At 49.7% G+C, this 123,225-nt stretch overlaps 5 protein-coding genes across 9 annotated transcripts; 2 read left to right on the top strand and 3 right to left on the bottom strand.

The window, feature by feature from the left end:
* The first annotated feature begins 16,146 nt into the window (after positions 1-16,146).
* RIIAD1 (regulatory subunit of type II PKA R-subunit domain containing 1) lies at positions 16,147-25,779 on the top strand. Its single transcript, XM_083477447.1, has 4 exons — positions 16,147-16,303; positions 21,930-22,006; positions 22,608-22,654; positions 25,427-25,779. The coding sequence occupies exons 1-4, from the start codon at positions 16,166-16,168 to the stop codon at positions 25,498-25,500; spliced, it is 336 nt and encodes a 111-aa protein (XP_083333573.1). The 5' UTR covers positions 16,147-16,165; the 3' UTR covers positions 25,501-25,779.
* Positions 25,780-31,523: 5,744 nt separating this feature from the next.
* On the bottom strand, positions 31,524-42,684 carry MRPL9 (mitochondrial ribosomal protein L9). Its single transcript, XM_083477389.1, has 7 exons — positions 42,435-42,684; positions 38,743-38,902; positions 37,852-37,976; positions 36,576-36,626; positions 34,685-34,786; positions 33,031-33,114; positions 31,524-31,962 (listed from the first exon to the last, which is right to left on the bottom strand). Exons 1-7 carry the CDS (start codon positions 42,534-42,536, stop codon positions 31,843-31,845), a joined length of 744 nt encoding a protein of 247 aa, XP_083333515.1. The 5' UTR covers positions 42,537-42,684; the 3' UTR covers positions 31,524-31,842.
* A 1,973-nt stretch (positions 42,685-44,657) lies between these two features.
* OAZ3 (ornithine decarboxylase antizyme 3) lies at positions 44,658-50,793 on the top strand (the record flags this gene model as incomplete). The annotated part of the gene is given in 6 exon segments (XM_083476229.1): positions 44,658-44,677; positions 46,032-46,092; positions 46,094-46,168; positions 48,107-48,282; positions 49,502-49,587; positions 50,531-50,793. Coding segments are annotated over 6 exon segments (627 nt in total). The 3' UTR covers positions 50,740-50,793.
* Positions 50,794-51,586: 793 nt separating this feature from the next.
* On the bottom strand, positions 51,587-77,166 carry TDRKH (tudor and KH domain containing). 5 transcript variants are annotated; one of them, XM_083477055.1, is made up of 14 exons: positions 77,073-77,166; positions 73,585-73,727; positions 71,499-71,605; positions 70,170-70,359; positions 69,326-69,459; positions 67,953-68,265; positions 66,215-66,378; positions 64,611-64,792; positions 61,471-61,535; positions 59,259-59,410; positions 58,568-58,690; positions 57,285-57,381; positions 53,592-53,689; positions 51,587-53,244 (listed from the first exon to the last, which is right to left on the bottom strand). In XM_083477055.1, the coding sequence occupies exons 2-13, from the start codon at positions 73,706-73,708 to the stop codon at positions 53,625-53,627; spliced, it is 1,716 nt and encodes a 571-aa protein (XP_083333181.1). In that variant the 5' UTR covers positions 73,709-73,727; positions 77,073-77,166; the 3' UTR covers positions 51,587-53,244; positions 53,592-53,624. The 5 variants fall into 5 exon arrangements, with proteins under 5 accessions (XP_083333181.1, XP_083333178.1, XP_083333180.1 ...); XM_083477052.1 differs by having other exon boundaries at positions 53,592-55,541; positions 77,073-77,159; XM_083477054.1 differs by having other exon boundaries at positions 53,592-55,541; positions 74,628-77,117.
* Positions 77,167-78,189: 1,023 nt separating this feature from the next.
* Positions 78,190-115,594, bottom strand: LOC310694189 (semaphorin-7A-like). The gene is made up of 14 exons (XM_083477144.1): positions 115,159-115,594; positions 106,349-106,488; positions 103,263-103,325; positions 101,318-101,410; positions 100,699-100,807; positions 99,186-99,284; positions 96,070-96,209; positions 94,239-94,417; positions 92,604-92,712; positions 91,275-91,479; positions 89,018-89,133; positions 88,107-88,279; positions 81,448-81,503; positions 78,190-80,413 (listed from the first exon to the last, which is right to left on the bottom strand). The coding sequence occupies exons 1-14, from the start codon at positions 115,241-115,243 to the stop codon at positions 80,076-80,078; spliced, it is 1,905 nt and encodes a 634-aa protein (XP_083333270.1). The 5' UTR covers positions 115,244-115,594; the 3' UTR covers positions 78,190-80,075.
* Positions 115,595-123,225: the final 7,631 nt, after the last annotated feature.

Here is a 123,225-nt window from a genome sequence, read left to right as displayed (position 1 = left end):
AGGCCTACCTTGGGGAGGACGGGCAGGAAATGGACGGGGGGGGGGAGGGAGGCTGGAGCAACCAACCCCCCTCTCGCTCGCCATGGAGGGAGGGAGAGAAGAAGAAAGAGGGGCGGAGGGAGGGGGAGGAAAGGCTGTGCCAGCAGCCAAACCTCTACCCACCTCTTCTCTCTCATATGCATACGATTCTAGCCTACCCATTCGCACTGCACGAGGCTTGGGGCGCAACCGGCCCCTGCGCTCACCCTGGAACCTTCCCCCACCCCCAGGATATATGTACAAAGAGAGTGCCTCTGAGCATATGCAGAGAGGCTTGCTTTCAAAAAGCAGCCAGCCTTGTTCTTCAGGGATCTGGAAGGGCTGGGAGAGACCCCTGCCTTAAACCCAGGAGAGCTGCTGCCAAATGATGATTAACAATAACAATAACAAAATAACAATAACAATAACATCCCACCTTTCCCCCAGACAGGGTCTCAAGGCGGCTTGCACAGATGAAAGCATAGACAAAATAAAAATAAAAAAATTATAAAGTAATTAAACTCTAGGAGAATTAGAACAATAAAAAAATCTACCCAAATACAGAATGAAAAGTTTCAGTTAGTGTTGACCATACATGGACCCCAATGGTGGTGGTGGTGGGGATCTACAGATACAAGAGAACCCAATATATTTTTGGTCTGGAGACATAAAACCAAAATTGCTCCCTCTGGCTATTTTGGGCCTCCCTGGGCATGGGGCCACAAAGAGAGTGAGAAGATCTCCTGCACAAAATGGATCAGGCTTAGGAAAAGATAAGCTAGATCAGAGGCCAACCAGATGACTAGGAAAAGCTCACACTCAACCTGCCGCTGCTTTTACTTCCTGGCAACCAGCACTCAAAGGTATACTGCTCTTGCCCGCATGGGATCCATTCAGCCCTCCTGGCTGTAATAGCCAAGGACAAATCTGTCTTCCTCCATACATTTGCTGAATCCCCTTTTAAAGCCATCTGAACTTCTTACTCTGTTCACAGAAGGTGGTGCAGGAGAATCTAGGTTGGCTGTGCTCTAGGGGTGGGGCAGGCTCCAGGGGGGGGGGGGTCTCCTGGCCAGTTGGTGTAAATGATAATAATAATAATAAGTTTTATTTATACCCCGCCCTCCCCAGCCAGAGCCGGGCTCAGGGCAGCTAACACCAATAAAATCACAGTAAAAACATAATAGGGGGGAAAGAGGGGGGGAGGGAAAAAAACCAATTTAAAATACAGGTTAAAATGCAATTTAAAATGCAGCCTCATTTTAAAGTCGCTGATAAATCAAGACCGTAAGGGGAGGGAAACATAAGGGTCAGACTGAGTGCAAACCAAAGGCCAGGTGGATCAGCTCTGTCTTGCAGGCCCTGCGGAAAGATGTCAAATCCGCAGGGCCCTGGTCTCTTGGGACAGAGCATTCCACCAGATTGGGGCCACTACTGAAAAGGCCCTGGCCCTAGTTGAGACCAATCTAACCTCCTTGAGGCTCGGGACCTCCAAAGTGTTATTTGTGGACTTTAAGGTCCTCTGCGGGGCAGACCAGGAGAGATGGTCCCTTAGGTATGTGGCTGCCCCCCAGATCTACTGCTTAATCTAGGCCGCTTCTGATGGGAGAAAACCAGTTTTACTCTCTATGCCATCTCTATGCACAACAGCACTTTTCACACCATTGCAACCACAAGCCTGAGAACATCGTTGCAGGAGGTTGAACTAGATAACTGCCTGGGTCCCTTCCAATTCCATGGTTATATCCCATTCCAGGCCAGCAGCCCTGCCAGCTCAGATTGACATCCTGATTCCTCACAGAGGCCAGATAGATGGCTCCAGTCTAGGGCAGCCCTCAAGCAGGGCAGAAGGCCTGAGCTGCCCCCTGGCACTTGAATTTCAGGGGCACACTGTACCTATACATGGGTGTTCCATTCCTAAATATCACACCAATAAGAGAAGGAGGAGAGACCTGCTTAATCAGAACAGGTAGCCACCTCCAGTACCAGCTTCCTGCTTCCAGCAGAGGACAGCCAGAAAATCTCTGGGAAGGCCACAAGAGGAACAGGATGTGCCGAGGGCCTTCTGGAGGTTCCCTCATTGTGAGAAGCGAGTTTACAGGGAACCAGACAGAGGGCCTTCTTGGTGGTGGCGCCTGCCCTGTGGAATGCCCTCCCAACAGATGTCAAGGAAATAAGCAGCTATTTTATTTTTCAAAGACACCTGAAGGCAGCCCTGTTTAGGGAAGTTTTTAATGTTTAATGCTGTATTGTTTTTAACACTCGATTGGGAGCTGCCCAGAGTGGCTGGGAAAACTCAGCCAGATGGGTGGGGTACAAATAATAAATTTGTTGTTGTTTAGTCGTTTAGTCCTGTCCGCCTCTTCGTGACCCCCTGGACCAGAGCAGGCCAGGCCCTCCTGTCTTCCACTGCCTCCCTCATGCTGGTAGCTTCGAGAACACTGTCCCACCATCTCGTCCTCTGTCGTCCCCTTCTCCTTGTGCCCTCCATCTTTCCCAGCATCAGGGTCTTTTCCAGGGAGTCTTCTCTTCTCATGAGGTGGCCAAAGTCTTGGAGCCTCAGCTTCAGGATCTGTCCTTCCAGTGAGCACTCAGGGCTGATTTCCTTCAGAATGGAGAGGTTGGATCTTCTTGCAGTCCATGGGACTCTCCAGAGTCTCCTCCAGCACCAGAATTCAAAAGCATCCATTCTTTGGCGATCAGCCTTCTTCATGGTCCAGCTCTCACTTCCATACATCACTACTGGGAAAACCATAGCTTATTATTATTATTAGCATACTTTCCAGTGCATGCCACCTTTTCGCAATGGCTCTAGGTTTGAGGGGGAGCACCCCCAGAGCAAGAGCCCCCCTTCTCTCCTGTCTGTCTGTCTGTCTGTCTGTCTGCCTGTCTGCCTAATCTGTACCAGTGTCCAGCATAATAGAGGAGGGTTTGGGGTGGTTTTGTTGTTGCAAAGGAGGAGCAATCAGAGCAGCCACAGCCTAGACAAGGCCCAAGAGATGGGCAGTGCCCCTCTGCCACACACAGGTCTCAGCCAATGCCCCACGCTGCTGCTGCTGCTGCTCCCTGGTGCCTTCCAAGACTGGCGATTCCCTTCCCATCTCACCCCCACCCCACCCCATGGCTAATAGCCTCAGCGCCGCCACCTCCAAAGCGTTAGACTTGTGGAACCTCCTCTCACGTAAGAGGCCCTCGGCGCCTCAGCGTGGGGACGGGCGAGATGCCCGCCCGTGTAATATATATTGGCATCTGTCGAGGAGCGTGCACTGTTTGTTGATATTGGAGATGACAAGATGATTTAAGAATTTGCTCGTTTCCACGATGATCTCATTCGTGCTTGGGGAGGGGGGGGTGTCAGAAGAATGAACTCTCCTCTTTGCCTCTCTTTCCCTCTGTCTGTGTAACACACACACACACACACACACACACACACACACACACCATTCATCTTATGCTAGCAGCCTGGTTCTGAGATACTCCCCACCCTCCCAGAGGCCAGTATTTAATTTTTCAAAACGAGCGGCGTTTTGCTCAGCTGTAATTCGTTTTGACCTGGATTGCGGTGAATCAAATCAAGCGGAGAGGCAGTAGATCTAGAGCGCAGGAAAAGGGAGGCAGGCCGACAGTCCTCAAGACTCTCAGGGAGCCAGAGTTGGAAGGGACCCTCAAGGATCATCTAGTCCACCCCCCCCCACAAAGCAGGAACCGCAACTTAATAATAATAATAATAATTTATTATTTGTACCCCGCCCACGTGGCTGGGTTTCCCCAGCCACTCTGGGTGGCTTCCAACAAAGATTAAAAATACATTAAAATGTCACACATTAAAAGCTTCCCTGAAGAATCCCCGACAGATTCTCTAAAGTATCCCGGACAGTTGTTCTCTTGCAAAAGCATGGCTACATTTTCCAGGGTTGATGCCCTGTACCAGAAAGGTCCATTGCTGGAGAGCTCTAAGCAAAAAAGGGCTGTGTACCATTCGGTGGGGGTAGAATCAGATTTGCAGGAAACGTGTTCTCCAGGCAAGGCAGTGGAGTCTGGTGCTGCTCAGTTAACTCCAATGCAGTCTGACCAAAGCTTGTTCAGGTGGGTGATGCTTTAATTCTAGATCATTTTAGTCCAAAAGCAGGTTATAAGTCAGGGGCCAAAGGTGCCCTTCGGGTAGGGTTACCAGATGTCCCCGTTTTCCAGGGACAGTCCCCGGATTTGTGAATAAGTCCCCGGACAAATACCATCCCCGGAATGTCCCCGGATTTCATCTAATGTCCCCGGGAAACGCAGCGGTGGCAGTCTCAGTAGCCCGGAGCAGTTGGCTCTGGCTGGCTTCAGGAGCTGAATGGAAGTCCCCATGTGATGGTGGTGCAGGGGCTCAAAGACGCAGCTTCCGGGCTGCCTCCACCTTCCCTGACCCCAGCAACTAAGCTGTGAAGAGAGGCTTCATGCTGCCAATCAGAGCTTGCGTGCAAGGAGGAGGGGGCAGGGATCTCTCAGTTAGGCAATGGGAAGCCTCCCTTCCCAGCTGAGGGATCCCTGCCCCCTCCTGCTTGCACGCAAGTAGGAATGGGATTGGGGCTGCTCCAATGGGAAGGGAGGCATCGCGCTGCCTGAGAGATCCCTGCCCCCTCCTGCTTGCATACTAGTAGGAGTTGGTATGGGGCTGCTTCTCAATGTGTAGTATTTATTTATTTATTTATTTATTTATTTAAAGTGTCCCAGGATTCATGGGGGGGACGGGACTGGTAACCTTAGCCGGGCTTCAGGTGCTGTTGAACTCCCAGTTCCCATCAGTCCCAGGCCTTGAAGGCCACACTATCCTCCACTAGGGCCAGGGCCTTCTCAGTGGTGGCTCTGTCCTGGTGGAATGCTCTGTCCCAGGAGACCAGGGCCCTGCAGGATTTCAGTTCCTTCTGCAGGGCCTGTGAGGCAGAGCTATTCCGCCTGGCTTTTAATTTGAACTTAGCCTGATCTTTTCTTCCCCTTCCTTCCCTTTTTATGAAGATTACCCGCTTTGGGATCTCCCCTGGTCTCCTCGCTGGCCCAAATAGGGCTAATTTAGCCAGCTAGCCCTGGTGATCATCTAATGTTTATTGGATGGATTTTGCCCCTAAACCGCCAGAAGACCCTCGGGCGCTGGACCTCAGTGTCCGGGCTGGACGATGGGCGTGGAGACACTCCTTCAGGTATACTGGACCGAGGCCGTTTAGGGCTTTCAAGGTCAGCACCAGTCCCCAGTCTAGCTGCCGCATTCTGGGTTAGTTGTAGTTGTCGTTATTATTATTAAAGACCCATTCTAGCTAGGAATGATAGTAACAAAATGAATGTGGGCTAATTTGGGCTGGGGAGAATCCTAAGGGCCAGAAAGACAGGGCTGGGGGCCACATCCCCAAAAACCTGCTATAATAGTTTTGGTTTTGAGAGCCCGTTTAAACCTGGGAAGGGGTGCAGAATGTGCTTTCCTCGACAGCTTTGTTATCAGTCAGCTGGTTGGATGGAAGGAACATGCACGGGGGGGGGGGGGCGTCAAGGCGAGCCTGAACAGCTTGAGCCCTCCATGCCAGGGGGTGGAGGGGAAGGAGCAGAGAAAGTGGGTCAGGAGGCAGCCCGTGGCTTAGAGAGACGGAACAGCTGCTGGAGACGGAGGAGGGCAAAAGGCAGGTTCGGCGGAGGGGCGAGAGTGGAGGGGGTGTCCCTCCATGCTGATTTGGAGACCTGCCAAGGTGAGTCTTGGCTAGAGTTGGGGGGGGGGCAGGAGAGCTGCTGGGAATGGCCTGCCCTGTTCTGGATGAGCTGACAGGTTTCCCCCAGCTGATTTCTGACTGTGAGGGGTGACAGACGTATCTGCACCCCAAGACTTAAACCAGCTTTTATACAGATAACAGGGAACACAGGGAACTGGCTTGTGTTCGGTTAGGCCATACGTCCATCTAGCTTAGTGCTGCAGACACTGACTGGCAGAAGCTGTTCGGGGTTTCAGGTCTTTCTTGGCCTTGTATTGGGAGATCTCACTGGAAGGACAGATCCTGAAGCTGAGGCTCCAAGACTTTGGCCACCTCATGAGAAGAGAAGACTCCCTTGAAAAGACCCTGATGTTGGGAAAGATGGAGGGCCCAAGGAGAAGGGGACGACAGAGGACGAGATGGTGGGACAGTGTTCTCGAAGAGACCAGCGTGAGGGAGGCAGTGGAAGACAGGAGGGCCTGGCGTGCTCTGGTCCAGGGGGTCACGAAGAGGCGGACAGGACTAGATGACTAAACAACAACAACTGGGAGAGGTTGAGGGTTGAACCTGGAAGCTTGAGCGTGCAAAACAGGCGTGTATGTGATAAAGGGGAGCCATACCGGGATGAAGGTGTCTTCTATTTGTCCCCGTGTCAGTTTCAGTTTTTGGGACGCGGGTCGCGCTGTGGGTTAAACCACAGAGCCTAGGACTTGCTGATCAGAAGGTCGGTGGTTCAAATTCTCGGTACGGGGTGAGCTCCCGTTGCTCGGTCCCAGTTCCTGCCAACCTCGAAAGCACGTCAAAGTGCAAGTAGATAAATAGGTACCACTCCAGCGGGAAGGTAAATGGCGTTTCCATGCGCTGCTCTGGTTCGCCAGAAGCGGCTTAGTCCTGCTGGCCACATGACCCGGAAGCTGTATGCCGGCTCCCTCGGCCAGTAAAGCGAGATGAGCACTGCAACCCCAGAGTCGGCCACAACTGGACCTAATATTGGTTAATTTTTCTAGTAGGGCTGTTTCCCATACTATTTGGTTCCACAGTGCCCCAGTTCACACAAGATTTTGCTCCCAAAGTTAAGACAAGGTCCGTTTCTGCTGTTTGGAAGAGCTGGGAGCCGAAACCCAGAAAGAAATTCAAATTTCAGCAGTATCTCCAGTTAATTCCAGGGAAACCTCAAATGCAAGGATGACCCGGGGGGATTGGGATGGAGATGAGAAATTGCACCTTCTGAGACAATATGCGCCTATCCCTTGAGATTTGTACTTATTTAAATGTTGTGACGCTGTTCTCCAGCAACAACAAAAGTGTACAGAAATGCTTATATTACTTGGGTAAAGCGTGCATAAGGACACATATATTAGTGAGAACAACCTGCCAAAATAAATTAGAGGAAACTGCAAATCCTCATACTGAAATCCTCACTTTCTACAAATTTTGCAATGCAGTTCTCCAGCCAAGATACGTGCACAAAAATGCATATAGTGTACTGGGATACAAGTATGCATATGAACATATATATTAGGGGAAGTTGCTTTGCAAAAAAATATATGTGTGTACATATAGATCGGCGGTCTGTAGATCGGTGGCGTTGGGAGCGACAGGAGCACCTAGACTGGAGCATCGCAGACCGCCCACCACAGCAACCCATTTTCTAAAGGACTGCCACTACGTAACGGAGATCAACGGGAGGGTCGTGCAGTTCCCAGCGCAAGGCAAGGCACACGTCAAGGTGAAGATTGAGGGCCAGCAGTGTGACATGGAGGTGGACTCCGGATCTGGATTCACTATCGTGTCAGACCAGACCGCGAGGACATTCTTTCCCAGGGGTAAGTTGCCCCCTCTGGAGCCCTTCCCGGCAACCTTGCAGTCATACTCAGCGGGCCGCATCCATGTTATGGGAATGTGTGCCGTGAGAGTTCAGTTCCGGGACAAACAGGCTGTACTCAAACTGGTGATTGCGAAGGGCAGTCGCCCCAGTCTCCTGGGCACTGACTGGTTCCCCGCCCTGGGACTGAGTATATCAGGGCTTAATTCAATCCAAACCTGCCCTGAGATGAGCGAGGCATTATGCAAAGAATTTGCTGGTCTCTTTAATGGAAAACTGGGTTGTTATAAAGGGCCCCCAGTTGACTTCGAGTTGGACCCTGGGGTGGCCCCAATCCGACTCAAACCAAGGCGAGTGCCATTTGCACTGCAACCCAAGATCAAAGCAGAGCTGGATAAATTGGTCAAGCAGGGAGTTCTCTCACCCGTGGACTCTGCTAAGTGGGAGACTCTAATCGTCACAACAACAGACAGCATACAAAAACGTGTATATTGGGAGTAATATGCACTAAACCACTGAATATATTTTGCATGAACTTTTTAAACAACAAAAATGTACAAACTGATGGAGAATGTGGTGAACGGAACTTAAGATTGTGGAAAAATGAGAAACTGGAATTGACTGTATTTGCTCATCCTTATCCTGTCCCAAAGGGGATGCGGATGGCGCTGTGGGTTAAACCACAGAGCCTAGGACTTGCTGATCAGAAGGTCGGTGGTTCGAATCCCCGCGATGGGGTGAGCTCCCGTTGCTCGGTCCCTGCTCCTGCCAACTTAGCAGTTCGAAAGCACATCAAAGTGCAAGTAGATAAATAGGTACCACTCTGGCGGGAAGGTAAACGGCATTTCCATGCGCTGCTCTGGTTCGCCAGAAGCGGCTTAGTCATGCTGGCCACATGACCCTGAAGTTGTCTGTGGACAAACACCAGCTCCCTCGGCCTATAGAGGTAAAGGGACCGCTGACCATTAGGTCCAGTCGTGGCCGACTCTGGGGTTGCATCGCTCATCTCGCTTTATTGGCCGAGGGAGCCGGCGTACAGCTTCCGGGTCATGTGGCCAGCATGACTAAGCCGCTTCTGGTGAACCAGAGCAGTGCACGGAAATGCCTTTTACCTTCCCGCCGGAGCAGTACCTATTTATCTACTTGCACTTTGACGTGCTTTCGATTTGTTATATCATGTGTTTTTTTTGAAAGAGAGAAGGGGGTGTTGCAAGGAAGCAGCTGATCGGCAAGTGATCAGGGAGAGAGATAAGGGAGGCTAGAGATAAAGGAGGCTGCCTGGGAGGGGGGAGGTAAAAGCTCATGGATCCTCAGGATTTTTCTATTGGGTCATCCCAAATTCACCATCAGATCACATGACTGTGGCCACAGCATGAACCACAGAAACCATACATCCACTGTTGCGTTCAGAATATTCCCCCCCCTTGTTTTCCTCCTCTAAAAGCTAGGGGCGTCTTATGGTCAGGTGCGTCTTATGGAGCGAAAAATACGGTAAATAGCTGAGCTCAGGGTTGAGGAAGAACCATTTCCAGCTTGAGGTCCACATTCCAGACAATGGGCCCAAGTTAGCCAAATCCCTTAATCTTAATGGGTCTACTCAGAGTAAGACTAACACTGGCAACAACCCCAGCCAGCCAGATTTCTACACGTGCTCCTCTCTATCCAAGGAAGGAAGGAGCATGGCTGGAGTCCGAGGGCCCAATCCGACCAGGCAAAAACACTCCAGCCTGGGCTTTTAGAGAGAGGACTTGACGGTTGCATTCAGCCACTGGCTTTGCCTTTCCAACCAAGGAAATGGAAAAACCACGACCCGCCCCCTTCTGACTTTGCACCCCTAACCAATGCCTCCCTTGCCAAGCTCGGCCTGACCCGGAGTGCTCTTGCCAGCTGCCTCCTTCCCTCCTGCTGGGACGAGGGAGAGCAGCTGGGGCACCTCCTACGGCAAAACATGGAAGGACCGCGGGAAGCGGCTTTCTTCACGTCTATTATCTGCTCCCCACAGAGAGAGGGGAGGAAGGAGGAGAAAGGGGGGGCACAGAGGCGGGGCTACAGAAGGGACCTGTCTGAAAAGCTGCAGAGTGGATGGGGGTGGATGGGAGATGCTGCCTTCCCAGCGGGGGGCTCTGAACACGTCATCTCTTGCAGAAAGGGAACCGGGCCGATTCAGCTCCAGTGACTTCTGGGAAGGCCTGGGCCGTCTTAAGCTTATCTGGCGCCGTGGTGCAAAGATCCCTCCGACGCGCCCCCTGGCAACTCCAAAACAAGGGGTGGTGGAAAATGTCCTCTGCCTCCCCCACCGCCCCGATCCCTGGTGTGGCGGCGACGATTGAGCAGGAAAACGTGCTGGCGGACATCCTGTCCAGCGTTGGGGCACCCTGGAAGGCTGCGCCGCCTTTTGCCAGGAAGCAGGAGGAGGACGACGACTGGAATCAGGGCCGTCTTTAGCAGATGCAGAGGCCTCTGAGGGGATAGCTCTCCTCCCGAGGAGGCTTGGGAAGGAAGCTGCATGCCCGCCTGCCATATAGGTTTGATCTTCTTGCAGTCCATGGGACTCTCAAGAGTCTCCTCCAGCACCACAATTCAAAAGCATCCATTCTTCGGCGATCAGCCTTCTTGATGGTCCAGCTCTCACTTCCATACATCACGACTAGGAAAACCAGAGCTTTAACAATACGGACCTTTGTCGGCAAGGTGATGTCTCTGCTTTTTAAGATGCTGTCTAGGTTTGTCATTGCTTTTCTAAATCTCATATACCTCTCATTTTAAAACAGCTGCATTGCTTACCAGTTCATGGATTGCCAGGACCAATGAGTTGCCAAGCCCAATTTGACTTGGGCCTCTTGGGGGTGAAGATTGGCAGAAAGGGTCCTCTTGGTAGTTCCAACACCCTCAGAAGTTCAGGGTCTGTGTAGGTATTGCATACTTGCCAAGTGGCCCAGAAAAAAGGGACATCCCGTGTTTTCACCCTGTTGGGGTTGCCATACGCCCGGAATTTCCCAGACGTACCCGGAATACCGCCGTCAAAAGCAGTGTCTGGGCAAGGTGTGGGTCACGTGAGTCACCCAGAAGACGAGCGTCCCAGTTTTGGGTCTGAAATGTTGGGTGGCATGGTACTGGCCTGAGAGAGGGCCTTCTTAGTGACATCCCCCCAGCCTGTGAAATTCCCTCCTCACAGAGGTGTGCCTGGCACCTTCATTGTATAATTTATGTCATGGGCTGAAGACGCAACTCTTTGCTCTGGCCTCTGATGCTTGAAGATATATATTTGCAGGACCCTGCCCTGTTCTTGTGACCATGATGTGTTTCAACCTGTTTTTAATACCGAATTTTAAATGTTTAAGAAACAGACCAAGTAATGCTCAGCAATGATACTTCTTGACTGGCAGTTGAATATGGGAATTGACACCCCACCCAAAACTATATTTTGAGGCATGAGGTCATATGAGCTGACAGGAGACTTTGAGCTACAACTGGGAGTTTTGCAGTTGGGCCTCTTCATAGGCTTGTAGACTTCCTTCTTTGGCTCAGTTTCATGAAAACGTTTGCTGACCCTACATTTAGACAGAATTGAAGAATGGATGCTTTTGAATTCTGGTGCTGGAGGAGACTCTTGAGAGTCCCATGGACTGCAAGAAGATCCAACCTCTCCATTCTGAAGGAAATCAGCCCTGAGTGCTCACTGGAAGGACAGATCCTGAAGCTGAGGCTCCAAGACTTTGGCCACCTCATGAGAAGAGAAGACTCCCTGGAAAAGACCCTGATGTTGGGAAAGATGGAGGGCACAAGGAGAAGGGGACGACAGAGGACGAGATGGTGGGACAGTGTTCTCGAAGCTAGTAAAATGAGTCTGACCAAACTGCGGGAGGCAGTGGAAGACAGGGGTGCCTGGCGTGCTCTGGTCCAGGGGGTCACGAAGAGTCGGACATGACTAAACAACAACAATATGAGATTTGGAAGGACCCAAGCCGGGAAAGCTGCCTGCTGAATTTTGGACCAGCTGAGGTTCCTGAGCAGTCTTCAAGGGCAGCCCCACATAAGGGACATTGTAAACAATCAAATGCAGCCAAAAAGTGTGTGTTTGTTTGTGTGTGTGTGTGTGTGTGACATCAGATCGATTGCCCGGTTCTTTGCCAGGTTGCAGAAAGAGGCCCGTGGGCTGCTGATTGCCCTTCAAGGAGCAAATGTGCGAACAACTGTGTTTAGCGATGCCACGGCCGCCTCCGCTCGTCAGGAGATAATTGTAATTATCCTGCCAGGCCAGCTTCCCACCACTGGCAGCGCCATGCGCAGCAGTCTCTGTGAAGTGACGGGAGGCGGCGAGGAGAGGAGAGCCCGTCCTCTCAATTGGCAGGGCTTAATTTGCACCGAGGCAGCCTGCAGATCAGTTTCCAGTTGCCATGCTCATGAGAACGTAAGTGGAGCCTGTTACATTAGACCAGGGGTAGGGAAACTAAGGGCCAGGGGGCCGGATCCGGCCCAATCGCCTTCTCAATCCGGCCCACGGACGGTCCAGGAATCAGTGTGCTTTTTCATGAGTAGAATGTGTGCTTTTATTTAAAACGCATCTCTGAGTTATTTGTGGGGCCTGCCTGGTGTTTTTACATGAGTAGAATGTGTGCTTTTAATTTAAAATGCATCTCTGGGTTCTTTGTGGGGCATAGGAATTCATTCATTATTTTTTTCAAAATATAGTCCGGCCCCCCACAAGGCCTGAGGGACAGTGGACCGGCCCCCTGCTGAAAAAGTTTGCTGACCCCTGGATTAGACCAAAGGCCCATCTAGTCCAGCAACCTGGTCCTACAGTGGCCAAATATCCCTAAAAATCTAGGAATCTAGATAGACTCCCCCTGGAGATGGAGGTTCTATAAAACAAGCCTGGCTGAATCAGGCCGGGGGCTCCCCACGTAGCACAGCATCCTGTTCTCACAAGTCATTGCCACTAGTCCTTTGTGCAACAAAGCACATCTCTTGGCACTCAAAGCATCTCTCTCCATCTCTCTCTCTGCCAGTTTCTCCTTTCCAAAGGTCGCTGCTCTACCCAGAAATCTCAAACCAAAAGTCATCTTGGCGCAAAATATCGACTCTGGAGTGCGTGGCCTTCTTGCAGGCAGCTATTTCGGGCCCTCCTCGTTTTCCCACTTTCCCTCTTTTAATTAAAACATGGGGGGGGGGGAAACGCCTCTCTCCATCCCTCTCTATTCCCTTTCCCATTCCTCCATCTGACATTCACTTGAAAGAAAATCTTCCCTACAGGTTAAAAAAAACCAAAAACCACAAGGGGGGGGGGCGTTAATATATCCAGGTGAGTGAGTTTGGCAATGCTTGCTAAGGCCAAACCGCCGCCCCGCCCCCCCACCTCCACCTGCCCAGAGATGCTGGCTGGTTCGTGAGAATTTCTTCTTGAAAATTCACTAGATGGACGCCTTGCTTACACACCATTGGCAAACCCCACGACACTCCAGGGGGCAGCCGCTGCCAACTCCTGGCCTTGCTACAGGGAACCAGGCAGAGGGCCTTCTCGGTGGTGGCGCCCGCCCTATGGAACGCCCTCCCACCAGATGTCAAAGAGATAACCAACTACCTGACGTTTAGAAGACATCTGAAGGCAGCCCTGTTCAGGGAAGTTTTTAATGTGTGACATTTTAATGTGTTTTTAATCTTTGTTGGAAGCCGCCCAGAGTGGCTGGGGAAACCCAGCCAGATGGGCAGGGTACAAATAATAATAATTATTATTATATTAACCCTAACCCCCCTGAACTTGAAGCATGGGAAGACCCAACAAAAAATATATAATCTAGGCAGAATATTTGGACTATTTGATATGTATTTGTAACATTCAATGTGATTTGATTTGATTGTTAAAATGGGAAACTTAATAAAAATGGTTTTTTAAAAAATTATTATTATTATTATATTATTATTATTATTATTATTATTATTATTATTATCGCTGCAGTGCCTTGGGGCAGTCCTTACCTCTTTACCTGCCCCACTCGGAGCATTGCAAGAACGCAGCCTCAGTTTCCCTTATACGGTCTCCTCTCTGGGCAGTTAGGCAGCTCAGGGGCAGAGGGCGAGTAGGTGGCAGGGCTTTGGAGCGAACCCCTGGTGGGGCATGATGAACCCCAACAAAAACCCTGTCGGAAGATGTGATGCGATAGAGAAGGGAAGCTTCTGAGCATGGGCAGAGTGCCTACCTTGCCAAAGGGCAAGAATGAGTTGCCGGGTTGGCCTACACCACAATTACTCTTTCTGCTTCGTTTTGCTTTCCTTAATTAACCAACGCTGATATCCCGTTCAATTTTCGTGCCCTTGGTGCGGGGAGAGAACTTTGGAAGGTTGGTTTTAACCTTTCCGCTGCCATCAAACCATTTTGCTGCAAGTTTCTCTTCTCATTTTGCCCCCTCCACCCCGCACTCCTGCTCCTCGGCCATTTTCAAGGGAGGACTTGCGGTCGCCCAGAGAAAATAAATAAATCTATTTATACAACCGCACCGCGAAACGAAAGAGGCTTCAGATAGGACTGGGAGGCTGCCAAGGCCCTGAGGGCTGGGGAGGCTTAAGATAAACTCACGGGTCAAAACACTAACTGCCAGTGCCTGCCCAACAGCCAGCAGGGCTCACGTGCCTTTCCCAGCTGCGCAGTCAGGCAGAAATCCAACTGGTGAAGTTCTCCCCCCCCCCCCACAACTGCACCTGAAGAATTCCTGCCTGTGTTAAAGGCGCAGCGCTTGTGCCAGCTCTGCTGATTGTGTTTACTTCTTCACCTTATTTATTTGTTGACTTCCTTACCCTTTGTCATCTCTCGGCCTCACCGGCCTCACAAGGTTGTTGTGTGAGTGCAGAATGGGCAAGGAAGTGAGAGAGAGAACCAGATATGGCACACCTTGAACTCCTTTCCTTGGAAGAAAGGTGGGGTATAAATGAAATCCCCTATTTTCCGCTCCGCAAGACGCACCTGACCATAAGACGCACCTAGTTTTTAGAGGAGGAAAACAAGAAAAAAAATATTCTGAACGAAACTGGGTGTATGATTTTTGTGGTTCACGCTGTGGCCACAGACATGTGATTTGACGGTGAGTTTGGGGTAGCCCAATGCAAAAATCCTGAGAATCCATGTGGATCCGTGATTTGTAACCACGTTTCTGCGCCATTGTGGCCCCAGGAAACAGTGAGTGCATGTTTTTTTTGGTGCAGGCTGTAGCCAGGGACATGCTATGTGATCTGATGGTGAATTTGGGGTGACCCAATGCAAAAATCCTGAGGATCCATGGGCTTTTATCTACCCCCTCCCAGGCAGCCTCTGCTAGCATCCCTTATCCCTCTTCCGATCCCACCAATCTGCTGTTTCCTTTCAACATTCCCTTCCCTCTTGTTTGCCTTAGTGTCTTTTCCTTAGCTGGAGCAGTTTTTTGCTCCTCCTTTTCTTCTAATTTCTCTCCTCGTTGCTTTCGTCTTCCTGTATCCGCCCTTTGCAAGTTTGCTGTCTTTACCTCCCCCCTCCCAGACAGCCTCCTTTTTTGCTAGCGTCCCTTATCTTGCTCCCAATCACTTGCCAATCAGCGGCTTTGTTTCAATACCCACTTCCCTCTTTCGAAAAAAGAGAGTATGATTTGCTTTTGCCCCTGGGCAATTCGGCTCCAGGGACCACGTATTCGCTCCAGAAGACGCACAGACACTTCCCCTTACTTTTTAGGAAGAAAAAAGTGTGCCTTATGGAGCGAAAAATACGGTAAATATTACTAAATAAAGAATAATTTCCCCTGTCTGAAATCAATTGGTGGTTAAGAAGCCCAGGAAATCTGGAGTCTAGGATTTCTCTCTCTCTCTCTCTCTAGGTTCTCTTTTGTGGATTCTCCCATATAGAGAGGGTATATTGTTGAAACTGCATTTACTGCTTGAGGTACAAAACAGCACATACCCTGAAGGAAGGAAGAAAGGAGAAGGAGAAGGGGAGAGAGAGAGAGAGATGGAAGGAAGGAAGGAAGGAAGGAGGAGGGGGGGGGAGAGAGATGGAAGGAAGGAAGAAAGGAGAAGGAGAAGGGGGAGAGAGAGAGAGATGGAAGGAAGGAAGGAAGAAAGGAGGGGGAGAAGGGGGGGAGAGAGATGGAAGGAAGGAAGAAAGAAAGGAGAAGGAGGAGGGGAGAGAGAGAGATGGAAGGAAGGAAGGAAGGAAGGAGGAGGAGAAGGGGGGAGAGAGAGATGGAAGGAAGGAAGAAAGGAGGAGGAGAAGGGGAGAGAGAGAGAGATGGAAGGAAGGAAGAAAGGAGAAGAAGGGGGGAGAGAGAGAGAGAGAGATGGAAGGAAGAAAGAAAGGAGAAGGGGAGAGAGAGAGAGAGAGAGAGAGAGATGGAAGGAAGAAAGGAAGGAGGAGGAGAAAGGGGGGAGAGAGAGATGGAAGGAAGGAAGAAAGGAGAAGGAGAAGGGGAGAGAGAGAGATGGAAGGAAGAAAGAAAGGAGAAGGAGGAGAGAGAGAGAGAGAGAGAGAGAGAGATGGAAGGAAGAAAGGAAGGAGGAGGAGGAGGGAGAGAGAGAGATAGAGAGAGTGCCTGCTTCCTGAGGAATCTGGCAGGGATCCTGGCATGCGACTCTGTGTGTCTCTGTCCCCATGGCAACGCCAGCCGCCTGCCTGCCTGCCTGCCTGAGCATGGCGCTCCGTGACATGGTGGACTTGGACTCCGGCCTGCAAGGCCAGGACTGGGGGGCCCTCAACCCAGAGCAGCAGCTCAAGCTCTCCCACTTCAAGGTGGGTCAAGGGGAGGCGAGGGGGGTGTATGGGGGGGGTCCCTTAGAAAAGACCCGCAAAACTCGGCGCTGTGGCTCCGCTTTCCCAAGGCATGCTGGGAGTCTGGTTCACGCGCCCTGCAAAGGGGCTTCTCTCGTGGTTCGGGAGGGGCAAAGCGGGTTTGGAGAGGATGGGCAAGAAATAGCGATAAAGGGGATGAAAGGCGCGAAGATGGGGAGCACGGGGAAATGGGCAGTTTAGTTTTGGGGTGTGCAAAAGTCACAGCCCCCTGGAGAGGTTGCTTAGCATAATCACATTGTGGTTATGGTTATGATTACTATGATTAAACCTGTTTCTTTCAGAACAAAGTTTTAAATAACTGCCTGCTTCGGGTGGGCTTCTTTTTGTTGTTCTCTCTCTAATATCTATCTATCTATCTATCTATCTATCTATCTATCTATCTATCTATCTCTCATCTAATCTATCATCTGTCTGCCTTATCTGTCTTATCTATCTGTCTGTCTGTCTAATGTCTAATACAGTGTACCTCGGGTTAAGTACTTAATTCGTTCCGGAGGTCCGTTCTTAACCTGAAGCACCACTTTAGCTAATGGGGCCTCCTGCTGCTGCCATGCCGCCAGAGCACGATTTCTGTTCTTATCCTGAAGCAAAGTTCTTAACCTGAAGCACTATTACTGGGTTAGCAGGGTCTGTAACCTGAAGCGTATGTAACCTGAGGTACCACTGTATCTCTCTCTCTCATCTGTCTATCTATCTATCTATCTATCTATCTATCTATCTATCTATCTATCTATCTATGTTTTGTCTTTTTTTATGTGATGGCGCAATTTGGAGTGGGATTGACTTTATTTTTCCAGTGCAAAAGCTTCGGGTATTTGTCCATTTTGGGCGAGCCTCTGGGGCTGGCGTTAGCGATGGCTGCAAACTTGGATGGCTTTTAAAGAAGACTAGGCCTTCTCACAGAGGATACAGCTCTTCGGGGGGGTGGGGGGTGGCTGCATGTGCTCATCAGCACTCTACACATGCTCCAGGATGCTTATTTTGCACTCAAAACACTTGCCTGCAATTAGTGGTGATCTTTACAGGTTGGGCTGTGCTGCTATATGGCTGCTGCTGAGATATGACAGGCAGCTGTTACCTGTACTTTCCGGAAACAACTGAATACATTTGTTTTTTATTTCCAAACTGGATAAAAAGATTTCAGCTTTGGCTTTTCTTTGCTTACCATCTTCAAAACACACACACACACACTCTCTCTCTCTCTCTCTCTCTTTTAACGATACGACGGCAAATCGCCTCGAGACATGAATGTAAAAGCAGATTCGTAAATTAATAAATCATCGCCATCCTTTTAAGTAGACGCCCTCCCCGGCTTGCAACTGCATCGGGATTGTTTTGAGATATTTTAATTGCTTTCTCGTTTGTGCAGTTGCTGCCCTGGGCTCCTCTGGGAGGAAGGGTGGGATATAAATTTAATAAAATAAAACAAAACAACCACAACCACCATAAAAGCTAACCGAGGCCGTATTTTAACTGTGACACGTCCCGGAGAGGGTAGCCTGGTGTAACGTCTCGATACAGCCAACACGGGGGGGAAAGAGGAGCGCCGTGGCACCATCAAGACAAAACAGATTTATTGTGGCAGACGGTTTCATGGACTGGAGCCCAGCACATCAGGCGCATCCAGTCCGCGAACGTTTATGCCACAATAAATCTGCTAGTCTTTAAAGGTGCCACATGGATCTTTGTTGTACATTTTAATGGGCCTCTCTGCAAGCTAAAGGTGTCTATATTATTATCGGGGGGGGGGGGGGGAAGGATCCCTGTGGTCTTGATTTTCTGGGCAGTCTATCCCCTTTCCATATTTTCCCCTTTAAGGAATGTCTTACTAAAATGGCTCATGCGGACTACAGGCACCATCGTCCCTGACCATTGGCTGTGCTGGCTGGGGCTGATGGGCATCAGTCGGAGAACATTGCTGAACTAGAATTCCTACCCCCTTGGCTGCTGGCCGTGCTTGGGGCTGATGGGGCTGCAACGTACTAATAAGTTACCTCCCACTGATTCTTCAACACCAACTTCGTTGGACTGGCCATGTTACGCGGAGGCCTGATCATCGTCTTCCAAAGCAACTAAAGGTAAAGGGACCCCTGACCAGTAGGTCCAGTCGTGGCCGACTCTGGGGTTGTGGCGCTCATCTCGCTTTACTGGCCGAGGGAGCCGGCGTACAGCTTCCGGGTCATGTGGCCAGCAGGACTAAGCCGCTTCTGGCGAACCAGAGCAGCGCACGGAAACGCCGTTTACCTTCCCGCCAGAGTGGTACCTATTTATCTACTTGCACTTTGACGTGCTTTTGAGCTGCTAGGTGGCAGGAGCAGGGACCGAGCAACGGGAGCTCACCCCGTCGCGGGGATTCGAACCGCCGACCTTCTGATCAGCAAGTCCTAGGCTCTGTGGTTTAACCCATAGCGCCACCCGCATCCCAAAGCAACTACTCTATTCCAAACTTAAAAATGGAAAGCGTAATGCTGGTGGTCAACAAAAGAGGTTCAAAGACTCTCTCAAGGCAAATCTAAAAAAATGTAGTATAAACACTGACAACTGGGAAACACTGGCCTGTGAGTGCTCCAGTTGAAAAACAGGTGTCATGGGCTTTGAAGACACTCGAACTCAGGACGCATGGGAGAAAGGTGCTAAGAGGAAAGCACGCTTGGCAAACCCTCACCATGATCAACTCCTGCCCGGAAACCAATGTCCCCACTGTGGAAGGAAGTGGGGATCCAGAATTGGCCTCCACAGTCAATTACGGACTCACTGTTAAAACCGTGTTTATGGAAGACTCGGCTATGAGTGACCGCCAAAGAAGACAACATATTTCCCCCTCTGAGGAATGTCTTACTAAAATGGCTCATGTGGACTACAAGCACCATCATCCCTGACCATTGGCTGTGCTGGCTAGGGCTGATAGGCATCGGAGTCGGAGAACATTGCTGAACTATAATTCCCACTCCTGCTTAGCTGCTAGCCATGCTTGGGGCTGACAGGGCTGTTACATACCCTACTCATAAGGTAAAGGTAAAGGGACCTCTGACCATTATGTCCAGTCGCGGACGACTCTGGGGTTGTGGCGCTCATCTTGCTTTATTGGCCAAGGGAGCCGGCGTACAGCTTCCGGGTCATGTGGCCAGCAGGACTAAGCCAATTCTGGCGAACCAGAGCAGCACACGGAAACACCGTTTCCCTTTCCGCTGGAGCAGTACCTATTTATCTACTTGCACTTTTGACGTGCTTTCGAACTGCTAGGTTGGCAGGAGCAGGGACCGAGCAACGGGAGCTCACTCCGTCGCGGGGATTCGAACCACCGACCTTCTAATCAAGTTGAAAATACACCCCCCCACACACACAACCCAACTGTAGGTAGTGTCCCTCTTTTCATCTGGAAAATGTTTTTTTAGAGCAGGGGTCTCTTAAGAAATATGAAGAACCCAGTTTTTAAAAATGGATTTTTGAAACCAGTTCCATGAGATTTGGGGCAGCTGGGAAACTTGAGCCATCCCATAACTGGACTCGCCTTCTTTATTCCACTGTATTCAGCCTTCTTCTTCTTTTTCTTCTTCTTCTTCTTCTTCTTCTTCTTCTTCTTCTTCTTCTTCTTCTTATTATTATTATTATTATTATTATTACTAAAACCCACCTAATTAGAATCTGATGCAACTTAAAAAATAATGCACAGCCAAGTTGTGAATGAGAGAAAGTTGCTTTTGCAAACCTGCATGCAAGAAAAATAGCACAACCTGATGAACTGGATTTCACCTTAAATGGAGGAGGAAAACAGAGAATGTCAGTTCTTTGGAGGGGGTTTTTGGGGTGGGGAACAGCTACTGTTTTTTGCCATCTGCCTTATGCCTTTTGCAAACTTTGGAAAGACCGTACAGGAGAGATTTGGTTAGCCATCTGATTCAAGGGACGGCTTCTGCCAGGCTGAAGAGTTAACAGCTGACTAGGCCCCGAATCAGCAAGAAACGATGCTTCTTGTCATTTTTTTAAAAAGGGCAACTTTTACAGTGACGCCAGTCCAAGAGACAGTGATGGTCAAAGGAGCAGCATACACAAACTGAAAACTGCCTAGGTAACTCAAAAAAGCAAGCCAATGCACATCCTTTAACTTTTTGTTTTAGCAACATCCCCTTCCAACTGTCTGGTGTAACCACGGTGTCCCCCCTCTTCCTCAAATCCTTTCAGGCTACCTGAAACTTTTATGTGCATCACAGTGTGGTATAGTGGGTAGAATATGGACCTTAAGACCTGGGAGACCTGAGTTCAAATCCCCACTCAGCCATGAAGCTCTCACTGGGTGATCTTGGGCCAGTCACCACTCTCTCTCTCAGCTTAACCTACAACACAGGGTTGTGGTGAGGGGGAAAAAGGAAACATGTTATTGCCAGGAGCAAGATAATATGGGCAAGATGAGCCTTTGGCCATATCCAGTATGGGAATAGTTTGTACGGGAATAGTTTAGCGACTACTTTCCTCCCCACAATGTGCCTTTGAGGTTGAATCCTGACAAGACAGAAGTACTGTTTCTGGGGGACAAGGGTCAGGCAGGTGTGGAGGACTCCCTGGTCCTGAATGGGGTCACTGTGCCCCTGAAGGACCAGGTGTGCAGCCTGGGAGCAATTTTGGACTCACAGCTCTCAACGGAGGCACAGGTCAATTCTGTGTCCAGGGCACCTGTTTATCAGCTGCATCTGGTACGCAGGATGAGACCCTCCCTGCTCCTGGACTGTCTCGCCAGAGTGGTGCATACTCTGGTTATCTCCCACTTGGATTACTGCAATGCGCTCTACGTGGGGCTACCTTTGAAGGTGACCTGGAAACTACAACTAATCCAGAATGTGGCAGCCAGACTGGTAACTGGGAGCGGCCGCCAAGACCACATAACACCGGTCTTGAAAGACCTACATTGGCTCCTGGTACATTTCTGAGCACAATTTGAAGTGTTGGTGTTGACTTTTAAAGCCCTAAACAGCCACGGCCCAGTATACCTGAAGGAGCGTCTCCACCCCCATTGTTTAGCCCAGACACTGAGGTCCAGCTCCGAGGGCCTTCTGGCGGTTCCCTCACTGTGAGAAGCGAAGTTACAGGGAACAGGCAGAGGGCCTTCTCGGTAGTGGCACCCGCCCTGTGGAACGCCCTCCCACCAGATGTCAAAGAGAGAAACAACTACCTGACATTCAGAAGACATCTTAATGTATTTTTAATCTTTGTTGGAAGCCGCCCAGAGTGACTGGGGAAACCCAGCCAGATGGGTGGGGTACAAATAATAAATTATTATTATTATTATTAATTTCCCCATCGCTAGACCTTGTTTAGTATTTTTCCTCCCCAGCCAAAATGACCTTCCACTTCCCTCAAAGACCGAGCGCTGCTTGTTCACATTCTATTGCTGGCAGTCCATGCCACCAATCTGTTAAGAAATGGGTTGTGAACATTCTCCTCCCACAGCTACCATGTTTTTCGCCATGGCCTGCAATAAGATTTGGAACTGGGGAAAAACCTCGCCTCCAAGTCAGGACAAATGTGCTTAGATGCTCAGATCTTCTTCACGACCCTTTCCTCCCCCCAGATAAACACCAGGATCGCTAATGAGAAATACCTTCGTGCGCACAAGGAAGTGGAAATGCTGCTGTCGGGATTTCTCAGGTAAATTTTTCAACTTCTATGATTGGCGGCCACGGGGGGGGGGGGGGAATCAGCCTTGGAAAAATCAGCTGGTGACCCACCATTTCAGTGAAAAAGTTACTTTAATTTACAAGGTGCCCAGGGTATTTCTTGCGAGGCTGCAGTTCACCCTCGCGGAAAAAAAAGTTTGGCAATTCCCCCCCCCCCACCTCGCTTTCCTAGCTGCCTTGCTAATTGCTTTATCGATTCCCAATGAAGGAACCATTGTAATTACGAAGAGGTCTTCTTAATTGTTATAAATATTTCCTCGGCCCTGTGACGGTTGTACGTTCTTGTTCCTTGTTTTTAATATAAAACTCCATCACACACACACACCTCCCCAAAGGTGAATGCAGATGTAAATTAAACGTTTCTCCCCGGTTGCTAATTGGCTTATCGATTCCCAATAAGGAAAGAGTGATTTACCAATTTGTCTTGCGTACCTTTGACAAGGACTTACAAAATCAACAGTGAGGAGAAAGGGGGGGGACACACAATCAACTGCTTAAAAAACTCCCTTTTAAAAGTCTTTTTTTCCCCCTGTCCACCTCTCTCCCCCCTCCTTCCTGCTCCATGTTTCCAGGGAAGTTCTGCTGCAAAGACCAAATAATATTCGGGAGTTTGCTGCTGGTAAGAGTTCCATTTACTAGCCTTATATATTGAGCGATTTTATTTTTTCACATACCAGTTGTTGAAAGGAACTGGAGGGGAGTATTTTCTTGTGCTCGAATCACGCAGGTTTCCTGCAGGAATCTAGTTGCACTCAGGATGTTCAAACGGAAGGGCCGATGGCCTGATCCTGCAAATGCTTCCTCTGCTATTAAGAGCAGGTAGCACAGGAGCGTCTGGCGATGGGGTACCTGCAGCCCTCTGGAGGCTGTTGGGACTCCCAGCATCCCCTCATCCTTGGGCACCCATAGCTGTCCTCTGCCCATCCCTGGCCTCATGCGTGCAGCACCCGTGCAAAAGATTGTGGAGTCCGTCCCTGGCCATTACCTCCACAGCTGGCATGACCAGCTTCTGCGAGATGGCACTGGGTGTCATGGAATGCCCACAGACATTTCAACTGTGCAGGGGAGAGAACTGTCACGGTCCAGTTTACGGGCGATCGAAGTCCCAGCTGGGGACATCGGGACCGGGGGCAAGATGGCGGGGTGGGAGCAGGAACGGGAGTCCAGAAGCCAAGAGTCCGAGGGTCAGAGAGCCGGGAGTCACGAAGTCAGGGGTCCGAGGGTCAGGAAGCAAGGAGTCACGAAGTCAAGGGTCCGAGGGTCAGGAAGCAAGGGGTCACGAAGTCAGGGGTCCGAGGGTCAAGAAGCAAGGAGTCACGAAGTCAGGGGTCCGAGGGTCAGGAAGCAAGGAGTCACGAAGTCAAGGGTCCGAGGGTCAGGAAGCAAGGGGTCACGAAGTCAGGGGTCTGAGGATTGAGAAGCAAGGAGTGACGAGTCAAGGGTCCGAGGAGCAAGGAGTCAAGGAACCAAACACAACAAGGCAGGGAATGTGTTGCTGTGGCAAAGAGCCAAAGGGAAATGCTGACCTTATATCCCTTCCCAGCTCTTGCCACCAGGTGCTGTGAGTTACCAAGCAGCCTCACCTGTGCGGCCTTGCCTTGCCTCTCCAGAACAAACTTAGGAAGGCCCCAGTCCTGGTCACAGCACCTGGCTCCTGCACACACACCTGACAAGAACCAAGCGCACCTGAATGAACAGCGCACCAGTTTCTGCGCGGAGACGATGTGCACTTGAGCTACTGCCGTGTACCAAGAAGGGTCCCACCTTCCCGATTCCCGTCCCTTGTAAATCAGCGCCCCCATTTTTCCCTTTCGAGAACGTCCGGTCAAAATTTAGCCAAGAGTGATTAGTACTGTTCTCCCTTCAGGGAACTCAACCTATGGCCTTCTGAAGGCTGCTGGATTCCAGTTCCCACCAGCCCCAACCACAGGAATGATGGGAACTGTAGTCCCAAGAACAGGTTGGGGACCATGGCTTCCCCTGGAGTGCCTTTCTCTCACGACGACGCAGAACCCACCTGAAAAATCAAGTTTTTTGAAAGAGGAAGGGGGTTCCCAAAGCACAAGGGGCGCCCAACTAACAACCCAGCCCCGTCAGAAATCAAAGATCAGGAGGGAGAAACGGCTTGCAGAAGGAATATAAACAGCCCTTCTAACAAGGGATGATGGGCTGGTCCCCTGGGTTTCCGTGAGGCGTGGTCCGAGTCCAGTCCAAGGTCGAGGCTGCAGTATTGAGGCCGTCTCTCAAAGCTGAAGCTGGGTCCAAGGCAGGGAGTTGGGTGAGGTCAGAAGATCCAGCAGGACAGGCTGCAGGCAGGAACTGGCTACCAACAACATTGCTCCCACAACTTGGGACTGGGGCTGGCTGGCTTTTATCTGCCCCGAGGCATAGGGCAGCCCCAGTCCACAGGTGACTCGCCCCTCCTGGCCTGGAGGTGAGCACTCCTCCTGCGAGAACTTAGTTCCCTCCGCCTCTCTGCCCTGAGCCTCTGCAGCTCAGGAGAAGCTGGAGGGTTACTGGACCCAGAGGCAACCTCACCTTCCCCTGACGGGGATAAGAGTGGAGCACCTGCAGGCAATGGGTCCTCCATCACCTCCGGAGCCAGAGCAGACTCAGCTGGTGCCTGCACCTGAGGACCCAGCACAGGTGAGGACCCTTCAAGCTCAAGCCCCAGCCCCGGCTCAGCTGATTCTGGAGGCGGGGAATCCTGTGCAGGCTGGGATCCCTCAGGTCCAGCATCCGAGTCCGAATCCCAGGCCATCACAGCTGATGCTCTGGCACTGGGCGTGGAGCTCAGGAATGGCCAGTGCATGTACTACTCTTTGCTGTTGGGTCTGTGACAAACAGAATACCCCGTACAGATGGGGCCATTCAATCATGGCCGGGGTGGGTGGGGAGGGAACAGGAAGCTGAGGCCTTTCTGTCCATTTCTACTCTGCGCCCTGGAGCTTTTATGGAGGATGAATGGATGAGGCAGGCAGATCAGCACCAGGTATGCCTAGGGGCTCCATGCGGCCCCCAAACCACTCTCCCTGGCCCTAGGGGAGCTCTTGCCAGGTCACGTCCTCCACCAGCCCTGCCCCACAGATTCCTTGCGTGTTTTTCTCTGCCTAGGATGTGCCCTCTAGGGCCAAGGGTGGGGAAAGTCAGGAGCCAGGTGCGGCCCTCCAGACCTCTCCGCCTGGCCCCCGAGAGTCTCCCCAGGCAACGCTTCCCTTCCACAGCCGCACACGACCGGAGCGCTTTTGCTTGGCTGGGATATGCCCTTGAATTCTTGAGGACGCCTTGAAGGTCCTCGGTGCACCTTGGAGATGCAATAAATCTTTTAGCGGCCCTAGCTTCCCTCTCCCTTTGGCTAACCCCCTCGTTTTCCTTCGTCTTCTCCTCCCAGACTACTTCACCAACCCAGAACTCCCCAAGAAGATCAAGCAGCAGATGATGGAGAAACTCAATGAGGCTGTCTAAGCGACACCTCGCACTCGGACCCCTCTCGGAGAACGCAAACTCTTCGCCTTTGGACTTCCCATCACAAATGAACAGACCTTCCCCTGGAAATGGGTTGTTTGCGACTCGCTTCTATTCAAGAGGAGAACCTCTGAAACCAACATCCACCAATTTCAGTGGGTCTCCTCAGAGCAGGAGTGTGGAGCGGACAACCCAACTCTTTTACTCTTTTGCATTTTAATTTAACCTCTTCTCCTCCGGGTCCGAAGGGGAGAGAATAAAGCTGGACTTCCAAAACAAGGGTGTTGTTGACTTCATTTGCCATGACAATTATTTGCTTGGGGATTAAAGGTACCCATGAACGGTTAGAACAGGGGTCAGCAAACTTTTTCAGCAGGGGGCCAGTCCACTGTCCCTCAGACCTTGTGGGGGGCTGGACTATATTTTGAAGGGGGGGGGAATAAACAAATTCCTATGCCCCACAAATAACCCAGAGATGCATTTTAAATAAAAGCACACATTCTACTCATGTAAAAACACGCTGATTCCCGGACCGTCCGCGGGCCGGATTTAGAAGGTGATTGGGCTGGATCCAGCCCCCGGGCCTTAGTTTGCCTACCCATGGGTTAGAAGGCATACTTTTGTAAAAGGAAGTATGCCATCCTAAGCAGCCTTCCTCTGGAGTAAGGCCACATTCACTTTAAACAGCAATACCACGGTCATGGCTACCCCCAAAAAAATTCCGGGAGCTGCTTTTGCACCCTAGTCAGAGACCCCAGTTCACCTCACGGAGCTACAACTTCCAGAAGTACTCTGGGAATTGTAGAACGAAGCTGCATGCTGGTTCCCTGCTCAGTTCACTCTCGCCCAGCGTGGATCCGGAGTTTAAAAAAAACCCTCTAGTTTCCTCTTTGGTTCATCTAGCTGGTGCCTGGATACCCCATGAACCCTCTGCTATTTGTGACGCATGTTCTTTGAGGGGTGTGCTTTGATAGCAGGGCTCAAGGGACAGCCCAGAGATGGGCAGGGAGGGCAGGGCCTTTAGGATACCTGCAGGATACCTGCGCCGCAAGGACGTTAGTTATGAAAACAAGGTAGTTTGGGGAAATGGGTGTCGAGAGACAGAATTCACTTAGCGGTTCGGGGAGTCGAGGGCAGGATGAGGGCGGACAAGACAGGGGAACGCCCTCATAAATCACCCAGAGGTGTGATTCGGCTGCCACCTGGTGGTGCCAAACAGGAAGAGGGGGGAAATTTACATTGTCAGGGCTGTAAAATGAATAAAAATAGCAGCCAAATTGTAGGGAGACAGACACCAACAAAAAAAGGGGAGGTGAATCTCTGCTTCAATAATACAGATTGCCCTTCCCCTCTGCTCACAGCTCCCTAAGACTCCTAAGAAAATAATAATAATAATAATAATAATAATAATAATAATAATAATAATAATAATAATAATATTTTTATTACTTATACCCCATTTGGCTGGGTTGCCCCAGCTACTCTTGTGTCTAGGCCCTGAGCTCTCACTAGGGTCCCAGATGGCATTTGTTTCATTATTTACCGTATTTTTTGCTCTATAAGACTCACTTTTCCCCTCCTAAAAAGTAAAGGGAAATGTGTGTGCGTCTTATGGAGCGAATGCAGGCTGCGCAGCTATCCCAGAAGCCAGAACAGCAAGAGGGATTGCTGCTTTCACTGCGCAACGATCCCTCTTGCTGTTCCGGCTTCTGAGATTCAGAGTATTTTTTTTTTCTTGTTTTCCTCCTCCAAAAACTAGGTGCGTCTTGTGGTCTGGTGCATCTAGAGCGAAAAATACAGTATATCCTGCTTTCCTATTGGAACAAAGCTGCTCAGAATTTAAGAAAGGGGAGAGGGCAGTGGTGACCAATAACTGGTGGCCACCCCTCTGGTTCCACTGGTCAACCTCTGGAAGAGCCGGTGTAGCAGTGTAGCAATGCCAGGCCAGGACTCTGAGGGACGAGGGTTCAAATCTGCACTTGGCCATGAAGTTCACTGGGTGCAAGCCTTTGGCCCTATCTGAAGGAGCGTCTCCACCTCCATCGTTCTGCCCGGACACTGCGGTCCAGCGCCGAGGGCCTTCTGGTGGTTCCCTCACTGCGAGAAGCCAAGTTACAGGGAACCAGGCAGAGGGCCTTCTTGGTGATGGCGCCCGCCCTGTGGAACGCTCTCCCATCAGATGTCAAAGAGAACAACTACCAGACTTTTAGAAGACATCTGAATGTTTGATGCATTAAAAAGGTAAAGGTAAAGGGACCCCTGACCATTAGGTCTAGTTGTGACCGACTCTGGGGTTGCAGCGCTCATCTCACTTTATTGGCCGAGGGAGCCGGCGTACAGCTTCAGGGTCATGTGGCCAGCAGGACTAAGCATGGCGAACCAGAGCAGCGCACGGAACGCCGTTTACCTTCCCGCTGGAGTGGTACCTATTTATCTACTTGCACTTTGACATGCTTTCAAACTGCTAGGTGGGCAGGAGCAGGGACCGAGGAACGGGAGCTCACCCCATCGCGGGGATTCAAACCGCCAACCTTCTGATCGGCAAGTCTTAGACTCTGTGGTTTAACCCACAGTGCCTTTAATGTTTTGTTGGAGGCCGCCCAGAGTGGCTGGGGAAGCCCAGCCAGATGGGTGGGGTATAAATAATAAATTATTATTTTTATTATCACTGCTTCTCAGCCTGACCTAAATTGCAGGGTTGTTGGGGGCACTACAGAGAAGGGGGAGAGCCCTGCATTTGCTCCTTGGAGAAAAAAAGATGGGGAAGAAATTCAATAAATAAATGCTAAACGGCTGGGGAGTATCTACAGGGGATGGGGAAGAGGCAGTAGGCCACACAATGGCAGGAGAACACTGCAGGGATAGCTAGCATGGCTTCTTCCAGATATTGTTGCCAATGGCCGGGGATGCTGCTAGCCACACTGGCTGTGGCCTTTCTCTACAATCGGAGGCTTCTGAAAATTGGTTGCTAGAAACCACAGGAAGGGAGACAGTTTTCACGCTTTCCTTTGGGGCGACTGGTTGGCCACTGTGAAAACAGGAGGTGGACCAGATGGGCAATTGGCCTGATCCATGAAGGCTCCTCCTGTGTTCCTATGCTGATGGGAGTCCGGCAAGATGTAGAGGACCAAAGGTTAAGGTACCCCTGAGCTAGCTGAGGACGGGTGTCTATAGACTGTGGAACGGACTCTCTCAGAAGGCAGTGGACTCTCCTTCACTGGACGTTTTTCAGCAGAGGCTGGATGGCCGTCTGTCAGGGATTCTTGGGCTGCAAGGGGGCTGGACTGGATGACCCCTGCGGTCCCTCCTGTGCTGGGCCCAGGGGTAACCTGGGTAACGCGGTCCAGGTCCCGTCCCGAATCCAAGGGTTCCGCGAGGAGTCAGTCCGGCAGGGCCAAGGCAGGAAACCAGGCAAGGTCAGGCACCAGATCTCAGGCAGGATTTGGCATACAGCAATGTTGCTCCTGCAACCTGGGGAGGGATCCGGCAGCCTTTTATCTTTGTTAGGGTAGTGGCCGGTCCTGATCCCCTGGCGACTCACCTCCCTGTCTCGCCCGAAGGCAAGCACTCCTCCTGCGAGTACTCAGGTCTCTCCTTCTCTCATACCTCAGTCTCTGCAGCTCAGGAGACGTCGGTGGGTTACTAGACCCAGAGGCCGCCACAGCCTCCCCTGACCCAACCGGTAGTGGAGCAGCTGTAAGGGATGGCCCAGCTGGAGGCAACAAGGGAATCCCCACGTCTGGAACCAGGGCAGGCTCAGGCCCCTGACTCGGCCCAGCTGGTGCTTGTTGCAGGGGAACCTGTGCAGACTGGGGCTCTTCAGGATCAGGCCCCAGACTAGGTTCAGATGCTGCCTGAGGCAAAGGGTCCGGTGCGGACTGAGACTCCTCTGGCTCCGAGTCCATCACACCTCCCAACTCTACCATTCTATGACCTTCTATGACTGTCCCAGCAAGAGTGGCGGAACGGGGGGGTCCAACCACATCTGGATGGCACCACGCTGACCGACTGCGCTTCTCAGCAAAACCAGTGTGTGTCTTTACGGACTCGCTAGCGGGTGGCCAGATATTTGCATCCCAGCTGGGAGATAAACTTCCCACATCCGTCCCATTAAAGGAAGAGACGGGGGTCAGCGCGCCACACCCTCTCCCTCCATCCACCCCCCTGTCCTCTGAGCCGCCTTCCCCTCCCTAGCTTGGAAGAATCATCCTCTGACATTATCTCGGGAGTCACCTTGACGAGGCGGGACGTCAGCCTCGCCATAACTGATGGGCCTTCTGCGGCAAAGGGCCGAGCGCCTCTGTGAATATTCATGGCCGTGTTCCGTCTCCCACCGGCAGAGAGAGCCCCTCCGCCGGCCCACGTAAGGGGCTTAATGACACTTTTGGCAGCTTCCCCTGCTTTGCTTTTAAGAGGGAGGAGGGGAGGACGAAATAAAAAGCTTTCCCGGCTATCTTCCCCGCGGGGAGGACGCAGCAGCACGCCCACACTTTCTTCCTGCCCGGGCCGCTCCAAGCGCTTCATGGCTAAAGTGAGCGAAAGCTCATGCTTCCCCTCTTGGGAGGGAGGGTGGATTTTTTTAAAAGGAGGAAGCAGAGGGCCCCATCCATCATCTGAAGGGCTGGCTCCAAAGGCATACAGCCCCAGGCGTGAATTATTCCAGGGCGCGCTTCAAATGCCATTGTTCATGCCGAAGGTGTGCAATGCTGTAATTAATGGCTGTGGAGGAGGAGAGACGCAGACCCGAACGGGCGAAAGTCCACAGGCTGGGCCGCCAGGTGTCATCCAGGATGGAGCCATCAGTTCCGTCTCCTTTTGCACGACTTGGGGAAGGGGGTCGCCAAGGCGGCAAAGTCTCCTTGGTGGCGGGACACACCGCAGAGGAAGATGGGTCGCTGCCGCAAGTCCTTCCAAGAGTTCTGTTCTCGAAAGGTTCGAAACTTCATCTGGGGCATAGCTCAACCCACGCAGACTGCCAGCAGCTCCCCAGGGTCTCAGGCAAGGATCCTAGCCCTACTGGGAGGTATCATTACACAATGACCCTAGCACCTTCTGCATGCACTGAGCTACGGTACTTCCTTTAAAAATAAAGCAAGATCCCAATTCTCACAACTCTGGAAACATGATTCTGATGATGCATAGGTTTCTCCGACCCACAAGGGCCTCTCCTCTAAAAGGTAAAGGGACCCCTGACAGTTACGTCCATTCGCGAACGACTCTGGGGTTGCGGCGCTCATCTGTCTTTACTGGCCAAGGAAGCCAGCGTTTGTCCGCAGACACTTTTTCCAGGTCATGTGGCCAGCAGGACTAAGCCGCTTCTGGCAAACCAGAGCAGTGCATAGAAACGCAGTTTACCTTCCTGCCAGAGCGGTACCTATTTATCTACTTGCACTGGTGTGCTTTCGAACTTCTAGGTTGGCAGGAGCAGGGAGCAACGGGAGCTCAGCCCGTTGCAGGGATTTGAACCGCCAACCTTCTGATCGGCAAGCCCTAGGCTCTGTGGTTTAGACCACAGCGCCACTCCTCTAGCCTGCTCCTTTTCCTGGGTTTCTGCCCTCGCAACTCCTCCTCCTCCCGACCGTCTCCCTGTTTTCCCTGGGACCTCTCCCTCTTCAAACCTTCCCGTTCATGGGTTCTTCCACCTCTTTGCTGGGATACTTTGCCAGCCCCACCCCTCTAAAGGAAACCGGGGGCAACTCAGCCAATGGCAATTGATAACTGCCACAGCGTCAGGGCAAGCTCGGCCAATGGCAAATCTGTAACCTTTAGGGTCAGAGCAAGGCTCGGCCAATGGCAGATCAGTGGCTCCCTTCCGTCTCCGCACCCTGCGACCGAGGCAATCAATGGAGGCCAGCTCCTCCATTGTCATCACAAAACCCTTTCAGTGCTTTACTATCCAGATGCCCTCAGACATCAAGAGAGAAGAGACGCAGAGTGCCTCAGCGGCCGGATCTCCCTCTAACTCCCCTTCCCGGTCCACAGAACGGGGATCTTGGCCGAGCTGACTCACTGCAACCAGGAAGTTTCTGATTTTGAAACGTTTTTATTAGTAAGAGACTTGACATTCTGTTGCTCCTCAAGAGAGAAAATCAAAGAACTCTACTTGGTGTTATCCTCTTACTCGGGAGAAACACGTCCGTCAGAGATGCCTTTGAACATTTAGGACAGGAGTACACCCCCCAACAAACCTCCCACCAATCTGACGAAGATCTTGTCCAAACCCGATCTGACGAAGATCCCTGGACCTCCTGAACTGTGCAGGCAAGCTGGGTGCCCCCCAGTCTCCGTCGCTTGTTTTGAGAGCCCCCGCTGCTCCCTTCTCCTCCTGGGGTGGGGCGGACTTCAGTGATATTGCTGAGGGGCGTCTTCCGGCTGAGCCAGCCAGACCCTGTAGCTTTCGGGCTTGGGTTCTGCAAACCGCACCACGGAAAGAGGGACCCGGACGGTATCGAGGTCGTTCACCTGCAAAAGGAGGGCAGAAGTGGGACAGGGGGCCCGGGTGTGTCCCCCAGAGCCAAGACGATGGTCAATCGAAAGAGGAGATGGGGAGGACGTTAAAGCTCCCCTGCTGAGACTAGGACTGCCTTTCCCCATCCCTGGCCAGCTGGCCAGCTACGGTCCCTTTCAGGCAGACGGCTCGGCCACAGGACTCTAACATCCAGGCTGGATTATCGTCCCTGCAGGAGGCAGTAATGGCCTGATCCAGCGGACACTTCTTAAACTTTCATAATTACTGCCATGCGCTCTATGTGGGGCTGCCCTTGGAGATAATTCAGAAACTTCAACAGGCCCCAAACACAGTGCCCGTTACTGGCTGGGGTTCCATTTAGATGAAATGAAATACTTTATTGTAACTTGTACAACTTGTATACAGTGAGCTTACACGAGCACCCCCCACTCAGCTCTCTTAGTCTTAATTTAATCTTAATTAATCTCTTAGTCTCATATGACACCGCCGTTTTAAAACAGCTGCCTGGGCTGCCAGGCCCAAATCAAGGTGCTCACTTTACAGTAGTAAAACCCTAAATGACTTGGGCCCCAAATATTAGAAATATCATCTCCCTGTACCCCACAGACACTCTCGGGTGCTAGGATCAGTCGAGGGGTCTCTTTTGGCAGTTGCAACACCCTCAGAAAATTTGGGGAGTGTGCCTCAGCCTGGGGAGGGGGGTCTTCTCTGTGGCAACCCCCTAACCTGTGAAATTTCCCCTCCTGGCACCTTCATTATAGAGCTTCTGTCGTATGCAGAAGACACACTTCTTTCCTCTGATACCTGAGATATTTTTTTTTAAGACCCGCCCTAATCTTGCTCCTATAACTTGTTTTGAACTGGCTTTCATATTGTACTTCTTAAATTGCTGGGACCTTGTGGTGAAGAGTGGGCCAAAAAATCGGAATAAACAAAAGAAACGTATTTTACACAATACATGCATCATCGACCCTGGCATTCTGGAGAAAAAGCGGGCACAATTTTCCTATTACAAATATCCCATACATTGACCTCCGCCAACATATAGGAGGCGAACTTACCGTAACTTCACACCAATATTCCCCCAATTCCGTGATGGGCTCATCCGGAAGCTTCAAGGTATGCGGCAGAACCACGACCCCGAGCTGGAAGGACCAGGGCACAGCGTTATCAGAGCAACCCACTTCAAGCGGGGCAGGGGCACGTTGTCTGAGACCTCCACATCCCCTATGAAAACACCTCCTCTCCCTTCAACCCTCCCCGCAAGGATATATGCCGCTGAGAGCCCACCCTAATCAGGTAGAGATCAACTCAACGAAATGCTCTTAAAACCCTCCGTTGCCATACCCCACCACCCCGTAACTCATTAGGGCTCTCACCCAAACATCCTTGCCCTTCTTTTTTTGCAAATGGAAAAACGCTGTCACAAATCTAATGGGCAAAACAACAACAAACCTCTGGTTACGCGAAACATTCAATAAGCACACAAGACATAACTGGCTGTACGTTTGAAAAAAATAATATGTACTATTCATTGTGTTAAATTGCAGATTACAACAGAAGTAGCTCAAAGTTCAACGAAAAAAGTAGAAGACCCAGTGGATCAGTTCATTCTCTAATCTGTTTATGCATAAGGTCCATATATGTGGAAGTGACTATTCCACCTGTCTGTTCATAGAGTCCAACAATCCACACGAAAGGTTGTTGCAGTTCCACAGAATCCTTCCAGAGTCTAAGACAAGGATTTCAGGAATATTAGCCTTGTTTTGCCATCCTAGGCTTCATCAGTAGTACAAACTCTAGGTAATGCAAATAAATACAGTATCACAATCTCACACATTTTTACAGCAAAAATAATATAAAAACCGTCAACAACCATACATACCATTTAGGATATCGCAGGACAGTGGATCTTATAGCATAGTAGTAGTTGCTGTAAGTAGCAACTTTTACAGAGTGGAGTTATATGGACAAGCACAATATGGATTTGAGTGACAGGTGTTGGCAATCAACAGATATAAAATTTCTTTCTTAAAGTGACCCATATGGCACAGCAGAAGTAAAACAAACTTAATCCATATCCAGTGGTGCCCCGCAAGACGAACGCCTCGCGAGACGAAAAACTCTCAAGACGAAAGGTTTTTTCGTTTTCGAGTTGCTTTGCAAGACGAATTTCCCTATGGGCTTGCTTCGCAAAACGAAGCTTGCCCCCGCACCCTGGACCTCTTTTGAAGCAAGGGGCGGCGGGGAGAAGATCGCTTCACCCTGTTGCCAGCCCCGCAATCTCCGGGGACAGAGGGGCTTCCCCTCTGTCCCCGGACGGTCTCCATAGGAACGCATTGATTGATTTTCAATGCATTCCTATGGGAAACCGTGCTTCGCAAGACGAAAAACTCGCAAGAAGAAAAAACTTGCGGAACGAATTAATTTTGTCTTGCGAGGCACCACTGTACATATAAACAGTAATGCAACTCATACAAAAATGTAATCAAATATCAGAACATATTATTTTTTCAAACGTACAGCCGGTTACGTCTTGTGTGCTTATTGAACAAATCTAATGGGCAGCATGGCCAGGACGGCCATTTTTTTTACTACGGCTCCCATCAGCCAGCCCAGGACTGTGTCGGCTGGGACTGAGAGGAGCCGGCCAGATCCCCTCCGTTCCCCACGCCAGGAAGGCAGGACGCCAGCGGCCGCGCAGGCGGGGCTCACGTTTCTCAGGAAGTGCCGTGCCACGATCTCGTGGGTCAGCTCAAACTGCTCGCAGTCGTTCACTCCGACTTCCAGGGTGCACTTGCGCAGGAACCGGACGGTCTGAAAACCGGGAGAGGAACAACAGAAAGCCTTAAGAAAAGAAGCCCTCCAAAAAACTACACCCGGAAGATCGTCTTTCGCCCATGGCAGAACACCTGCTTTGCATGCAGAAGGTCCCAAGTTCAATCCCAGCATCCGGGGCTGGGGGAAACCCCCCCCCCCAATAAAATCCCTGGAGAGCTTCTGCCCATCAGTATAAATGCTGAGCTACATAGGCCAGTGTTCTGGCTCGTGTAAGGCAACTTCCTCTGTTCCTATTTATCAGCCCTTCATTCAGAACAATGAGGACTAGACTCCTGCTTTTCTTTCAGGGGAAAGGCTTAGCTCAGCAGACAGAGCTGGAGGGGCCAGGTTCAATGGAGAATGGGAATGTAGTTGAGAGATAACCTAACCTGGGGAGAAAACAGCAAAGACCTGGTGAACAGAGCACAGCAGAGGTTATATTTTCTGAGAATCCTCCGGGAAAACAATCTCTCAAAGGACCTGTTGATGGCATTTTACCATTGTGCTGTGGAGAGTTGTATTAACTTATGGTCTCTGTGTGTGGTTTGGGAGCTGCACAGTCAGGGGAAAAACAATGCTGTCCAGGGTTGTAAAGACTGCAGAGAGAATAATTGGGTGCACTCTTCCCACCTTGGATCAAATCTATGCTTCCAGGTGCCATAAGAAAGCGGCAGAGATAGCGCAGGACAGTGCACACCCTGGAAATGATCTCTTTCAGCTTCTGCCTTCTAGAAGAAGGTCCAGGGTTATAAAGACCAGGACCAGCCGTCTGAGAAACAGTTTTTATCCAAATGCAATTCTGGTTTTAAATGCAGTATAAGGAGTCTCTATAGGAGTATATTGTATTTTAAGATGGGGTTTCAGAGTTTTTTGAATGTCTTATGTAGATTTTTCAATTTCATTGTTCTGTATGGGACAATGACAATAAAGATATTGTATCGTATCGTAATCCCCGACAACTCTAGCTAGGGCTAGGGGAGACTCCCCGCTGTCTGAACCCCTAGAGAGCCACTGTCAAACAGAGTAGACGAGACTGAACTAGGTGCACATGCAGTCTGACTCTGTAAAAAGCCGCTTTCCCTGTTCCTCATAGCGTTGGTTCCTCCTGCTTATAGCTGAAGGTGACATTTGATGGGGCTTCTGCATATTCAAATGCGCGGTGGGGTTTCCTGGCCAGGGAGGGGAGAGGGAGAGATGGCCTGCTGCCCCGCCCCCCCCAAAGAGAGAACTGCAAGGGAGAATATACAACGCCACCTGTTAGATGCTGGTGGTGGTTGCTCGTGAGTAACCAAGCAGGACTCTGACCTGTCTTTTACAGGTTTTATTGTGCAAACTATTTACAGTGCAGATCCACAAAGTTCATGTCAGTCTCAGTCACTTGCAGAATCCGGGAGTGGCCCCTTCTGGTTTCTTCCCCAACATAAGAACTTTGGCACCCCAAGCCCCCTCCTCCCCTCTTTGCGTTCCACCCCTCTGCGCAAGCTGGGCGACGGAAGCGGCGTGCGTCCCACCCCTCCCCAGGAATCCATGATTTAGGAACTCTCACAAGATTTGCAATGTTCATGAAAGCGGCAAGCACCCGGCCACACGTGTTGCCATTAATCTGGTACATGGCCTGCCAGGTTCTCCCTGTTGTGCCAGGTAGGGAACTTGGAAGAGTTTTAGTAAACTTCACTTCCCAGCATTAGATTTTTGTGCTCAATTTCTGCTTTCAGGTTTCCCACTGGGGCACTGTCCTACCGGAAAACTGCATTTAGACACACGCCGCAGATCTGGATCAGTTTACCTTTTCGCCTGTGTGGGTCTGCAGCCTCGGCAGTTTCCCTTCCTGACGTAACTAAGGGGCAGAAAAACAGAAGAGAAGTCAAGGACGAGCGAGACAGCTTGCATATTGTCCCACTCAGCCCAGAGAGACCAAGGCTACAGGCATACCCATGTCAATATTGAGGAGGGGTGTAAAGAAAAATCATGCACTTTCAGGAGAAAGCGGATAATCTTTTCTCCCTCGCATATAATACAAGAGCGCGGGGCCATGCAATGAAGCCAGATAACAGAAGCTTCAGGGCAGAGCAATGCACTTTTTCATACAGCAAATAATTAAATGATGCTGCCACAGAGAGTATGTTGATGTCCACTGATTTTGTTAGCTTCGCAGGCATGAATCATCCTCAAATCCACCTTTTTGTACACAATTCTGGCAAATAGGCATTTTTTGTTTTGTTTTTGCAAGCTGTAGAGACATAAGAGGTTTCTCTCACTCTCTCATCATAACTAGAAGTTGGGGACATCCAATGATGATGATGATGATGATGATGACGATAATAATAATAATAATAATAATAATAATAATAATAATAATAATTTATTTATACCCTGCCCATCTGGCTGGGTCTTCCCAGCCACTCTGGGCGGCTTCCAACCAAATATCAAAAACAATACAGCGCTGTCAGACATTAAAAACTTCCCTAAACAGGGCCGCCTTCAGGTGTCTTTTAAAAGTAAAATAGTTGTTTATTGCCTTGACATCTGCTGGGAGGGCATTCCATAGGGTGGGTGCCACCACCGAGAAGGCCCTCTGCCTGGTTCCCTGTAACCTCACTTCTTGCAGGGAGGGAACCACCAGAAGGCCCTCGGAGCTGGACCTCAGTGTCTGGGCTGAACGATGGGGGTGGAGACGCTCCTTCAGGTATACTGGACCGAGGCCTTTTAGGGCTGTAAAGGTCAGCACCAACACTTTGAATTGTGCTCGGAAACGTACTGAGCTTCAGAGATTCAGTCCAGGCAAAGGGAAAGATCTCTTCACACAGTGTGGTTAAATTGTGACGCTCAATCCCACGAGAGGCATCAAAGGCCCCCAACTTGGAAGGCTTCCGGAGAGAATTGGACAAATCCATAGAGGAGAAGCCTATCAATGGCTCGGCTCTGCTGTCACTGTCAGAAACTGCAGGAGATGATGCTGCTGTGATTGTGGGGCACCTGGTTGGCTGCTGTGAAAACAGTATGAGCCCCTCCCCCGGCCTGATCCAGCAGCCAAGGTCTTCCAGTGTTCTTACAGCACTCACCCGGTTTTCCTCCTCAAATATCTTCTTGTTTTCCGGAGAGGCGTAAACGGCTTTGTTCTGGTTGAGGAGACGGCTGCGGCCGAAAGATTTGGGCACCAGGACCGTGTCGCCTCGGCTCCCCACATCTGCGAACGAGAAACGTGGAATGTTTTCGCCTGCAAAGCGGGGTAGGAACTAAAGCGCTCTCCCAAACACAGGCCAACAGAAAGAGAGAGAATATGCTCCCTTTACAAAACACACCCGGTGTATAGTTCCTTCCTGGAAATCCCAGCTCAATTTTAAAATAAAAATTAAGGCAGGAGAGAAGTTTCCAGTCTGTATCACAACATTTCCTAACCTGATGCTCTCCAAATAGGTTTCGGACTACCCCCTACTAAAGATACTTGCATATATATTTAACTGCACTATCCTAGCATCTATGTTTGGATGAAGATGCGATTTAGAGAACATGAAGAAATAAATGCGTGGTCCCTGGAGCCGAATTGCCCAGAGGCGAAAAGCAGATCATGCTTTTTTCTTTTTGAAAGAGGGAAGTGGGTGTTGAAAGGAACCATCTGATCGGCAAGCAATCGGGAGGGAGATAAGGGAGCTTAGATATAAAGGAGGCTGCCTGGGAGGGGGGAGGTAAAAGCCCATGGATCCTCAGGATTTTTGCATTGGGTCACCCCAAATTCACCATCAGGTCATACAGCATGTTCATGGGCTACAGCCTGCACCACAAAAACCATACATCCACTGTTTCGTTCAGAATATTTTTTTTTCTTGTTTTCCTTCTCTAAAAACTAGGTGAGTCTTATGGAGCGAAAAATACGGTAAATTCGGATTAGCATGGGCTTCTGCATCTTCTGCAGAATGGCACCGGATGTGCAAGTAAGATGGGGAGCTACGTACCGTCCACGGTTTGGGTGAGGATGAGCTCCAGAGGCTCCTTGGGCTTGTGTTTGGTGTCCTCCACCAAGCGGTAGACCTTATACCGGCGGTGCTTAATCCGAGGCTCCCGGCCCACCTTGCTCAAAGGCACCTTCCACCAACGCTCCACGATGCACGTTTCCTGAGCAGCGGAGACAGAGAACTTGGGATAAGTCACCAAAACCTCCGCTCTGACACAGCCGCTCGGACTGCCTCCTCGCCACTCCCGGTTAGGAGGCCCCCTCTCTAAAAACAAAGGTTCTAGTCCTCGTGGTTCAAAGACAAGCACAGGGAGCTGCCTTGAGCCGAAAGCCAGCTCCTTTTTTTAAAAAAGATTATTTGCTATATACTTATTACATACATACATACAAAAAGGAATACAATTACATAAATTATAAAATTAAAATTGCAAAAATACAAAAAACCCCAAACAATACAAAAATTCCAGAAATACGAAGTGGAAAAAGAAAATAAAACATAAGGATATACAAGAAAGAAAGAAAGAAAGAAAGAAAGAAAGAAAGGGAGGGAGGGAGGGAGGGAGGGAGGGAGGGAGGGAGGGAAAGGAAAGGAAAGGAAAGAAAAGAAAAGAAAAAAGGTTGACTTCCTTCGACCACTATACAGGTTCTCTAATCTCATATTTTGGTTGTCTGTAATCATTTTTTACTTTGCGAAGAGGCAATTTGTTTACCTGTGAAAAATGGTGATTTTCTTGAGTAAAAATGAGAGTACCCCTAAACATTTTTTTAGAAGAAAAGCACTGGGGACACACACACACACACACACACACACACACACACACACACACACACATATACACATATACATATATATACATATACATATACAGTGGTACCTCGGGTTAAGTACTTAATTTGTTCCGGAGGTCCATTCTTAACCTGAAACTGTTCTTAACCTGAAGCACCACTTTTGCTAATGGGGCCTCTGGCTGCTGCCGCATGATTCCTGTTCTCATCCTGAAGCAAAGTTCTTAATCTGAGGTACTATTTCTGGGTTAGCAGTCTGTAACCTGAAGCGTATGTAACCCGAGGTACCACTGTGTGTGTATACACATACACACACACACACAGTGGTACCTCTAGATACCGGAACGGATCCCCATTCACATCTAGAAGCAAACGTAACTAGCGAAGGCGCATCTGCGCATGCGCGCATCGCTTTTCGCCGCTTCTGCGCATGCACGTGACGTCATTTTGAGCATCTGCGCCTGCGGCGAAACCTGGAAGTAATGCGCTCCTTTACTTCCGGGTTGCCATGGAGCGCAACTCGAACGCGCTCAACCCGAAGCGCATTCAACCCAAGGTATGACTGTGTGTGTGTGTGTGTGTGAGAGAGAGAGAGAGAGATGCACACTTCCTGGACACTGTTCCCACCTTGCAGTCTCTCTGAATTTCCCCCCAGTCACCCCACTCCAGAGCCCCCCAACTGCATTCTCCCTTCTGCATTTTCTCTCGCATCCCCGAACCGAAAGAAGAGTCTACTCTTAAAGGCAGCATATGCCTAGATTTAAACACATAGCAAAACATGTGCTTATCTTGTGCTCCAAAAGCAACCCAGGAGGACCCCCCCCCAAAAAAATATCTTTGCTCTCCCCCATCTCCTTTGTCTAAACTTACACCTCCTGGGAAATCGGAAAGCAGCGCAGACATACCTGGACTGTAAAGACATAAATGCAGAGTCCATTGAACGCCTCCTTTTACAGTCTCTCTCCGCTCCCACCCCCCAGATAAAGAAATCCCAGGGCACTGCCCCCTATATTTTGTGTCTACTACCTCCCCCCCCCACAAAAGAAACTCAGCCAGATGGGCAGGGTATAAATAAATTATTATTATTGTTATTATTAATAATAATAATAGGCTTCGCCCCAATATTTTGTGTCTACTATCTTCCCCCCCAAAGAAACTCAGCCAGATGGGCGGGGTATAAATAAATAAATATAATAATAACAATAATAATAATAATAATAATAATATAGGCAGCAAAGGCATAGATTTTAATGCAGATCAATGCAGCCCCACACCTGCCCCCTGAGACTCCCCAAAAAGCGGAGGATGAAGTTAATGGACTATGCAGAATTAGAGAAACTAAGAGGAAGGATCCGAAGCCGGAGGGACCAGAAATTCACCGAAGACTGGAGTAAATTTACGAATTATATGAAAAGTATTTGCGGTGATCAGACGACATTTGTAGGTTTGCAAGAAGTTCTGTGAGGAGTAGTGTTGGAAATATTGTAAAAACGAAAAAGGGGAGATGGTATGTTAAGAGAGGTAAAGACAATTTATAAAATTAAGAAATGCGCAAAGAAGTGGTTAAGATCATCAGAGGTGCTGATGGAAGTCCAATAAGATTGTATTTGTAATAATCTGCGTGGTATGCTTTATAATTTGTATCTTAAAATTAATAAAAATGTATTTTTTTAAAAAAGAGACTCCCCAAAAAGCGACCCCCAGAGACACCCCCGCCCTGTAATTTCTCTGAAATGACCCCCAACCTCCGTGTCCCCCAAAAAGTGCCTCGTTTTAAAGGCCTCCATTTAGATAGGCATCACATTCCTGCCCCCTTTCGCCCCCTTAGCAGTCTCCCCAAAGACCCCCCACCCCCGATATTTCTCCCCAAATCTAATATTTTAAAATATTTCTCTCTTTCGGAGTGGCCCCCAAAGCGACTCTGAAATGATGAAGGTGATGGACTACATGGAATTGGCGGAAATGACTGGCAGAATCCGAGACCAGGGAGAAAAGTCGGTGGAAGAAGACTGGAAGAAATTTAAAGACTATTTACAGAAATACTGCAAAATTAATGAATGTTAGAAGGATGTCAGAATGAAATTAAGTGGCTCTAGCAGCAATGTCATAAAGGTGTATGTAAAAATGGATGGTTAATAGGTGAGAATCTAAAGTTATAATATATGAAGTTAAAGGACTAAGACATAAACAAAGAGGGAAAGGAATTGCTGAATTAACCAATTGAACTGGAATACAAAAAAGGGAGGTGAGAGGAGGTCAGGGAAGCAAGGAAATGAAATGTAAGATACGGAAGGATTAATTTGTTTTTAAGTGTTTTTCCCCCCCTGTACTTTGTATGTTTTTTCTTTTTATGGTTTTTAAAAATATATATTTTTCCCTTGTTTCTTTTCTCTTTAACTATGTAATTTTTTGTTCCTGAAATCTTAATAAATATCATTTAAAAAACAGTTACAGGTAGGTAGCCGTATTGGTCTGCCATAGTCAAAATAAAAAAAATTCCTTCCAGTAGCACCTTAAAGACCAACTAAGTTAGTTCTTGGTATGAGCTTTCGTGTGCATGCACACTTCTTCAGATACACATTTATTAAAAAATAATTTGTTTTATTTATTAAAAAATAAAACATTTATTAAAAAATAATTTATTCTATTTAAAAAAACAAAACGAAAAAACCAAGCGACTCTGAAATGACCCCCAACCTCCGTGTCCCCCCAAAAAGCCTCGTTTTAAAGGCCTCCATTTATAGGCATCACATTCCTGCCCCCTTTCGCCCCCTTAGCAGTCTCCCCAAAGACCCCCCACCCCCTATATTTCTCCCCAAATCTAATATTTTAAAATATTTCTCCCCAAAGACCCCCCACCCACCTCCCTCTCCCCCCATACATTTTACCGCCCCCCTCCTTCCTCACCAGGGGGGCCGAGAGGCGAAGCCCCCTACATATGAGCGGGACCCCCAGGGAGGCCCTTGCCAGGATCAGGCCCCTCGCCGCCGCCGCCGCCGCCGCCAGCATCGCCCACAATTCTCCTCACGCGCCTCGCTCGCCTCGCGCAGGCCCCGGAGAAGCCTCGGCCTCGCCTGGCTCCGCCCGCCGGGGTGGGTCGACCGCGGGGCGGGCAGAGCGGGAGGGAGGAGCCGGCGTGTGTGGGGGGGGGGGGGACACACAACCGGCACGCTTTCTTCCCCCAGGATTTATTTCCTCCTTTCTCTCTCTCTCTCTCTCTTGAGTATCGTGACACGGAAGCAAAAACCCACCTCCCTCGCCGCCCCCAATAAAAGCATGTCAAGAGTGCCACTGAGCATACGCAGAGTGCAAAAAAATATTATTATTTTTTGCAAAGAGGAGTCCTTTGCTGCAACCCGCCTAGGGTTCAGGCTGAGTCATCGATTAATATTCACTAGTTATTTTAAAGGCAATATAAAGTTAAGAAATGTATAAGAAGTGGATAAAACGGTGGATTATCAGAGGTGCTGATGGAAGTCTAAAAAGATTGTATAAGTGATAAGTTTCGTGGTACATTTTGTAATTTATATGTTAAAATCAATAAAATTATTATTAAAAAAAATATTCACTAGTTATTATCTCCCAAAAGTTTTTGATTTGAGTTTCTGCTGAAATGAGGCTGCATTTTAATGTTGTATTTTAATCATAAATTGTATTTTAATCCATTGTTTTTATACCTGGTGTTAGCCGCCCTGAGCCCGATCTTTGCTGGGGAGGGTGGGGTATAAATAAATTTTATTAATATTATTATTATTCATATTTCTATTGCCAGCAAGATCATCGTTAAATTTATTTACTGACGCCCTGGACGCCGGTGCAGTTGGGCTGCGGTGCCCGCAGGATGGGCAAAGAAAAGGGGCAGCAACTGGGGCCCAGTGCGGAAGCCTGGTGAGTAATGGGGTAATGGTCTCCCTTGCTTTGAATAGGCTGGACCAGTGGCTCTGGGCTGTGGGCCGGCTCCAAATACTGGGAAACAAGATCCTAGTCCTCATGATTGCAGCCGAAAGCTTTGCTGTTGGGCTGTGGGCTCCAGGCAGGCTAGCAAGTGATAAGAGCACAAGATTCTAGTCCTTAGGATGGCAGCTGAAACTCTGAGCATGCGCCGAGTGTGTTTCTCCTTTCCTTTCTCCAAGTACAGCATAAAGGTGATTTTTAAATTTATTTAAAAAGTCGTAAGGACAAAGGGCCTCCGAAAAGGCTGTGCCTTTCTCTCGCCAACAACTCCAACAGAACGGAGGCTCTTCAAAAAGGAAGGGCAACGTGCCTCTGAGCGTGTGCAGAGTGTGCCCCTGAAGATAATTCACTGGTTTTTTTAAAAGAAATGCATAGAAAAAAATGAAATGATTTTAGAATGTTGTACCATTTTAATGTTGTTAGCCGCTTCGGCTGGGGAGGGCGGGATATAAATAAAATTATTATTATTATTATTATTATTATTATTATTATTATTATTAATGCAGAAGGTCCCAGGCTTGGTCTCCAGCATCTCTTAGACCCTTGCCTGAAACCCTGGAGAGCAGCTGCCAGTCAGTGTGGGCAATACTATGGGCAGCCCCGAACCATAGATTTAAAGCACAACCATGCACATTTCAAACGCATGGCATCCCCCAAGGAATGCTGGGAATGGTACTGTAGTTTGCCAGGGATTCTGCGAGCGAGGGAAACTACAGCTCCCATGATCCTCCTGGGGAAGCCGTGTGCCGGATATGTGTGTGTGTTGGATGTGCTTTAAATGCATCCCATATGGTGCGGACCCAGAGCCAGGTGTGCTTATGAGGGAGAGGATGCTGTGGTACCCAGGAGTGGGAGGAGCTTCGCCTGGGTGTGGCCAGGAGGGGGCGTGGCCTCTCACAATGATGCTTGTGACACAGCCCAGTTGCCATGGGGCAGAAGCTCACGCAGGTCACAATAGGGGTCCCTCGGGTACTTAAGGCGGGGGCCCTGCCACCTAGGACCCACTTTGCCCGGGGCGGGGAGGCACTGCCCAGCAAAACGCGGCGGAACCGGGCACCCACAAACACCCTTTCTTGGACCAAGAAGGGGGGGATACGGAACTGCCTTTATCCGCTATCATTCTCCAGCCCCTCTTTCTGCGCCATCAGCAAGCGCCGCCTTAGATATCGGCGGAAAATGACGCCCAGTGGCAAGAGGTAAGAGGTGGCCACGCATGGGTGCCACCTTGGAGGATGTGACACCCATATATTGCTAGGCACATATAGCGCGCACGGGCAAGGATCAGAGACTATGGGAGCGGCTGCATGTCCCCCATCCCAGGACTGGGAACTTTTGGACCCCCAGATTTTGTTGGGACAGCTGCCTGGAGATGAAGAAGCACCATAGTTCAGTGGTGGCACAGCTGCTTGTCATACAGAAGGCCTCGGGTTCAAGGCCCGGCATCTCCAGGCAGAGCTGTGTCAGAGACATGTTTTCAGAATGATGAGGACTAGGATGTTGCTTCACTTTTAAATCTCAGTGGTAGAGCATCTGCCTTGGAAGCAGAAAGTCCCAGGTTCAATGGCCCCACCATTTCCAGGTAGGGCTGGAGGAGACTCCTCTCTGATATGCTGTTACGCTGCTGCCAGCCTGTGTAGACATTATTGAGCAAGATGGACCAATGGTCTGACTCCGCTTCAATCCGCTCGCTTCCTATTTCCCTATTTAAGCCAGCCCATTATACTGCAGATATTAATATTTCACAGCAATTGGAAGCATACAAACTGACTCCTTGTTGACCAGACCCATAGGTTTGATTTGAGCTTTACTTGCAAAACTTTCTTCAAAACAGAACAAAAACATCAGAGATACATCCAGATAATTCCATGAACTTATCTTGTGCGTGGCTAGCACAGGCTCGACTTCTTAAAAATAACTTTGAACAGGATTGAGATCAAAACTCTTGTCTGTCCCCCTTTCCAGCCCGAGACTGCGGGCTCCTGGAGACCTTCCTTATCGCAACTTGCTTCCACTCCGGCTGGGATCAAAAGACTACAGTCATACCTCGGGTTAGATGTGCTTGAGGTTGAGCGTTTTCAAGTTATGCTCCATGGCAACCCGGAAGTAACTGAGTGCGTTACAAAATGACGATTCGCGCACTCGCAGTCGCGTCTTATGTTTTACTCAGGATGCAAACAGGGCTCTGGAATGGATCCCGTTCGCATCCAGAGGTACCGCTGTAAAGGCATCTCCCTTTCAAGATGAGGATTTGCAACCCAGTACTTCCCGTGTGATCTAAAGTTAAACACATTGTCAGAACTACCAGATAACAGTAACAGTTAATTTCCAACCCATTGAGAAGCTCAGAGGAAAATCTCCCATGTTAAAGCCTTTGGGCATTTTTCATTGCAGTGTGAATTGAGCCATTATACTGTACACATTATTATTCAGAATTATGGGGCCAAATTTCAAGTTTCCAGCCCCTTGTGTTCAAGGCACCTGCTGATTTCAGAACCTGCTTCCCGGGCTTATCCATGGCATCTATTTTCTTGTCTCCGTTCTGCGGCACAGCTCAACCCTTACCCAACGTGAGAACTTGAGTATCCGGCCCCGCTACTGCCCGCAGTGCTCCTGAGTTCGTGGGCGGCTGCCCAGACAGGAGAAGGAGCCTTGAAGGAGAACAAGCGAGCCTTAAAGAGGTATATAAGGTAGGCTTCTTCTGCCTCGGGCCTTTCCGGCCTTGCATCGGATCAGTAATTATTATTATTAGAAATTTTATTGCGGTCCAGGGACCCAACAAATCCTTACAAAGCAATGCATAATTCAGACAGCCTACCTCCAGGTTAAACAAGCATTTTGTTCAGACTTAAAGATAGGGAATCATTGGTTCTTGCAATCACCGATAAAAACTTCACCACTGCTAGTGTTCTAGCGTTTGTCCGGTCTTCCAATAGGAACCTGACATAGTGAGCCTCTGATTTTCCCGGGAAAGGTACCAGCAAAGGTAATATCAGTTCAGCCCTGGCTTGCTCATACTTCGCACAGTGCAGCAAAATATGCTTTATGGAATTGATGTCTTGAACACACGAGCAAAGTCTGTCCTGGTAGGGAACTCCTCTCCACCTGCCATCCAACACTGCGGAAGGAAAGACGTTTAGTCTGGCTTTGATGAATAACGTTCAGTAATTTGGTACTGTCAGGTTTTTAATGTAAGGTGTTAACTTAAAGACATGCCCATATTGTACTCCTACTGCCAGCAGACTACAGGCTGCGTGTGATTGAGATCGCAAGTCACTGTGTGCATTATCCCATAATCTTTGCTTTAACGTCTTTATGGCACCTTCATAACCCAGGTAATAGAGTGGGGGGGGGACACAGACCAATAGAGGTAGCTTTTCTAGCCATGGTTTTCTGCCATTTGCTGACAGGTGTTAATACAAACCCTTCCCTAGATCAAACACTAAAATCCTGAGCCAATGTTTTAGCCCAGCCCACCACGCTTTAATTGAAATTGGGCATTCACCAGCTTCTAACAGAAGAACGGAGTTGGGGACACAGTTGGGTACCTGCAGCAGAGATCGGAGAAATTTTGCCTGAAAGCCATCTAGCTTAGGCTGGTCCCCATTATGCCAGACATTTGCAGCGTACAGGAGTTGGGAAATGGATTTTGCGTTGAAAACCCTTAAGGCTGCTGGAACATATTTGCTGCCCTTTGTGTTATAATAGACCACCATCTGCTTGCACGATGCTGTACAAAAGTGCACAGAAAGGGTCCCAGCCCCAATGAGCTTACAATCTGAAATTTGACAACAGGGCTCCCCCCCCATTACTGTATATATCTACCCCACCTTTTTTCTCCAAGGAGCTGAAGATAGCATACACAGTTTGTCCCTACCCTCCAACCTCAGGGAAATATCCTCTGCCTGAAGTCCTGAACAGCTGCTGCCAGTTCGTGTAGACAACACTGGGTTTGATGGACTCATGGTCTGGCTCAACACAAGGCAGATTTCTCCGGGGAGAATATTCATTCAGCCTTTACTGACACAATTTAGACAATAAAAATCACATAAAATATTTGCAATACAGACCTATTGAACACATATAAAAGACTCAGTAGCCACCATTAAGTAGTTTTAAATGAGACTTTGAAAAAATCTCTACTAAATAGTCTCAAACCATCTCAGTAGTTGGGTGGGAATATCATCCCTCAGCGGATATTGGATTAAAGATGCTTTGCAAATAGATACTTTCAGCTTCAAAGGAGGCGCCAGCAGGTCTCTCCAAAGAGTGTTGATTTCACAAACTGAGTTGGGGGGGGGGGGAAAGGTTGTGGACTCATTGTTTTGCTAGTTTCCTTCCTTCGACTGGTTTAAATATATTGCATGGGATTGGGCGATATATACCCTCTGGGGTCTCCTTCTAAAGTCTACAATTTTCTAATGAAATGTTGCCATAACTCAGCACATGTGCAGACCAGCTGACATCTCCCTCTTGCGCAGGGATGGAGGCATTTTAGCAAATCAATCAATCAATCAATCAATCAATCAATCAATCAATCACTGGCACTCTTCACCTGAAAGAAGGGGGATTCTGCTAAGGTGTTTTCTAACCAGTAGTTGCAAACGTTTTACCCAATAACTGCGCAGGCTGGGAATCTCACTGTTTTCGCCGGCGAGCGCCAACGTCCCGACCAGGCGGTTCAGTTGGACTTCCATTTTGCCCGCGGCAGCCAGGGGGTCAGCCACTGGCACGGCCTCCTCCAGGCACGCACGGTTTTCCTCGACACGCCCCACCTTGCCCTGGACTGCAACAGCCGCGAAAGGTGAGAGTGGTTCTCCGCTGCAACTGGGTGTCAGAAGTGGGTGGCTTTGTCACTGCGCGCGGAGTAGACCCACTGAATCTCCCTACGTTGGCCGTGCCCGTTCTTTTTCAAGATGTCTACTCTGAGTAGGACTAATGTTGGAAACAGCCCAGCGTTTTTCCAGCAATTTAGAGACCACCACTCACCCCCACCCCAGCTCTCGTGGGGGGAAATATTAGAAGCAAAGAGAGGGAGGCAATAGTTCAGAACCAATGGAACTCAAACTCAAACCCAAGGCTCTGAGGATTTATTTATGGGCAGAGATGCTCTTGGTGCTGTTGCCTGCACCTGACTGTGGGAACCTAAGATTTACAGAAGTAGGAAAAAAGTTGATGGGTTGGGGAGGAACTTCAGAAACAGCCGTGTGTTGTGAGCATGCTCAGTGATAATGGGGTACTAACGTTTGTATGTGTAATGGAAGAGCCAGAGGGAGGGAGGAAATGGAATAGAGTGCTGTATTTTTTGCTCTATAAGACTCACTTTTTCCCTCCTAAAAAGTAAGGGGAAATGTGTGTGCATCTTATGGAGCGAATGCAGGCTGCGCAGCTATCCCAGAAGCCAGAACAGCAAGAGGGATTGCTGCTTTCACTGCACAGCAATCCCTTTTGCTGTTCTGGCTTCTGAGATTCAGAATATTTTTTTTCTTGTTTTCCTCCTCCAAAAACTAGGTGTGTCTTGTGGTCTGGTGCATCTTATAGAGCGAAAAATACAGTATCTTCAACAAGAGCTCCTTGCGCTGCAATTTTTTACTGCAGCTAACATTGATAGATTTCCACCTCCCCAAATGGTCGATTTGAACCCCTAAGCAAACTTGGCACTATGCTTTGGCTCTGTAAATAATTGTGGGGTGCATGCAAAAGGAGTGGGGTTAGACTGGGGCACTTATGACTGGACCTCTAATTTAAAACGGGGGGAAAAACACCACCACCTTTCTCTGTATGTAGAAATCTAGCATGTCAGGGAGAAGAGTAGCCTTTTCTGTGACAGTCTGGTTTTCTAGGTCCAGGGAATTCTTTGGATGGATTCACTCATGGGAGCTCTCACAATTCAGTGGTACGGGCCACACAACCCGAACACCTTACTGAGGACTAGTCCCTTTGCAAGCCCTGCTTGCAAGAGAACAGCACCCTTAGTAATAATCAACACTCAATGTGGACCCTGTGGCTGTTTCTGCTCCTAGCCTGACTGCAACGCTGGAATACGTGGAAGAAAATACAGAGGCAGACCAGGTGCTTGTTAACTTCCACAAGACTCGACGGGACAGGGGTAAGGAAAGAAAAAGATTCCCCTTGCTAACAGAATCTGGGTTTTGGGTCCTGAATTCCACATGAAAGAAATCTGGAAATGATATAGAAATGGGCAAAGAGGGGGAAAATTCCAATTCCAAATTTGGGCTATTATTAGGCCAGAAAAAAACATCCTAAAAAAGCATTAAAAAAGGACCAGAACATTTTGGTCCAGCGTCATCCAAATTCGGTCACCAGGTAGGTCCAGGAGTGAACCTTGCCTGAAACCGCAGAGATGCTGCCGGTCAGTACAGACAGACTTAGCTGGACTAGTGGTCTGGCTCACTCTAAGGCAGCTTCCTATGTTCCGATTCAAAGCCACGTTTTTTTCAGAAACGAGGACTGGAACCTTTACTTTATTCCAAGGGGGTCCCAGGTTCAATGCCCAACGGCGTCTCCAGATAGGGCCGGAATCTACCTTTCTTTAGAGTGTGAGGTGGAAGGCAGAGTGAAACCAGTTTGCTACTGGACCAGTTATGTTCATTCACAAATCCCTGTAACAGCTTGGTGTCCAAACACTGCCTGATCCTTTACGCTCCACCACGATCCTCTGGTGGGGCGCTTTCAGTGGTTGCTCGCGCACCTCTTGAGGTTCGGGTCAGCTCTGTGCCCCTGCGGAACTCCTTCCCACTCCTTGTGGGTCTGTGCCCTGCAGAACTCCTTGCCACTAGAGGTTGGGCATGAATAATCCCTGCCTTGCTTTTGATGTCTGTTACATCTGACAGGGGTCTGCCATGCAGTTTTCTTTTTACCAGCCAGCACTGATCGATGTTTCTACTGCTCTTAAGGGAAGCGCGTATATACACTGCATTTTTATGGCTTGACAAACATGCGGATAAATGGGATAAACCAGAGGCAAGATGAGGAAAGATCTTCTTGCCCTTGGTTTCCTAATCCTCTTCTTTTTCTCCCCTCGCTCGAAGGAGACTTGCTACGAGCCTTTGGCTTCTTGGGTTTCACACTCCTGCGGCCGGATCACCCTTCCCTCCCTCCCTGGGAGGATGTCATCTTCATGGCTTACCCTATGGAACGAGAACTTTGCCAAGCAGAGGAGGATGAGAAGTGGAGGACCCTGAAACCAGACCCTTCTGGGAGGCAGGATGGGGCTGTTCTTGGCAGACAGGCTCCCTGAATGAGGTCACCGATTCCCCCAGAGGGTGGCATTAAACTGGCACCACAGCTCACAGCATCCTGTTTGTTTCTTTGTTTAAAGGTAAAGAGACCCCTGACCATTAGGTCCAGTCGTGGCCGACTCTGGGGTTGCGGCGCTCATCTCACTTTACTGGGCAAGAGAGCTGGTGTACAGCTTCCGGGTCATGTGGCCAGCAGGACTAAGCCGCTTCTGGCGACCCAGAGCAGTGCACGGAAACGCCGTTTACCTTCCTGCAGGGCCCCCAACCAGCGACTAGTTCCTAAGTCAGCTAATGGCAAGCGTGGTTTGGGTCTCCCTCTTCCCCCTCCCCATCTCGTAAATCCCTGTTATGTTAAGACGGAACAGCTGTCCTTTTGTTCCTCTGGTCATGGTACCACATCTGTATGAGGAGGGTCAGTTGAGGTCCAGCTCCGAGGGCCTTCTGGTGGTTCCCTCACTGCGAGAAGCCAAGTTACAGGGAACCAAGCAGAGGGCCTTCTCGGTGGTGGCACCCGCCCTGTGGAACACCCTCCCACCAGATGTCAAGGAAATAAACTACTACCAGACTTTTAGAAGACATCTGAAGGCAGCCTTGTTTAGGGAAGCTTTTAATGTTTAATAGGTTATTGTATTTTAATATTCTGTTGGAAGCTGCCCAGAGTGGCTGGGGAAACCCAGCCAGACGGGCGGGGTATAAATATTATTATTATTATTATTACTACTACTACTACTATCCTCCACCCATTTGTCTAAACCTCTTTTAAAGCCCTCCATACGCCCTGCTTGTGAGGCAATCCCATGGTTTACCTATGCGCCGTGCTCAGCACTGGTTTCTTCCTGACAAGAATTTGAGAACAATCCAAAAACGAGCCTTTATTTAGAGAGGAAAACAAGAATCAATGTAATAATGCATGTAACGCACATTGAGTTCAAACACTGCATTTTGTTTGTGGGGGGACGAGGTGGACACAGAGCCAAAGGAGCTTCCAACTTTTACGTGTGACGCCCCGTCTTGTCTGTCCCCCCCAGACTTACACATGAAAACTCCCACCATGTCCAAAACTAGGATGCTTTTTAAAAATAATAATGGCCAAACCCCCCTCACCTATTGGGAGCAGAAGGCAATGAGGGCTCTTTTGGACAACACAATCTTCTTGCTTCGGAGAAAAGGCCAATCCCACTTTAACAACAAAAGAATGGAGCTCAACCTAAGGTTTTTAAGACTTGTGTCACAGTAGGGCTAGATGTTGAGGGCACCCCTTCTCTCACCCCCCCCCCCGGGCCAAAATGGCCCGAGGCAGGTTGCCGCTCCTAACTACCCTCTAGATCAGGCATGGGACACCTCTGTGCCTCTAGAGGTTGCCGGACTACAATTCCCATCATCCACGCCAGTGGCCATGGATGATGGGTGTTGTAGTCCGGCAACATTTGGAGGCACAGGTTCTCACCACCTGCTCTAAGCTGGCCTCAGCCTCCCTCCCTGACCCCTTCCCATATCTGAAACGTCAAGCTGCCCATCGCCACTGCCATTTACAACCACCCTTGTGAGAGGACGGCTGTCGTTCAGCCTGTCATCCTAACGATGGTTTGCCTCCTTTGAGCTTGGCCTAATCGATGGTCTTGCAGCCCATCAGCACATGCAACAAAAGTCACCTGATGCAATCCTGCTGGGCTGTACTATTTAAGGATATGGCTGGGGGATAGGAGAGCCTTTTGCGGACAATCCCCTCCATTTCAAATGCAACAACAACGCTAGGAGAGAACTCCTCTGCCCGCTCCGCAATATGATAAGGAGGCATTGAATCTGGACTGGGTGTGGTGGGAGCATTCACCCCCCCCCGGCAAGCCGAAAAATGGTACGGCCCTGGAAACACGTGACCCACAGAGACCGGATGAACGAAGGTCGCTGCAGTTGGTTCCCTACCCACCCTGCGACAGAGGAAAGAGGCACAGTTAGCGAAGCCAACAGAACTTAGAATAAGGTTTGCAACGTTCCTCTGCTGAGGCCAGCTGACCCGCAGAAAAAAAGACAATGACTCTAGTAGCTGTGCTCGCCTCCCAGCTGCTAGTACCGGCCGAAGATCAAGAGGACAGAGTCTCAACCCACAGGTGGGCACCTGTGCATTGGCAAGATCCTCAACGGAGCGCTTGACCCTTCACCGCAACGGCGCTAACAAAACTTTGCAAATAAACAACAGCAGCACATGCGGATCCTTCTCGGAAACCCCTTTGGGAAAGCCGTGACCACGCGGAATAAAACACAGCTCTGGGCCTGCCGAAGTCTTACAGTTTTGCAAGCTTTGAGAAGGAGCAAAAGTCTTTTTTTAAAAAAAGTAAGGCTCTTCGCGGCTATAGCCAACAGGTGTCCCCTTCCCCTTGGACGTGGTGACACGCTCAAAGTGTCAACTTCCCCCGGCCGGTCAAGAAGTCGGGATGTTCCTGAGTCACTGAGCAAAGCTGGAGGAACAGGCGATTCCCTGTGCTGCTCAATCCCAGGCAGAAAATCTGGAAGCAAAAGTGGGGACAAGAGGAGAGATCAAATTCCCCATGATTTACAAACAGCTGCCACCCGTTCCTTCTGATACCCAAATCAGCTGCCTTCGTGCCAAGCCTTTTCCCAGCACAGCAGCTGCCCCTTTCTCCCCGAATGGTTTCTCCAAGTTTCGGAGACTTGCCAGGTACATAGAAATGTTAAGTGTGCAAATTTAAAGCCCCTCAAAAGTGAGCAGGCAAGAACTTGGGAAGAGCCTCCTGGATCAGGCCAATCGACTGGGCACCGAGGTTCTTGCTCGCTCATGATCCTTCCTCTCTCAGGAAGGGCCTCCCACGGACTCAGCACCCCAGGAACTCACCCGCTTCACATCGGGGCTCCCCACTTGCGCAGCTCAAGGGGTCAAGGAGCCACTGTCCAATGGAAGGAGCTCACCAGCCTCTGAGACGGAGGCAACTTCTGCAGAGAGGTTGGGAAAAAGTGAGTGTTAGGACAAGGTTTGCTGGGGGTTTCGCGCTACCATTAACAGTGATAATGTGCCACAGGGAGTATAGATATGCTCAGAAAGCACCCCAGGAGTGCAAGCCCCTTCGAGCGAGTGCGTTAAACCCCACAGGAAGCACAGGATGAAACCCGGGATTTGAGCCCGACAACCACCAACTTGGAGACCCGTGCTGTTTAGTCTTACTGTGCCCGGTGCTACCAGAGGATGGGAGATCTTTCAGCAAAGCGGCCCCCGTGGGTATGAGTGGGTGCTGCTGCAATGGGCAACAAAGAGGGCAGGCAACCACGCTTGTCATTTTTAGCTGATCACATATAAAACGGGCGGCTTTTCCAAGATGCTGAGGACAAGGCAATAGCTCAGCAACTCATAAAAGAAATCTATAGCCTGTGGAAAGGTCCCTTTCACAGAGTACGGTAGATCCGGGAAAAGCTGAAGGAGGTGTTGGGATCATGCTACTCGCGTGTAGGACCCTGGTAGAGGCACATGCCTGACTGGCATGTTCTCTCCCTCCTGGCTGGTTGTTTGGGAGCTTCAAAAGCTTTCTCCAGCCCGAACATCACAGCGGCTGATACCAAGTGGAATTAACATGCTTAAGGATCCTGCAGAGTATTAGCAGTTTGCGTAACAGACTCAGCAGCACAGCATTTTGGCTAATTATTTACATATAATACACTTGGAGCATTCTGCCTTAATTCCTTTCCTCTTTCTCATCAGACAGCAAAGAAAAAGAACAAAGGACAATAGTCCCACATCAAGGAACACAGCAATACCGAAACATCCTGTCTCCGTCACTTCCCACACTGTGGAAGGAAAACACACACCGTCATGTGATATAAAACAATCCCAGAACTGCAAACACGGAGCAAGAATCCTAACAGGAGGTCATGTGTCAACTTCCAGTCTCGATGGCTCCCATTAGCCTTCAGGGGTCAACCAACTTAAATGAAAGTCAATTACGCATAAAAAGTAGCGGCTTTCCCCCAAATACCTAAGGTCCCAGTCCTCATGGTTCTGAATAAAAGGGCTGACACTTAAAGTCTGGTGGGGCCCCCACGGTGTCTTACCTAGGGATGTTTCCCCTCCACCCCCAGAGCTCTCCAGAACACAACCGCCGTCCCAAAGCAGAGGTGATCAAGGCAACCAAAGCTGGCACCCCGTGTGTGGCAGGCAGTGTGCCCAGTGGCCCCCGGCTCAAGCGCAGTGCTCCCCCTTCGACACCTCCAGGAGTGCCGCTTCAAGCGGAGACGACCGTACCTTCCCTCCCGCTGCCTTCAGAAACGGGGCTGGAGGGGCTGCGGGACATGCCACTAGACTCGTCGTCGAGAGGGGGGGACCCTTTGCAGTAGAAGACCGAGGAATCGCAAGTGTCCCCGGACGAGGAGAGGTAGTAGAAGTAGCCCCGGGGAGAGTAGGTGCTGCTGTCCGCCTGGCTGATTGACAGGTCCTCCACGCTGGGGGAGCCTTCGCTCGAGAGCCAGGGGGACAAGGCCCCCTCTCCGGGTTGGCCAAGACCGCTGGGGGTAGACGCCTGTTCCGCTTTGGCCGCCCACAGCTCAACGTCCGGCAGAGGGGTCAACTCCATCGCCGCCTCTGCCTGAGCAGGCGTTTCTGGAGGCGGGTTCGAATCGGAGCGCCCCCTGCCGCCCCCTATTTCACAGGGGCGAGGGGTGGAGGGGAAACCCTCCGAAGGGGTGGCAAAGGGGAGGGAGATCTGCAGGGACTCCAGCGAGGGGGGGAGACCTTCCAGGGTGGATGCCAAGCAGTGGGGGGGCTCCGTCTCGTCCCGAGGTCCTTCAACAGGCTCATCTGAAAAGGGCTGAGTTCATTTCACACACAGAAAAGACATACACTGCCTGGTTGCAAAAAACCTCAATGCGGTTTTCAAAAAAAAAAAAAGATTACTGGACTGGTATGAAACAATCTTAAGAATTCCGAAAAGCTTTTTTAAAAAATAAGACTTAAAGACAGATTAAAACTCGCATCAACTTCCCAGTATGCTTTTAATATTCATAAAATAAGTATTAAAATATAGGGGGGAGCTATTGGTTTTATTTTTATTATGTATTTTGTGGTTTTCTATCTTGGTTTTATTCTGTGAACTGCCCTGGTAAAGGGCGGTATATAAATTCAATAAGTAATAATAAAAAATAATAACTTGCGTACTGCCCTGGGCGGTTCACAACATAAAAATACAATATAAAAAACCCCACAAAATACATAGTAAAAACAAGAGCTTGTCTAAACGCACGTGTTTTTCAGCAGGTGGCAAAAAAAGAGGACAGCGAAGGCGCTTCGCTTCTCAATCGGCAGCGAGTTCCAAAGTGCAGCTGCTGCCACGCTAAAATGTTGAGTTCTTCCAAGGGCGGAATGGGTGGTAGATGGCACTTGTAGAAGTGCCGATTCTGCCAGGGCACCCATGGGGTAAGGCTATCTCGTGGGAAGACTGGTGCCGAGTTGTTCAGGGCTTTATTCACTAGTAGTAACTCCTTGAACCTGGCACCGTTAAACACGCACCGGAAGCAGCCGTCCTTCGCAAAGGGCTGCTAAGACTCAAAGCTGGAGACAGGACACTTTCTAAGGGAATCGGCCAAAGCCTGTCTCTTGCTTTAATTCCCTCTGTAAAAAAACAAAACCCCAACATACTCCATTTACACTGTGTCAGGAGTTATTCAAGGTGCAGGATAGAGAAGGGGTTGCATTCAATGCAACATAATAAAATTGTTCCAGAACTTTCTTCCTCTCTCCTGAATGGTCCTGAGTTCCCCCCAGACTGCAGGAGCAGATTTGGGGGCAACAAGAAACACACATTGGAGTTTTTTTGGGGGGGAGAGGGAAGGGGAGTCACACCGACCCCTGCGTTAGCGCAATTATTGAGCTGAATACTGAGAAAAATATAAATGACTCTCCCCATAGCGCAGAAGATTTGATAGGAAAACTACTGTCCAGAGATGTTCATCCTTATTGCGGCCATGACAAAAGAAAATGGTGGTGCGATTTATTTATATATAATGGAAGTGTGGCTTAACGGTTAGTGGGTTAGGCCAGGGCTCACATCCCCACTAGGGATAGAAATTTGGCTGGGTGTCACCGTCTCTCGGACAAACCTACTTTGTTGTGGGGATAAAAAGGATAGAGGAAGAACGTTGAATGTCATTTTGAGAAACTTGGATATAAATGTCAGTAGCGAATACACCGGTTGCTGATTTGCTACCTGGCCAGGTTCAAGGTGCTATTTTTAGTCAATAAAATAAAGCCTCCGCTCCACGTTTATAAGAATCCATCATGGGAACTCCCTGCCTATTGAGGCGCCTTCGCTGTGCTCTTTTCTGCACCTGCTGAAAACGGTTTTGTTTGGGAACTGATGAGGCTTGAGTGCAAAAGCAGGGACTGGCAGAGCTGTGTGTGTACTTGGAAAGCCTGAATGGGACTCACAGAACAAGCGCCCAGAAGTCAGCTTTAGGCGGCTTCCGGTGTCCTCGCGTTCCTGTTTTTGGAAGTGACCAGGGCACACCGGTGCACAAACCCACGTGGCGGGACAGAGGAGCTTACCGGAAAGGCTGAGGCAGGACAAAGTGAGGGGCATCTCGTCGGGGGTCTTCTGTGTGTCTGAGAGAAGGCTCTCCAGGGACACCCCCGTCGTGTCTCCCTAGGGGCCGACACAAGGGATGTCAAGGCACATGCAGAATGAGAAAACGTTTGGCCCTGGCAGCTTCTTCCTGTCTCTCTCCCTCCCCTCTCCCCCCCCCCCCCAGAGTTTGGTGCTTCTTCCAGATTCATAAAGCCATATAGAGTTGTAGAGTTGGAAGGGACCCAGGCGGCCATCTAGACCAACCCCCTGCGATGTCAAAACGTCTCATAAAAACAGCCTGCTGGGTAAGGCCAATGGCTCAGGAGTCCGGCATCCTGTTCTCACAGTGGCCGATGAGACACCTCTTTGCGAGCAGAACGAGAGTGCAATAACCCTCTGCCCCCTCCACCAACCAGTATTCAGAAGGGTTCCTGCCTCTGAACGTGGAGACAGAGCAAGGCCATCGTGGATGGACAAAGCCAAGACTCTGGGATGCAGAACAGGTGGAAGTCACAAACGAGGAATGGATTTGTAAACTAAAGGAATATTTAATTTTGGCATAATTAACTGCTCTAATAAGAAATCAGTCGAATCAAAAATTTAAAAAGGAGTGGAAATGTTTTGATGAATATATGGCAAGATATTGCTAAATATATATATATATGCTAATATGCCTAGATTAAAATGTGAAGTACTGGATGGAAGAAAAATTAGTAAGGAAAGATAACAGATGATAATAGAGAATATATAGATGATTTGAGAAGACTGCAGAATGCAAAGATTATTGTAAATTGTATAATGTGGAGGAAATCGAGTGGAGGTGGAGGGAAGTGGGAGGAAAGAGAAAAGAATAATATGATGGATTGAGAAAATGTAAATGTATGGGGAGATGAAGAGGAAATGGTGTTGGCTTTGGTACATCTGTATTGTAATGTAATATGTGAAAACCAATAAATATTTTTTTAAAAAAAGAGAGAGAAAAGACTTTGGGACGCAGCAAACGTCACCCCCCCAACGTCCTGCCCCACCCACCCACTCCCCGTTTCAAGCAAGAGTTTCAGCTGCCATCCTAAGGACTAAAATCTTGTGGTCTTATCACTTTGGTAGCCTGCCTGGAACCCAGAGCCCAACAGCAAAACTTTCGGCTGCAATCATGAGGACTAGGATCTTGTTTCCCAGTATTTGGAGCCGGGCCACAGCCCAGAGCCACTGGTCCAGCCTATTCAAAGCAAGGGAGGGCACATCAACCGACCCCATTACTCACCAAGCTTCTGTGCTGGGCACCTTTGTCTAACGGATCAGGCCCATCTCCAGCCCCGCCGTCTCCATCCTGCAGGCACTGCACCGCGTAGCCCAGCCGCACCAGCTCTGCACCGACGTCGATGTCCTGAAATCAGAAGGGGAAAGAGGGGCTCGTGGTTTGTGTGAAGGACCCAGCTCCCCACCCCTGACCAAACTCGATTCTCCTTGCCTGTTAAATAGGGTGCTAGCGAACCTGGGCTGTACATCCATATTGGGCCGAGATTTTTAGTTGTTGTAAGTTCTTAACAGGGACGCGGGTGGTGCTGTGGGATAAACCACTGAGCCTAGGACTTGCCGATCAGAAGGTCGGCAGTTCGAATCCCCGCGACGGGGTGAGCTCCCGTTGCTCAGTCCCTGCTCCTGCCTGCCTAGCAGTTTGAAAACACGTCAAAGTACAAGTAGATAAATAGGTGCCGCTCCGGCGGGAAGGTAAACGGCGTTTCTGTGTGCTGCTCTGGTTCGCCAGAAGCGGCTTAGTCCTGCTGGCCACATGACCCGGAAGCTGTATGCCGGATCCCTCGGCCAATAAAGCGAGATTGAGCACCGCAACCCCAGAGTCAGTCACGTCTAGACCTAATGGTCAGGGGCCCCTTTACCTTTACAAGATCTTAACGCTCAAACCACGGAATGGCGCCACACAAACCGTGCCCTACCTGCCCGCTGGTGGTATTGTACAATCTGACGTGAGGCCAGGTGCTGCTCCCAGCAGGCAGGTAGCTGGAGATCTTCGCCAGCACCGGCTTCCACTTGGCGCAGTGTGTGAGGCGGTCAAACTCGTCCAACGCGGCTTCGGACCAAGACTCTCCTGTTCAAGACACGGAAGCAAAAAGACATCAAGGTCAAGCAGCCCCATCCTAAGCGCATCTCCCCTGGAAGGGGGATCCCTGCCAGATTAAAACTGTGCGCCCCCAAACCAAGCGGTGCGTGGAGGGTGGCAACACGAGAGCGGGGCATTATTGGTGGTGGGACCCTCGCGCCCTAGGAATGCTCTGCTCAGGGAGATGTGCCTGGCACCGTCCTTGCCAGTCTGCGGCCTTTTAATTCAGGCCTTTGGCAATCAAGTTTCCTTCTCCTGCGCTGCTTAACTTTTAGTGTTTTTATTGGCTTAAAAAAGTGTATAGCCGGAGGCCTTTACAACAAACAGCAGAGGGCAAGAGCAAGGCTTCCTTCTGAAATCACACAGCATAGCCTATGAAATTTTACAGCATTAAAAATTTGCAGCATAAAGTTTTAAAATTAGAAAGCATCAACAGAACGGAAGAAAGCAGCAACGGAGCTGGAATGGAGCTTCTTAGCTGCCAGAGCAAATCTGACTACCAGGCATGTAATTTGTAGATCTTTATCGGCTAACAGTTCCGACTGTCACTTCCTAGGGGCAGCGACACCTTTTAGTAGGGTGGACTGGACTTGTCTTTATCACCAGCATGTTGCCGGTGAAACTCGAAAAATTAGAATATCGTGGAAAAGTTCATTTATTTCAGTAATTCAGCTTACAAGCTAAAGGCTGCTACTGAAGCATCCTGGTCTTCCATAACACCTCAGCAGTGCCACAGGCTGATAGCATCTATGCCATGCCGCATTCAGGCAGTAATTGATGCAAAAGGGGCCCAAACCAAGTACTGAGTACTTATGCATGCTTCTACTTCTCAGAGGTCCAATATTGCTCTATTTGGAATCCTTGTTTTGCTGATTTCTTTTAATATTCTAATTTTCTGAGATTGTTAATTTGGGGTTTTCATCAGCTGTACCCCATAATCATCACAATTATAACAAATAAAGGCTTGACATATCTCGCTTTGCATGTCATGAGTCTATCTCATATATTAGTTTCGCCTTTTAAAGTTGCATTATTGAAATCAATGAACTTTTCCACGATATTCTAATTTTTCGAGTTTCACCTGTATATCCTGGTTCCATGGCCTGCTTTGCAGGGCGACTTGTTTAAGAACATAAGAGCATCTGAGCTGGATCAGGCCCACCCAATCCAGCACTCTGTTCTTACAGCAGCCAAACAGTTGCCTCTTCTGGGAATCCCGCAAACAGGACCCAGGCGTGGCAGCAACGCTCCCCACTTGCGATTCCCAGCGCCTGGTTTTCAGAAGCGATTCACCTCTGAGAGTGGAGGGAGAACATTGCGGCTAGTAGGCTTTGGTGGCCTTTAATAATAATAATGATAATAATAATAAATTTTATTTATACCCCGCTCTCCCCAGCCAGAGCCGGGCTCAGGGCGGCTAACATCAATAAAAGCACAGTAAAAACATAATGGGGGGGGGAAGTGGGGGGAACCAATTTAAAATACAGGTTAAAATACAATTTAAAATATAGCCTCATTTTAAAAGTAGCCCATAAATCAAGACCATAAGGGTCAGACTGAGTCCAAACCAAAGGCCAGGTGGAACAGCTCTGTCTTGCAGGCCCTGCGCAAAGATGTCAAAGTCCCGCAGGGCCCTAGTGTCTTGTGACAGAGCGTTCCACCACGTCGGGGCCAGTACTGAAAAGGCCCTGGCCCTAGTTGAGACCAATCTAACCACCTTGCGACTTGGGACCTCCAAAATGTTGTTATTTGTGGACCTTAAGGTCCTCTGTGGGGAAGACCAGGAGAGGCGGTGCCGTAGGTGCAAGAGTCCTAGGTCGCATAGGGCTTTAAAGGTCAAAACCAGCGCCTTAAACCTGACCCTGTACTCCACCGGGAGCCCGCACTGCTAGAAAAGCACTGGGTGAATATGCTCCCATGGCAGGGACCCCGTGAGGAGCCTCGCTATGACATTATGCAGCCGCTGGAGTCTCTAGGTTTCTTATCCTCTGTGGATGTGCCTGAGCCTACGAAGACTCAAGCTGGTGGTTCCTGAGCATGCAACTCACCCGCTGGAGCGATTCCGGCAAGGCCACATTCTATCGCTTGGAAGGGGAGGCTGAGGAAGTCACTCCTGGGAGAAGAGAAGACGGGGAATAGGTCTTAACCACCATGGCCTTAAACAGGGGCTTATGCTTACTTCCAGGGAACAAGAACCCTCCCAGACACCTCGACACACGGTTTTAAAAGAGCCAACAGCAGCGGGGAAAGGACTTAAACCTTCAGAAGGGGACCAGTTTCACTTGCTTTGGGGGTGCTGAGAGAGGGGGGGGGGAGGCTAAACGCACAGCCTGTCAAAGGACTGGCTGCCGCTGCCACAAAGGCAGCGGTCGAAACTCCCATTGCTCCAGGCGCATTTTGCGACAGGGAATTCCATTTAAAAATTTTTTAAAATACATTTTATTAGTATTTTCCAAACAACAACCACAACAGGAAAAATATCAAAAAATAACAGTACAAAAAACACAAAAACCAACATTCAAAAACAAAAAAACCACACAAATCTATCTTACAAGTTAGACACTGACTTCCACCAATCCCACAGCACCTCCTTTATCTCTCATTGTGTATTCCTGTTTTCCTGATCATGTCTATCCTAGCATCTAGATATAAATCCCTCTTTCTTATCCTTTCACTTCACAAGGTTGTTCCAGACTCAGCCAGATTTCTGTCCTCGAACCTTGGCTTTTAAGGTATTCATTTAGACACTCCAGTTCCTTTTTCACTTCACTTTTTGGTTTTTGTCTTGTTATATCTGCCAATTTGGCTAATTCTAAATATTCTGAAAGCTTACATAACCACTCTCCCCTAGTGGGTAACTGATTCCCTTTCCAATACTTAGCCACCAGGGAATTCCATTAGCACAAGCAGTTTCTGAGCTCCGGGTGAAGCACTGCGGCTAAGATTTCAGATTAAAATTGCCACTGCTGGCACTAGGGGAGGAGAAATTCCTCCCCGCTGGGCTCCCAAGAGATGCCAATCTGGCTTTTGACACAGACAGACCAGTCACCTCGCAGCAGCCGTTCCATCAGGCTACCTGGAATCGTTTCCCCTTGAGAACCGGGGTCTGAGCTTGCCTTCTTCCTCTTCCCTCCCCTCCCCTCCCGTTTCTCCTCCTTTTCAGGCTACAGATGTCTGGCCGCAAATGCATCCACACCAGACGTTTAAAACGCTCTCCAGACCCGTCCCGGTTCCTCCCGGGAACTGCGGTTTGCAAAGGGTGCCCAGTGTCGTTAGGGGGACCCCAACACAGAACAACACCTTTAACAAGCTACAGCCCCCAGGTTCCTTAGGGGGAAAGGCACAATTCTTAAAAGTGGTGCAAGGGTTGAGACACATAGAGAAACCATTGACCCCCTGCTGGTGAGGCTTGCTGACCTCCCGGTAAAGCAAAAATTTGATCTTCTCCTGTTAGGCAAAGGCCACAAGACGACCCAAATTGTCGCCAGATTCTGCACACAGATTGGTAGGTGCAGACCACCCCCCAGTTCAATCTAGTTTGTTAAGAAAATTCCCAAACCCGGATCCACGGGCGACTTTGGATCATTTCTCTAAGGTAGTCTATTTTAAAGTTTTTATGCCTATCGCTGGGACACGGGTGGCACTGTGGGTTAAACCACAGAGCCTAGGACTTGCCGATCAGAAGGTCAGCAGTTTGAATCCCCGCGACGGGGTGAGCTCCCGTTGCTCGGTCCCTGCTCCTGCCAACTTAGCAGTTCGAAAGCACGTCAAAGTGCAGGTAGATAAATAGGTATCACTCAGCGGGAAGGTAAATGGCGTTTCCATGCACTGCTCTGGTTCGCCAGAAGCGGCTTAGTCATGCTGGGCACATGACCCGGAAAAGCTGTACGCCGGCTCCCTCAACCAGTAAAATGAGATGAGCGCCGCAACCCCAGAGTCGGCCACGACCGAACCTTATGGTCAGGGGTCTTTTTTGATATGCCTATCCCACTTTTAAACTTAAAATCCATTGTTGTAGATTGTTTTAAATGTTTGTTTTGCTATTGGGATTGTAGTTCCATTTGTGTTTCTCAAGATGGTCTCTGACCGTAATAAATTTCATGTTCAAAGTGGTGCAAGGGTGCGTTAAATGCGCGGGGTGGATGTCTCTTGCGGTCGGGTTTTCACAACCTGCTCTGGGGAGCCTAAACAGAAGGATAACAATGCCTTACACCACGGCTTCCTCAACCTCGGCCCTCCAGATCTTTTGAGACTACAATTCCCATCATCCCTGACCACTGGTCCTGCTAGCTAGGGATCATCGGAGTTGTAAGCCAAAAACATCTGGAGGGCTGAGGTTGAGGAAGCCTGAAATGAATGAATGAAGCCACAGAAATGAATGCAGTTCTTAATATCCAACAGGTTAGTTGATTACCGTATTTTTCACTCTATAACACGTACCAGACCATAACACGCACATAGTTTTTAGAAGAGGGAAACAAGAAAAAAATATTCTAAACGAAACAATGGATGAATGATTTTTGTGGTTCATGCTGTGGCCACAGACATGTGATCTGACGGTGAGTTTGGGGTAGCCCAATGCAAAAATCCTGAGGATCCATGTGGATCCATGCTAAAGTCGCCCTAAAGTCGCAGGGGCGTTGGGGGAGTGAACGGGAAGCAAGAGAAGGAGAACAATCCCTCACACACACACAGACACACAGAGTATCAATCCTAAAGTCGCAGGAGAGCGCCAGGGCGCTGGGAGAGTGAACGGGAAGCAGGAGGAGAACGATAGCTCAAGCACGCACACACACACACACACACACACACAGCCCCTACAGTGGCTAATCCAAAATCGGACAGCAAAAAACTGCAGGCAGGGACAGAGAGCACGGGGTTGTTTTAAAGCAGCCAACCCCACTCTGCTTCTCTCCCTCCTCCCCAGCTCGGCTTGCTGACAGGAGCCGCTTACACCCGCTTTGCTGTTTCAAAGCAAGCCACGGACTGCTCACAACTGCAGCAGATTCCCCCGCCATCTTAGGCATTTGCTCCATAACACGCACAGACATTTCCCCTTACTTTCTAGGAGGAAAAAACTGCGTGTTACGGAGCGAAAATTACGGTAAATCCTCTTTTTTTAAAGGAGCATCCGAACACCCAGGAATCGGGACGCAGATTAGAGGTGTCAGCCTCTTTCCTCCCTCACCGTAACGGCTGCAGCTTCTCCAAAGGAGCCTCTCCGTTGTCACCAAAGTCCACGTAGTAGAGGTCCATGTTTCCATTGCCCAAGGTGCCGAGAACTCTGGCCCTGTACCAGGCGCGGTCTTCGGGGTACGGGGCGGCCACAATGTCCCCCACGTTCACCTTCAGGGGTTCCGGCTGGGGAGCCTGAGTGAAGGAATGGGTTTCCCAAATCTAAAATCTGACTGTGCAGTCAGTCTGAAACAGGCCCCAAAATCCCATTCTCCCTTCTCCAAGGGTGCATGAGCTAAAAACCATCAACTTGAGCTCTAGAGCAAATGTATAACAGGAACCCAGCTGTATAAACAGAGCTCTCTCCTCTATCAGTCCGTGACGCCTAATGAATGGCCTTGTCAGTTCCAAAGTGGAGCAGGGTTGACACATCTGGGTCTTATCTTACATCCTGACCACACTGACGCACAGACCTTGTCAGCCACCCGGGAACGGCTCCAGGAGTGCTCTGAGAGTTGGTGCCCTTCTTACCCCAAGATAAGGAATACAGGAACAGGAACAGTAACACCCTTTTATGGTCAAGAGTACAGCAGCAGGAACATCTGTGAAGTCAACTTACGTGTATAAGCTTATGTGGCTGGATTCCTGGGGAAGGGGGGAGAGGGTGCCTGGAGGATATATATACAGTGGTGCCTCGCAAGACGAAATTAATTTGTTCCGCAAGTTTTTTCTTCTTGCGAGTTTTTCGTCGTGCGAAGCACGGTTTCCCATAGGAATGCATTGAAAATCAATCAATGCGTTCCTACGGAGACCGTCCGGGGACAGAGGGGAAGCGCCACGGGCCTTCCCCTCTGCCCCCGGACCTGTTTTAAAGCAAGGGAAGGGGCAGCGGGGAGAATCGCTTCTCCCCGTTGCCGCCCCTTGGTTCAAAAGGGGTCCGGGGAGAGAGGGGAAGGCGCGCATGCGCTTTCCCCTCTGTCCCCTCTTTTGAAGCAAGGGGCAGAGGGGAGAAGATCGCTTCTCTCCGTTGCCGCCCATTGGTTCAAAAGGGGTCCGGGGACAGAGGGGAAGGCGTGCGCACGCCTTCCCCTCTGTCCCCGGAGATTGCGGAGCTGGCAACGGGGAGAAGCGATCTTCTCCCCGCCGCCCCTTGTTTCAAAAGAGGTCCGGGGTGCGGGGGCAAGCTTCGTTTTGCGAAGCAAGCCCATAGGGAAATTCGTCTTGCAAAGCAATTCGAAAATGAAAAAACCTTTCGTCTTGCGAGTTTTTCGTCTCGCGAGGTGTTCGTCTTGCGGGGCACCACTGTACTGAATGGAATCTCTCATTTCTTTGGACTTGCTGTGAACTGACCACACAAGTGCTTTCTGCTATCCGGAGAGCAGAATAAACTCTTTCTCTGAATCAACCTTGGTGTCATTTGACTTCCTTTCTCCCTCCTGGGAGCAACGCAGACCCCACCAGTCGGTAAAGTCTAAGAAGGCTACATGAGGGACAGAGGCACACCCACACACTAGCACTGCAAAAGGACCCGGAGTTCAGACCGGGCGGGCGAGGGAACGAAGGGGGTGCCCTCCTCTCCCCCACGCCAGGGGCCTCCCCCGCCGCACAAACCCTCACCGAAAGGCCGCTGTCGTAGTACTGAGTCATTTCGCGGGTGAGCTTGTCCAGCTGGAAGGTGCGCGAGCCGATAATCTGGATCCAGAAGTGGTTCGGGCTCTCGGAGGCCGAGACGTAGACCTCCAGGTGCTCATTGGCGTGGAAGCTGAAATCCGGGCTGGGGACTGAAGACCCGGGAGGCAGAAAGTAAGGAGAAGACCGGCCCTCTTTCTAAACCAGCCTTTCCTGTGGGTCCCCAGATGTTGTTGGACTACAACTCCCATCACCCCAGCTAGCAAGGCCCGAGCTCAGGGATGATGGGAGTTGTAGTCCAACAACATCTGGGGACCCACAGGTTGCGAACCGCTGAGAGTCTAAGCGGATGGCTGGAGCGGTCAGAGTCTAACTCATAGCTTCCCTCCCCCCATTCTCTTCCTCCCTAGACAACGCCCCAACGATGGCGCCGCTGCAGGAGCCCCAGCATCAGATAAGATTGCAGCTGTATTTCAACCTACCCTACCAAAAAACAAAAGGCACTAGTCCTCATGATTACCTCCTGGAAGAGGGTTAGCACACGGCAGAGTCAACCATTTATTGTCAAAGGTAACAGTCACTTCTACAGCTGTAGATATCTACGCACAGTAATCTAACATCTAGGCTAGGCATAGGCAAACTCGGCCCTCCAGATGTTCTGAGACTGACCACTGGGTCCTGTTAGCTAGGGATGATGGGAGTTGTAGTCCCAAAACGTCTGGAGGGCTGACTTTGCCTATGCCTGGACTAGGCAGTTATATAAATATAATCATCACCATCATTCTCAGGAAGTCAATACATGAAACAATGTAACTGCTGGAGTTTTTTTGGGGGGGGGCGGGGAATTATTTGGTTCTTCAGACTAAAATTTTAGTCACATGTCCAGCATACAACATAAAAACAAGATTCAAAGGAATCTCTGGAATTCCCTCCTCCCCTTTGTGGGTCCTATCGTTAATAATTTTCTCCTGCTTGTTTTATAATACTGTTGTACCTCGGAAGTCGCTCAAATGCCTTGCGTCTTGAACGTTTTGGCTCCTGAACGCTGCAAACTCGGAAGTGAGTGTTCCGGTTTTCCAACGTTCTTTTGGAAGCCGGACGTCCAACAGGGCTTCCGATTGGCTGCAGGAGCTTCCTGCAGCCAATCGGAAGCCATGCCTTGGTTCTTGAATGTTTTGGAAGCCGAACAGACTTCCGGAACAGATTCCGTTCGGCTTCCAAGGCACAACTATAATCCAAATCTTTTGTCTCTACATTGCATCCAAAATTCACCATTAAACTACAAGCGATATTCCAATCCAACGATTTCAACTGTTTACAATGGTCTTTGAGATAAGTTATAAATTCCCCCCATTCCTTATTAAAATTTAGGTCTTCCTGATTTCTGATTCTTTAATTTGAAGCTACTTTGCAAAAAAAAAAAAAAAAAAAAGGAAACGCGATAAAAATTATATTGTGTGTGGGGAAGGTTTCTAGTCCCCACAACTGAATGAACTCAGCGCCACTACCTATGGGGCTGGCCACCATCTTAAGACAGCACCTAAAGCCTCGAGGAAGAGATCAGACAAGCTGACAGAGAAGCCGACCAACAGCTGATAATTAAATGGAACCTCCAGCTCCAGAGGAGCCTACCTCTGAATGGGCTTGCTGGACAACAGCAAAGGAGGGGAAGGGGAAATTATTTTTTTAAAAAAGAGAGATATAAAGGCTGCCTCGTTCCACTTACCTTCAAAAGCATAGCTCAGGCAAGAGGTTTCCGATAAGGACTCCTCAGAGGAGCCGCCTTCGCTCCTCAGCTCCTGTGGCTCCTCGGGGGGATATTCTGGGAACTTCCCAGCGGCTCCTTCCTGGCATGGGGTCCCCAGCGGCTGATGGAAAGCTTCTCCGGTGCAAGGAAGATCTCCCCTTCGATCGCCGCTGCCGCCAGCGTCCTCCTTCCTCGTGCCCAGAGGCTGCTTCCGCTGGGACCGGGCCAAAGCCGCGTGCGAGAGTTTCTTGTGGAAGGCCTCATCCTCCAAAACCTTCTCCGCGATCAGTTTCTACGGGAGATTTGGAAGAGTAGCAAATGATGCTGATGGGCCGGGTGCGAGTTCCCTTTGTCTAGGGCAGGCTGCAGTCGGAACTGGCTCCCAACGTATTTCAGGAGTCCCGATTCAGCTTGCAGCCTGGCTGGCCAAGGAATCGCACCCCTGAAGAGGCCTAGGACTTGCCCATCAGAAGGTCCAGCTCCGAGGGCCTTCTGGCAGTTCCCTCCCTGTGAGAAGCCAAGTTACAGGGAACCAGGCAGAGGGCCTTCTCGGTGGTGGCACCCGCCCTGTGGAAAGCCCTCCCACCAAATGTCAAAGAAATAAACAACTATCTGACCTCTGAAAGCAGCCCTGTTTAGGGAAGTTTTTAATGACTGAGGTTTTAATGTATTTTTAATCTTTTGTTGGAAGCCGCCCAGATTGGCTGGGGAAACCCAGCCAGGTGGGTGGGGTATAAATAATAATTTATTCATCATCATCATCATCATCATTATGTGTGAGAGAGAGAGAGAAAGAGAGAGAGAATGAATGAGAGAGGGAGAGGAGGGAATGAAACTTTCTCACCTCTGCCATATAAGGAACCAAACATCTTTTTAAAAAAAGGAAGAAGGAGCCTAGTATAGTAGCAGCCATGCTTAACCCTATAACCCAGCCTTGGAAATAAGTTGCACTTATTGAAAACTAATAAAAATAATTATAAAAAAGGAAATGAGTTTCACAGAGAAGATTCTCGCCCCCCCCCCAATAAAAACGAAAAATCCAACAGCGCCACTTCCTGAAACAGAACTGGCATAGACACCACATATTTACCTCTAGAATCCCAAAACTGTAGTTTAACCCTCACAGAACTACAACTCCCAGCACCCTTAAACTGCACTTCCCAGGATTCTTTGGAAGGGGGGGGGGGTTGGGCACCCTGCTTAGAAAGGAGGTTATGCCTGCGGTTTCATAGGGTGTAAGGCAGGCCTCCTCGGGGCCAGGATCCCAGCACATGGCAAGATTGAATTGGGGCCGCCCACCACAACCTCACAGAACAATGCCGGCAGCTGGGGAGCAGAGCAGGGGGGCTCACCTTAGCTGCCAGCACCTCCTTGCGAGTCCCGGAGAGCGTGATCTGGCGGGTGAGCGAAAAACTCCCTTCGCGGTCGCAATCGATCTTGGCCCCCGTGCTCTGGTGGATGGCTCGCACTGTCTCCCCGCCCCTGCCTGGGGGACGAGAAAAGGTTAGCAGAAACTGCAAGGATCGTGTCCTGTCCCTTCCACCGTCCCTTGAGGGGACCTCCATTGCAGCACTGGGAGAGACTGGAAGAGGAAGGCTCCCTCCATCAGCTTCGCCGGAGGCTCATTTGGTTATTAGAGCAGCTGTTTAGAAATCGGTGCCTGAGCGTTGGCTTTTGTTTTCCTCTACCCTCCCAGTTCCTCTTTCCTTGTGTGCTGTCCTTAAAAAAAAAAAAAGATCGCAAGCTCAGAGATTGTCTTCTTTTGACCATATGTAAACCACTCCTGGAGCCTTTATGCCTGAAGCAGAGGGCACCAAATGCTCCAAATAAATAACAACAAACTATATAGGCCCAAAGAAGCTAATCTACGGGCTGCAAGATATTTGCCCTGTTAACTATATAAGTGAGAACTGTAGAAATTTGAAGACGTTAGCAGGGCTGAAATAAACCTTATGACATGGTTTAGATATTACTAAGGAACTGCGGATCAGAGATTGGAATAAGAAAACCTACGGAAGGGAGGGAGGGAAGTCAATGCTCTGTAGAGCGAAAAGAAAGATAGATATAAAAGGATATGAAATATCAGTGTATTTTGTTTGTGTATATGAAATGAAAACTTAATTAAAAGCATATTTTTAAAAAAAGCAAAGCGCAAGAAAGTTTTGAGGGATTTAGAGGACGCAGAACAGGGATTACCAATGATGCGCCCCACGGCACGCTGGGGCACGAGGATCTTTTCCGTCATGGCCATGTTCTCCTCCAGGATCTGGTGGATGGCGGCTTTGGCCTTGCACACCTGGACGGCGGAGCCACAGATGCGGATCAGGCGCTCCTCGCCAGAATCCTCCACGTCGACGTCAATGCGGGCCTGGGTCTCCTTCCGCAGCTGCGGCGGAGAGAGGGGACAGGGGCACTTCAGCCTCAGCAATCTCCAAAACAGGGATGGCCGGGCCGGGTTGCAGTGTGCCCGGTTCCCAGCAGCCTCTATGGTGGGGGCCTCATCCAATTTTATAGACGGCGGCAGAGGCCCCAATCACACCAGCGTGAGGATTAAACGATCGCCGCTTCCCTCAAAGGATTCTGGGAGCTGTTGGTTGTTCAGAGTGGTATGAGTTGTTAGGGGACACTCCTCCATTTCCCTCCCAGAGCTACGATTCCCAGAAGGCGGAGGGGTTTTTAAAGCCCTCTGGGAACTGCAGCTCTGTGAAGGTGTAATAGGGCGCGCCTCCTGACTACTCTCAGCACCCTGAAACTACAGCTCCCAGAATTCTTTGGGTAACTAATTCTAGCCTTAATAAATAATTCTAGCCTGGTCCCGATATTCTCTTCCCTGATTTCTGCAAGGCGATGCAGAGACGAAGGCTGCATTCACACCAAACATTTAAAGCACGATACCAATTTAAGCAGTCGTGCCTCACCTCAGAAGAATCCTGGGGGCTGCAGTTAGTTAAGCAAGCTGTTAGGAAACCCCCGCTGCTCCCCTCATATAGCTACCCTTTCCTGCCACTACAGATCCCCCCTTTGTGGGGAACTCTGGGGAACAGTAACCCGGCGAGGGCCTTAACCAGGGGTCAGCAAGGCTTACTGGGCATGGGCTGGATCACTACCACGGAGATCCTCTGTGGTCCGGAGCAGCACAGCGCCGGAAACCGCATCTGCGCATGCCCAGATGCTGAAAATCGTGCGTACGCAGAAGCGATTTTCGGCACCGCACACATGTGCTGACATGATTTCCGGTGTCTGGGCATGTGCAGAAGTGATTTCTGGGGCTGCGGAAGAGAGTCCCTGCTCCGCCGGTTTAGCACAGTTCGCAGGGACTCGCCAAGCGGGCAGCTCGGTTCGGGGGTGGCTCGTGGGCCAGTTAAACGGCCTCCGTGGGCCACTTCCTGCCCATGGGCAGCAGGTTGGGGACTCCTGGCCTTAACCCAGAGGTGTTGGGGTCAAACCCTAGGCGCCGTTTTCTCCCTCCCTGTTGGGCTGAGGGCAGCGCCGAATTCACACGGCTCCAGGAGTCAGCAAACCTACCTGCTTGACATTGGCTCCGTGGCGCCCGATGAGCAGCTTCACGGCATCCTTCGGGACCTTCATCTCCACCTGGAGCTCCTCCTCGCCCACAAACGTCACCCGCTCCTCTGGAAGCCCCAGCCAGGGAGAAGGACAACAGACACACAGGGCAATGAGGACCCAAAACACCCCCCCCCCCATTTTTGAGGCAGCTGTTTCTCCTCGGCAGCCGTGAGGCCATCACCCCAGGGAAGAGATGGTGGCCGGCCTCCCTGCCCACTCAAGAGCTCAGGGACCTGCCCATCTACTAGCCACAAAGGCTCTGTGCCACCTCCGCTGCGGGAGGCACGGTGCCACTGAATGCCCGTTGCCGGGAACAGCAAGTGGGGAGATGTGCTGGGGGTCCTGCTTGTGGGTTTCCCTTGGGGGCATCTGGCCGTCCAGTGTGAGAACAGGTTGTGGGGTTAGAAGGTCTCCCTTTGGCCTGATCTTCTCAAGATATTATAGAACTAGAGGAATTCTCTCTCAATGGCTGCTGGCCATGGCTGTTATACTCTGTTCTCCATGGTTGGAAGCAGCAAGGCATATGGACATAAACCACGGCGGGGGGTTGCTCTTGCTTTTGAGGGCCTGTTTATAGGTTGGCCCTTGTGATGTGGGCTGGATGGGCCTCATCCACCTGTATTTTAAATTTGCTTTCCCCCCCTATTATGTTTTTATTGTAATTTTACTGGTGTTAGCCGCCCTGAGCCCGGCTCTGGCTGGGAAGGGCGGGGTATAAATAAAAATTTATTATTATTATTAAGGGCTCCCATAATGTTCTTGACCAACACTGCTACCCCCATGGAGCAGGGTAGGAAATAAGGATGGGGAACGGTGAACCCGGCCAATTTTTATTAGTACAGTACTGTTAATAATTCACACGGCGGCTGCGCTTTCCCTCTGTTGCAAGCCATCACAGCATCTCCTTGACACAGCACAGTGCTTTTCGAGAGGAGAAAAACTCTTACGCATTGCAATGACTCTTTGGGTTCCTTCCAGCTCGCCAATTCTGTATGAACCTGTCTATAGAGACCCAGCACTTTCCTTGCTGGGATGAGGGAGGAGACCACCAGTAAGTTGGAAGAGCAGAGAGCAAGCACCCAAGCAGCCTGCGCTCTCGCCGGGATTTCAAAAGGGGTCCTTGAATTCCTGGTTCTGACCCAACACGTGCCATGTGGCGAGTCAGGAGGCTCCACCGAACATAGCTGGACTCAACTTCCAAGCAAGAATAGGCTAAAAGCACTTAAAAGCTTACATAAATATTTCTGTATGCAACTACGGCGGCAAGGTTGTTGATTGCTAAAAATTGGAAAAGCAGCAGCGTCCCAACTAAAACAGACTGGTTATCTAAAATGATGGAATACTTCCATATTGCCAAACTAACAGGGAGGATAAACGATACAAAAAGTGAATAAGGAGTGGGCTATCTTTAAGGAATACATCAACATTTATGTGGAAAAAGTAGAATTTCTGACAGATACTGAGTGAATCCAGAAAATGATTAGCGTGAAACGATAGTAAAGTCAAGACAGAAGAAGAGATTAAAGAAATGATGAAATGCGTTTAAGCTAGTTGGAAAAATAAAGTAGCGTAATGAGAATGGCTGGAAGTCAAGTCACTTGGTGGGTGTCTGAGTGGGGTAGGTGTGTTGATATGTGTAGTATAGGTAGGTATTATATAGTGTAATGTAGGTATGTTTTATGTTATGAAAATTGGGTAGCGTGTTGTGTATGTGTATTGTGTAAATGTATATGTATGTAAAATAAAAAAGCACTTAAAATCTCCGCTTCCCACCCATCAGGTTTCACCAACAACCCGGCCCTCCGCCTGAGCCCAAGGGCGGAAAGATGTCAATATGGGATGTGCGTACGAAATGACAGAAAGTGTCAAGCGAACGCTCGAGGGCAGGAGCGGCTCTGGAAGCTTTCCCAGAACGAGCAGCACACACAGACAGGAGAGGAGTACAGCAGGCAGGCGCGATCAATTGTTCACAGCCCAGTGCCACCCACACAGCAGATGCCAGTCGCACAGCCGCGCTTCCCTCCGGCCCAGGGTGCACACCCACCTTGGTTCTCCCGGTAGCGGCGGTACAGGATGTACAGAATCGCCCCGCTGGCAGGGACCCCGAGCGCCAGAGCCACCTTCTGCAGCGTGGTCAGACTGCTCCAGGAGCCCTTCTCGGATGCCATGGCCCCTGCCGGAGGTGCCCTAAACGGGAAGGGGAAAAATTTCCTCAGCTGCATCTCCCCTCGGGAGAGGCCGACTAAGTACATCGCCCCGCAGGGAAGCAGCAGCAAAGCAGCAGCAGCAGCAGACGGGATCCGCCAGACAGGGACCGCAGCTCCACAGTGGAAGCAACCCGGCCGGACGCCTGAGAGATGACTTTGCTTCTCAAGGGTTTGGACGGCTGCCTGGAGCCGCCTGCAGCCAACCTTGCTGTCCCGGGCGGAGGTTTCCCCTCCCCACCTCGGAGAAGGGAAGAAACGGAGAAGGTGCCAGGTATTGTGTTTCAAAGAGGATGGCCGAGCCAAGCCAGGGTGTGTGTGAATCAATGTGGTTTCAGAAATGCGCTTTCAGGGCTGGCTTCCACCACCCACTCCTGGCAGAACAGGCCAAGAGTCCATTTAACCAGGCCTGGGGAACCCAATACAGCCCTCTGGACCCCTGCATCCGGCCCTCATAAATTTCCCCAAGCCATACCCTTCTATGGCCCTGTTTTGCACCCGGGGTTTTCTGCCTTTTGCCTGGCTGTAAAGTTTGAAGGGACGGGGTGGCACTGTGGGTTACACCACAGAGCCTAGGGCTTGCCGATCAGAAGGTCGGCGGTTCGAATCCCCGTGACGGGGTGAGCTCCTGCTGCTCGGTCCCTGCTCCTGCCAACCTAGCAGTTCGAAAGCATGTCAAAGTGCAGGTAGATAAATAGGTACCACTCCGGCAGGAAGGTAAACGGCGTTTCCGTGCGCCGCTCTGGTTCGCCAGAAGCCGCTTAGTCCTGCTGGCCACATGACCCGGAAGCTGCACGCCGTCTCCCTCGGCCAATAAAGCGAGATGAGCGCCGCAACCCCAGAGTCGGCCACGACTGGACCTAATGGTCAGGGGTCCCTTTACCTTTACTTTAAAGTTCTCTTGAACTCTTGAGCATGCCTCTGGATGAAGGATTGCGTCATCTTGAGTGGGTGCAGAAACCAGTTACATCAGTTCCCGTACCCAGTTCTGCCCACCACTGGCAAGCGGCCCTTGGAAGGTTTCCAAAGGGGGAATGTGGCCCTCAGGGTGAAACACAGGTTTTCCCTGCCCACAGCAGCATGTTCCCATGAAGCTTCACACACACGGGTTGAGGATTGCCTTCCTTTCTTCCTTCCTATGTCCCTAGCATCTAACACTCAGGTATACTGCCTCAGTATCTGGAGGTTCCACTCCTAACTAGCATAAAGACCAAAAGAGCCCTGCAGGGTTTGAATGAAGGACTGAATTCTGTCTCCCACAATGGCCAGGCCACATAACCCTGGGAACTGCAAAAGCAATGCGTGAAACACAGCCCTGTTTTTGCCCCTCATTCCAGCAAGCAGAATTCACATATCGAGCACTCTGAACGTGGACATTTTGCCTAGCCTTCATGACCAATGTCTTGATTATTTCTCCTCCACAGTGAATTGGCTTGATGGCCTTTTAAAGCCATCCAAGTCTGTGGCACTCGCGGCATCTGGTGGCAGTGAGTTCCACAGCTCAGGACACACCCTACACAGCAGCCAGTTTTCTTCTATATGCTCCAAACCTTCTGCCCATCAGTGTCCCTGAGTCACCACCAACACCCTGAAATGTTTTAGCAAGGCAAGGAAGGGGTTGGTTTTTTTTTTACATGCAAGCCGCTGCATCACAAAAGGGGAACTCCATATACTGGTGACACAGCTCCCATCAGTTGCAGATGAGAGGTGCAACCCCGCAACATCTGGTTGCAGCTGCTGCCTCACCATTGCTCTGAACCTCTGTGCAAACATTAACCCAAATGCCTGCTGTTGCTTTTTTATTTAAAGGACCCCAGAGCTGAGGGATTGAAAACAACGCAAAAGCCATGGTCCAACATTTGGAACGTTTGTTGAAATCACAAGATACGTGACATACATCTCTATCCTTCTGAAATTTGCTCTTTGCTCAGCAACACACAACTCCCCCCCCCCCAACCCCACACAGAGCCCTTCTCAGCCACAGCCTGTGAGGGCTTTGGCAAACCCCCTCAATGTAGCTATTTGGGGGGCTTCTTGGAAAGGGGTATTCTCTTGGAGAAAATTAGGTGCAAGTAATTATTAAAATGTAGGGCTTTTAAGAAAAATGATGCGCTCTTTTTCATAGGTTAGAAAATATTTGCGTCCCACTTTATTCAAAACGTCTGATACGTTGCTTGTATCCCGAAACACTTAAAAAATTTATAGCACCTATTAATTACACTCTGCGTAAAGAGAGTCATCTCCCAGCAATGGACCTTTCTGTAAAGCCTATGGAACAGGCTCCCTTCTGCGAATCAATAGGTATCTGCTGTAAAACATATTAACTTGGCAATAAAATTAATTAAAATTATAGACAACATGCACACAGAATCTTAGCCACCCCACACATGGGGATATTGACACTATACAAAGCACCTGAGTTTCAGCAAGGACTGCTGGGAACCTTAGCTTGTTAAGAGCGGTTTACTATGTCAAAAGAAAACTACAGTTCCCAGGATTCTTTGGAAGAAGTCATGTGCTTTAAATATATGGTGTGTTCCTCTGCTATTCTTAGTGTGATAAGCGATGAAGGAAATACTCAGAGTAGACACACTGAAAGTACATGTAAACAAGGCCTTGGTTCTCTCTCTCCATTTAAAATTTATCAACCTGGTAATAAAATGAATTAAAAATGCAAGTAACACTCACACAGAATCCTGGCCTACCTGTTTTTATCTGAGAAAATCCTATGCACCCGACAAGAAAACGAACGTAAAAGTAAATAAAAGCCCACAAAGAGAACCCTGTCACCCTTATTTCTCTCAGTTAAGACATATAAACCTGACAATAAAATAAAATGAATACTCCCATACAGAATCCTGCTCTCCGGTTTTAATCCGAGATAATAATCTAAACCTGGTAATAAGGCGGAAAAACGTAAATGAAATTCGAGCAGAATCCTGGTTCGTTCCCATTTCTCCCAGCTGACCTATTAGCAAGTAAATAAATAAGATATAGATGGAAAACCTTGCCCTTTCACATTTCTCCAAGCAAAACCCATTAGCTTGCTATATATAAAAAAATCACATCTGCAGAGAATCCTAATCTCTCAGTGGGTTTTTTTTAAGGTAATAAAATATATAAAGCCCACGCAGAAACCTGTGCTCTGAGAAGATCATAGAAGCCTGGTAGGGAAAATGAATGAAAATGTAAATTAAAATCTGTGCCTGTAAATAATGCAATGCAAGGCTTGCCCTCCCCGTTGCCTTTAGTTAAAATACATTAAACCTGGCAGTGAAATGAGCAAAACCAGAGGCCCTGGCCTCCCCACGACGACACCCCCAGAGACCTTCCAGAGCGCCTCCCCGCAGCCCTCCGCTCTCCTCCGCGCCGGAATACAAATGAGAATGACGACGCCCAGCGCAGGCTGCGCCTCCCTCCCGCTTACGTAGCAGCTGCTTAGCCGCGCCCCTTGCCCCTCATTGGCCGAGGGGAGCGGCCATAGCCGGAGGGCGGAGAAACAGTTGTCATTGGGCGAGATGCTGGGAGGGAGGGGCGGGACGGACGAACCATTCTAATTCGACGCTACCCTCAGAGAGGGAGGGGGTAAAGAGAGGAGTCCATTCTAATTGGGCGCATGAGGAGGAGAGGAGATTTTCATTGGGCACCAGGGGCCGGAGGGCGTTGCGAGGAGAAGCCCCGCCCACAAGCTTCCCAACGAGTCCTCGACCAATAGGCAGAGCGGTGCTGCGTTTCTGAGGCAACTGGAGGCGGGGGCGTAGTTACTATGGGGGCGGAGGGAGAAAGGTGGCAGCAGCCAATTAGGAAGAAGCAAAGCGCCCGAGGGGTAGAGGTGTGAGCGAGGGTGGGGATAGGTGCCTGAGGATATAAAAGCCGACCAATAGGCAAGGGAGAAGTTCAGACGGCAGCCAATCCCGAGGGTGGGAGGGGGAGAGGGGCGGGAAGAGAGCCTTAACCGTCGTCCTCTCGCGCAGGTGTAACTGTTTAGGGCCTACTTTAGGCATCACAGGTGGCTCAGAAGTGGTCCCATGATGCACTGCGCCCATAGGAGGCTGCCGTTGCTGGCTTCCCATAATGCACTGCGGGGAAAAATTGGGCCTACGGGGTTGCCATGGTTACACACATAGCATGTGAAATTAATAAATTAAAAAATTGTCCAGTAGCACCTTAGAGACCAACTAAGGTGCTATTGGACAATATTTTATTTTTTTTATTTTGCTTACCTCAGACCAACATGGCTACCTACCTGAATCTACAAAGCAAATGGTTTTGGAATTAGGGTGTGTGAGCAGGAAATGAGCTCATCAGTATTATTAGGATTGTGCCCAACACTTAAAATTCCCATTGCAATTAAAGGTCCCATTCATTTCAATAGGTCTATCCTGAGTATATAGTGTGGCTGGATGCCCAGTGCAGAATAAAAATAAAGAGTTAAAACCACAGCCAGCGTTAAATCATTTTATTTACTCATCAAATCTATAGCCCCCCTTTTTTCTTCCCAAGGTGGCGTCTGTGGTTCTCTCCCCCTTGCATCGACCCTGTGAGGTGGGCACCCCATGTCACGCCCAGTGAACTGCATTCGCTGAAGCGGGATTCGAACCTTGGGTCTTTCCTGACGCTCTAACCACTGCACCCACCCTGGGAACATAGGAACATTTGTTTTGTTCAAAAAAACTGTTTTCAAACTTTATTGACAATATTAAACGCTTTATTTTTTCTGCAAACCGCTTAAGAGGTTCTATTTACAATCAAGCGGCGGATACATTTTGCTAAATAAAATAAATAGCATCTCTGGCGTCTGTCCTAACACCATCGTCCACACTGTTTTCCCACAGTGAACCGACCACATCCCAAAAACAAGACTCTCCTCGCTCATCTCCCCATCAACTGGCATTCAGATAAAATATTCAGATAACATAAAATATGAACCCCACCATAGGAATTGTCCAGAAATTGCTGAATCACTTTTTAAAAGCCAATTTTCCCAGTAACTTGTGGGCAGAGAAGAGGCGTAGCGTGGAGGGTCTGTGGGGTCTGTCGCCCCAGTTGCAATTTTGTGAAGGGGGCGCACCCCCATGCACCTGCCCCGGGCATCGTGAGCATACGATCCACCGCTGGGGCAGAGGCGCAGTTATCTTAGAAGTTTCCTGGTTCCTCTCTTTCAATTCCCAAGTTTTTTTGGGAAAGAGCATGCCGTGATCAGCACCACCCAAATGCAGGCATCGCCCCTCTTGTGTTGGGTTCAGTTCATTATGCATTATGAAACCCAAAACCCCTTCTCCACTTTCAGCTGGTCATCAACCTACGGTTGCGTTCCTTCATAACTGGATCCTTCCTCTCACTCCTTTACAGAACCTTCCTGCTGATTTTTATATATATATATAAAATGCACTAACTGCATGCACTGTTAGGATTGTAAACATTATATAGGCTGGGCGTTGCACACTGATAAACTGGAAAAAGAAGCTAGGAATCATTGGCGTGAGGGTACGACGGCAAAAAGCGTCCAACTTTGATCTTTTTGAGATAATCCGCTTCCGGGTGAATTCAAACACACAGGCAGTTGAGTTCTTGCAGATGTTGACAGCTGTTTTGGCATCCAGCTTATGAAGTAAGGCAGAAGTTTGGCCAACATTTGCTCCAAAATGGCAGCCCAGGCCCAGAAGCTGTTTCGCTACATAGAAGTCCCAATTCTTAAGAGTTGGGCATGGAACCCAAATCAATCCCATGCCTTCTAGCAGTAAAGATTTCGCAGACTGTGTAGCTCATGCAACAAGACAAAGCCTTGGGTTATTATGTCCAGAACAGAAATGTAACAATAAAGTGTGGAGTGCATTTCTTTTCATTACTGGAAAATGGTTTGCTTAAAAAAAGGAAATAAACTCTGGGTAAACTCTACCCAAGTTGGGAAGGCCCACTGGGAAAACAAAATGGTTTGCAGGGTTGGATTGAGCCAGAGTTTAGTCCAGGATGGCTCAAGAAACATTCTTTCATTGGTAATCGTACTGGAATGGAAAAATCAAACAATCAATGACAAGTCTTGCCTTCCTTGATTCTCCTCTGACTCTCAGTATTTCCTAGTAAAAGGCTATTCTGGAATTGGGAGCCGTGGAATTAATTCTCTTTTTGTGTGTGTGGGATGAAATGGTGGACTTGGAGAAAGTTGATGGATGATGGATCCATTTTTGCTGAATTGGGTGCGATTTGCCCAACGCTCAAGACTGGGCAGGTGGGTCGGGATAATTTGGTGCCCCTTGTTTCGTTTTCAAAGACAGACAGACAGACAGACAGACAATTAGTTGGCAGTGTGTGAAGACATCTGCAGCCTGGTCTATAGCAAGAGAATTGTTATGGTGAGGAACAATATGCCCATAGCCATGACAGCCACGGAGACCTCTGGGATCCGGCCGCTGTTGAGGGTGACTTTGAAGGCTGTGATTTCCTCTTGGTAACCTTCTTCCCTGGAGGTGCACTTAAAGACCCCCTGGTCCATCGGGGTGCTCTCCCCGAAACGGAGGGTGCAGGACTGTTCGTCCATGGAGCATGGGTACGTCTTGTCGTCTTTGACCCAGGTGTAGATGGCGTGGTGAGACCGCAGAGGGCACGGCAGGTAGATGTAGCCTGTGGGATCTACACTCACTTTCTTGAGAGCCTCCTGGGCTAACTTTTCTTCAAGGGTCAACATTTAAAGAGAGAGAAAGAGAAAAAAACAGAGGAGAAACCATTTTTAGGTTTGTTTGCAGGTTCAACTAAGGCTCTTCCTCCAGAAGGCCCTCAGAAAGTTGCTCTGAAAGGAAGGCAGCTTTCAGTTGGATAAAGGTTCCCAACCCCTGTTCTAGAGAATTGGCACCCATGTAGAACGTCCACTTACCATCAAGACATTTAACAGAAACCAAGCCTTGCATCACTTAAGGCCAATGGGCTTGCATTGAAACAGCAGTTTATTCCATTTCCCCATTATATCTGAGCTTTCATGTGATGTAAAAGCCACTTAATGGAAACCTAATGGAATATAGCACCTGCTCAGCATTCATTTCCTTGTTTTCTAATTCCAGAAAAAGCTCATTTTGCAACCCACTGGACCCAGAAGATTGCAGGAGTAAAGTGACCAAATGTGGGGCAGTATGTTAGCACTCAGTTCTTTCCTGAGGTTTCCATGGAGAAACAGAAAGGATGCAAGTGTAGTAGTGTTGTCCAGTGATATTCATTGTATCACATCACACCCACTGGTGTGAATGCAATTTAGCATAAAATGCTGGTATATTGGTCAATAAGCCACGGTTCCATAACGCAACAGGTACTGTGCAGAATCACAGAGCTGCAGAGATGAAAGAAACCTGAAGGGTAATTTAGTCCAACATCTTGCACTGAATGCTCTGCGCAAGGAACATTAGAAAACGGGACACAAGCACTAGCATTATAATCAGGAAAACTAATGCAATATTCTCCCCCTCTGAATACAGCCTAGGTCTAGTCCTGCCCTTTGGAATCAGCAGCAGACAGAAGTCTTTGGTAGTTAATTGTTAATTGGGCCAGTCAAACCTGTGTTGGAATTATCTGAGGGGTCAGGGAGAAGAGGGTTGGAAGAAGGCTCAAGTAAAAAGAAACCCAGGCTTTTCATTCCCCCATCATCTGTGACCCTTAACCCAACCCAGCCGTTCACATCCACAGGCCTAAAAGGTTTCTATGTGGCATCGTCTTACCTTCAGCGTTTTCACACATGGAAGCGGTGCTCGATGAATCTAGGTTCTGAAGCAAGCTGTTGAAGGAAACATACGGGTGTAAGAAGAGTCCAGCCGGAACAAACCAATGGGTTGGACTGGGTCCCAGGGACTCAGCTACGTTAGTCAAAAAACAACGCTTTGAATGCATCATAAACATGCAAGACCAGGGACTCAGCTACATTGGCAAAGAAAAAACGTTTTACAGTGGTGCCCCGCAAGACGAATGCCTCGCAAGACAAAAAACTCGTTAGGCAAAAGGGTTTTTTGTTTTTTGAGCTGCTTCGCAAGACGATTTTCCCTATGGGCTTGCTTCGCAAGACGGAAACATCTTGCAAGTTTGTTTCCTTTTTCTTAACACCGTTAATACAGTTGCGACTTGACTTCGAGGAGCAACTCATAGAACGCGGTGTGGTAGCCTTTTTTGAGGTTTTTTAAGACTTTGGTGATTTTTGAAGCTTTTCGAAAACTTTCCCGACACCGCGGAACGAATTAATTTCGTCTTGCGAGGCACCACTGTATATGTTTTGTTTATGCATTCTAACACTGAGACGCCAGATGGCGATGTGGAGTCCTGTTTTTGCCAACCTGATTTCTCATACAAAGTTTGCAATGCGTTTAACTGAAACAGTTCTTTGATGTGTTTAGATCTAGCCCTGATGGTGCTGGACAGCAAAAAATAAATAAATCTAACATAGCGTTTCCCCCCCTTTTGTTATACTAGTTTAATTTCTGACGTATTTATAGCGGGTTTTTCCTGTGTGTAGATCCACCCCAACTCTACAATTCAATGATTTCTATTATCCTGTTCCCCACAGTGGCCAAAGAGATGTTTCAAATAAGTATAAAAGCAGCACATGAAGGTGACAGCTCCACCCTTCTGTTTTGGGGTTTCCTTAGTCCCAAGCACCAGGTACTCAGAGGTGCAAATGGACCAGCAGTTAGAATGGATAAATATGTCAGTTTTGTTTTCATATCTCCCTTTTCCACGCCGTAGTTCAGCTCTCCACATTTCCATATCAGCTTGTGCTTTTCTTAAGACAAGTCCTCATGAAAATTTAGCAGGGTTTCAGTGCAAATTCTTCCTAATGTACACGTTTTTGGGATGCAGTTTTGCCAAACACCCTCCCCACCTTCCACTAGTCTGGAGGGGCCATCAGTTTCAATAGATCAACTTTGAGTATCACTTAATTGGATACAGGTAAGGTAAATGTTAAGTCGTGGGTTGACATAGCAGCCGGCACAGCGATTTCTTCAAGTAGCTCTTTTATTCTGGTAAGCTGAAATAGAACTGACTGCGAACAGCTCAGCCGGCCTGTATTTATAGGCAGCCGGCTGTCAACATTGTAACCACAACCCCAGAGTTCCCGCCTAAAATAACTGCCGCGGACCTGAGTGAAAACTATCTACAGACCTGAGTGAAAACTATATACAGTATCCCCCTGTTGGCCCAGGGTGAAACTACACTACATAACACCCCTCCCCACCGAGATAAGGCGTTAGTTACAATCGTAATGGTTTCCTTATATACAGCACCACGCGTAATGGTTCAATTAGGCACAAAAGCATATCGGTTACATTTCCCATACTTAGACCAACAGTGATACCTGTCCAACAACATAGTCCTTTAAATAAGTTGGGCGCTTGGAAACTCTGCCAGACCGCCGGGGACTGGTAGCCAAGTCCGGAGGGCCACACAGTTCTCGCTGAGGCTGTGGTGCGACCCTAGGTGGCGTTGGAACCAACTCCCCTGGATCCGCTGCTGTGGGTGGAGCCTCCGCAAGTGGAGTGGTCTGAGTCTGTTCTGAAACGGCTTGGTTCGGCTCCACGCTGGCAGTTTGCGAGGGAGGTGTAGGTGGGGCCTCGCCATCTGTACGTGTCTCTTCTGGAGCCGCAAGCGCAGTTGGGGGCACCTCGGTAGTGTCCAAGTCCCCAACCCTGCGCCTAAGCTGGTCTATGTGCCGTCGCCACAAGCGTCCGTCTTCGAGTGCCACCTGGTACGAGCGAGGTCCAGTGACTCCCACTACTGTGGCTGGCACCCAAGGGATGTCCCCCACATAGTTCCGGGCAAAGACCTGGTTTCCTGGGACAAATGACCGTGGTGCGTTGGCACAGCCTGGGGGTTCAGCCACGGCAAAGTCTGGGTGTAGCCGGTCGAGCGGTGACCTGAGGCGGCGGCCCATAAGCAGTTCAGCAGGACTCCTCCCTGTGGCCGCATGAGGGGTGATGTGTTGCACGAACAAGTATTCGGCGACCCGCTCATGCCAGTCTCCCCGGTCCAGGCGTGCCAGTGCCTCTTTTGTTGAGCGCACCATTCTTTCCGCTTGCCCGTTGCTGGATGGATGAAAAGGTGCCGTTAGGGCATGGCGGATGCCCAGTCCCAAAAGATACCGCTCAAACGTGCCTGACGTGAACTGTGGTCCGTTGTCAGAGACAAGGACATCAGGACACCCATGCGTTGCAAACAGGCCTCGCAGCACCCGGATGACAGCTTCGGTGGTGGTGGAGGGCATCAGGGCGACCTCCAGCCATTTGGAATAGGCGTCCACCACTACCATAAAGGTCCGGCCGTGAAAGGGGCCAGCCAGATCGATGTGCACCCTCGACCAGGGTGTCTTTGGCGTCTCCCAGGTGTGTCCCTTAGCTGCCGGTGGTGCAGGCCTCGACTCTTGGCACGCTTGACAGGCGGACACCCAGGCAGTGATGGCATCGTCCATATTAGGCCACCAGACGTAACACCGAGCCAACGCCTTCATTTTGACAATTCCCGGGTGGCCAACGTGCAGAGCCTCCAGGACGCGCTGACGGAGTCCCTGGGGAATCACGACGCGGTCTCCCCACAGCAGACAGCCGCGATGAGCTGAGAGTTCATGTTGTCTGGTTGCGAAGGGCTGGAACTCTGCTGCAAAAGGCCCTTGTGGCCACCCCCTCCACACCCAGTTGAGCACCCGGCTGATGGTGCGATCCTGGGCAGACGCGGAGGCCACAGTGGCAGCCGATACAGGCGCTGCCGGAAGATCCTCAATCAGAAGGAGTGATGAAGCTGGAGCCGGGTCTTCCACAAATGCTGGAAGAGGGCAACGGCTGAGGGCGTCGGCATGGCCCATCGATTTCCCCGGGCGATGGATGATCCGGTAGTGGTAGGCAGCCAGGAAAACAGTCCATCGCAGCATGCGTGGTGAGAGGACCGGTGGAGTTGGACGATCACCGGCGAGGAGGCCCAGGAGTGGCTTGTGGTCAGTGATGAGGTCAAAAGTCCTGCCATAGAGGTATTCATGGAACCTCTTCACTCCAGCCACAAGTGCCAATGCCTCCTTGTCGAGCTGGCTGTAATTCCGTTCCGTCGGAGATAGTGTCCTGGAAAAGTAAGCGAGCGGTGCTTCTCTTCCATCTGGAAAACGGTGACTAAGGACAGCACCTATGCCAAAAGGTGAGGCGTCGCAGGCAAGGACCAGCGGCCTGGATTCACTGTACTGTACCAGCACACTGTCTGAAGAAAGGAGAGCCTTGACCGCGTTGAAGGCCGCTGTCTCCCGATGACCCCAGGCCCAAGGCGTCTTAGTGCTAAGGAGTCGGTGAAGAGGCTCAGCCACTGTGGCTTTGTGGGGCAGGAACATGTTATAAAAGTTCAGCAGCCCCAGGAATGCCTGCAACTCCGTTTTGTTCTTTGGGGTGGGGGCCTGCTGGATAGCGCGGATCTTGGATGTGGTTGGATGAAGGCCGGAGGCATCGATAAGATAGCCCAGGAACTCTACCTGTGGAACGGCAATCTGGCACTTCTCCCTCTTTACCTTGAGCCCGGCCTCCTGGAACCTGGTCAGCACGGCACGGAGGCGCTCAAACAGCTGCTGGTGTGAGTCTGCAGACACCAAGACGTCATCAAAATATGGTACCACGCCCGGAAGCCCTTGCAGGAGACGCTCCATAAGGCTTTGGAAGATGCCAGGAGCCACACTCACCCCGAACTGCAACCGGCGGCAACGGAATGCCCCCCGGTGGGTGACGATCGTCTGGGCTTCAGCAGTGGCATCATCGACTGGCAGTTGTTGATAGGCTTGGGCAAGGTCCAGCTTAGCGAAGACCTTACCCTCACCCAGGGAATGCAGCAGGTGTTGGACAACAGGAACCGGATAAGCGTGCTGCTGAAGTGCCTTGTTGATCGTGCACTTGTAGTCAGCGCAGATTCTCACCGATCCATCTGGCTTGACAGGCGTGACGATGGGGGTTTCCCACTTTGCGTGGTCAACCGGCTCCAAAACTCCTTGGGCGATCAGTTTGTCCAGTTGTTCGTCCACCTTAGCCTTGAGAGCAAAGGGAACCCGGCGTGGCTTTAGCTTGATGGGGGCGACTTGTGGATCAAGGCTAAAGGAGATGGGTGTACCTGTATATTGCCCCAAGGTGCCGTCAAAAACCTCGGCAAAGTCTTTGACCAGACCCTCAGTCTCTGCGTTAGAGATGCAGTTGATGCCGGTGACTTCCAGGCCGAGGGCATTAAACCAGTCTAGCCCTAGGAGGCTTGGCCGCTGACCTTCGACCACCACCAACCGGAGCAGGCCCGAAAAATCCTTGAAGGCGATCCGGAACCGGCCAACGCCTACCACGGGAATGTCGTTTCCCTGGTAGTCTCTCAGGTGTACGCGGTGAGAGCCAAGTTGCCTTTTGGACACTCTGGGTACCAGTCTTTTGATGGTGCTCCATGACACGATGGACAGGGCAGACCCGGTGTCGATCTCCATGTCACATGGAGCTCCTTCAATGAGCACCGTGACGTTCAGCTTGCGTCGCGTAGGCGAGTCGGTTTGGCCAATCGTGGTTCCAGACGGGCAGCGGCAGTTGGTGAGAGCGAAACAACTTTCCTTGGCTGACTGGAGTGAAGACTTGGACTTGCGAGTCGATGAAGGGGGGGTGTCAGATGGAGCCGATCGGCAGACCTTAGCGATGTGGCCCCTTCTGGAACACTTCCTACAGATGGCGTCTCTGAATCGACACTTGGCACGGGAATGGTTGCCTCCGCAGCCAGCACATTCCGGTTGGCCCTTGGACTTCTGTTGGAACTTCCTGCGCTCCCGCTTTGTCTGGTGCACGTCATCGTCTTCACTGGAGGATGCCTCATCACTGCTGGCCTCTTCATGATGCACCGGAACTGGCTCCCTAGCAAGACGCGGGCTGCTGGACTTGCGGATCTCCTGGGCGGAGCGTTCAGCAGCTTCTGAGGCCACAGCCTCCTCAATGGCTTTCTGTAGCGTGAGGTCTGGCTTGGCTAGGAGACGCCGTTGCAGATGGATGTCCCGGACCCCGCAGACGATTCGATCCATCAGGGCATCGTCTAAGTCTCGGAACTCACAGTGCATTGCAGCCTGTCGCAGGGCGGTGGTGTAGTTGTTGATTGACTCCCCCTCTGCCTGGTTCCGGTGGTAGAACGCATGGCGGGCAGCAATCTTGGACGGCTTCGGTGCGTAGTGGTTGCGGAGCTTCTCTTGGATCGTGTCCCATGGTGTTGCCTGGACTGCTTCAGGCGCAACCAATGCTCGGGTCGTCTCAAACACCTCAGGCCCACAGAGGCTGAGGAATAGGCCCCGCTTCCGATCCGTTGATACTGCTGTCAGCTCGTTGGCTTGGAGGTAGCAGTCGAACCGAGCGAGGTAGGAGTCCCATGATTCAGAGGCTGGCGCAAACGGCGGTAGAGGCACAAGTGAAGCCATGATTCCGATGCCGGCGTGAAGGGCGATGGATGGAACACAGTGCTCCAGCCAGAAGAGTCAGCTCTGAATTGGTTCTGCCCAGTGATTTCGCTCAGTGATTTCGCTCTGTGATTCAGCTCAGTTCAGAGGCTGGCCGCATCTGGCTGTGCTCTGATGTCCATCTATCCCATCCTCGTCGCCAGTGTTAAGTCGTGGGTTGACATAGCAGCCGGCACAGCGATTTCTTCAAGTAGCTCTTTTATTCTGGTAAGCTGAAATAGAACTGACTGCGAACAGCTCAGCCGGCCTGTATTTATAGGCAGCCGGCTGTCAACATTGTAACCACAACCCCAGAGTTCCCGCCTAAAATAACTGCCGCGGACCTGAGTGAAAACTATCTACAGACCTGAGTGAAAACTATATACAGTATCCCCCTGTTGGCCCAGGGTGAAACTACACTACATAACAGTAAAGGTAAAGGGACCCCTGACCATTAGGTCCAGTCGTGGCCAACTCTGGGGTTGCAGCACTCATCTTGCTTTATTGCCCAAGGGAGCCGGCGTACAGCTTCCGGGTCATGTGGCCAGCATGACTAAGCCGCTTCTGGCGAACCAGAGCAGCGCATGGAAACGCCGTTTACCTTCCCGCCGGAGCAGTACCTATTTATCTACTTGCACTTTGATGTGCTTTTGAACTGCTAGGTTGGCAGGAGCAGGGAGCGAGCAACAGGAGCTCACCCTGTGGTGGGGATTTGAATCGCTGACCTTCTGATCGGCAAGCTCTAGGCTCTGTGGTTTAACCCACAGCGCCACCCGCGCCCAGTTGTATACAACATCACAGGAAAATGCAGCAATTAGACTGAAGCAACATGCGGACGATGGGGAGGAGGTGCTTTGGAAAGTCGATTTATCAGGATCAGCCACCCCAAATTTCCTTTCCCCTTTTGATTCTGGGCCAGACCTGCCAGTGGAGTTACTGTCCTGGGAGACAATGGAGCAGGTCTTCTGTTCCCCGTCCCAGCCACAATAGGGGTCACGGGCCAGGATACACTTCCAGCAGTTTTCCTTGTACTGGTCGCAGTCGGCCAACAGCAGGCGCACCACCTCGAACTCGGTGCTGGCGTACAGGTGGCCCTGCCGGAGAGAAGATGGATTAATAATAATAATAATAATAATAATAATAATAATAATAATAATAGATTTTATTTATATCCCGCCCTCCCCAGCCGAAGCCGGGCTCAGAGCGGCTAACATCAAATGTATAACACATTAACATAAAATCAGACAATCAATTAAAATACATCCTCAAATCAGATCAGGATCAGAATAAAATCCAATCGGATGGCAACCCGCAGATTAGGGTTGGGGACCTTAAATGCTCACCAGGCCCAACTGTTTGTGCTGAACTTATATGGGCCTGTGAGAAAAATTGGGAGGCCACTTCCATGTAAGTTCTTATGAAAGGGGGGAGGGAGTCAGACTGAACCCCGACCAAAGGCCTGGAGGAAAATCTCCGTCTTGCAGGCCCTGCGTAAAGATGTCAAGTCTCGCAGGGCCCTAGTCTCTTGGGACAGAGCGTTCCACCAGATTGGAGCCACAGCCGAAAAGGCCCTGGCTCTAGTTGAGGCCAGCCTAACCTGCCAAGGGCGGGAGAAAGAAAGGAAAAAGAGCTGCCCCACTGCAAGGAAGAGAGGACCGTAAGATGCCCCCCAAGTTTGGGAAACTAAGATGGATCACTGAGAAAGGGATTTTTTTAAATTTTCTGTTTTTGGAAAAAGCAACCCTGCCTGTCTGTTCTTTGAGTTTTGGGGAGTAAGGAGGGAGAAAACATTCTTGCACTTGCCCAACTGTGCCACTTATCTGCACTCTTACCGAATCATCGTCCAAGATCATAGAAGAGACAGGGGCTTCATTCTTGAAGGGACTCAGCTCGGCAACAATCACTGTCTGGTCTTTGCTTCTCAGCACCTTGTGGATCTTCCCTTTTGCTGCGGCAGCGAGAGAAGGAGAGGCGGAAATTGTGTTCATAGGAAGCTGCCTTAAGTATCGAGTCAGACCATTGTTCCATCTACCTCAGTCCTGTCTACATTGACCAGCAGTGTGGCCCTCTGTGGATTCCAGCCAGGAATTTCTCCCAGATGCCAGGGATTGAATTTGGGACCTTAGCGCATCAGGCGCTGCACCACTGAGAGTTGTCGGTTTCCTCTTCCTCAGCATTAGACCACATTCACTCTGTGCATTTAAAGCACTGCAGTACTATACAGTGGTACCTCAGGTTGAGTACTTAATTCGTACCGGAGGTCCGTTCTTAACCTGAAACTGTTCTTAACCCGAAGCATCACTTTAGCTAATGGGGACTCCTGCTGCCGCGGCGCCGCCGGAGCACAATTTCTGTTCTCATCCTGAAGCAAAGTTCTTAACCCGAGGTACTATTTCTGGGTGAGCGGAGTCTGTAACCTGAAGCGTATGTAACCCGAGTGATACGGAAGGGGGGGGCATGTCTTCTTCACCTCCTTCGCTACAATATATCCATTTATTTCCAATTGTCAATGTCAAAATGGACTAAAATCTATAAAATTCATAGAAAATCAACGTGCCAATTTGCTCAATTTCTCTAGGACCCCATGACACCTCCCCTGTCCTCCATAATCCCTCAAGCAAGGTGTCAAGACCCTAATCCGGTCAAATCGCTCTGCCAAGCCCTTCCTCCTAGCGATGCCAGGTGACAGACTATGCATACATGGACTATTGTCTTCTCAGGATGTGCTTATCTGTGCATATCTCCAGCTCTGCATATTCCCCCCTCCCTCCTCCATATGTTAATCCGGTGTAACCCAACCTCTTCCTAATGTATTCGTGATGTAATCTGTGTAACCCAACCTCTTCTTAATGTATTCATGATGTAACCGGGATGTATTTTGCACTGTATTCTGGGACATGGAGGGAAATTTCAAAAGTTAATGTCACCCCTTTCTCGCTGTTCAATCTCGCCTTGAACCTGTTGCGCAATAAACTTGGATCTTCCGCAGCTTGCTCCTGTCTCCGGCTGAGCTCATTTTCTTCCGCAGGGACCCGCGGACCTAGTCCGACGAGCTGGGTGGCAGAGTAGCCCTGCACCCAGATTTTTCCGTAACACCGAGGTACCACTGTATAAGGGCAGGCACACTTTTGTTCTGGGCTCCTGCTCCCTCCTTCGTGTGGTGAGTGAGGACCCTGCTGCAAGAGTTAATCAATATCAGGCTTACTAGCTGCTTTGCTTCTCAATATTCTCTGCTTGGCCTCTGTTATTTTCTCCGACCAATAGGGAACCTACGTAAGGACTCTATATGGGCTCTTGGGTACCCCATAAGGGAAAAAAGGGCAGGTTTTTGTTTACAACACCCCATAAGGGAAAGGGAGCAGTTTTTTCTTATAGCACGATGATCCCCACAGACAAGCAGTTCGACAGAGCAAGAGTGTGGTGCTGGAAGGCTGGTCTCCCCTCTCTGTGGCCGCCAGCCATGATGCTGCAGCTAAAAAAGCCAATGCAATTCTGAGCTGCATCAATAGGAGTATAGCATCTAGATCAAGGGAAGTAATAGTGCCACTGTATTCTGCTCTGGTCAGACCTCACCTGGAGTACTGTGTCCAGTTCTGGGCACCACAGTTCAAGAAGGACACTGACAAACTGGAACGTGTCCAGAGGAGGGCAACCAAAATGGTCAAAGGCCTGGAAACGATGCCTTATGAGGAACGGCTAAGGGAGCTGGGCATGTTTAGCCTGGAGAAGAGGAGGTTAAGGGGTGATATGATAGCCATGTTCAAATATATAAAAGGATGTCACATAGAGGAGGGAGAAAGGTTGTTTTCTGCTGCTCCAGAGAAGCGGGCATGGAGCAATGGATCCAAACTACAAGAAAGAAGATTCCACCTAAACATTAGGAAGAACTTCCTGACAGTAAGAGCTGTTTGACAGTGGAATTTGCTGCCAAGGAGTGTGGTGGAGTCTCCTACTTTGGAGGTATTTAAGCAGAGGCTTGACAACCATATGTCAGGAGTGCTCTGATGGTGTTTCCTGCTTGGCAGGGGGTTGGACTCCATGGCCCTTGTGGTCTCTTCCAACTCTATGATTCTATGATTCTATGCTCACCTGTTCCCAGGAAGAGGACATCGCGAGAGATGCCGGCAGCATCCTGCACGCTGTCCACCACCACCTGGGTGTACGTGTCGTTGTTCTGGAGGATGTAGAGGGGGTGCTCTTCATCCGGGTAGATGACCGAGTCGATTTCGGGGTGGTCCTTAATGAAGGTCAGGGTAGATTTGGGCAACGGAGGGTGGCCATCTGGTTGCACACACTGAGCAGGAGGAGAGAAAGGGAGACGGGGATAAGTCAGCGCGTGTGTAGGAGAAATGAACATTTTGTACAAAAATAAATAAATAAAGATTCCTGCTTTTTGGTCGTTTATTTTTATTAAAGATTTTCTTGATTTACAAAAGCGTGTGCAATGTCTCTCTCTTGTATTTTCCCCCCATGTGACATTTTTTTACAAATCAGTTTCATGTGTTGAGACATTGGGAAGAAAAGGGGGAAAGATGGGTGGGGTCGGGTGGCGATGTTTCTATTTCACTTAATGTATGTGTGGGGTTTTGTGTCAGTGTTGCTTGTGCAGGTTCTCTGCTGTTCACTTGTGTTCCTTTGGTGGTGAGAGAGGTTGGGGTTGGTCTAGGGTGTGGTTATTCATTTGTGGTTGGCTGTGGTGGTCTTTGTTTTCGTGTGTGAGTGGGGTGGGTGGGTGTTTTGGATCAGGTTAGCCATATTGGTTCATATGCTGTTGGTGGATTTTTGTCATTGTCGTGTTGGGCTGTGTATGTGAAGGCGTCTTCTTCTGTTTGTCCCCGTGTCAGTTTCAGTTTATCGGTTAATTTTTCTAGTAAGGCTGTTTCCCATACTATTTGGTACCATTGGTCCATGCTTACTCCTGACAGGCCTCGCCAGTGTCTGGCTATGATGCTTCTGGCTGCTGAAAGTAGGTGGGTGTTATGTACTGAGTGGAATAGGATCCAAAAGGCAGCAGTCTGATTGGTCCTAGAACAATAGGATTCAGAATGCAGCAGTCTGATTGGTCCTAGTACAATAGGATCCAGAATGCAGCAGTCTGATTGGTCCGCAGGAGCCACCCAATCCAGCTCCAGGTGGAAGTGAATCCGCAACCTGATTGGCCTACAGGAGAATCCCGGAATTAGCCAATCACGTGGGGCCCATTGTGTAAATAATATATATAAAGCAGACATTCTGGGGGGGCTTCCATTCCTCCTCACCACTATGAGCGGAATAAAGAGCATGAAATCCACTCTTGACTCCGAGTATATTTCAGTGGGTTATGAGTTCTTTGTGGTGCAAGTGGGCATTATTGTCTTGGAAGATGTTTAGTAAGATTCCTGCTTTTTAAAAAACCTAGAGGCCTAGGAGTGACCTTACCATGCCAGGTCTGGGCACGGGGATGGGACCAGTGACCCCTTTGAACTTCGAAGTCTTGAAAACGTTGCTGATCCGGTTCATCGAGTACGAACAGACAGCAGATGAACCCCTAAAGGGGGAAAAACCAAAAACACTGGTGTGATGTCAGTCTTACAGCCGACTGACCATTCCAGGAAGCACAAAATCACAAACTCAAAATCGGCTTTTCTCTGCAGTGAATACTCCTAGCACGTTTGTGAATGGATACGACGAAGACATTTTGTCAAAAGCAGCTTCTGACATAGATGCTGCTGGCTGAAGCACGACAGTGGAAATGGCATTAAAAAATCAGACTCAATTATTGTGGCATTAAAAGAAATCTGGATTTTATTTATTTCAGGAAAAAGTAGCACACGAATTATGGGTCTCTAAAGGACAGGAAGATTCAGGCCATTTTTACCCAGCTGTGGTGGTATTTTATTCCGTATAGTTTAGTTTCAGAAGTACAGGTGTATCCTCCATGCTGGCTACAGAAATATGGATGTCATGATTTTAGATTGGGTGTTATCATTCAATATGTTTAGGTTTTGCATGCCCTTGCCTTTATCATCATCATCTTCATCATCATCATTTTTAATTTGTATATCGCCTTTCTATCTTACAATACTCAAGGTGGTTTACAAGCTGAAGAAACAAACATCTTATAACAAGTTATAACAAGTTAGATGTATTCTTGAATTTTTTATTACCCGTCTTCCTGGCTTTATAAGGGAACTTTGCCAACTCTGTTGCACAGGATCTCGGAGGGTAGAAACCTTATACAGTGGTTCCTCTGGTTGCGAACAGGATCCGCTCTGGAGGCCCGTTCGCAACACGAAAAGAGCGCAACCTGCAGCGGCACGTCTGCGCACGCGCGGGTTGCGATTCAACGCTTCTGTGCATGCGCGTGATGTCATTGTGTGCATCTGCGCACACGTGAGTGGTGAAACCTGGAAGTAACCCTTTCCAGTACAGTGGTGCCTCGCAAGACGAAATTAATTCGTTCCACAAGTTTTTTCTTCTTGCGAGTTTTTCGTCTTGCGAAGCACGGTTTCCCATAGGAATGCATTGAAAATCAATCAATGCGTTCCTATGGAGACCGTCCGGGGACAGAGGGGAAGCGCTGCGCGCCTTCCCCTCTGTCCCCGGACCTGTTTAAAGCAAGGGGCGGCGGGGAGAAGATTGCTTCTCCCCGTTGCCTGTCCCCGGACCTGTTTTAAAGCAAGGGAAGGGGCAGCGGGGAGAATCGCTTCTCCCCGTTGCCGCCCCTTGGTTCAAAAGGGGTCCGGGGACAGCGGGGGAGACGCGCTGCGCTTCCCCGCTATCCCCAGAGCTTGCGGGGCAAGCTTCATTTTGCAAAGCAAGCCCATAGGGAAATGCGTCTTGCAAAGCGGCTAAGAAAACGAAAAACTCCTTCGTCTAGCGAGTTTTTCGTCTTCCAAGGTGTTCGTCTTGCGGGGCACCACTGTACTTCTGGGTCGCCGTGGGATGTAACCCAAAAAAGCGTAACATGAAGCGGACGTAACATGAGGTATGACTGTAGTGCACTTAATGCGACTAAGGTAGGCTGGCCTTGATATGGGAGCTGGGTTGAATCCTGCCCCGCCCTTAACTCACCACGCACTGGAGAAGACGCCGTACAACACCGTCTCGCCCTTACCGCCCTCCTTCCTGGAGACGAAGGCATCCTGGAGGCGGTGGAAGCGCATGGGCTCGGTGGGGTGTCCACACACCAGCCTCGCCTTGAGGAAGGTGCTCCAGGAATCCGCCATGACAGGCCTGCCGCCTTGGTCTACCTGGAAGGGCAGAAGACCTGATGTCATGGGCGGGCTGGATGTATTCAGAGGAGAGGCACCAGCTGGAGAAGAAGACTCAGAGCTCGGGGAGTGGTGGTGGGACGACAACCGGTGGTCACAGGGAGCAGACTGGGAGGAGGTGGACGAGGTAACAGGGTTTGGTGAGCAGGAGGAGGCTGTGGCAGAGAGCAGCCCAGACTCCGAGGCAGAAGAGGAGGCAGGAGGGGAGTGGGGCCAGGAGACAGAGAGGAGCCCAGCTGGTAAAGATGCGAGGGCAGACCCGCCAAGTGTCTCTATCTTCCAGGGACAGTTCGGGATTTACAGAATCCTGATTTCTGATTTGATCCTGGAATTTCCCTTTTTTCCTTAGGAAATTCCTATTTTCATCAGAGAAATGTTGGAGGGTATGGAATAGGATGTCTCTATTTTCATCACAGAAATATTGGAGGGTATTGAATAGGATGTCCCTATTTTCATCGGAGAAATGTTGTAAAGTGTGGAAGAGGTAATAATAACAATAATTTATTTATTTATACCCCATCCATCTGGCTGAGTTTCTCCAGTCACGCTTGGCGACTCCCAATCAAATGTTAAAAACAGTACAGCATTAAATATTAAAAACTTCCCTGAACAGGGCTGCCTTCAGATGTCTTTTAAAAATAGGTTAGGCTGCCTTCAGATGTCTTTTAAAAATAGGTTAGCTGCTTATTTCCTTGACATCTGATGGGAGGGCGTTCCATAGGGTGGGTGCCACTACTGAGAAGGCCCTCTGTTTGGTTCCCTCTTTTCATCAGATAAATGTTGGAAGGTATGGAATAGGATGTCCCCATTTTCATCGGAGAAATGTTGGAGGGTATGCCAAGGACTCTCCCCCTCCTGCTGTGACCAGTTCTCCCAGAAGAGGGATGAAAAGAGTGGAGCAGAGACAGACAAGGCAAGGAAGTCTCAGATTGCTTGGGAAGGACCTGGGGGGGGGGCAGACTTATGCAATTGTAGGAAGGCAGGGATCTTTAGTTGGGACGCAGGTGGCACTGTGGGTTAAACCACAGAGCCTAGGGCTTGCCGATCGAAAGGTTAGCGGTTCGAATCCCCGCGACGGGGTGAGCTCCCGTTGCTCGGTCCCTGCTACTGCCAACCTAGCAGTTCGAAAGCACGTCAAAGTGCAAGTAGATAAACAGGTACCGCTCTGGCGGGAAGGTAAACGGCGTTTCCGTGCGCTGCTCTGGTTTGCCAGAAGCGGCTTAGTCATGCTGGCCACATGACCCGGAAAAACTGCGGACAAACGCTGGCTCCCTCGGCCAGTAAAACGAGATGCGCGCCGCAACCCCAGAGTCTTCCGCGACTGAACTTAACTGTCAGGGGTACCTTTACCTTTACCTTTTAGGGACCTTTAGTCCTCGCAACTGCCTCATGGGGCAAGTTCTACTGGGATGTGTTGCTGTGCTCACTAGGCCTGGCTTCCTGACCTGTCTTGTCTCTTTGAATAAAGAGCTTCACTGACTCCGTGAAATATTACTGACCTGCTCCCAGCACTTGCCTAAGCAGCCTTCAAGCTGCTGCTGGGACTACAACTCCCCCTAGCCCCATGGGCCATGTAACTGGTCCACACCCCATCCCTCCATCCTTCCCAGACGTCGCTGCCTCGCTCTAACCTTGCAGACACGCCCGAGCCCAGCTTTGTAAGGCTCCTCGTCCAGCCCGGCCGACTGGTTGACCTCATTGTAGAAGAAGAAGATTTCGTCTTTGCTCTGGTCCTTCTCCTCCAGCAGGGCGGCACCGACAAACTCCGCTCCTGTCGGGGCGGGAGAGAATTGAAATGGTACGACTGGTATTTAGGACCTGTGCTCAGAAAAACACACACAAGAGGAGCCCTTCTCAAGGGATAGACTGGATCTACACATGGAGGCCCCATTGTTGCAGCCAACAGCTGATGGGCAGCCATGTATTGCGACCGATTATTCCTCTTGACCTTGTATCTAACCAGATTCCAAAAGTCCTCTGCAAGCTCTCCGTTCATAAGCAAGAGCAATCACTACAGTGGTACCTTGGTTTGCAAACAGTCTGGTTTGCATATGTTTTGGATTACAAACACGTCAAACCCGGAAGTGCGTGTCCCGGTTTGCAAACTTTTTTTGGATTACTGTCAGGGGTTTAGGAGCAGAGGCACGGGCAAGGGAGGAAACAGAGAGCGAAGGGGAGGAGGCAGAAGAAAAGATGAGTGATGACGACGACCCGAGATCTCCTAGTCTTTCCAGTGAATCAGAGGATTCACAGAAAGGAGCACCAGTGGCCAGGGCAAGGGGGGAGTCTAGGGGGGCACCCCAGGAAGATAGAGCCAGAGGGGACTCAGGGGGGAGCAGCTGGAAATCGGGACCAGCGTCACCGCCAGGAAGCAGGGAAGAGGAAAGGAGCCAGGGGGGAAGCGCTGGCAGCTCACCACAGGAGGGAGGGCATGAGTCAGGAGTGGCCACACCTCCATCGGGGAGCGAAGAAACGGTTAAGAGGAAAGTGGAAGGTTGGGCGCGCGCGCCAAGTTCAAATGCAGAGGAAGGCGGCGCAGTAAGCAGCCCCGAAAGGGAGCCAGGTCCTAAAGCCCGGCGCAAGGAGGCAGGAGGGTCCGGGGGGTCAGCGTCAGAAGAATCCCGGAAGGAAGAAGCCCCGGGGGGTAGAGGGACCCAGAGGAGGACAGTCAGGCGGAAAAGGTGGAGCCGGGCTAGGATATTAAGTTGGTGCACACGGGGCGGAGACTCAGACGGAGCTTCGCCGATCTAGCTACTAGACGTAGAGTTGCGCGCAGCAGCGTGAGAATGGAAACTGTAATTCAATAAAGACTTTTACTTAATGATCGCTGGCTAGCGTGATCCTCTGTGAGCTAGGATCTTCAAGCAGCTCTGACAATTACGAACAATTTTTTTTTGAGGCCCCATTGGCGAAAGCGCGCCTTGGGTTACTGTTATGTACTGAAGTTCTCGCCCTGGGCCAGCAGGGGGATACTGTAGATAGTTCAGGTCCACATATGCAAATAAGGGATTGAAAGTGACGTTCAGTGATTGGATAGTTACAGAAAATAGTTACTGTTGCGTTGTAGTGGAGCTCTATATAAGCAGGCTGGCTGAACCCTTCAGTTCAGTTCTGTTCTGGCCTGTGAATAAACAAGAGCTGTTTTAGAATTGCTGTGTCGTCTGATATGTTCACCCACAACTTAACACTTACAACCTGTTTTGGTTTACAAATGGACCTCTGGAATGGATTATGTTTGTAAACCAAGGTACCACTGTACTTCCCCTAAGAGTCAGTGGGACAGGAAGGAACAGACTAGCAAAAAGGAGGTGTTAGGAAGAGAGACAGAGAGATGGGAAAAGGGTGGTACCATCCATGTTTGTCCTTGGGCCTGTGGACCAGGACATATACCTGCAAACAAATGTGGCTCTCAAAATGGCGGGGGAAGAAGCATTTCAGAGGAGAGCTGCAAAGACATTAGCTTTATGAGCAATCACGGCCGATGGCTGATGTGGGTGCCTTTCCCCCATTGATGGGGCTGAAATAAAAAAAATTAGGTCTTACATATATATGAGAAACGTTCATAAATGTACCAAGCAAACATGTACATAAATATATAAACCACATGTCTGAAGCAGCACAGGAAAAGAGCCCTGAAACCATTTTGATTCCCAAACTGACCAAATGTTTTCTCTGCAAGGTCGAAGGCAAATGGAAAAACCTCCCCATTGTCTTTTCCTTCACAAACCCTGTCTGAAGGGTTTGTCTGTGTATGAATAGGGTGAGCCTGTGACCTGGCTCAGGAACTAAGTATTTATCATTACAAAAGACTGGCCAGGCTCCCCAGGGTATCCAATCAAGTGAGCATTAACAGGTCACCTGCCAGACAGGAGGTAAACAACACACTCAGATTTCTGTTGTAGACCGCCCTTTCTATGATGTAGGTATGATGTGTCTGGGGGTGGTCAATTTAAAATGTCTATATAAGGGCTGGCACACCTTTGTTCTGGGTCCTCCTCCTTCTCCTGCGTGTGAGGGGAGCACCCTGTTGCAACAGATCAATAAAGATCAGGCTTACGAGCTGCTTTGCTTCTCAATATTCTCTGCTTGGCCTCTGTTTTTTCCTCCGACCGATGGAGAACCTGCAAAGGACTCTATAAGGGCTCTTGTGTCCCCCATAAGGGAATAAGGGCAGATTTTTTTCTTTATTACAGGGTGGTTGATGGGCGCCATTTTGTGGCCTGCCCATTTCCTGCCCTCTTAAACAGGGCAGCCGTTTTGTGCTATGTCGAGACTCCACGGCAACTATTTTGTGTTTTGCACTCGCAGCACTTCCTCAGAATTACAAAAAGCCAGAGACCCCAATGGTGTTTTCCTTATCCACTCCCAGTCTTTGTGACTTGCAGACGATGTTCTATTTATTTTAATGTATTTATTTCACGGGTTTTCCATACTGCCCAATGACCCGAAACCTCCCAGCCGTTTATCTAAAATATTCCTAAAAATGCCAGTGAAAACAAGCCATTTGACGGACATGGCATCTCCCGTGCAGAAGAGTTGAGAGAACTATAGTTTGCCCTTCACAGAGCTATGCTTCCCAGCACCCTTAACATACTACAATTTCCAGAATTCTTTGGGGGAAGTCACATGCCTTAAATGCAGGGTCTGTAAGCTGCCCCTGGTTGATCCAAAACCAACAAAAATATAAATGAAAACCAGGAGTTTTAAGACATATACAAAGGGATGGAAGAGAGAGAGAGTTTCTTACGGGGCAGCCAGCTGTTTTCTGTCTTCAGCCCCTTCTTCTTCCCATAGCTTCTCTGGATGCTGCTTTTTTCTCCAGACAATGCAGAATAAAGGGTGTCTTCTGAAATTGGAACATGCCGGGGAAGAAAAAAATGTGAGTCGCCCATTGCAAACTTCGCAATTATGAGAGCCGAAACATAGACTTGCCTTCTTCCTGACTCCTGATGCTTGTGATCACACTAACAAACTTACATATTTCTTCCACCATGTGGACTAGAATTTTACATCAGTGCAACTGACTCCATGAAGAATTAGTGGGACAGACAAGAGCCCTTTGTACAGTGCCGGATTCACATATAAGCTAAACAAGCTATAGCTTAGGGCCCCACTCTCTTGGGAGCCAGTGTGGTGTAGTGGTTAAGAGCAATAGTCTCGTAATCTGGTGAACTGGGTTCGATTCCCCGCTCCTCCACATGCAGCTGCTGGGTGACCTTGGGCTAGTCACACTTCTCTGAAGTCTCTCAGCCCCACTCATCTCACAGAGTGTTTGTTGTGGGGGAGGAAGGGAAAGGATGTACATTTCCAAAATATAAGATAAAAAGCAAATAAAATAAAACCTACATACAGCAACAGTGTTTTGTGTTGTGTCGGCTCCTAGGATGTAAGTCATGGGCCCCGCCTGCTCCCTAAATATCACTGGTTTGCTCCTTTCTTTATATAGGGTGCCCACATTCTGCATGGACTGGTTGCACGGCAACATGTGCAAATGGCTTGAGATACCTATTAGGTCCATCAATTACCATATACAGTGGTACCTCTGGATGCGAACGGGATCCGTTCCGGAGCCCCATTCACATCCAGAAGCAAACGCAATCTGCGTCTGCGCGTGCACAGGTCGCGATTCGCCACTTCCGCGCATGTGCGTGATGTCATTTTGATCGTCTGCGCATGCGTGCGCGGCGAAACCCAGAAGTAACATGCTCTGTTACTTCTGGGTCGCCGCAGCGCGCAACCCAAAAATACTTATCCCGAAGCTACTTCAACCTGAGGTATGACTGTAGCATATATTCAACACAAAAAACAGTGACAATTTGTTGTGGACAAAGGACAGCTGGACATATAAAGGGCCCCATTACCTTCGGTAGCTTAGGGCCTCATCAAACCTAAATCGGGCCCTGCCTTTGTGAACCAAGACTGTTATGTACTGAAGTTCTCACCCTGGGCCAGCAGGGGGATACTGTATGTCCACATATGCAAATAAGGGATTGAAAGTGACGTTCAGTGATTGGATAGTTACAGAAAATGGTTACTGTTGCGTTGTAGTGGAGCTCTATATAAGCAGGCTGGCTGAACCCTTCAGTTCAGTTCTGTCCTGGCCTGTGAATAAACAAGAGCTGTTTGAAGAATCGGTGTGTGGTCTGATATGTTCATCAACATCTTAACAAAGACATTTTGCCATTTGAACATTTGAAACCCAAATGTTCAGAACAAAACCAGCCAGGAAAATTCCCTCTGCGCCTTTCCTTACTCCGTACCAACAGTGATGACCACGGCGTTCTGGGATGGTGATGCTGGTGAGATGTTTTCCCCTGAGGAGGTGATATTCCGGCCTTGCTTGTCCGTTTGGAAGGTCGTGGTGTTGACCTTGGAGTAAAGAGACAAAAAAGAAAAATGAATGCATTTTGATATATCAACTGAACTCGCGGCCTCTCGATTTTCATGTGACTTCCTGCCACGTTTTTTAAAATTGTTTTTACAGATAATTTCATTGCTTTATTCTTTTTAAAACTGCTCTGAGGGTAGATTTCCCCACCTCCAACCAAACAACATATACCGTATTTTTTGCTCTATAAGACTCACTCCCCCCCCCAAAAAAGTAAGGGGAAATGTGTGTGCATCTTATGGAGCGAATGCAGGCTGCGCAGCTATCCCAGAAGCCAGAACAGCAAGAGGGATTGCTGCTTTCACTCCCTCTTGCTGTTCTGGCTTCTGGGACTCAGAATATTTGTTTTCTTGTTTTCCTCCTCCAAAAACTAGGTGCGTCTTGTGGTCTGGTGCGTCTTATAGAGTGAAAAATACGGTAATTTTTATGAAATGAAAATAGGCAAAACACCTGCAGATTCCACCCACCACTCTGATATTTCTCAAGCTCACCAGAAACCAGCACTTGGGAGAAGCCGCGTTGGTTCCACAGACCATCATTTTGTTGTCCAGCTTCTCGATCACTTGGATGAAATTATCGCAGTCCTATGAGGAAAGGTGATGGGGAGGGGAGAGGAAAAACACAGAAGCGTATTGATTTGTTGTAACATTTATGACCCACGCTTCCATGGCATCCTTCAAGGTGGCTTCAACAAAACCGATCCATCGATATTTGTAAAACAACAACAAAAAACCCACTGTCAGAGCTGCCCGAGGTCCCAGCTCACAAAGGACCAACGCCAGTTCGTTGTTATATACAAAGGTCTTTATTGAAGTTCATTTTCGTTTTTACAGCCGCAGCGTGCAGCTCTACGTCTGAAACTCTAGACCGCCGAAGCTCCGTCTGAGTCTCCTCCCCCCAGACACCAGTTTAAGACTCTAGCCTTGCTCCACCTCTTCCTTTGCTCCTTCCTCCTCTGGTTCCGCCTGTCCGCTGGGGTCTCGCCCTTCCTAGACTCTTCTGACGCTGAGTCCCCTGAGTCTTCCCCCTGCCTCCGGCGGGCTTTAGGACCTGGTTCCCAATCCGGGCTTTCTGCTGTCCCGTGCGCCTGTACATTTGAACTTGGCGCGCACGCCCAGCCAGCAACCTTCCTCCTGACCGTTACACTGCTCCTGTCACTGCTTCCCCCTTTGGGGAGGCTGGCTGGACTTGACCTCCCCTCCGTTCCCCCACTCTCCGATAGAGGCGTGGTCAGCCCTGACTCATCTTCTCTCCCTGCTGGAGGAGACGCTGGCCCTGACACATGGGACTCTCCTCCCCCACTACGCTCTGGTGGGGAAGCTGGTCCTGATCTCCCGCTGCTGCTTTGGGAGTCCCCGCTGGCCCCTTGTTTCTGGTGCGTCCCCCCTGGGACCCCCCTTGCCCTGACCATCAGCGCCTCCTTCTGGGAATCTTCCGATTCGCTGGAGAAGCTCATGGAATCTCTCGGGTCACTGTCATACTCCCCTACGCTGCCCTCAGATTCTTCCCCTTCGCTCTCCATTTCCTCTCTCCCCTGTGCCTCTGTTCCTGAGCCCCTGACACCCACAAACCTCAATAAAAGCAGCAATGTATATTTGTTAGAAATGGGGACAGTTCTACTCTGTTAAAAAGTGATCTGTGCTCCACTGAGAATTTAAAAATTGCCACTGTTTCTCTTGGAGGGAAGTTGTAGGGAAACACCCTTTTCTCCTCAAGCCACCCTCCCCTTGCCATTGATAACCTCATGCTGCTGGAAAACATGAGTTTGCATTTTGCATGCACACACTTGAAATATTTACAGTGCAATAAATGCATTTTTTTAAAAAAAACAAAACAGCAAAAACTTTCTTCTAGGAAATAGGGGAGGAGGATACAGAGAAAAAATATATATATATATATATATATATATATATATATATGGGTGTGTATGTAAAATAATATATTTCTAGCAAGCATGAGTTGATGAACCATGCCCTCCTTGCCACTAGGGGGCGCCAACTATTTAATTTAATGCAGCCTTTCTAGCCCTAAGGGTTGGGTGGGTTATGCAGCAAAATGCAAAATGCGTCCCAAAACAGGCGCCCAGATTGGCTGTGGAGGTCTGCGCCTGCTGTTGGCTTAACACCTGTGAAGGGTCCTCAACAAACATGGAGGCCGGTAGTTCTGCCAGGGTGGCCCCTAAAAGATGCATTGCGCAGACTGAGACCCGAGTCAGCGGTAGCGGTAGCGTAATAGGGCCAGCTAGGATCCTATTGGCTTCTTGCGTCGCCACGTGATCCCTGCTGACGCTGCAGTACCCCCTCCAGCCACTGGTGGCGCTGCAGCACAAGTGGGACAGGAAGTTGAGACACGCCCCCCACCATAGTCCCATATTACTTAGGAAACGTTTTGTAGACCTCTGATCCCGGTCCCCACAACTCCCTCCTTCCTCCTTACCCGCACTGCTCTGGCCTTGCTTTTACAGTCCTTTTCCGCCTTCTCATCAGCCTTCAGGGGGACCTGGAGCAAGGAGAGAGACCCTGGTGAGGAAACTGAGGGGGCGCCAACCCTACGCCCCTGCAAAAACTAGGAGGCTACTTCGCCCCGTGTTGGTCCCGGGATGCAGCTCAAGAGAAAGAGGACATCAGGATAGGAACCCAGGAATTTGCCTTCTACTGAGTTGGAAGTTTTGTCAGACTGGAGATTGGGAGCGGCCGCCGAGACCACATAACACCTGAAAGACCTACATTGGCTCTCAGTACGTTTCCAAGCGCAATTCAAAGTGTTGGTGCTGACCTTGAAAGCCCTAAACGGCCTCGGTCCAGTATACCTGAAGGAGTATCTCCACCCCCATCGTTCAGCCCGGACACTGAGGTCCAGCACCAAGGGCCTTCTGGCGGTTCCCTCACTGCGAGAATCGAAGTCACAGGGAACCAGGCAGAGGGCCTTCTCGGTGGTGGCGCCCTCCCTGTGGAACTCCCTCCCCATCAGATGTCAAGGAAATAAATAACTATCTGACGTTTAGAAAACATCTGAAGGCAGCCCTGTTTAGGGGAGTTTTAAATGACTGATGTTTTAATGTATTTTTCATCTTCGTTGGAAGCCGCCCAGAGTGGCTGGGGAAACCCAGCCAGATGGGCGGGGTATAAATAAATAAATAAAATAACAATAAATAAATAAATAAATAAATAAATAATTGTCTACAATGACTGGGAACATTTCTCCAGGGTTTCGGAAAAGGGAGATTCCCAGCCCTGCCTGGGGAAGCCAGGGATTGAACTTGTGACGTTGTGATGGCCTGGGAATCCGATTCAGAGGATGAACCGGAGGAATCCCAGCCTGCACAGGAGTCCCCGCCTCCAGGGCCGGCTGAGCTGGGGCAGGGCCTTGATTCTGAAGTGCCTGCACCTGTGCCGGATCCTCAGGAGCAGGCACCAGGTGAATCCACTCTGGCTCCGGAGGTGGTTGAGGACTCAGTGCCTACAGGTGAGTCTCCCCCTGGGCCCAGTAACCCTTCAGCCTCTCCTGAACTGCAGAGGCTCAGGGCAGAGAGGCGAAGGGAACTGGTTTCTCCCAGGAGGAGTGCTCGCCTTAAGGCCAGGAGAGGCGGGTCTCCTGGGGGCCGGGACCGCCCCTGGCCTCAGAGAAGATAAAGGCCAGTCAGCCCGGTCCCAGGTTGTGGGAGCAACGTTGTTGTGGAGTACCTGCTCCTACCTGGACCCAGACCTGACCTTCCAGTGTTCCTGTTCCCCGCCTGGCTTCCTGCTTCTGACCTTCCAGTGTTCCTGTCCCCGCCCGGCTTCCTGCTTCGGACCTCGCCTTGCTCCTTGTGAACTGTTTCCAGGCTAGTGACTCAGGACTGGACTTTGACTACGACAACGGTAACCTTCCCCCCGGGACTAGCACAAGTTGGAAGTTTTGTCAGACTGGAGACTGGGAGCGGCCGCCGAGACCACATAACACCTGAAAGACCTACATTGGCTCTCAGTACGTTTCCAAGCGCAATTCAAAGTGTTGGTGCTGACCTTGAAAGCCCTAAACGGCCTCGGTCCAGTATACCTGAAGGAGCGTTTCCACCTCCATCGTTCAGCCCAGACACTGAGGTCCAGCGCCGAGGGCCTTCTGGCGGTTCCCTCATTGCGAGAATCGAAGTCACAGGGAACCAGGCAGAGGGCCTTCTCGGTGGTGGCGCCCTCCCTGTGGAACTCCCTCCCCATCAGATGTCAAGGAAATAAATAACTATCTGACGTTTAGAAGACATCTGAAGACAGCCCTCTTTAGGGGAGTTTTTAATGACTGATGTTTTAATGTATTTTTCATCTTCGTTGGAAGCCGCCCAGAGTGGCTGGGGAAACCCAGCCAGATGGGCGGGGTATAAATAAATAAATAAAATAACAATAAATAAATAAATAATTGTCTACAATGACTGGGAACATTTCTCCATGGTTTCGGAAAAGGGAGATTCCCAGCCCAGCCTGGGGAACCCAGGGATTGAACTTGTGACGTTCTGCAACCAAAGCATTCAGATTCTTGTCCTTCCCTGGTTGTTCATTTCAGCACCACGGACACCTCCTAGGGAGAAACGTGCTCCCTAGTAACCCAAGCCCTTCTGAGCCTTGACCTCAGAACATAAGAGCTTTGCTGGATCAGGGGAATGGCCCGTCTAGTCCAGCACCCTGTTCTCACAGGGGCCAGCCAGCTGCCCCAAAGGGAAACCCGCAATCAGGATTCGAACTCAAGAGCAACTCTTCCCTAGCTGCAGTTTTCCGGCAACTGGCATTCAGAAGCATCACTGCTTCCAGAGCCCAGCAATTAGGCCTAGTAGCCACCAAGGGGCTCCATGAATTTGTGTAACCCTCTTTTAAAACCATTCCGATTGCTGGCAATCTGTTCCACCTGTGGAAGCGAGTTCCGCAGATTATGTGATGGCCTGGGAGTCTGATTCAGAGGCTGAACCAGAGGAATCCCAGCCTGCACAGGAGTCCCTGCCTCCAGGGCCGGCTGAGCCGGGGCAGGGCCTTGAATCTGAAGCGCCTGCACCTGTGCCGGATCCTCAGGAGCAGGCACCAGATGAATCACTCTGGCTCCGGAGGTGATGGAGGACCCATTGCCTACAGGTGCGCCTCTCCCAGCCCTGTCAGGGGAAGGTGAGTCTCCCCCTGGGTCCAGTAACCCACTGGAGGGAACTGGTTTCTCCCAGAGAGGCGGAGGGAACTGGTTTCTCCCAGGAGAAGTGCTCACCTTAAGGCCAGGAGAGGCGAGTCACCTGTGGGCCGGGACCGCCCCTGGCCTCAGAGAAGATAAAGGCCAGTCAGCCCGGTCCCAGGTTGCGGGAGCAACGTCGTTGGAAACCTGTTTCGGCCAGCACCCAGACCTGTTCTTCCGGAGTTCCTGACCTCGCCCGGCTTCCTGCTTTGGACCCCACTTCGCCCTTGGTGGACAGTCTCCAGACCCTTGACCCAGGACCGGACTCTGACCACGCCTCTCGGTAACCCCTCCCCCAGGTCCAGCACAGATTAACTGTGCCGCCTGAAGCTCTGTACCTCTTTCGGAGTGACTTCGGAGTCCGTAAACGTCAAGAGCAACAGCTTCCCCCGGCCTCCGACGAGGACTTGGTTGGAGCCGGGCTCGTGGAACATGGCCGCCGGTCTCTCACGTTCACTGAAATTGAACCTCTGGGCATCTGAAAGGAGAGGGGGTCGTATTGGTCATTGTTGGAGGTGTGGTGGAGAAATAGGAACAACAATACAGTGGTACCTCGGGTTACAGATGCTTCAGGTTACATACGCTTCAGGTTACAGACTCCGCTAACCCAGAAATAGTGCTTCAGGTTAAGAACTTTGCTTCAGGATGAGAACAGAAATCGTGCTCTGGCGGCGCAGCAGCAGAGGGAGGCCCCATTAGCTAAAGTGGTGCTTCAAGTTAAGAACAGTTTCAGGTTAAGAACGGACCTCCAGAACGAATTAAGTACTTAACCTGAGGTACCACTGTATAGGGCTGCTTTCAGATGTCTTCTAAAGGTTGTATAATTACAGTGGTACCTCGGGGTAAGAACTTAATTCGTTCTGGAGGTCTGTTCTTAACCTGAAACTGTTCTTAACCGAATTAAGTACTTAACCTGAGGTACCACTGTACATATGTGGTGGAGGTGTGAGTGGTCATAAAGTTATTATTTAGTGACTTTCAGAGATTTATAAGATTTCTGTTTATTTGGTTTCAGAGTTCCTACAGAGCAGGCTTCGGAGATCTTTGCAACTTGCAGGAGAGACTCTCCCACAAACCTCAGCGATCTCCTGGGCGTGCAAGGGATAAAGCCGTCTTTCGAAATGTTAACGTCCTGTCCGCACCAGCACGGCGGTTTGGAGCCTGAATGGATCTGGGACCTGAGGTCTCCTTGGAGGAAGGGGGCAGGCGTGTAGAGGAGCTGTCTGATTACACAGAGGGAAGATTTGCATTTGTTGCTCTGCCGCCTCTGTGGCCCCCAGATAGGCTGCCGGGAAGGGATTGTGGCCCTCAGACTGGAAAAAAGATTCTGCTTTCTCCCTTTGGAGAGAGAAAATGGGAACTGGCTTCCACTTAAGCTCGAGTACAATGGAACAAGCTCCATTCTGCTGCCTCATCTGTCCAGAGAGCTCCTCTTCCACGGCGGCGATATTAATGTGGTTAATGCATAATACATGGGCTTAAAAAATAAAATCAGGAGGGGAAAGGGTAGAGGAGAACACTGAACAGTGGGTGGTGGCGCAGAAACCAAGAGCGGTGGTGGGCTCTTTACAAAAATATACAATTAAAAATAAACCCGTCCTGTTTTAATAATGACACCCCACAAGCAGGGCTGGAGGGCCACCCTTGGCCCTGAACCTGAAATTACCAATCATGGATTGATCTTATATCTTATCCATCCATCTATGGCAGGCATCCCCCAAATGCGGCCCTCCAGGTGTTTTGGGACTACAACTCCCATCATCCCTGACCCCTGGTCCTGTTAGCTAGGGATGATGGGAGTTGTAGTCCCAAAAGATCTGGAGGGCCGAGTTTGCCTATGCCTGCCCTAGGGTGTGGTTGTTTGTTTGTGATTGGCTGAGGCGAATTTTATTTTCATGTTTGATTGGGGTGGGTGTTTTGGATCAGGTTAGCCATATTGATTCGTATGCTGTTGGTGGATTCTTGCCGTCGTCTTGTATGTACAAAATACTACTCCAGGGATCCCCATACTCGGCCCTCCAGCTGTTTTGGGACTACAACTCCCATTATCCCTGACCACTGGTCCTGTTAGCTAGGGATGATGGGAGTTGTAGTCCCAAAACAGCTGGAGGGCCGAGTTTGGGGGTGCCTGATATATGGTGCCCATTGGGGCAGGTTGGGTGGCAGACAGGGAGCCTGGCAGTAGGTGGCGCCAGAGAGCCAATGGCAGGGAGGAACTCACTAATTCTAGTTTTGCATCTCTCCTCCTCCTCCTTCTGAAAAGTGCAATGCTGGGGGAGATGAGGAGGAGGAGGAAGCCCCGTAATGGTTCCTCCCCCCCCCCCGGACTGGTTGTTAGCAGGCCGGCCGGTAGGGAGCTGCCTGAGAGCAGAGTGAGGCCAATGGGGCCCTGCCCCATTCACCCTGATGGACCAACCTCTCCACTGGCATACCCAGAACATCCTTTCCAAGTCCCTAGCAAACTGCCTTGCTCAACATTTAAATGAGGGGTTCCCCAAAGTGAGTGGTAGCGCCCCCTGGAGGGTGGTGAAATTACCTAGGGGGTGCCAAGAGGCGGTGGGGGCCACTGGGGGTGTAAATGACCACCAGACTCCGAAAAGCTGGCATCACCAGAATACGTTCATTGAATTAATTAATCTGAACAGTTTTGGTTACATTTGCAATTAACCGTTACTGTTTCGAATGTGATCGTGTTTTTATCGTGCAAACTGCTATTCTGAATAATGCATTTTTATAGGGGAAAGGGACATTAGGGGTGGGTTGGTGCTGTGGGTTAAACCACAGAGCCTAGGGCTTGCCGATCAGAAAGTCGGCGGTTCAAATCCCCGTGACGGGGTGAGCTCCTGTTGCTCAGTCTCTGCTCCTGCCAACCTAGCAGTTCGAAAGCACGTCAAAGTGCAAGTAGATCAATAGGTACTGCTCCAGCGTGAAGGTAAACGGCGTTTCCGTGCGCTGCTCTGGTTCGCCAGAAGCAGCTTAGTCATGCTGCCCACATGACCCGGAAGCTGTATGCCGGCTCCTTCGGCCAATAAAGCGAGATGAGTGCCGCAACCCCAGAGTCGGCCACGACTGGACCTAATGGTCAGGGGTCCCTTTACCTTTTTACCTTATGGAGCAAAGGTTTGGGGACCACTGATTCTTGGAATGCCGTGGTTTGGACTAGATCCCTCTGGATCCCTTCCAGGTCTGCGATTCTGCAATCCTATGCTTCAAACCTCCCTAGCTCCTTTGCCCTGTGCTAACATTGCAGAGACTCTGGAGAGTCCCATGGACTGCAAGAAGATCCAACCTCTCCATTCTGAAGGAAATCAGCCCTGAGTGCTCACTGGAAGGACAGATCCTGAAGCTGAGGCTCCAAGACTTTGGCTACCTCATGAGAAGACAAGACTCCCTAGAGAAGACCCTGATGTTGGGAAAGATGGAGGGCCCAAGGAGAAGGGGAGGACAGAAGACGAGATGGTTGGACAGTGTTCTCGAAGCGACCAGCATGAGTTTGACCAAACTGGGGGAGGCAGTGGAAGACAGGAGTGCCTGGTGTGCTCTGGTCCAGGGGGTCACAAAGAGGCGGACACGACTAAATGACTAAACAACAACATTGCAGTGGGGTTGAGGAGCAGGGAGAGCATTTATGGGGAAATTTCCCTAAGGTCACTCTTGGCTAGAAACTATCCGTCATCCGCAAATGGGGGCGTTGAACTGGGAAGCCAGAATGGGCATTCAAGGGGCAGGAAACCAGCGCATCCCACCTGGTCCCTGAGAGACTTTCTCTCTCTCTCTCTCTCTCTCTCTCTCTCTCTCTCTCTCTCTCTCTTGTTGCAGAAATGCTGGTTCAACCCACAGGCTGTCTTCTCTGGGGGCTTTCCCAACAAATGTGTCGTGATGAGGAGCAGCGTGCAATTTGGGTCTGCGAGGGCGAGCCCTGCGGGTGGCAACCGCGTATCGGAGAACGAATCTGGGGCGTTGTTTTTATGTTCCCTGCCTCCCCTCCTCTCGGAGCTCGCAGCTCTCTTTTTATCCGCACTGCAGAGAGTGCCAAGTCTAGCCTGACCCAGTCTATAAAATCTCCTCCTCCTCTGTTTCTCTGCAAAAAAAGCCTCCTGTTTTTGGAAGAGAGCGGCTGTCTTGCTGGCTCCCAGCCAGGCCCTGCAATCCAATCTCAGGTGTGGCCCTGCCTCTGGTGCCAAGGGGGAAAAGATGACCAGGTCTCAGGTATGCCTGAAAGCAGCACTATCTGGTCTGGGAAACCTCCGAGTGTGCAGGGATCCCCTGGGGAGGTGCAGAGTGCCTTTCCTACCTTCTACAAAGCGTTGAGAAAAACCCGATGTGCAGAGATTCTCTGAGGATGTGCAGAGTGCATCTTTCTGCAGTAAAGGGGACAAACAGCTGCTTGGCCTTCTCAAAGGCCATTTATTCCTACTTACTAGACATTGCTCAGAACCCAGGGGAAAGGACTAGGGTGGGGTCAGAACCCCAGTTGTGCCAGTTCCTAGATGGCTATGGAATTTGGAGGCATGATTTGGCAAAAGCCAGAAAAACTGGGGGAGAGGGGCAGCATAGGGGTTTTTAATGGCTTTAGTTAGCCATGAAGACCCCCACAGAGCCTCCAGATGCAGAGGCAGTCTACCTGTATCAATGCAACAGGAGAAGGCTGTTGCCATGGTGGCCTACCGGAGGGCTTCACAGGAGCGTCTGAATGGCCATCGTGGGGAACTGGTCTAGGCCAGACCCCCTCAGATGGACCCCACTCCAGAGGGTTCTTCCTGCTAGCCGTGGTTGTTCAGAATGGAACCTCCATTTACAAAGGCAGTCTACCCCCTTCATTAGGACACAGGGAGAGCCTCGCCTTGCAGCGTAAAGGAAGAGAGCTGGTGGTTTCAGACCTCATGCGTGGGCTTCCCTTGGTCTGACACATCGGGGCTGTCCTTATGTCCATCCCCGCCCCCCCAAAAGACCCCATGTGGTGTAGTCGCTAGAGTGTCAGACTAGGACCTGGGAGAGTCCAGGGTTCAAATCTCCACTCGTCCACTTAGGAGCCAGTTGCTGCCTCTCAGCCTATCCCACCTCGCAGGGCTGTTGTGGGCATTAAATGAGGAGGAGAACCATGTGCGTCGCTTTGAGCTCCGTAGAGGAAAAAGGTGGAACATGAACGCAATAGCAATAAATAAATAAAAGCCAAAGCATTCGTGCATTTGAGGCCTTGGCCCCAGAGTAAAACGAAACAGTAGCCCAGCCGGAGTGAAAATGTTGGGCAGGCCCAATGTCCCGCCTCCCTGCTTTCGCAGCAGCCAAATGCCCCCGGTTACCTAGAAGTCCAGATAGACTGCCTCTGGACCTGGAGGTTCCACAAGAATCTCAGAAGAGGCCGGTTGCTGGATCAGGCCCAGAGGGGCCCATCTAGTCCAGCATCATGTGCCCCAACCAGGTCCCCCAACGAGAAGTTCCCCCAGCAGGACCCGAGTGCAAGAACACCCCTGTCCGTTTGTGGTTCTCAGCGACTGGCCTCCAGAGTCCAACAGAGGATGGAGGACATAGCCATTGTGGTTAGGAGCGAACGATAGGCTTCTCCTCCTTGAATTTGCCTTGTCCCTCTATTAAGCTGATTCATTTGCTGCCGAAATGGCCTATTTAGTGGCACGAGGCCCTCAGGAAGCTGGCCTTATGCCCTTGGTCAATCTAGCCCCGTATTGTCCACACAGACTGGCAGCACTCCTCCGGGGTTTCAGACGGAGGGTCTCTCCCGGCGATTAAACCCGGGACCGCCTGCAAGTGAAGCAGATCTCTCTAGCCTCTGAGCTGGGCCGCTTCCTTCCTCTAAAAACAACCAAGTTCCTAGTCCTCATGTTTGTTTAAAGAGGAACGCAGAGAGCTGCCTTGTGCAAGCCAGGCTCCATCCAGTTCAGTATTCCCTGCACTGACTGGTAGCAGCTCTTTGGGTTTTCAGAGGGAGAGGGGTGGCCATTGAAAGTGGGGCGAAGCAGATGTTCTGCTCCAGAGCCGCTGCTCTGCCCAACAACATCAAGATGGAAACTTCTTGATCTGCAGCTGGAAGATGCATTCGCCTCTCCAAATCACACATCTGTGAACCACAAGGGTGAGATAAGCCAAGAGGCCTTTTGCCACCCGCCCCAGATGTCTATGGGTCCAGGAAAAATTGTGGGGGTCTTGGATTAGGGATGTAGGAAACCCAGCTCCTCACAGATCAGGCTGTTTGTCTATCTGGAGCAGGCTTGTCGGTTCTGAGTCACAGCATCTTTCCAGGATCTGAGGCCGGGGGAAAACAAAATCCACTTTCATCTGCTGACCTGGTTTTTATTTTTATTTTTAAATCCTGGGGACTGAACCTGGACTCTTCTGCTGATGCTCTACCCCTGAACTACGGTTTCCCCAGCAAGTTCTGCCGAAATCATTCCACAGAACTGGAAGCCAGTCTCACGATGACACAGCCCTCTCCCTTCTCTGAAACGAAAGAGACTCCTGCCTCTGAAGTTTAAATGATTTTAACTGCAAATATGGGTGTTTTCACAATTATAAAATGCACAGTACATTAGGAAGGCGTATGCACCTTGAAAGGCGACGATGGCATTTCATAAACAAACAATTCGGCTTCGGACACACCCTATATTTAAAACCCAATGCTGGGAACTGTAGTTCACGGGTGCAGGGAATTGCAGTTTGGTGGGCGGTCAACTACAGTTCCCAGGATTCCGGAGTGGTGGGAAGTCGTGTGATTTAAATTTAGGGTGTGGAGGTCGACTTCGTCCCACGCGATGGTGAGGCTTAATCCTAGGATCACTCAGAGAAGCTCGCAAACGAGTTTGGTCCCTAATTGTTTGTACTGCAGCACCCCTGATTGCCTATCACCACCGATTTACAGAGTTCAAAGCGCTCATCCCTACAACGCCTTATGATGTTCAGGCTCCTTTTGCCACTGAGCTCATGGCTCAGTATAGGATCAGAGGAAGCTGCCTCACACCCAGACAGAGCTTCACCTAGCTCAGAAGTGCCTACACTGACTGGCAGCTGCTCTCCAGCGTTTCAGGCACAGGTGGGGATGGGATCTTTCCAAGCCCTACCTAGAGATGCCAGGACTTGAACCTGGGACCTTATGCAAGCCAGGCAGATGCCCTACCACCGACTGATGTGCCTTCCCTGCTCCAGACTAGCAAGGACCACACCTGAAAGCTGGGAAAGTGATTTAAGGAAGGCGTTTGTTCCAAATCTTCCAACCAACCCTAGATATGTTTTTTAAAAACCTGTCATTATCTTATGTAACATTCGAAGCATGTATGGAAGTGAGAGCTGGACCATCAAGAAGGCTGATCGCCGAATAATGGATGCTTTTGAATTCTGGTGCTGGAGGAGACTCTGGAGAGTCCCATGGACTGCAAGAAGATCCAACCTCTCCATTCTGAAGGAAATCAGCCCGGGGTGCTCACTGGAAGGACAGATCCTGAAGCTGAGGCTCCAAGACTTTGGCCACCTCATGAGAAGAGGAGACTCCCTGGAAAAGACCCTGATGTTGGGAAAGATGGAGGGCACAAGGAGAAGGGGACGACGGAGGACGAGATGGTGGGACAGTGTTCTCGAAGATACCAGCGTGAGGGAGGCAGTGGAAGACAGGAGTGCCTGGCGTGCTCTGGTCCATGGGGTCACAAAGAGGCGGACATGACTAAACGACTAAACAACAACAACAACAATAATATGTGAACCCTGTTGGGCCTCCCTCTCTGCTGCTTCGGAAAACCAGGATTCTAGCTGCTCAGATAGACTGCGCCTGCTCAGGAAGCTCTGGTGCAAATAGATAAAGGAAAACACCCCCCCCCGTGCTGTCTAGTGACACAGGGACATTGCCCGCCTTCCATCCTGGCAGCAGGATTATCTGCCTGGAAGCCACATCGGTCCCCCTCCCCAGGCATCTGCATTGCACGGCAAGCAAGATTTGGTTCCAGCAAGAAAGATGTGCCCCGCCGGGTCTGGCAAAACAAAACGTCTTGACCCAAAGGAGCGGGCAGATGGTGTTATAATTGCCTTGGGAGGGGTGCGCTTCGAATGCACTTTGCTGTGTCAGGCTGTAGCCAGCAAAAGTATAATAATAATAATAATAATAATAATAATAATAATAATAATGGCAACAACAATTGCCTTTGCTGCCCCACCCTGTGACCTGACTGCTTTCTTTGGAAGTTGCAGGCTGGCTTCATCCAAAACAGACTTTTGTCTGGCAATAGGGGCAGGGGGTATCGAAGTTCTGAGTCGGCTCATTGGCAGGACACTTGCCTGGCATGCAGAAGGCATGCAATCCCCAGAGGCATCATCCCCAGGCAGGGCTGGGAAAGACTTCTGGTCTGGAAGCCGGGAGAGCAGCTGCCAGTCAGTGTTGGCCGTGCTGAGCTCCAGAGACCAATGAGCCTGTCTCTCGGTAAAAGGCAGCTTTTCATGTGTCGCCTGCGGCGCTAGGCGTCCTCAGAGTGGACCCAATGAAACCAAGCCTTTCAATGGGTCTACTCTGAGTAGATGGGGCTGCCCATCCTGCCCACAAGTGAAATCTCTCCCTGTCAGACTTGAGATCGAGAGATGAAAACAAGCAGCTTGGTCGGCTCAGAGTGACTGAGCCAGACCCGGTCCTCTCTAAAATGTGCTTAATGATAAACAGGTTTCCGTGGCAACCGCCTCCTCCTCATCCAACATGCCTCTGTGCAAAAGGAATGCATAACATCTTAGGTTATATATCTGTTTTTCTACCGAGTATCTCAAAGCTGGGTTGGGGGACGACACCCACAAATGGACCCTGACCATGAAAGGATTAGTAGACCCCCAATTTTCAGGCTGGTGGGGTGAGCCCCTCCTGACTCCCCAACAAACGCAGAGCGACCACCTAGGATGTCCTGAACACAAATCTGCAAATAGTTTCTCATGCAGAAAGCTGAACAGAGGCAATTCTAACCTGTTCTTATTTCCAATCTCTTGTAACTACCATGCATTAAATAAATTTAAAAGCTATCGTATATACAACCCCCCCCCCTTTTTTGGAGGGGAGGGAATGTTTCTGGTTAGATCATCTAAGATGAATGCAAGATTGGCTTTTTTTTTTTAAAAAAAAAAGAAATTGCAGGCACTATTATAATAAAAAAATAGTTCTCTCACAAACCTTGCAGATTGAGCTTCAGCCTGGGTACCTTTTGGGAGGAGGCGAGGCAGAGGATGGAGAGCAGGTAAAAAGGGAGGCCTCTCATCTTTTTTTTTTTTGGGGGGGGGGTGTCTGTGTGGAGAGGAAGAGAGAACGTCTGCTTCCCAAGGATGGATGTCTGCAGCAAGGAAAACTCTACAGGCGCTGTTTTTCCTCCGGCTTCTGTCAAGATAAGTGCACTCTTCCCAGCTCTCGCTATCCTAATTTATAGCCCCTTCAAAATAAATAAATAACTACATCCCCACCAACCCGGCAGAGGAGAAACAAACGTCAGCATAGCTTCCTCGAGGAGGGGGCGGGGAGGGAACCATGACCAACCATCACTGCCTGCCCTGCCCCTTGTTTTAAGTCGCAGGCGAAAGAGAACCGCACAGCAAAGAGATATGCAAGGTGGCGGAAGGAAAATGGGGAGAAATCCAATTTGGTTGCTTGGGGAATGTCCCTGCAGGGAAATGGCCAGCCCAGAAAGGGGTGGGATGCTTTCAGAGCCGGCTCTGTTGTTGAGTGATGGGCAGAGGTGGCCCTTAGTGCCTGGGTTACGATGGACACATTGTCAGTCAGTCGGTCAGTTTTATTGCACATAGCCAAAGGCTGCCGCAATGTACAATATCCTGGCTATTTTCAACGATGGTTAATTAAAGAACCCCTGCTTTAATGACACAAAGGGGGAAGAGTGAAGGGGTTGTGTTCATGGGATAAATGCTCGTTCATATATCAGTTTATATATCAGTGACGCTGTGGGTTAAACCACAGAGCCTAGGACTTTCCGACCAGAAGGTTGGCGGTTCGAATCCCCGCCACGGGGTGAGCTCCTGTTGCTCGGTCCCTGCTCCTACCAAGCTAGCAGTTCGAAAGCATGAAGTGCAAGTAGATAAATAGGTACCACTCTGGCGGGAAGGTAAACGGCGTTTCTGTGCGCTGCTCTGGTTCAACAGAAGCGGCTTAGTCCTGCTGGCCACATGACCCGGAAGCTGTACGCCGGCTCCCTCGGCCAGTAAAGCAAGACGAGCGCCCAACCCCAGAGTCGGCCACGACTGGACCTAATGGTCAGGGGTCCCTTTACCTTTACCTTTATATATCAGTTACTACTTGGAGTGAGCTGGTTGACATGACACTAAGCCAAACCATGCCTTAGAGAGTTCCTGGAGAGAAAACTGACAGCTGTCCTTCTCTGGTGCTGCTGCTCTGAGCATGCCATGATATAGTGTGTCACCTGAACCCAGGTTCATGGTTTGTCTCCTCTAGGCAAACCATGAGCTGGAAACTTAAGAAGAAGCCTTGGCTGTTTTGCCTGGACTGCAATGGCAGCAATCTCTCTGGAAACCTTCATGCTTACTTTAAGGTAAAGGTAAAATACACTGCCTTTTGCATATTTATTTATTTTAGTCATGGAATTTATACCCTGCCCTTCCCTGCAGCCCACAGGGCAGCAAAAGATTCTTAAAAAAGGGAAACGCAGCAAAAACTTTCAAAGAACAATTACAATTAAAAACATACTTTTCTCCAATGATCTTGAGGTTGCCCCGAAAAGCATTCTTCAGCCTCCCAATGCCTGGGCAAAGAGGAATGATTCCATATTCCTCCTCAAAGTTTGTAAGGATGCAGACAGGAGCACTTCCACAAGCGAGGAACCACCACCGAAAAGGCCCTGTTTGGTTGGGGAGTGTGGGCCATACTCTGGTGACAGCAGCATGAACAAGGCTTCCTCTGCTGAGCATAGGGTCCGAGATGGTTGGTACTGGGGAAGGTAAAAAAAAGGTAAAGGACCCCTGGATGGTTAAGTCGTTAAGTCACTGTTTACCCTCTCGCCAGAGTGGTACCTATTTATCTACTTTCACTTAGACATGCTTTCGAACTGTTAGGTTGGCAGGAGCAGGGACCGAGCAACGGGAGCTCACCCCGTCGCGGGGATTCAAACCGCCAACCTTCTGATCGGCAAGCCCTAGGCTCTGTGGTTTAGACCACAGCACTACCCACGTCCCTACTGAGGAAAACACTCTTTTGGACACGTCGGTCCCACATCATTTAGGGCAAGCATGGCCAAACTTGGCCCTCCAGATGTTTTGGGACTACAATTCCCATCATCCCTGACCACTGGTCCTGTTAGTTTGGGATGATGCAAGTTGCCTGATAGGGCTTTATATGATAGTAATAACACCTCGAATTGGACCCAGTTGATCACTGGCAGCCAGTTTAACACTTTCAGGACCGATATCACAGCGTCTGCCCCCTTAACAGCCTAGCAGCCAAGTCCCATACAAGCTTCAGCCTCTGGACAGTCTTCAAGGGTAGCCCCACGTACATCACATTACAGTAGTCCAAGCGGGAGGTCATCAGAGCATAGGCAACTGAAGCCAGGGAGATCTGCCTACCCAGACATTTAGAAAGTTAATGCAGGTCTTCACCTGCTTTTAAATCTATTGTTATTTCCTAAGGGCTTTCACTCCTGCTGTTAATTTTCCCTAGCGGCAAATCTTATTGCTTTATCTTTTCTTTTTTTTTGCATTGAGGTTTTTTTATATATATATATAAACAACCCAGCAGCATATAAACTTTATGAAATAAATAAATAAAACATGGACACTCTGTTCCGTTAGCACAGGTATAAGTGCTCCCAGGACACCAACGATTGGCATGTACTGGCTCAGAACAAGATAATAAAAATTTCCCACGCAGGGCAAGTAGGGAGCTTTCTACAGTAATTGCATAAGTGAACACAGTGCTTTTTTCCCCCTCCCCTCAAAAAATGTTTAGGGGTACTCTCACTTTCCTACTCCTATTGAAATACTGCAACCCGATGAGGCCAAACTTAGATTCACAAAATGTTTAGGGGTGTGCGTACCCCTGCGTCCCCACAAGAGAAAAAAGCACTGAGTGAACATAAGGAGCACCTGGCCATTCAGTCAGATCAAAGACAGGCTCCTAGAGTGCATTATGCTTTTCTCAAAACAGATTCCGCAACGGGGAGCCTGCAAGCAGCACCCCAGGACAAAATCTCGCTCTCCCCTCCTGTGGTTTCCAGCAACTAATATTCCAAAGCTTTGCTGTCTGCAGTTGCGGAGGCTGAAAAGCCATCATGCCATGAAAAGCCCTCTTCCCCCAAAATCCAGAATAAGTGAAAAGTGAAAATGCGGACGTCTTGCCTATTTCCGCCCAGACACTGCTTTCGACCAGAGTATTCCGGGTACGTCTGGGGAATTCCGGACTTATGGCAACCTTTGTGGAGGAAGCTGTTTTCTGGTGGATTCGATTCCATGCCAGCAAATACAGGGTTGTGTGATTAACACTGGTTTCGCCACGAACATTGCCATTTTTTTTGCTTTCAGGAAATTGACGGTGAAAGGCCCTGAGGTGATACTTGCTTGACAGAACGGCACCCTAAAATTGAAAATAAGTGCTTGATAGCAGCATCTGAGCTAACCGCGAACAAATTGGGGCGAATGCTCTTTAAAAGTGTTGTCCGGAGGCAACCAAAGAGAGTTTTCTGTTCCTCTCTTGTAATACTGGAATCTGAACGTTGGAAGATTCGGGACGGAGAAAAGGAAGGATTTCTTCCCAGAGTGAAGGGTTAAACTGGGGAACTGCCTGCCACAGGAGACTGCCCACAACCTGGGTGGCTTGAAAAGAGGACTGGACAAATTTGCAGATGAGAAGACCATCAATGGCTTCTTTTATATATATATATATACATATATATATACACACACATTTTTATTGATTTTTTAACATATCAGTTCCAACAGTCATACAACATATCTTCTCATCTTATACAATGTTTTAGACTTCCATCATCACCTCTGATGATTTCCTGTTCTTTATCACTTATTCTGCATTTCTTGATTTCTATATTGCATTTAATTGTCCTTAACTAATAGTTCACCTCATAGTCTTTCTTGCAATATTTCAAATAGTCCTCCTTACAAAACCTCTTGCAATCCTACTAGCATAATCTGTTCATCACAATTACTTTTCAGATAGTTCATATATTTACTCCAGTCCTCTAAGAATCTCTGGTCCCGCAGGTTTCGAATCCTTCCTGTGAATTTATTTAATTCTGCATAGTCCATCAACCTCATCCTCCATTCTTCTTTCGTCGGTAGTTCTTCTTGCTTCCATTTTTGTGCCAATAATATTCTTGCTGCTGTCATTGCATATAAAAACAGCTTACAGTCCTGTCTGTTAATATCATCTCCTACAATGCCACCAAGAATCCTCTTTTAAAGCCATCACCGCCTCATGTGTCAGGGAGTTCCATAGTCCAGCTATGAAGGACTGTGCTGGATCTTTGCTTCGATGAATGTCCACATTCCCTAGTCTTACAAGAGAGGAGGAAGAGCTTTCCTCTGCCCGCTTCTGCCAGGTCAAGCATCATTTTGTAAACTCCCATGATGTTGTTTTTTTTATAAAAAAAATTGCTTTTCCTATGTGTAGAAGAATACATGACCAAAATATGCTCCAACAAGAATTTATTGATATGTATAGATTGATTTCACAAAGTTAAGCTAAGCTAAGCAGATATATAAGATTGAATGTTTAATTATTAAGATACAAAATTACAATCTCAATAATAAAGTTACAAAATAATAACAAGGTCGAGTGAAGACACAGGGCAAGAAATAAGAAATGGATAAATGCTGGTACATAATGAAATGTGAAAATGTGAATTTACGAATATAATGTATATGTGTCCATATGTAAAGATTTCATATATGTATTGCAACATTAATAATAAATAAATCAAGTGCAAAAAATAAATAAATTGCTTTTCCTCCAAACTAAAAAAAAAATATCCCAGAGGCTTTTACTCACAGGGGAGACGCTCCACCCCCTTGATCCAGTAGGTCGAATTCCCCACCGGAGGCGAAATCAAGCCTTAGACGAACTCTCCTTCCAAAGGAATCGCAGGGCTGGAAGGGAACCCCTGAGGTCATCCATCCCAACCCCGCCCCTGCACTGTGGGAAGCCGGACCTGATCTCTCTCTCTCTGCCCGCTGGAGTCTCGCCAGAGGAGAGGGAGCATCGCACCAGTTGGGGAACGAAGGTGCTCTTTCTGGCACAGCTTGAACTAAAAAGGGAAAGCACTTTCAGATCAATTGGGGCGGGCGTGGGAAACAGGAGGCAGCGCTGGCGAGGAGGGATCAAGGACATCCATTTAGTATTGCCCATCACAAGCAGAAAGCCTCCGGCCTCCTCTTTCTCCTCCTCCCAAAGCATCTCTATTCCTTAATCGCTTCTGGGAACAGCCGGTTGGGTACCAACATCAGCACCACCGTCTCGGATGCGGCGCCCTCTTCTGGTCGCGCCTGGGCTCTGCAGCCGCCTGGCGCACCCAAAATGAAGAAATAAAATCCCACGTTGCTGTGTCACGCATCTTTAAAGGGAGCCGGAAGGGGGGAAGCGCTTCTTTTATTTATTTCCTTAACGCGTGCGTAAAAAAGGGGTTTTGTATCCGAAATCAAACTGCCCATCTTCGCCGCCCTCCCCAGCAATAAAGTGGGCAGGTAAGCGCTAGTGCTCAGAGTAGACCCATTGAAATGAATGGATCTAAGTCATGTCCGGTTTTTTTGCGCGCGGGTGTGTGTGACTATGCAAAAATATGCACGTTGTATTCAGATTTTAATTTTCCCCCCAAAGATCTTTATTGAAACTTAACATATATACACAATAACCAGAATTCCCAAAGATTCCCTCACATAAAATATAATATCTAAATTACAACAGCTGCATAATTATACACTTAATTATAAAACCCACCTCCTACCCTCTACTTCCCTCCACAGCAATTTGACTTCTTTATATTTCTTTCTACCTCCCCCCCGCTTGCATTCTATAATAAATTATTTCTGTTAAATTCTGATTTTTCCTTCTTTCTTTCTTTCTTTGGTTATTGCTTGCATTTTTTATTCTAAGCCTATTAACATGTCGTTTTTAGAACAAAATGTATTAGGTTGTATTCAGAATTAAGCTGCCCCTCTCTCCTCTCTTAAACAGCGTGGGCTGTGCTTAGGGCAAAAGCTACTCAGAGGAGACCCATTGAAATGGATGTACCAGAGTTACGTAGTTTGCTCGGAGTGGAATTAATGTCGGATAACACAACCCCGTAATTTTGCAAAGCGTTTGCTGGAGTGATTTACAGAGATGTCTGAGAATTATGAGCAATGTTACATCAGCGCCGCTTTCAGTCAACAGCGATCTGCCATTTTTGGCACCCAAATTCCTTTTGATTTCTGGTCGCTATGGGTACTTGGAATAAATTTCCCCACAAAATGACAGAGGGCAAGGCGGATCTGTTGCTGAGTTTCATTGCTTCAACCCAGATGGGTGTTATTTCTTCGGGAGAACAGCCCAATCACTCTGGGCTTAAGGCGTCCCAGATAGATGTTCCCTGACTCCATTTAGTATGTCCCCACAAATTTTGTTGTTTAGTCCTGTCCGCCTCTTCGTGACCCCCTGGACCAGAGCACACCAGGCTCTCCTGTCTTCCACTTTGGCCAAACTCATGCTGGTCGCTTTGAGAACACTGTCCCACCTTCTTGTCCTCTGTCATCCCCTTCTCCTTGTGCCCTCCATCTTTCCCAACATCAGGGTCTTTTCCAGGGAGTCTTCTCTTCTCATGAGGTGGCCAAAGTCTTGGAGCCTCAGCTTCAGGATCTGTCCTTCCAGTGAGCACTCAGAATGGAGAGGTTGGATCTTCTTGCAGTCCATGGGACCCTCAAGAGTCTCCTCCAGCACCAGAATTCAAAAGCATCCATTCTTCGGCCATCAGCCTTCTTTATGGTCCAGCTCTCACTTCCATACATCACTCCTGGGAAAACCAGAGCTTTAACTATACAGACCTTTGTTGGCAAGGTGATGTCTCTGTTTTTTAAGATGCTGTCTAGGTTTGTCATTGCTTTTCTCCCAAGAAGCAGGTGTCTTTTAATTTCGTGGCTGCTGCCACCATCTGCAGTGATCATGGAGCCCAAGAAATTAAAATCTCTCACTGCCTCCATTTCTCCCCCTTCTATTTGCCAGGAGGTGATGGGCCCAGTGACCATGATCTTCCACAAATTTACATATACTAATTTATTGCAGCTAAGAACCTTGTGCTTGAGTTTGCTTTCTTTCTCTTCCCTCCCAATCCATTTTCCTTTTGTTCTGGGGTGGGGAACTTCTTTTAACCTGAGGGCCAGATCCAAAACCAGTCCACCTACTGTGAGTCTTCTTTTTTAAAAAAGCAGATGGGCTGGGCCCCTATGACACCTGGTGATTCAAAGTTCACGCTAGGGAACAGGCAAAGGGTTGATCTTAGCGCTTGAGCAGCCTCTCACCTCTCTCCAAAGAAAGCTTGTGGAAATCCCCTTTATTCTGGCACTGGGGTCCCACCGCTCTCTGCATTTCGCCTTCCTACACACAAGGTCTCTGGAACAGCTAGGGAATCCTAGTTCAAGTCCAACCTGCCCCCAAAAGGAACTGATTCCAGTTCACGTTCCACCCTTTACAAAACAAACTAGTTAAGTTCCTAGTTCAATCTGAGCTCCTCTCAAATGCCTCTTGGCTAAATTTCTTTCCAGTGTTCAGAGCATTGCAAGCTGCTCTGCTGAACTATGAAATAGACTTAAGAATGCTAAGAAAACATCAAAACACCACACAGCAGTGGAATGTAAATGACTCAGTTTATTTCCTTCCTATACTTATGATCTTAAAGGCCTAAAGTCCAGAAATTACAGAACTCAAAGGTGACTGTTATAAGTTTGTGGGGTGAGTGGGCTTGTTGTTGTTGTTGTTTAGTCATTTAGTCGTGTCCGACTCTTCGTGACCCCCTGGACCAGAGCACGTCAGGCACTCCTGTCTTCCACTGCCTCCCGCAGTTTGGTCAAACTCATGCTGGTAGCTTCGAGAACACTGCCCCACCATCTCGTCCTCTGTCGTCCCCTTCTCCTTGTGCCCTCCATCTTTCCCAACATCAGGGTCTTTTCCATGGAGTCTTCTCTTCTCATGAGGTGGCCAAAGTCTCGGAGCCTCAGCTTCAGGATCTGTCCTTCCAGT

The sequence above is a fragment of the Podarcis liolepis genome (genome assembly GCF_965112155.1).
Source record: "Podarcis liolepis genome assembly, chromosome: 15".
Classification (NCBI taxonomy): Eukaryota; Metazoa; Chordata; class Lepidosauria; order Squamata; family Lacertidae; genus Podarcis; species Podarcis liolepis.
The sequence above is the reverse complement of the archived record's forward strand: the minus strand, read 5'-3'. Positions and strand labels throughout refer to the sequence as shown.

What these genes read in the sequence shown, in the direction of transcription:
- RIIAD1 (XM_083477447.1), top strand. Translation starts at nt 16,166, where the DNA reads ATGGCAACGCCAGCCGCCTGCCTGCCTGCCTGCCTGAGCATGGCGCTC. An exon ending in TCAAGCTCTCCCACTTCAAG is followed by an intron (nt 16,304 to 21,929) that starts GTGGGTCAAGGG and finishes TCCTCCCCCCAG; the next exon opens with ATAAACACCAGGATCGCTAA. An exon ending in CTGCTGTCGGGATTTCTCAG is followed by an intron (nt 22,007 to 22,607) that starts GTAAATTTTTCA and finishes CCATGTTTCCAG; the next exon opens with GGAAGTTCTGCTGCAAAGAC.
- MRPL9 (XM_083477389.1), bottom strand. Translation starts at nt 42,536, where the DNA reads ATGCTGGCGGCGGCGGCGGCGGCGGCGAGGGGCCTGATCCTGGCAAGG. An exon ending in CCTCACCCAAACCGTGGACG is followed by an intron (nt 37,977 to 38,742) that starts GTACGTAGCTCC and finishes TCTCGTTCGCAG; the next exon opens with ATGTGGGGAGCCGAGGCGAC. An exon ending in CACGGCACTTCCTGAGAAAC is followed by an intron (nt 33,115 to 34,684) that starts GTGAGCCCCGCC and finishes TGGTCCTTCCAG; the next exon opens with CTCGGGGTCGTGGTTCTGCC.
- TDRKH (XM_083477052.1), bottom strand. Translation starts at nt 73,708, where the DNA reads ATGGCATCCGAGAAGGGCTCCTGGAGCAGTCTGACCACGCTGCAGAAG. An exon ending in CCTGAGCTATGCTTTTGAAG is followed by an intron (nt 66,379 to 67,952) that starts GTAAGTGGAACG and finishes CCGGGTCTTCAG; the next exon opens with TCCCCAGCCCGGATTTCAGC. An exon ending in ACTACGACAGCGGCCTTTCG is followed by an intron (nt 64,793 to 66,214) that starts GTGAGGGTTTGT and finishes TCCTTCACTCAG; the next exon opens with GCTCCCCAGCCGGAACCCCT.
- LOC310694189 (XM_083477144.1), bottom strand. Translation starts at nt 115,243, where the DNA reads ATGAGAGGCCTCCCTTTTTACCTGCTCTCCATCCTCTGCCTCGCCTCC. An exon ending in GGCTCGGGCGTGTCTGCAAG is followed by an intron (nt 94,418 to 96,069) that starts GTTAGAGCGAGG and finishes CTGCCCTTCCAG; the next exon opens with GTAGACCAAGGCGGCAGGCC. An exon ending in TGTCCTCTTCCTGGGAACAG is followed by an intron (nt 89,134 to 91,274) that starts GTGAGCATAGAA and finishes TCGCTGCCGCAG; the next exon opens with CAAAAGGGAAGATCCACAAG.